Source organism: Schistocerca cancellata, chromosome 1 (genome assembly GCF_023864275.1).
Source record: "Schistocerca cancellata isolate TAMUIC-IGC-003103 chromosome 1, iqSchCanc2.1, whole genome shotgun sequence".
Classification (NCBI taxonomy): Eukaryota; Metazoa; Arthropoda; class Insecta; order Orthoptera; family Acrididae; genus Schistocerca; species Schistocerca cancellata.
This window is the reverse complement of record NC_064626.1, coordinates 806,373,636-806,517,814: the sequence shown is the minus strand read 5'-3', so window position 1 is coordinate 806,517,814 and position 144,179 is coordinate 806,373,636. Positions and strand designations below refer to the sequence as shown.

The 144,179-nt window shown below is 40.8% G+C and overlaps 1 protein-coding gene across 2 annotated transcripts; it reads left to right on the top strand.

The window, feature by feature from the left end:
- The first annotated feature begins 76,404 nt into the window (after positions 1-76,404).
- LOC126188025 (N(G),N(G)-dimethylarginine dimethylaminohydrolase 1) lies at positions 76,405-143,552 on the top strand. 2 transcript variants are annotated; one of them, XM_049929456.1, is made up of 6 exons: positions 76,405-76,707; positions 77,481-77,583; positions 79,051-79,148; positions 121,497-121,592; positions 122,454-122,582; positions 141,554-143,552. In XM_049929456.1, the coding sequence occupies exons 1-6, from the start codon at positions 76,447-76,449 to the stop codon at positions 141,677-141,679; spliced, it is 813 nt and encodes a 270-aa protein (XP_049785413.1). In that variant the 5' UTR covers positions 76,405-76,446; the 3' UTR covers positions 141,680-143,552. The 2 variants fall into 2 exon arrangements, with proteins under 2 accessions (XP_049785413.1, XP_049785404.1); XM_049929447.1 differs by having other exon boundaries at positions 79,051-79,199.
- Positions 143,553-144,179: the final 627 nt, after the last annotated feature.

The following is a 144,179-nucleotide window of genomic DNA, read 5'->3' as shown; positions in this document are numbered from 1 at the left end:
AGGGCTGTCCATAAATCCTTAAGAGAAAAATGAGGTGGAGATCTCTTCTGAAAAGCACGTTGCAAGACATTCTAGATATGCTCAATAATTTTCAAGCCTGGGGAGACTGGTGGTCAGCGGAAATGTGTTCCTGGAGCCACCCTGTAGGAATTCTGGACGTGTGGGGTGTCGCATTGTCCTGCTGGAATTGCCCAAGTCCGTCGGAATGCATAATGGACATGAATGGATGCACGTGATCAGACAGGATGCTTAGGTATGTGTCACCTGGCACAGTCGTATCTAGAAGTATCAGAAGTATGAATCCAACTGCACACGCCCCACGCCATTACAGAGCCTCCATCAACTTGAACAGTCCCCTACTAACATGCAGTGTCCATGGATTCATGAGGTTGTCTCCATACCTTCACACGTCCATCCGCTAGATACAATTTGAAACGAGACTCGTCCGACCAGGCAACATGTTTCCAGTCATCAACAGTCCAACGACGGTTTTGACTGGCCCAGGCCAGGCGTAAAGCTTTGTGTCATGCCGTCGTCAAGGGTACACGAGTGGGCCTTGGGCTCCGAAAACCCATATCGATGATATTTCGTTGAATAGTTTGCATGCTAGCACTTCTTGATGGCTCAGCATTGAAATCTGCTGCAATTTGCGGAACAGTTCCACTTCCGTCACGTTGAACGATTCTCTTCAGTCGTCGTTGGTCCCGTTCTTGCAGGGTATTTTTCCGGCCGCAGCGATGTCGGAGGTTTGATGTTTTACCGGATCCCTGATATTCACGGTACTGTCGTGATATGGTCGTACGAAAAATCCCCACTTCATCGCTACCTCGGTGTGTCTCATCGCTCGTGAGCCGACTATAACACCACGTTCAGACTCACTTAAATCTTGATAACCTGCCATTCTAGCCGCAGTAACCGATCTAACAACTGGCCCAGACACTTGTTATCTTATATAGGCGTTGCCGACCGCAGCACCGTATTCTGCCTGTATTTGGATACGCAGGCTATACCAGTTTCTTTGGCGCTTCAGTGTAGTAGGTTTTAACTAACACCATAGTCGCTAAACTCCCTACTTGACACAGTGTCTCGTTGATTTTATTGATGCACAACGTGTAACCTATAGAGGTGGAACTTTTAATTCGTGCAGTATTCTTTGTACATTTCGTCACCCAATCTTTAGTACAGATGTACGTTGTCGAATGAAGCGACAAAGGTTTCTCTCAACTGAAACTCGAATAGCTGCAATGTTCTCTAGGACATCTAGCGTTCTAACGCCACCTGGAGGCTTATTTTCATGGCAGAACCTACTTCTTCAAAAACACGCACCAGCGTTGCAATCGCATGCGCATATGGGACATTCCAGGACGTCCTAGCTGCTGATGCTGTCGCAATACTCTCTGCGCAGCAGTCACACTATCACCCTGCTTGTGAAACGCTCTCACAGCGATTGCAAGTTCCATACCACTCCACTGCTGCACGATTACCAAATAGCAGCGCGTTCAGAACAACTGCGCATCGGTTCCGAACGCTACAGTGTTGTCAACACTAACGTTCAAAATTTTCCGTTTCCCTGCACCATACTGTACCTCCAACGAAGACTGCCGTTCCTGCATACACACGAGACAGTGCCGTGTTGTGAGTATTATTTGGTTGCAGCAACTCCTATGAGACGAAAGCTAAGACAGCAGTGTATCCACGGTGTAGTAAGTAGCCTCCCTCTCTTTTGTCGACTTGGTGATCAACGCGTTGAGCGAAATGATGCGCTTAGGGCATTAGGGGGTAGTAGGGTTCAACTCCGCGTCTAAGCTATCCTGATTTATAGTTGTCTGTAGTTTTGTATGAGGCCAAGGCGGGAATGATTGCTTCAACAAGGCCAACGTCCATCTCTTCACATGTCTTAACCTTATTCGACCTAGTACTCCCTGTGATACCTATTTGCCGAAGAACGTTGTACTTTACCTTGCCTCCTTCTTGGCGTTTGACACTACGATAGCCATTTCGCATACTTGAAATGTGTTCGCAGTTGCGAATATGAACAACCATCAGCTGTACAACGGAACCACGACAGAGAAAATTTGCGTCACTCTGGCACAAATTTTTATTTCATCACTCCATTACACAGTTGTGGTTGTCCATATTCGTAATGCGAACATATTTCATGTACTTCAAAACGGCCGTAGTCGCCGCATGTACACATGCCCGGAGGAACATTTAATCGTAATTTTGAATGACACAGGCACTGCAATGTCGTATAGTTCGCATAGCAGTGAATTTCCACAGCAATGGAGTGAGATGTTGCTACAGTGTGCATGTCCCCGTAATTAGCCTTTGCGACAACCTCCTCCTCTGAACCCCGTATTTATCCACATTACAAGATATTTTACGTTCAGCCATTACATCCAACCACCAATAGTTATATCACAAATAAAGTGCTACTACTGCTAATCAGTAACAGTGCTGAAGGAAAGTGAGGATGGAAAATCCTTCCGAACAGCTACATGTTTGTTTCCCAGCTGATAGTGGTGTTGAAAAAGTAGGAAGGTTACAATTGAATGGGCTGTGATATTCGAATTCACTATATTGAGAACACTACCTAAGTTGGAGAGAAATTCTGAAGCACTTGGGCTCTTGCTGAAAAATTCCGGGATTTTCTTGAAATGATTTAGGGAAACTACGGGAAAAGAATGCTGAAGATTAGATGGGTAGATCACATAACTAATGAGGAGGTACTGAATAGAATTGGGGAGAAGAGGAGTTTGTGGCACCACTTGACTAGAAGAAGGGATCGGTTGGTAGGACATGTTCGGAGACATCAAGGGATCACCAATTTAGTACTGGAGGGTAGCGTGGAGGGTAAAAATCGTAGAGGGAGACCAAGAGATGAATACACTAAGCAGATTCAGAAGGATGTAGGCTGCAGTAGGTACTGGGAGATGAAGGAGCTTGCACAGGATCGAGTAGCATGGAGAGCTGCATCAAACCAGTCTCAGGACTGAAGACCACAACAAGAGCAACGGGAAAAAAACATATCTGCAGGGAACTATTCGGTGTTCCTCCACAGCACGAATCAGATGCCTCATTAGTCGCGTAAGAATCTATTGCGTGTTATGATGGAGAGGCAGTGAAGTGACGAGCAACAAGACAATGTCGCTTCAACAGGCTGCACATCCCCTCCATTATCCCTGTCGATTAGCAGTGGCGGGTTGGAGCAGCAGCATTTGCTGCTGCCACAACGATGGATGTTTCATCATTTACACAATCAGGCCAAGCAAACGTGCATGGATGGTGTGCGTCCAGTGGAGCACCTATCGAGCCTGAAGGCGTTGTCACGTCGGCGTTGAAAGAATGGTGTTGGCTCATCTGCTGTTCAGTGTCCACATGCACAGCGCCCTGTGCATGTGAAGATGGTTGAACCTCCGACAGTGGGCAGGCAGGTGCCTCCTCCACGGAATCGTCCATTGGGTGAACATCTTGAGAGGTGCGATCCTCATCGTCTTGAGACTGCATCCTGCAGGTGTCAGATGGGGCGATCCGCCATTTCTTCGGCGACTGTAGCTTGCGCGCGTGGAACTTCATTGTCCGAAGACGCCTGAGGACCCGGATGGTCAGGCACAAAAGCATCGGTAGGCACAGCCCTGGAGACAAGGGCCATCCCCTGCACCAGAGATTGCTCACCACTGCACGAGAGAGGAGGAAGGGGCAAGGGCATCGTTACGTCCGTAACAGCCTGAGGCACTACCGGAGATGGCGATGTGTCGGTATTAGGGGCCAGTGGTGATCGTCGTCGAGGGTCGCTATGGAGAACCCCGACAAACCTTGGTAGGAGCGCCGTTGGGGCGGTCGTGGCCTGTTGGCACTATGGGACTTAACTTCTAAGGTCATCAGTCCCCTGGAACTTAGAACTACTTAAACCTAACTAACCTAAGGACATCACACTCATCCATGCCCGAGGTAGGACCCGAACCTGCGACCGTAGCGGTCGCGCGGTTCCAGACTAAAGCGCCTAGAACTGCTCGGCCACTCCGGCCGGCTACGATTCTGCATTGCGTACAGCTGGAACGGAGTTGTCCTTCTTGGCCACATCCCTATCACGTCTTTGGCTGGACATCATAAATTATAATTGCACGGCATCTGCCAATACGTAAGTACGACGGCATATTATTTGGTTTCCTCTAGAGTCTATGTGGATCTGTCGTACCCTAATGAGAACTGGATATGCAGTGAACTATACCCACTTTTCAGCCGTATGACTAATTACCTTTCCATATGGGTGGAATGTAGATACTACTACCTCTGAAGGCACCTTGAAAGCCAGTTCAAATACACGGATCGACCGCAGTCCAACTCCCGCATGTGCCCCAGTTACGTCACCGAAGTAACTTGGACAACACTGGCCAGACAGCTGGTCCAACTAACCAGCAATGGTGTGAGCAGTTGCAGTTCAGATGTAAAAAAGAGACGAGCAAAGAAACAATATAGCTTCGAATCTCATTCAATTTTTAAAGAGGATGAAATAATATTCGGCAAAACTGCAGCACTACCGCACGCTCCTTGGTGACCAGACGGTAAGCGTAAAATCTCTCGTTCTCACCTAACACAATATTCCAATTACCAACAAAAGTGATGAAAATTCCTAACTTAAACACAGGATAGTTTTTCTGATCGAGCTATGTGTGATGCAAAAGCATGCAACAGGGATTTCACCGTACAGTTTGAATACTCAAGTCACAGAAGGTATTAATTGCAGTCAGTCGTCTGGTAATCTCTTAGCTCCTTTCTTACCGGAATGCTTGAAATACATTTCAGTTCTTGAACCTTAATAACGAGTCCATCAACAACAGAATCCACGAAGCCACCCAGGTGCCTCATTTTCTCCTCTTCTTTTATGACGCGCCGTTCTATACCCCGCCAGCGTTCGGCAGTGAAATGTCAAAAAGCTGCGTGCGTTAGTTCCAGTTCGTCTGGCAGCTTAACAGTCTTGTTATTTCTCTGGCCAAATCCCTTAACTTGGGTCCACATCTGTTCTGTTGGGTTCATATTGTAATCGGACTGTGGCAAATGCAAAAATTGTTATGTTTTACTTAAATGGTTCTTCCCCACGTTTCATAATGGGAAAAAGTATTTTACTTTTCCTACAAAGCTATAGCTTTACTGTAATGTTGTCGATAATGTCTCCTAGAACATGAGTGGTGTTGAATTATAACAAAATTCTGATTGATAACCAAGATAAATACAATACAAAGAGTTGTGTGACAAGTGTAACTTTATAACTACTGAGCAGATCATAATGATAGCATCTATCAAGATAAATGTGTAAATCTCATTTTAAGTCATGGTCAATGATTGTAAGTCATGCTAAGCATTTCAACAAAATTAAACTGTAAAGAATAAGTTGCCTTAATGCCAGAACAGCACCACTTCAATCTTATATCCGCATAAAGACAGTATTTTGCAATGTAGCTTGACTGTAGCAACAATCATGTGCCAAAATAAGATGATAAAATTTCCGAATTTTCTCTGATATTTTTCAGTTATCACAGTGAAAAGTGTAAATTTTAGGTAGTGAATGGTTAACATAGTACTTTCAAGAGACTACTCCAAGAAAAGAACTGTCCAGTATGTCTGGTTTTTCAAAACTAGCCAAAACATAAAAATACTAGAAGACGAACATGCTTTTCTTTGCTGTCTAAGTGTTGAACATTTAGCATAGGCAGTAAGTAAACAGCAAATAAGGGATAATCATAATATGCAGTAAAGTCTCTCTATAGTAAAAAGAATTTTCCTTATTATTTAAGTAAATACTTCAAAATAGACCAACAGTCCCATCTATACGCAAAGCAAAGAGCACAGTGGCAGCTCAATTGACATTTTAAGTCAGTTCAATAAGGTAGTCCCCCATTCCCCCATTCAGTTAATTACAGAACTATACCTCACTTTTCTTAAGTCTGAATAATCCCCCACATTTTTCATTATGAGCTTCTCTTAAAATAGTCAGACAACTTTCTTATTTTTATGAATTGTCGTAAATTGCCGACATTGTTATATATTCAGCAGTAATGTGTATTAATAATATTTCATATTCTCATGACAAAGTTATTTATTGAATTTCAAACACTAATATGTCAGACACATCTTCCAAAAAATGGCAACAATCCTTAATACAACCACTGACCTTAATGTATCATACAGTCATCTTATCTAGCATATCATAATAAATGTCAGTATAACATATTACAAAACAGAGCGGAAAGGAACCCCTAATACTTCACTTCTGGAACATTTCATCATTACTGCCAACTGGTTTATCAAAAATCCTCATTCTTCATCATCATCAAATCTACCGAATCATTAATATCATCACTGAACCACCATCATCATTTAGAAGTACCTGCAGAAAATCTCAGCCTCAAATACCTTCCTCAAACAAAAAATGCGCTGACAATAATATATATATATACTACCTTCATAGCAGTAGCAATACCTTACCTTTGAACCAAATCCTTAATAACTAATATTTACCATACATTGGTTTGACAAATTCTATTTCGCACTTTCCCTTTCTCTCACTAAAACTTCACCACATTGACATAGCTTGCAAAAACTTTCTCTTTTCTTAAACGCCTGTCTTGCACTAATACATCAGTTGTTTTACCTTTATGAGTTGTCTGCCTGACTCCACCTTCAATAAAGTTTCCAAAATTATTTTTCACGTGCTTGTTGTTATTGAAACGACTGAGTTTCACTGATATTTACTTTCAACAGATCCCTAACAGTGTTGACATATGAATGCATAAAACTTTTTCTGAGTCTCATACAACATCTTTGTAGTAATACATATTTCAAAATGTAAATAATCTTTCTGTCAGCATAAACAGTCATAGTTTCTTAAAGTTCTTTAAATGGCTGCCTAGGATGAGACTATTTGGCCATTGTGTATCATTATTATTAGAAGAAGATATATAGAGAGCAATAGACAGCTGTAAAAGATTTAAAGATGGAAGAAGAAGACATGTAGTATAGAAATTTGAAAATATAGAAGGAAGACTACAAGAGGTCATGGCTCCATGTGCATCAAACCCGTATCACATAAAACATGCGACCAACTGAAGACTCTGATATCACAGTTCTTGAAAGTCAGTATTTTGATGTATCATCATTGAATGGTCTATATAGTTTCAGAATTTTGACTCTGTTACAGCTCTGAATACACTTTCTATTCTCTGGTGCCTATAAAGTAGTCTCAGTTTCCATCCCTGAACACTGTTGGTAAACTCACACCAAAAAATGATGTTAGAAAATTTTTGTCATACATTTCAATTTGCAAAATATTTAGTGCATTCCTAAAGTAAAAGTCTTTATTGTACCTTTTTGTAAACAAAAGTTGTTTTTCTGGTGTCTGTTAACGTGACACAACTGCTAATTTTCCTACATGTTAGTTCAGTGTAGGCTTCTGCTTTTTGTTCCACTACGCTTTTGATAGCACATTTTCTAAAATATCTGTGAACCTAGTTTGAAGATGATAACATAGTGTTCACACTGGTCTCTTGTGTTGTAACAAAGTTAGTGTCTGTGTTAGATAGAGATTTTTCATTTGCAGCAGGTTCCACTTTATTTTCTTCAGTGTTTTTCACTGGTAATATTATCTCAGCTAAAATTACTTTAGTTTGATTACTACAGGTCCTCACAGCAGTTTGTATTTTTACCATTTATCAACCTAGAGAGGCAAAATTTGCCTTAATTTGTGAACATAGACTTGTCTGGTTTCTAGACTCATTTAAACAGTTGAAATTTTAGATTCCAAGTGTTCACTAGTTGATCCTAATTTTGTGTTCAGTTCTTTCATTTTAGCTAATATACAGTTTAGTAGTTCATGCAAATTCGGCTTTTTGTCTACATCATCATCATCATTACCATTTTCAAACATATCCTGACATGCACCTATATTCTTCTATATTAGCTAATATACAGTTTAGCAGCTCATGCAAATTCGGCTTTTTGTCTACATAATCTTCATAACCATTTTCAAACATATCCTGAAATGCACCTATATTCTCGTCTACTGCGTCACCTTTCTTGTTTTTGTTATTGTTCATTTTGGCTATTACTGTTAATATCTGCTCTCAATAAATTATAATATTCAATATGCATCAACAGTTAGCTTGATGTTTGTTCCGTTGCCTGGTGCAACGATCCATCAAAACATTTTTATTAATCTTCGTGTAATGGATAGTCATACGCTTTTGTGCTTCCTTTGTTATGTCGTACTGCGCAATTTCCGATCCTTGAGTTAATGGTTAATTCTCTTTTTGGTGTTGTTAATATACATTATACAATATTGATTTGTGGTTCTTTCATTTTATCTTCAAGTAAACCACGATTAAATTCCAGCATTTTTTATTACAGCCAGCCCCACACTGGGCCACAGACGTTACTATTCTGCGCTGAAAATGCCAGTAGTGAATTTGCATCTCAACTATCCGAAAAGATACTGCAAAGCAGTTTGTTGCCATGGATAGACAGGCAGCACATATAAAATTAAAAATATAATAAAGGTTCACTTATCTTTTCAGTAAGCTGACCACTGGTGTAATCATTTTGTTAAATTCATAGGGGTCTTTAAATAATTTTCACGGAATCCAATACTGTTATTTAATCTTGCACTTTTATTCTGATTATCATCTTGAACCACATCATACTCATAAAAACTGCTGTGTTTGGATACACTAATACTTTTTCCAATCCTTGGCGGTGCGGCACATCTACCAGTGATAAGAATACGAAAGTACAAACAGACTTGGTTGCGACCAAGACTGTTTGTACTTCAAGATATGTATTATAGATTTCGATTTCAAATTCTTCTACTATGCACTAATTACATGAGAGGAACAAGTTTCACATGGCTTGCCTTTAAACTCTGTGCAGAACAATAGCCACACCAGTGACGCTGCACTTTGATAACACACATCAGCAGACGCTTCCAGACGTTTCCAGACACTTCGAGAACAATACAAACGAGTAAACTGAATGTGTTAGTATTTCCAGAATGTACTACATTTTTAATACAGTTTATTTATTGCTGTTATACGAGGGCTATTCAGAAAGTAGGGAACGTTTCCGTCTGACCCCGCTAGGCACTCGCCGATCGCGTATATTTTGGTATGTGCGTGCTTGGCAGCTCAGTCGGCATCCATCCATGACAGCGGGAACGTCTCTCCGCGTCTGGTTTTTTCGATATGCGAATTTGAAGTGTTCGCAGCAATCGAAAATCCCGCCAGTTGTGACGTGCGGTCTGTGATATGGTTTTTGTTGGCAAAAAACCTAAAACATACAGAAATTTATCGTGAACTGTGGAAAATGCACGGAAACAACGTAATGAGTGAAAGTTCCATCCGGAAATAGTGTATTCGGTGTAAAAATTGCCGAACCAACGTTCATGATGAAGAGAAGAGTGCACGCCCGAGCATTGTGACTGACTATCTTGTCGCTAAAGTTGATGAAACGATTCGTGAAAACCTTCGCTTCACAATAATGGAGCTTTCGGTTTCTTTTCCACAAGTTTCACGGACTTTGTTGTTTGAAACTGTCACTCAAAACCTAGGCTACCACAAATTGTATGCAAGATGGGTGCCCAAAATGCTTACAGAGCACCATGAAGAACAGGGAATGGGGGCAATGTTGACATTTCTGGAGGCCTACCACAAACATGGTGATTCATTACTGGATTGAATCCTAACCAGTGACGAGACTTGGGTGAAACACGTCAACTGCGATAAAAAATTACAGCCCGTGGAGTGGGGGCACACAAGGTCCCCCAAAAAACTAAGAAAATGTTCGCAAACCTTGTCAGCAAGGAAGATGATGGCGACAGTGTTTTGGGATAGGCAAGGTGTACTTCTTATGGATTTTCTCGAACGTGGAGCAACCATAAATTCTGCCCAGTACTGTCAAACTTTTCACAGCCTTAGAAGAGCAGTTCAAAACAAACACCGAGGAAAGCCTAACGTCCAAAATTTTGTTTTTGCACAACAATGCCCGACCTCAAACGGCAAACCGCACTAAAGAACTCCTTAATTCATTCAAATGGGAAATTTTCCCTCATTCGCCATACAGCATCGATCTTGCACAAAGGCGACTTCCACTTGTTTCCCAACATGAAGAACTGGCTTGCAACGCAGCGCTTTGATGACAACGCGGAACTCCAGGCTGGTGTGACTCACTGGCTGATGTCTCAGGCGGCAGAATTTTACGACGGTCTTTCAAAGCTTGCCCACCGCTATGATAAGTGACTCAATGTGTTTGGTGACTATGTGGAAAAGTAGTATGTCAGTTGCTCTTTCAGATGTGTATAATAAAATGTATTTCTTGTACTTAGTTTTTTTTAATGCCAAAACGTTCCCTACTTTCTGAACGGCCCTCATAGATATACTAGTGAACCCAACAATGCTTCTGCTATTGCTAAATATATATGGGAATTGGGTATACATCCCAATCGCCTTCTCCCTCTTCTTTCTGTCCATCTCCCCTTCCTCCCTCTCTTTGTCCATGTCCTCTTCCTCATTCTCCCTCTGTCCACCACCTTCTCTCCCCTCTCTCTGTCCATGTCCTCCTCCCACTATTTGTCTCGATCTCTTCCTCATGCATCTCTTTGTCCATCCCCCTCTTCCCCTCTCTATAACAGTTTCCTCCCCACTTTCTGTCCATTTTCTTTTCCCCCTCCCTCTGATTTCGAGCCTTGTTTATTCTTATTGCCAACGAACCCTTGACTGGGAACTGAAGTCGCTTAAAATGATGGGTATTTTTTTGTGATCATTGGTGTAGGGGATATGAGAGACCTCTCTTACCGCTGCATCTGTGACGATGGTAGCTTCAATTATAATATTTCTCATAGTTTTGATGGGTGTTATAAAGTTTCATGCGATTCAGATTTTGTAGTAGTATTCTAATCATCAGCTAATAAGTCATAAACACAACTTTCCTGTTTTCTTTTAAAACCAACTGCAGAGAAGAAAACAAAAAGAAGTTAATGTATACAAAATTTTTGTTTAAATTATAAATTTCGCTAGAAAGAATATATATGGGAGGAACAAATTATCTATTGCTTTAAATGCCCTGCTATTGCATTTAAAATTGACTACGAAAAAAAAGCACATTTTCACAGCACAGCATAGAATTTTCTCTCTCGCAGTCGGTCTTAACAGAACATCTGTTCATTGTTGTTTAGAAAAATATGTAGCCTGCGTCCACCTGAAACTGCGGAAAATTCTGAAATAAATCGATCAAGAGCTTTTCGAGACTTTTTAAACAATGCCTCCGTATTATATACAAACTGCAGGAAACAAATTAGTACACACTTTTAGAGGTTTCTAATTCACTCAAGATTTATTGTTGCAGAAATTCATATGGAGTACATGAAATGATTACACTTACAGATCAATAGCACAAGCGGTCCTGAGGTACCAGGTATCGACCCATGCCCAAACACCCGTGTTAGTGTTGTGTAAGAGCTGTTGGTTGATGAATCGCACAAGTCACTTCTTGTCCCATCATATCCCGTAAATGTTCAACTGTAGTCCAGAGATCATGTTGGACAGGGAAGTTGCTGCACGTCTTGCAGAGCAAGTTGAGTTTCATGGGTAGTTTGTGGGCGAGCATTATCCTCTTGGAACAACACATCACCTTCCTGTTGCAAAATAACATGCCGAGCGCTGGTTAGCGTCCCCACCAGAAGCACCAAACGTGGACAAGAGTTGTAGCATATCGCCCACCAGACCATAAGGCCTGGGATGGGGCCAGTGTGTCTCGGGGAATGCACTCTACGAGACAGTGCTGGCGAGGTCTACATCGTACGCAGAAACGACCATCATTTGTGTGCCGGCGGAATCTACTTTCATCGCTGAAAACGACGGCGCGCCATCCTATCCTTCGAGTGATCCTCTGACAGCACTAATCGAGCCATGCACGTCGATGCTGTGGCGTGAGTGGAAGGCGGGCTGGAGGTGTGCGTGTCCGTAGTCCCATTGGTAATAACCGGTTTGCAAGAGTTCGTGTTGACACTTCTGGACTCCATGATCCTCTTATCTGTACTGTGGTACCTGTACGATCAGCCACTGCTGCGCTTACGATACGACGATCCTTGTGCAGATCTACAGGTGTGAGAATGTTCACGTGACCACTAATAGTAGCGTCGTTGCACAACTGACACAGCACGTCCAACTACTGTGGCAATTCTCTTAAAGGACCACAATTTGTCTCTTTCAAACTCGCTCAGTTGGCTGTAGGGAGCACGAGTAAGTACCCGTGGCATTGTTGCCTGCTTGCTTCACACGTTTGCACTACACTGAGCCTTCTGGCTGTGAGCATTCCCTATTAAAGGATGGACGCAGATGGTGATCTGGTAGCTATGCCCTATGCTATCTGTTGCCGAATGACGTTAAGACCATTATCAGTACCTCTACTATCCCCCAGGTGGCATATGCCGCCATCGGATCAAAATCGACGTCGTCTTTCCAGGTGTACTTTTCCCCGGCATGTATATAGAGGGTGATTCACAAAAATATGCAAATATTTTAATATGTTGTTCTACAAGTAAAACTAAAGAAAAAAGTTCATATGAACATAGGCCCGCAAAAGTTTAGTTATGGAGTTACGGCTAACAAAAGATTTTACCTGAAATTTAGCAACTTCACTAACATAAAGTCATCGCAAAACTGTACAATGTTAAAGTAAAGCGCGATTTCCATTTATTTTGTTGTTATTAATCTGATGAATCTAATGAAACATGCCCCAGACGTGTATCTGCAGTAGTTTTCCAGATCATCCAGAGAAGCAAAGACGTAATTTCCTAAAAATTTTAATTTATTAACTACTTAGCCCAATTTGTTTTTTAAATTCCAGACAATTGCACAAAGTTTTCAACAGAAGTTGTAGAGGAATTCATGTTTAACCGGAAAAACAAAGCTCATTGTTAAGGAAATTGTACAGTGTACATACAATTTCACAATACATTCACAATAAATGTTCGAAAATGTCTCCAACGAGTTTAATGCATATAGTTGCACGTGTATGAACAGATTCTGTTGCTCGTTTCAGTTTCACAAGGTTGCTCTTAATTTCGTCTATTGCATTTCATAATGCGAGCAAGTAATGCCTCACATGTATTTTTATCCTCAAAGACTGTGTTTCATCCATGCCCATACACAAAAATCCATTGGTGTTAAATCGGGCGATCTGGGTGGCCATATGTGTGTAGCACTACGACCAATCCATTTCAGGGGAAAATGTTCATTTAAATGTGTAGTAACGGTGTTGGTGAAATGTGGAGGTGCGCCGTCATGTTGAAAATATTTTTCAATCGCGTAGCAGATGGAACTTCTTCGGGCAAGCAGGGCATTTTTTCTTGAAGGAATTGTAAATATGTCTTGCCAGTTAGACATCGTGGGAAAATAAATGGTCCAATAAAGTGTGTGTTGATCATACCACAGCACACATTTATGCTAAATCGCTGCTGGAAACTGCGTTACACCGAAGCATGTGGGTTTGCTTCAGACCATACGTGCACGTTATGTAAATTGCTTATACCATCTCGAGTAAACTGCGCCTCATCAGTAAATAAAATGTGTTTGTGTAACTGCCGATTACTATTTAACCAGTTCCGCAACTCCAAGCTGAAACGTAACAGACCATTAAGACCTATTTAGAACGAACATTTCCCAGTCTAATTCAGGATAGCACATGTAAGCAAAATATGTAACTCGCCTAGAAAAACTTATAACTGAGAAAATAACTGTTTAATGTATTTCAGTTCAAAGTGTAGAAGCTCTGTAAATGAAGGGAATAATTCTCATGGAGGGAGTCTCTATTAATTAAAAAAAATGTAAATGTGTTATTGTACTTTCTTATTTGAGAGTTTATTCTCGAATGAAATAACAGACACGTATTAATATCGTAGTGTACTTACTGTTCTGAGCATACGTTTATATATGTATTTTCAGTTTTTATATGTAAATTTTAATTGTTAATTAATCAAAAAATGATTTTAAGCAACGCCGGGGATTGTTCAGGATTGTTAAGAGATTACAAATAGTGACTGCCATCTTGGCATAGTCAGTCACTCTTGTTTTGGATTAGACAGAAAGCATGTAGCTTGTTGTGCATGATTTATTTCATTATTGTAAGTATATTACAACTTGTTTCAGATTTGTCAAGATGTTTTTAATTAATTTGAGATTATAATAAATGTTCAGTGGAAACGAAAACAGGATTAATTATTTAAAAAATAACTTTATAGTTTTTTTACAGTTACTGTTTCAGGACTTAATGCTGCGACAGTAAACTGAGACTGAGTAAAAAAAAAAACTCCTAAGAATGTTATAAAGCGAAGGGCAGGATCTCCCGGATGTAAATGATATACTTTTTGTTTATGGTAAGGATAAAATTAATTCACTTCAGTGCACGCCATACCTTAGATTGTGAAATGCCTAATCATTGAGAGATACGTCATGTACTGGTACCCGGGCTACGTTGAACAGCATCCATAATATCCTCATCATCGTTTTCACGAATAGAGCCCTCGTACTGATTATGAACGCTAGGTAGATGATTCAAATGGCTCTGAGCACTATGGGACTCAACATCTTAGGTCATAAGTCCCCTAGAACTTAGAACTACTTAAACCTAACTAACCTAAGGACATCACACACACCCATGCCCGAGGCAGGATTCGAACCTGCGACCGTAGCAGTCTCGCGGTTCCGGACTGCAGCGCCAAACCGCTAGACCATTGCGGCCGGCGAACGCTAGGTAGAGAACCCGTCTTCCGTAACATTCGAAATACCCCGCTAATCGTTCATGCATTCGGAATCGTCCGAGTTGGATAACGTACGCGATATTCGTTAACTGCAGCCGTAGCATTACCATCACATTTGCCATAAATAAACACCACATCGGCGTATTCCTCTGTCGTAAATTTGAAAGGCATCCCTATTTCATAAATAAACTACAACAGTAACTATGTGGTTTCATTTAAAATGCACTGTTGCTATTATGTTCTTTCATTGAACAATACAGGAAACTAACTCTTTTGAAGGTTAGAAAACGACTGAAACAACTCACCAACGATTGCCAACAATGACATAAACGTTTCTACATTCTTAATGAAAAGTAAACAGATTTACTTGTATAATAATCTTTGGTTATCTGGATGTCCTGCAAAACTACTGGAATACATGTTTTATTAGATTCACCAGACCAATAACAACAAAATAAATTGAAATCATGCTTTACTTTAACCTCGTACAGTGTTGCGGTGGCTTCATATTAGCGAAGTTGCTAAATTTCAGGCAAAATCTTTTAGTAGCCGTAACTCGGTAACTAAACGGTTGCGGACCTATGTTTATATGAACTGTTTTCATTAGTTTTACTTGTAGAATAACATTAAAATATTTGCATATCTTCGTGAATAACCCTGTGTAGATGAACTTTGGGTGTTATGGGATAGTCGGGTAATATGGAAACCTGTGATTTTTCGCCGTTTGAATGGTGCTCCCACGCAATATACGCTTGTTGTACTTCAGAATATTCCCGTGATGCTCTTTAGCGAGTCCAGATCGTCTGCAGACATCGTGTGAGTTACAATGCAGAAAAAGTGTTTTCGTGGTTTGACAAAAGTAAGCTTTCGGTAATATGCAATAATTATTGTGAATGTACGCTCAGTATTACAACTATGCAATTCATTAAGTGTAAGGGTAGAAGGTCGATATGTATTATTCGGATTTTGGCTGTGGTTGTAGCTGGTTCTGTTATTATGTTGTGAAGTCCAAGATGATGTGTAACGCAATATGGTGTACTTGGAAAAATTTAGGTCTATCTTGATTGTACAAGTGCTGAGAAGGAAAATTACATTTGAGACTTCTACAGATAAATAAATGTAAAACGAATCACCTCAATACATAAACAAATAATTATTTCAGAACATTGTTTTGAAGTTAATGAACTCAACAGATTTGTTATCGAGTCATTTTCTTTTATTTTACTGACACATAATTGCGGCCTACATTGTGGCATGGAAGCAAACAGACTGCAAATATAATCCTAAGGAATTTCTTGACAGTCCTGAAACACGTGCTGCACCAGTTCACGAACATTACTAGCTGGAGGCTGGTATGGCTGGAGGCTACTCATTGCGTCCGGGACATCAATGGGTAACAAATCAGGTAACCAGCTTGTCAGTGAAGGATCTACATGTTCCTCAATATGAACTTCAGTCTCGCATTACCCTGCTGGAATATCCCATTTGATACCCTGGTCGTAAAGGATATGACGACAACGTCTGCCATTATTAGCACATACTGGTGAGCATTTAGACTCCCTTCAACAATTACCAGGCCAGACATGTCTTCGTATCCACTAACTACCCATACCATTATTCCGGGCGTTGCAGAAGTATTAGTAGGTTGTTGTTGTGACCTTCAGTCCTGAGACTGGTTTGACGCACCTCTCCATGCTACTCTATCCTGTGCAAGCTTCTTCATCTCCCAGTACCTACTGCAGCCTACATCCTTCTGAATCTGCTTAGTGTATTCATCTCTTGGTCTCCCTCTACGATTTTTACCCTCCACGTTGCCCTCCTGTACTACATTGGTGATCCCTTGATGCCTCAGAACATGTCCTACCAACCGATCCCTTCTTCTAGTCAAGTTGTGCCACAAACTCCTCTTCTCACCAATTCTATTCAATACCTCCTCATTAGTTATTTGATCTACCCATCTAATCTTCAGCATTCTTCTGTAGCACCACATTTCGAAAGCTTCTATATTCTTCTTGTCCAAACTATTTATCGTCCATGTTTCACTTCCATACATGGCTACACTCCATACAAATACTTTCAGAAACGACTTCCTGACACTTAAATCTATACTCAATATTAACAAATTTATCTTCTTGAGAAACGCTTTCCTTTCCATTGCCAGTCTACATTTTATATCCTCTCTACTTTGACCATCCCCAAATAGCAAAACTCCTTTACTACTTTAAGTGTCTCATTTCCTAATCTAATTCCCTCAGCATCACCCGATTTAATTTGACTACATTCCATTATCCTCGTTTTGCTTTTGTTGATGTTCACCTTATACCCTCCTTTCGAGACACTGTCCATTCCGTTCAACTGCTCTTCCAGTAACTGAATTTAGTTGAATTTACGGCTTTTAGATTAGAATGATTTAGCGTGTAACCGAAGTTTAACGAATTCTTTTTAGCACTCTTGTGGACGACCTCGCATTTTTACGCTCTTCTGCGTGGGTGCAGGAGCGTTCGCCGTAGTTTGCACCCCTGCTTCAGATCGTAGGCCTTGGGCGAGGACTGCACGCAATTGCCTCGATGCCTCCTCCTTCTCCACAGCCAAGGCGGCCGCGAAGGCGGCCCTCCTTGCCTCCATGTCAGCTCTGAGGGACGCTGTCACTTGCTCCACGACGGCGCGAAGTTCGTCGCCGCTGCTCTCCTCGGGGACGGGAGCTGTATCCCGAGCATCCGCCTCTGAGCGGACGACCCCGCTGTTGGCGGGGAGAGCTGCCTCCGTGCTGTCCTTCTGCTATACTGGGCTGGTCTCAGGCCGCCGCCGCCGTCGTCGTCGTCTTCTCCTCCGCTACGTTGGTGCCGGCCGGTGTGGCCGAGCGGTTCTAGGCGCTTCAGTCTGGAACCGCGCGACCGCTACGGTCGCAGGTTAGAATCCTGCCTCGGGCATGGATTTGTGTGATGTCCTTAGGTTAGTTAGGTTTAAGTAGTTCTAAGTTCTAGGAGACTTATGACCTCAGATGTTGAGTCCCATAGCGCTCAGAGCCATTTGAACCATTTGAGCTACGTTGGTGCGGCCGCGGCTTGAAGAAGCAGGACAGCCACGCCAGCCGGCGACGTGTGGCACCGAGCACAGGTCGGCAGAACTTCTCTGCCAAGGTCGCAGGTACGGCGGTCATGCTCGCCTGAGCACTAAACGCACTGCACTGCGTTGCGGCTGTAGTTCGCTACATGGCCCTCGCCCTGGCACTGAAGCACTGGGGACGAGGGTCCATGCCGGACGGAAGAGCTTCTGCCGTTACGGGTATGCGCAGCAAGTTCCTCAGTCAGAGGCATCGCTAGAGTACACGGCGACGGCAAACCGCGGCGGTCTCCTCTTGTTGGTTCCCTGCACGGAACTGCCCTTCTCGGACTGCTGTCTCATCGCAGCACCAAGGCAGCCCTCTGAGGAGCGCGTTGGCGATCTTCACACTTCTTTCAGCAGTGGTCTTCTCTGGCCAGCCTCGGCGTTCTTGATCGGCCATGTTCGCTGCCTGCACACAGATCGTCGAGTCTGAATCCACAGACTAATAGATCACCTCGTGCTTTGTACAGCTTGTCATACAGTCGAAGAGCGCTGTCCACCAGCCTCCGCGCTCAACCTTCAGAGGGGGAACAGGCTGCGACTCCTCTTTTCGCTTCTTCTTGGCCTGGTCGGCAGAGTCAGTGAGCTGCACGACCGATGGCCCATTTGTGGCACCAGGTACCTTCTCCGTAGCTTTCATTTCCCATACTGTGGCGCGAAGAGCACGACAGTTTGCTTTAGTTGTTAAAACAAAGTCCGGCGATTTGCTTTTCGCTGCGGCCATACCATTGAACTTGTTCTCGAGCTCTCATTCCGACTCAGTAGGTGTAGCGCTCGGTAGCAGCGATCCGCGAGTCACGCTGGCGGCGCCAGGTGTGAACGAGTCGGCAGGCGAGTGTTCAGAGATAGGTAGCGCGTTTGCGACAGGCACTGTATCTGGTGGATAGTTGCGGCCTGGTGTTCACCGGTGAGGACGTGCGGTACTGCACTCCGTGTTGTAGCTGACTACCTACGTAAACAAGCACTATGGTACATGTATATTGTGCTCCTTTTGCAACCACCGAACTTGTGAGTAGCTATACTTCTTGGTCATCGACTTCGTCGTCTTTGTGTGTAGTTTGTGAAGCGGAGATTCCGCTTCGTACCATTAAATCACATCCATGGATTCGATCAGGAAAAAAACTGCTCAGAACATGTAATAAAGGACGCATGTGAAATGGTACCTCAGACAACAGACCCCATACCTAAGGACATTCTACCGAGTCTCGTGCGGCAGTTCGAATACCAGTGGCCTGAAAATAACACTGCAGCCTCTCATGGCGGGGACGGATCTCGGAAAGAACGCGTGACAGGGCACACCGCGGTAAAAGAACTTACTAGATCACAAGAGGGCTTAAATGACAATCGGAAGATGAAATGTCTAGCACGACTTGGACATCATTCATAACTTCATATAGCAAGACTGACAACGGACAATAACCAAAAAGTACCCGCACAGCTTACGGAATTGCCGCGGCTAGAAGGAAGCGTTGTCGCTGCTATTGGTCGGCGCGTACCACGTACGGAGCGCCTGACGCGGCGCGGACCGAGCTCCTAGCACAAACATAGGCATCAACACCGGACTCGTTCCACACTGAAATCAGTATTAGACAGCAGCTGATAAAAGACTGCGCAGTTGCAATATCGTGCAATAAAGATTCGAATAACCGGCAGAAACCCGACTGTTCAACATGCAATGCCTCACCGGGAAAGCCTGAAGAATTACATTAGATGATACTACACTTGTTTCAGGCTTGGAAAGAAACTCCTCAGGATTACATTTAGAGGCTATTTGCTTCCATGCCAAAACGAACAAAAGGTTGCATGGGATCTATGGGGTCTACACCTATATTGTTGTAATGATAAACATCAGTTTCGAATGGAATGAAGGTTTATTCATTTAATATCCATTATGAGATGAACATCTCCATAAAGCTTCATAAATATCGGACAAGTGCTTAATAGTGTTATACTTTCCATTTCTGTCAGCGTAGGTGAAGAAACAAACACGGATAGTTCTTACTGGAAAGAGAGACGTATAGCTACGAAATGCGCTAAGAAATTTTATAACTTGGTGGTGGAGAAAGCAGTAGAGGGACGCTGTTGTAGGGACTGAAAAAGCCCGGAACAGATAGCACAGACAAGTAAACAAGCTGAACGGAGAGAAATGGATTAGCATAGGATGTAAGAAAAGCCGGCCGGTGTGGAGCAGCGGTTCTAGGCGCTACAGTCTGGAACCACGCGAGCGCTACGGTTCCAGGTTCGAATCCTGCCTTGGGCATGGATGTGTGTGATGTCCTTAGGTTAGTTAGATTTAAATAGTTCTAAGTTCTACGGGACTGATGACCTCAGAAGTTAAGTCCCATAGTGCTCAGAGCCATGTAAGAAAATGGAGGATAGCATTAACTGATTCGAAAGCCGTAGTTATTAAAAATTAACGTACTTAACAAATGAAGATGCCTAAAGTGAGTTTGTATCCCACTGTAAACGCGCGAACTGAAATGTGAAGTGATGCGGACGAGTTGCGAACCAAGCCTGCCGTCGCCTACGCTTGCCTCGCCCTTGCCTCCTAATACGTCGCCTCAGCTAGCCGACGCCTCGATACTCAGCCAGTTGCGTTGCCTAGACGTATATGGCGTTTAGTATTCATTTTCACATGGATTCCCTAGAAATGAAAGGACTTTTAAAGGAGATGGCAAAAGACTAGCGCTTCAGTCTGCTACGGTCGCAGGTTCGAATCCTGCCTCGGGCATGGATGTGTGTGATGTCGTTAGGTTAGTTAGATTTAAGTAGTTCTAAGTCTAGGGGACTGATGACCTCAGATGTTAAGTCCCATAGTGCTTAGAGCCATTTCAACCATTATGAGCAAAAGACTAAAGAGGCTAAACATGTGTTTGGTCCTCATCCGAAACCTGGTTTCGTGTAGTTTTCCATACTACAAAGATGCATTCACTCTTGTGCACCTTCCCGTGTGCACTTGGAGTATGCGTCCTTTCTACGAAGGGCCAAGGAAGCGCACGCACCGGTGCAAATTAATGCATGCCTCTAATTTGTGCGCATGGGCCACCATGCGCAGCCACAGGAGTCGGCTCATCACAGACGGGGAGACGCGTGCAACACCTCCGATTGGTACTTTCTTTCACTACTTCGTCATTGTTGAATGAGTTTTTCTCACGCATTCATACTGAGACAATTTTAATAAATTGGTAGGTTTTGACTCTGTCGTTCGGGTGAAATACACCAACGGCAAAAAACTGCATCACCAAAAAATAAATAATGTAGAGTAATGAAATTTCGCGAATACAGGGCTATTACAAATGATTGAAGCGATTTCATAAATTCACTGTAGCTCCATTCATTGACATATGGTCACGACACACTACAGATACGTAGAAAAACTCATAAAGTTTTGTTCGGCTGAAGCCGCACTTCAGGTTTCTGCCGCCAGAGCGCTCGAGAGCGCAGTGAGACAAAATGGTGACAGGAGCCGAGAAAGCGGATGTCGTGCTTGAAATGCACTCACATCAGTCAGTCATAACAGTGCAACGACACTTCAGGACGAAGTTCAACAAAGATCCACCAACTGCTAACTCCATTCGGCGACGGTATGCGCAGTTTAAAGCTTCTGGATGCCTCTGTAAGGGGAAATCAACGGGTCGGCCTGCAGTGAGCGCAGAAACGGTTGAACTTTATTATCGTCTTGATGTCTGCCGAATCACTAAAGGGGCACATATCGAACATTTGTGAATGCCTAAAAAAACTTTTTGAGTTTTTGTATGTGTGTGCAAAGCATTGTGAAAATATCTCAAATAGTAAAGTTATTGTAGAGCTGTGAAATCGCTTCAATCATTTGTAATAACCCTGTACATATGTGTGGGTAAAATATTCAAGTAATTAACATTGCTAGATTACAGGTTAATGTAAAAGCGAGATAAGCCACTGCAATTGTGAAATGCTCGTATATTAATAAGTGGTGTAACCACCAGAACGTTGAATGCAAGCATGCAAGCACGCATGCCTTGTGTTGTTCAGGTGTTGGATGTCAGTTTGTGGGATGGAGTTCCATGCCCGTTGCACTTAATCGGGCAATACAGAGACAGTTAATTCTGGTTATGGTTGGCGCTGGAGTTGTTATCCGACGATGCCCCATATTTGCTCGATTGGAGACAGAAATTCAAATGGCTCTGAGCACTATGGGACTTAACAAAAAAATGGTTCAAATGGTTCTGAGCACTATGGGACCTAACATCGATGGTCATCAGTCCCCTAGAACTTAGAACTACTTAAACCTAACTAACCTAAGGACATCACACACATCCATGCCCGAGGCAGGATTCGAACCTGCGACCGTAGCAGTCGCGCGGCTCCGGACTGAGCGCCTAGAACCGCTAGACCACCGCGGTCGGCCTGGGACTTAACATCTGAGGTCATCAGTCCCCTAGAACTTAGAACTACTTAAACCTAACTAACCTAAGGACATCACACACATCCATGCCCGAGGCAGGATTCGAACCTGCAACCGTAGCAGTCGCGCGGTTCCGGACTGAAGCGCCTAGAACCACTCGGTCACGGAGGCTGGCGATTGGAGACAGATCTGGTGATCGAGCAGGCCAAGGTTACATGCCGACACTCTGTAGAGCATCTTGGGCTACAACTGCGGTACGTGGAGAAGCGTTATGCTGTTGGAAAACAGTCCCTGGCATACTGTTCTACAATGGCACCACATTGATTTACAAATTTGCAGTCAGGGTGCGTCGGATAGCCACAACAGTTCTCTTGCTGCCACATGAAATCGCATCCGAGACCATAACTCGAGGGGGAGATCCAGTGTGTCTAGCACACCCACAGGTTAGTTGCAAGCCTCCAACTGACCTCCTTCTAGCCAACACACTGTCATCACTGGCACCGAGACAGAACTAGCTTTCATCAGAAAACCAGATCTTCACCCTGTTCTCCAATGAGCTGTCGCTTGACACCACATAAGTCGCAAATGGCGGTGGTTTGGGGTCAGTGGACTGCTCGCTACAGGGCGTCTGGCTCGGAGCTGGCTTTCAAGTAACCGATTTGTAATAGTTTGTTGTGTCACTGTGGTGCCAATTGCTGCTCAAATTGCTGCTCAGATCCAGCACGATGCGCCAGAGCCATACGCCGAACTCGATTGTCTTCCTTCTCGGTAGTATCACGCAGTCGTCCGGAGCCCAGCTTTCTTGCGACCGTACATTCTCGTGACCACCGCTACCACCAATCGTATATAGTGGCTACATTCCTGCCAAGTCTTTCTGCAATATCGCAGAAGGGGCGTCCAGTTTCTCATAGCCCTATTGCACGATCATGTTCAAACTCAGTGAGGTATTGATAACGGCGTCGTTGTTGCGTCAGAGGCATTCTTGACTAACATCAACCCACCAAATCCAATCTCAAAGGTAACTAACGCTCACGACCGTTACAGCGTGTACACTCCTGGAAATTGAAATAAGAACACCGTGAATTCATTGTCCCAGGAAGAGGAAACTTTATTGACACATTCCTGGGGTCAGATACATCACATGATCACACTGACAGAACCACAGGCACATAGACACAGGCAACAGAGCATGCACAATGTCGGCACTAGTACAGTGTATATCCACCTTTCGCAGCAATGCAGGCTGCTATTCTCCCATGGAGACGATCGTAGAGATGCTGGATGTAGTCCTGTGGAACGGCTTGCCATGCCATTTCCACCTGGCGCCTCAGTTGGACCAGCGTTCGTGCTGGACGTGCAGACCGCGTGAGACGACGCTTCATCCAGTCCCAAACATGCTCAATGGGGGACAGATCCGGAGATCTTGCTGGCCAGGGTAGTTGACTTACACCTTCTAGAGCACGTTGGGTGGCACGGGATACATGCGGACGTGCATTGTCCTGTTGGAACAGCAAGTTCCCTTGCCGGTCTAGGAATGGTAGAACGATGGGTTCGATGACGGTTTGGATGTACCGTGCACTATTCAGTGTACCCTCGACGATCACCAGTGGTGTACGGCCAGTGTAGGAGATCGCTCCCCACACCATGATGCCGGGTGTTGGCCCTGTGTGCCTCGGTCGTATGCAGTCCTGATTGTGGCGCTCACCTGCACGGCGCCCAACACGCATACGACCATCATTGGCACCAAGGCAGAAGCGATTCTCATCGCTGAAGACGACACGTCTCCATTCGTCCCTCCACTCACGCCTGTCGCGACACCACTGGAGGCGGGCTGCACGATGTTGGGGCGTGAGCGGAAGACGGCCTAACGGTGTGCGGGACCGTAGCCCAGCTTCATGGAGACGGTTGCGAATGGTCCTCGCCGATACCCCAGGAGCAACAGTGTCCCTAATTTGCTGGGAAGTGGCGGTGCGGTCCCCTACGGCACTGCGTGGGATCCTACGGTCTTGGCGTGCATCCGTGCGTCGCTGCGGTCCGGTCTCAGGTCGACGGGCACGTGCACCTTCCGCCGACCACTGGCGACAACATCGATGTACTGTGGAGACCTCACGCCCCACATGTTGAGCAATTCGGCGGTACGTCCACCCGGCCTCCCACATGCCCACTATACGCCCTCGCTCAAAGTCCGTCAACTGCACATACGGTTCACGTCCACGCTGTCACGGCATGCTACCAGTGTTAAAGACTGCGATGGAGCTCCGTATGCCATGGCAAACTGGCTGACACTGACGGCGGCGGTGCACAAATGCTGCGCAGCTAGCGCCATTCGACGGCCAACACCGCGGTTCCTGGTGTGTCCGCTGTGCCGTGCGTGTGATCATTGCTTGTACAGCCCTCTCGCAGTGTCCGGAGCAAGTATGGTGGGTCTGACACACCGGTGTCAATGTGTTCTTTTTTCCATTTCCAGGAGTGTATTTGAGCAAACCTCATTTGCATTCTCTCCACTGGCGCTACCAGCGCCACTCTTAAGCGATTGGGGCACACCTTGAATAGACATCATCTTTCAGATGTAGAGACACACCCACCAACTTCTGTTTATGTTGCACAACTTCTTCCTGGTGCTGTGATTTTTTTTCGTCAGTATAGTAGACACATAGGCTGTCATACCAATGAGTGTTTTGTTTGACTTTCTCCTATGAAGAAGCACCCTGTTGTGTGACTAGTTACGGTTAAACGAGTGATTTGGGATTGGGCGAGTCAGCTCAAAGCCTGTAACCATTGCACCAATGAATTGTAATTCATGCAACTGAGACAGTCAAAATTTTAAAAAAAATATCAACTTTTTTCTCAGTATTATACGCCTACAATCCTAACATTCTGAAAAAACACACCTTAAATCAGCACTCATTCATATTTGTCTTTACTCTAGCACTTTGGCCGAGTGGTCCAAGAAACACAAGGAATTTAAGAAAGTATTATCAGTATTATCGGCATTTCCTTTTCTCTGGCTCGTTACTTCCATGAATTACAAAGTCACAGCTAATCTGCATAACTGACTACAATTTCTCGCAAATAAGAACAACCTGTAAAAAACAAAGGCTAACCTGATCAAAATGAAAGGCTTTCGTTCCGTTAAATACATGTTGCAGAAGAGTATTGATTCTGGGGCCCTCATTTGCCGAAGCCTTCCTGGGTCCGTCACGAGCCGCTTTCATTCACAAATAGATTGCGTCGAAGAGGGAGCAATAAAAGAACACTGAAATTTCTTCTAGAAATGCGCGTTCATAAAGTACTTTCTGATTTGCAAATCGAATCGGAAACCAAACATCTGTCTCGTACGTCTTCATTAGCTACCAGCCAGTCCTTGTATATTGCATATACATATACCGGAGAAATTGCTCCCCTCTGCTTCACGAACTTCTACCACCAACGCATCCAATTTAGTCAGTGAACCAATTCACCAGAGCAACAACAAAACTTCCAGATGTTCCAGACTCTTCCTAAAGTTTCTCCAAAAGAAGCAAAAATATGCGTTCATAATATAAACTGAAGGACTTTACAAGCATATTGATTTGCTGATTATTACTTTTTTTCTACATAAAGCTTTCTCTTGTTTAGAATTCGTCGTCATGATTACACGTTTCTAAGATAAATAGAATAACTGTACTTGCATGGCAAGTAAAGATTCTTCGCAGTAAGCGTTGTAGGTAATTGTAGTTTGTCCTCAGCCTGCCTTTAGAGGCAGCCTCGCTAGTGGATATCCCCAGCACGCCTGGTCGGCTCTGATAAACAAACGTAGTGTACACTCGCCAGCCACATATGCGCACTTAACCTGCAGCTGCAGCTTGATCACTGGCGTAGCTTGCGTCCTTCGTACATGTGAATGAAATCAGTCATGCGGACATGTTGATAAAGTAGGGTGTCCATTTCATTTTCATTGAAAAAGGGGACATTTAAAATAAATTAGAGAAAAACCCGGGACAATGAAGAAAAAAACAGGACATAAATATTGTATTGACTAAATTTAATACACATACAATTTTACCTTTACAACGTGCACTCAGATGATCCCAAATCACTTTTTACAATTATTCTGCCACACTATCACCGTACTTTTAACTTTTATGTACTTTATCAAGAAGTGCATTTTCGTTTGAAATCGTATCATAAAAGTCAGTACATGATACACCATTAAAGTGTGTTTTGACAATGAGCAAGGCCCTCACTGTTTCAACTTTCATTCTGTTTTTTTCATCTGACCACAAAGAGCTCGCTAGCGAAAACACACGTTGTACAGCAGCATTTGACCCAGGAATTGCTACACAAAACTCCACCAAATGAATCATGTTTTTCATGTTAATGTTTTTACTTTTGAAATAAGCAAATATTTTACACCACGCTGCACTAACACTTTCTTTGTCTCCTTCTTCACTTTTTATGAAGTTCCGTGCACATAAAAATTCATCGAACAGTTCGTCTTCATCAACAGGAAAATTTGGTACAATACTTTAACAAGAACACAACAGTCCTGAATATCGTTCCACTGTAGCTGCTCCTTTTCAGTATTAACCCAGTCAAATGCTTTAAAAGTGTGAGAAATGGTAAACACCATTCTTTAATATACTCAATGCTAGAGTCATAGAAGATGTCAACATAAATATGAAATTGTTCTACAGTAATTTCACCTTCTTCTTCCAGCTTTCTTAGAGTCTCATGTACAAAGGATGTGAGAAATCTTTCAGATTTTCTATATTGTAATTTTCCCAATAATTTGTTTATTTCTTGATAAATTTCCACTATTGTGATTTCTTGTTTCTCAATACATTTCATTGTTGTGGAGAAAGGTTTTAGCTGGCTAACAAGAGAATGTAGAAGAACAATAGGCACAGGGTTATCAAAGAATTGTTTAAGGATAACAGGACACTTATCAAGGGAAATGAAATATGATTTCAAAGCAGGAAATATATCTAGAATTCTTTCCAATGCTGGTAACAGTGATAGCCACCTTGTCTTGCTGTGCCCAAGTACAGTTTTGTATTCAGTTTCAGTAAACTTACAGAATCTACATCTGCATCTACATCCATACTCCGCAAGCCACCTGACGGTGTGTGGCGGAGGGTACCTTCAGTACCTCTATCGGTTCTCCCTTCTATTCCAGTCTCGTATTGTTCGTGGAAAGAAGGATTGTCGGTATGCCTCTGTGTGGGCTCTAATCTCTCTGATTTTATCCTCATGGTCTCTTCGCGAGATATACGTAGGAGGGAGCAATATACTGCTTGACTCTTCGGTGAAGGTATGTTCTCGAAACTTTGACAAAAGCCCGTACCGAGCTACTGAGCGTCTCTCCTGCAGAGTCTTCCACTGGAGTTTATCTATCATCTCCGTAACGCTTTCGCGATTACTAAATGATCCTGTAACGAAGCGCGCTGCTCTCCGTTGGATCTTCTCTATGTCTTGTATCAACCCTATCTGGTACGGATCCCACACTGCTGAGCAGTATTCAAGCAGTGGGCGAACAAGCGTACTGTAACCTACTTCCTTTGTTTTCGGATTGCATTTCCTTAGGATTCTTCCAATGAATCTCAGTCTGGCATCTGCTTTACCGACAATCAACATTATATGATCATTCCATTTTAAATCACTCCTAATGCGTACTCCCAGATAATTTATGGTATTAACTGCTTCCAGTTGCTGACCTGCTATTTTGTAGCTAAATGATAAAGGATCTATCTTTCTGTGTATTCGCAGCACATTACACTTGTCTACATTGAGATTCAGTTGCCATTCCCTGCACCATGCGTCAATTCGCTGCAGATCCTCCTGCATTTCAGTACAATTTTCCATTGTTACAACCTCTCGATACACCACAGCATCATCTGCAAAAAGCCTCAGTGAACTTCCGATGTCATCCACCAGGTCATTTATGTATATTGTGAATAGCAACGGTCCTATGACACTCCCCTGCGGCACACCTGAAATTACTCTTACTTCGGAAGACTTCTCTCCATTGAGAATAACATGCTGCGTCCTGTTATCTAGGAACTCCTCAATCCAATCACACAATTGGTCTGATAGTCCATATGCTCTTACTTTGTTCAATAAACGACTGTGGGGAACTGTATCGAACGCCTTGCGGAAGTCAAGAAACACGGCATCTACCTGTGAACCCGTGTCTATGGCCCTCTGAGTCTCGTGGACGAATAGCGCGAGCTGGGTTTCACATGACCGTCTTTTTCGAAACCCATGCTGATTCCTACAGAGTAGATTTCTAGTCTCCAGAAAAGTCATTATACTCGAACACAATACGTGTTCCAAAATTCTACAACTGATCGACGTTAGAGATATAGGTCTATAGTTCTGCACATCTGTTCGACGTCCCTTCTTGCAAACGGGGATGACCTGTGCCCTTTTCCAATCCTTTGGAACGCTACGCTCTTCTAGAGACCTACGGTACACCGCTGCAAGAAGGGGGGCAAGTTCCTTCGCGTACTCTGTGTAAAATTGAACTGGTATCCCATCAGGTCCAGAGGCCTTTCCTCTTTTGAGCGATTTTAATTGTTTCTCTATCCCTCTGTCGTCTATTTCGATATCTACCATTTTGTCATCTGTGCGACAATCTAGAGAAGGAACTACAGTGCAATCTTCCTCTGTGAAACAACTTTGGAAAAAGACATTTAGTATTTCGGCCTTTAGTCTGTCATCCTCTGTTTCAGTACCATTTTGGTCACAGAGTGTCTGGACATTTTGTTTTGATCCACCTACCGCTTTGACATAAGACCAAAATTTCTTAGGATTTTCTGCCAAGTCAGTACATAGAACTTTACTTTCGAATTCATTGAACGCCTCTCGCATAGCTCTCTTCACACTACATTTCGCTTCGCGTAATTTTTGTTTGTCTGCAAGGCTTTGGCTATGTTTATGTTTGCTGTGAAGTTCCCTTTGCTTCCGCAGCAGTTTTCTAACTCGGTTGTTGAACCACGGTGGCTCTTTTCCATCTCTTACGATCTTGCTTGGCACATACTCATCTAACGCATATTGTACGATGGTTTTGAACTTTGTCCACTGATCCTCAACACTATCAGTACTTGAGACAAAACTTTTGTGTTGAGCCAACAGGTACTCTGAAATGACTTCAGAGATTCAACCCTTACCGTAAATATATGGAAATTCTGGTAGATTTTGTTTACAATTAATCTGGGCCAGTTTGCAAGGAATTGTGCACCACATGTGCTGGAGAGCCAACACCTACTATATTATTCACTGTGTTCTGTTGCAGTTTATAGAAGAAATTGTTTTTTCCTTACCTCTGCTTACCACCAAAATTGGTGTTAGTGCTGTCTGCAGAAACTGCAATCACCTTTCCCTCAAGATCATATTTGTTTAAAACCTCCAGCACGTAATTCTGAAGTAAATCTGAAGTTTCTCCAGCTAAATTAACCAATTCGAGCACTTTCACCGTGATGCCATTTTCAGGGTGAAAATACCTGATAAGGAGAGGAACCAACTTCAAATCCAGATGATTCGATGTATTAATCATTACAGAAATGAATCGAGCACTTTTCAGTTCATGTAAAACCTGCTGAGCTGCATGCGGTGCAATAACATTTGAAATGATTGCATTACGTTTTGTGTGTCCACATGTGAATTTAGGACTGAAAAGTTTTTTAACAACTGCTGTAGTACAGTCCATTGACTTAAAGCTGTGGTTATGCATTGCACTGTGGTATGCAAACGTAGCTTCTTGTGCTGCCAACTGCCTATCCATTTCTGTTACTGATTTTAAGTTTACGTAGTAGTCACTCACGCACTTATTTGCTCTTTTCGTTGGATCACTCATGCGATGTTTTTTCGTCTCAATGAGATTCACACTGTCAGACCTTCCACCATGACCAATAGCAAATTTTGATCTGCACAACGTACATTCTACAGTTTCTCCACTACCAGTGGTAAAAGGAAACTCGCTTTTTATATTGCTGTTAAAATTACACTTTTGTTTTGGCATAATGAAACAGTGATTGCACAGTGCAAAACATTAAAAGTGTGGTGACGAAAGCCAGAGAACAAGTACCAGTGGTGCAGAGTATCTCTGGACCGAAAGGACGGATTCAGTGGATCGATTTAGAAGAGAAGAATCTTCGTTGTTATTCGTAACCTATAGTGCGTTTAAAATTACTTGCGATTTTTGACAGTTCAGTACATGTTTGAGGTATGCTGAAAGTCATCACACACTTCCTAGCGCAAATAATTGCGCAGTTAATAGCAAGTCAAACAACCAGTAGCGTAAAATAGTCTAGCCAAGCGGAATCATAAAAAAACGGGACATTTGAGCGTCCCCAAAAAAACTTTCGGGACAGCGGGACATTTTGGTAAAAAACGGGACTGTCCCAGGAAAAACGGGACGAATGGACACCCTAAGGGACATCCACCTACAGGTGCGCCTCTACTTGCGTGTGGAGCAAGCACAGGTGCATTGCGGCTGTCTGCAACACGCACAGGGGTAAATGCTGCTTAACTTGTATGCCTCTTCATCTCTGCACAGCAACGGCATCAGACGTCTATTTGAACACGCTTACTGTAGTGAAACTTTGGTCTCACTTTACGATTTTTACCCTCCACATTTCTCTCCACACTTCAGCTCACGATTCATTGATGCCCCTTGATGTGTCTTATCAACCTATCCATTCTTTTGGTCATACCTTTCTTTTTTCCCCCATTCGATTCAGTACCTCGTCATTAGCTACTCGAACTACACAGTTAATCTGAAGTACTACGTTTTGAACTGTCTATCGTCCACGTTTCACTTCCAATTGTGGCGTAGCGATATGCATTGGCGCTTACGAAGCGGCGAGATCGTCTCAGAGGCTGTGACGCCTTGCCGAAAGCTTTCCCACGCTGGGGAGCGTGTCATCTGTTGCATCTGTTCCCGCTTTCTGGTTGCAGGCCTAGTCACGCGCGTACAAGTTGCAGATGCTCTAAATTACGCAGCAACCTGTAAATTAATTAGTCATTTGCCATAGATATTATTTCCAATCCGCTCATGTGAGCTGCCTCGCGCTCACACCACAGCAGTAACAATGGCCCCTCTCGCGCAATGATATTGTGCTATTGTTGGCCTCGCACTTTCCGGCAATATACTGACACGATATTATTGTGCAATACGTACTGAAGTTGTGAGGGCCCCGCCGAAGCAACCTTCTAGTCAAGGTGACATATGACGGGGAAAGGAGGAGGGGGGGGGGGGGGGAGGTAAGGGTGGGAGGGTCAGGGATCAGAACAAGATAGCTTCTTAATTCGTATGTATCGTTTCATGGTGTCTCCTTAATGCACTTAGTGGCAAATTTATTTTCTAAGACTGTTATATTATTTTAAATACAAACCTTTTTTGTTGCGCTGTTTATTTTTTGCTCGTAGTGACACAAGTTACACGACGAGCTCGTTTCAACGTTTCACCATTATGAAGCGTACCTGTGAAGACGATTTAATAGTTATAATATTGTTCCTTACGTTTATGTTAGTCTATGTTTGCTTATGGCACCTATGCTTACGTCTTGCTTGGTGTGACGTGATCCATATGGCATCTTGGAGCGTGAATGTCGGTTCTCTTTTTGTATCATATGACCATGCTATTTATGTGTTTACTTTTATTTGCGTGACTTTGTAAAGTTACTTCTGATAGCTTTTTTGACATCTTCGGCTCCAGCGATGCTATATGTTTGTAATGTAATTTATATCTCCCAGAAAGTTAGTGATTAAGTTTGATTTTTCAGAGATAGTATTTTGTGGTTTTTATGTAAATGACAGGTATTCTGTTGTTTTGTTTTATCGCGCTAATCTAGCCCGTTTCGTTTGTAATGTCAATTCCACGAAAATAAATTCCATTGTAAACATATAAGAGAGTTGGAACTTTAATAGTGGCAACTATCTATTTACAGCTTGTACAAAACAGATACGTGTTTCAAAGTTTTAGTGGTCTACAAAGTAGTCACCAGCGTTGTGTATAACCCGTTGCCAGCGATATGGAAGTCGTAGTATACTCTTAGCAGTGCTTAGATTCCCGGCGGGGTCGGGGATTTTCACCTGCCTCGAGGTGACTGGGTGTTTGTGCTGTTCTCATCATTTCATCATCATTCATGAAAGTGGCGAGATTGGACTGAGCAAAGGTTGGGGATTTGTACGGACGCTCACAACCGCGCAGTTGAAGGCCCCACAAACCAAACATCATCATCCAATGATTCAAATGGCTCTGAGCACTATGGGACTTAACATCTGAGGTCATCAGTCCCCTACAACTTAGAACTACTTAAACCTAACTAACCTAAGGACATCACACACAGCCATGCCTGAGGCAGGATTCGAACCTGCGACCGCAGCGGTCGCGCGGTTCCGGAGTGAAGCGCCTAGAACCACTCGGTCACCACGGCCGGCATCATCATCATCACCATCTTAGCAGTTAGCAGTGCCAGTTGTGTTGACAGTTCGAGCGGCGCGGTCTATTGCCCGACGAATTTGTAGCAGTTCTAAAGCGAATGCCGCGAAGTGTTTCCTTCAGTTTAGAAATCGAGTTGAACTTACGAGGGTGTAAGTCACGGGAGTGCAGTAGGTGGTATAGCACTTAGCAGCCCCATCAGTCAGACAAATCAATAACAGCTTGCACTGTACGTGCTTGAGCATTGTCCTACAAAATGATGGTCAGGTCCTGCAGTAAGTGTCATCACTTCTGTCTCTAAGCTGATCGTAGGTTGTGTTCCAGAAATGAACAGCAAAGAGACAGCTTCCGAAATTTTGTAGGCACTTGCCACAGTGTGGCTCAAGTTTTTGAATGCCTTCTCCATAGAAGGTTGCCACCTGTGTATTCAACATGTGGTAACATGTTCATTCAGCTCGTCATCATCGTTGAAGTGTTGACCACCAAGGACAGATTTTAGGTGTAAGGAGAGATGAAAGTCGCTAGCAGCGAGGTCCGGGCTGTACGGTGGGTGATCTAACGCGTCCCAGTGAAATTCCCTAAGAGTTGTTTGGTCGCAGTCGCCATGTGAGGTCGGGCATTATCGTGGAAAAAAACAGCACCTTTTGACACTAATCATCGGCGCTTGTTCTGTATTGGGCGGCACAATTTCTTATTGGTCTCACAGTAACCATGTTCACTGATTGTTTGGCCTCGTGGTAAGAAGTCAATAAGCAAAATGCGTTTTCTGTCCCAAAAAACGGTGCACATGACTTTTCGAGGTGTCAAGATTTGCTTAGGCTTAACCTTGTTGGGGATCAAGTGTGCCTCCATTCCAATGATTGCCTTTTTGTTTCAGAGGTGTTGTACGATACCCAAGTTCCATCCCCCGTGATTATCCGAGAAAGAAAACAATCGCCTTCTTCATTGTAGAGCGTCAAAAACTGAAGTGCTCTGCCATCCGTTGTTTTTTGTGTTGTTCAGTATGAATTTTGGGTACCCAACGTGATCAAAGTTTTCGAAATTTCAGTTTTTCAGTAAAAATTTCACGAATTATTGACCGTGAGATTTGCGGAGCTTCCATAGCAAGGGAACTAAGTGTAAACTTACGGTTGTGCTGAATCTTCTCTTCAATTGTGTGAACCAGTTAATCAGTAACCACAGACGGGCGTGCACTTCGTTCTTCATCGTGCACTTGATCACGTCCTTCATTGAACAGTCTGACCCATCTTCTAACCAATGAATCAGAAATAGCATTTTGTCCGTAAACCTCGCAGATTTGCCGATGAATTTCCTTTGGTTTCACTTTCTTTCCATTCAAAAAACGAATCACAGATCTGATTTCACACGCGGCCGCCTTGAAGTGACGCTCCAAGGATCAGCCCTTCAACAACACAAAAGGATGTAAAGCCAACTAAACAATATGAGATAAATCAGGGCTGCTCTGTTCATTTTTTTTATTTACCACCCTATGACTTGTTATCTTTGTTTTACCCTCAGTATTGAATGATAATATACATAGTCTTTTCCTACGAGCCAACGAGTCATAATTTTGCTGACCTGCTATGAGATGCCTTCGTCACATTGCGTGTCACGTCCGGCTTAATGAAGGTGCAGACAGCCGTAACAGTCCCCCTCCCCCCCCCCCCCCCCCCAGTGATGACAAGCCCAGTTAATAAGTCGATATTTCATCATACAGCCCCATGAACCATGGACCTTGCCGCTGGTGGGGAGGCTTGCGTGCCTCAGCGATACAGATGGCCGTACCGTAGGTGCAACCACAACGGAGGGGTATCTGTTGAGAGGCCAGACAAACATGTGGTTCCTGAAGAGGGGCAGCAGCCTTTTCAGTAGTTGCAGGGGCAACAGTCTGGATGATTGACTGATCTGGCCTTGTAACATTAACCAAAACGGCCTTGCTGTGCTGGTACTGCGAACGGCTGAAAGCAAGGGGAAACTACAGCCGTAATTTTTCCCGAGGACATGCAGCTCTACTGTATGATTAAATGATGATGGCGTCCTCTTGGGTAAAATATTCCGGAGGTAAAATAGTCCCCCATTCGGATCTCCGGGCGGGGACTACTCAGGAGGACGTCGTTATCAGGAGAAAGAAAACTGGCGTCCTACGGATCGGAGCGTGGAATGTCAGATCCCTTAATCGGGCAGGTAGGTTAGAAAATTTAAAAAGGGAAATGGATAGGTTAAAGTTAGATATAGTGGGAATTAGTGAAGTTCGGTGGCAGGAGGAACAAGACTTTTGGTCAGGTGATTACAGGGTTATAAATACAAAATCAAATAGGGGTAATGCAGGAGTAGGTTTAATAATGAATAAAAAAATAGGAGTGCGGGTTAGCTACTACAAACAGCATAGTGAACGCATTATTGTGGCCAAGATAGACACAAAGCCCATGCCTACTACAATAGTACAAGTTTATATGCCAACTACCTCTGCAGATCATGAAGAAATAGATGAAATGTATGACGAGATAAAAGAAATTATTCAGGTAGTGAAAGGAGACGAAAATTTAATAGTCATGGGTGACTGGAATTCGTCAGTAGGAAAAAGGAGAGAAGGAAACATAGTAGGTGAATATGGATTGGGGGGAAGGAATGAAAGAGGAAGCCGCCTGGTAGAATTTTGCACAGAGCATAACTTAATCATAGCCAACACTTGGTTCAAGAATCATAAAAGAAGGTTGTATACCTGGAAGAATCCTGGAGATACTAGTAGGTATCAGATAGATTATATAATGGTAAGACAGAGATTTAGGAACCAGGTTTTAAATTGTAAGACATTTCCTGGGGCAGATGTGAATTCTGACCACAATCTATTGGTTATGAACTGCAGATTGAAACTGAAGAAACTGCAAAAAGGTGGGAATTTAAGGAGATGGGACCTGGATAAACTGAAAGAACCAGAGGTTGTACAGAGTTTCAGGGAGAGCATAAGGGAACAATTGACAGGAATGGGGGAAAGAAATACAGTAGTAGCTCTGAGGGATGAAGTAGTGAAGGCAGCAGAGGATCAAGTAGGTAAAAAGACGAGGGCTAATAGAAATCCTTGGGTAACAGAAGAAATATTGAATGTAATTGATGAAAGGAGAAAATACAAAAATGCAGTAAATGAAGCAGGCAAAAAGGAATACAGACGTCTCAAAAATGATATCGACAGGAAGTGCAAAATGGCTAAGCAGGGATGGCTAGAGGACAAATGTAAGGATGTAGAGGCTTGTCTCACTAGGGGTAAGATCTGCCTACAGGAAAATTAAAGAGACCTTTGGAGAGAAGAGAACCACTTGTATGAATATCAAGAGCTCAGATGGCAACCCAGTTCTAAGCAAAGAAGGGAAGGCAGAAAGGTGGAAGGAGTATATAGAGGGTTTATACAAGGGCGATGTACTTGAGGACAATATTATGGAAATGGAAGAGGATGTAGATGAAGACGAAATGGGAGATAAGATACTGCGTGAAGAGTTTGACAGAGCACTGAAAGACCTGAGTCGAAACAAGGCCCCGGGAGTAGACAACATTCCATTTGAACTACTGATGGCCTCGGGAGAGCCAGTCATGACAAAACTCTACCATCTGGTGAGCACGATGTATGAGACAGGCGAAATACCCTCAGACTTCAAGAAGAATATAATAATTCCAATCCCAAAGAAAGCAGGTGTTGACAGATGTGAAAATTACCGAACTATCAGTTTAATAAGTCACAGCTGCAAAATACTAACGCGAATTCTTTACAGACGAATGGAAAAACTGGTAGAAGCCGACCTCGGGGAAGATCAGTTTGGATTCCGTAGAAATGTTGGAACACGTGAGGCAATACTGACCTTACGACTTATCTTAGAAGAAAGATTAAGAAAAGGCAAACCTACGTTTCTAGCATTTGTAGACTTAGAGAAAGCTTTTGACAATGTTAACTGGAATACTCTCTTTCGAATTCTGAAGGTGGCAGGGGTAAAATACAGGGAGCGAAAGGCTATTTACAGTTTGTACAGAAACCAGATGGCAGTTATAAGAGTCGAGGGGCATGAAAGGGAAGCAGTGGTTGAGAAAGGAGTAAGACAGGGTTGTAGCCTCTCCCCGATGTTATTCAATCTGTATATTGAGCAAGCAGTAAAGGAAACAAAAGAAAAATTCGGAGTAGGTATTAAAATTCATGGAGAAGAAGTAAAAACTTTGAGGTTCGCCGATGACATTGTAATTCTGTCAGAGACAGCAAAGGACTTGGAAGAGCAGTTGAATGGAATGGACAGTGTCTTGAAAGGAGGATATAAGATGAACGTCAACAAAAGCAAAACGAGGATAATGGAGTGTAGTCAAATTAAGTCTGGTGATGCTGAGGGAATTAGATTAGGAAATGAGACACTTAAAGTAGTAAAGGAGTTTTTCTATTTAGGGAGTAAAATAACCGATGATGGTCGAAGTAGAGAGGATATAAAATGTAGACTGGCAATGGCAAGGAAAGCGTTTCTCAAGAAGAGGAATTTGTTAACATCGAGTATAGATTTAAGTGTCAGGAAGTCGTTTCTGAAAGTATTTGTATGGAGTGTAGCCATGTATGGAAGTGAAACATGGACGATAACTAGTTTGGACAAGAAGAGAATAGAAGCTTTCGAAATGTGGTGCTACAGAAGAATGCTGAAGATAAGGTGGGTAGATCACGTAACTAATGAGGAGGTATTGAATAGGATTGGGGAGAAGAGAAGTTTGTGGCACAACTTGACTAGAAGAAGAGATCGGTTGGTAGGACATGTTTTGAGGCATCAAGGGATCACAAATTTAGCATTGGAGGGCAGTGTGGAGGGTAAAAATCGTAGAGGGAGACCAAGAGATGAATACACTAAGCAGATTCAGAAGGATGTAGGTTGCAGTAGATACTGGGAGATGAAGAAGCTTGCACAGGATAGAGTAGCATGGAGAGCTGCATCAAACCAGTCTCAGGACTGAAGACCACAACAACAACAACATTTCATCATACTAACACGCACGAGATTAAAGCATGTGCGTTTCCACACAGCACATGTCTACCCATACTGTAGTTTTCCTTGGCCATTGGCCATCGTTAGTTCAGTACAGTCCTTGTTGTCACCTGCCAGCTATCAGCTTCGTCACAGCACTGCATACTAAATCATCAACAGTCTTCCTTACATACTAATATCTAGACTAGTCCCTGCAGTAGACTCCTTCCACCACCACTTCAACTACAGTACTCAACGATAATGCACATTCTAATATGTGACTAACCGTCCTGCCTCTTGGATTTTTTACGTTCTTTGACACGCATTTTTTCCTCGTTTCACTTTGTAGAACATCTTCATTCCTCACACTACCATTCCACCTAATTTAAACAGCCACATGTAACATCACATTCAGGAGCTTCTACTCGTTTGTTTTCTGAACTATTGTCCCATTGTCCGTACATCAAACACGTAATAGAGCATTAGTGCACATGTGCTTCTGTCATTTAAACAAAGTTTCCCCTTAAGGATACAGGGTACTTATAAATGGTGGAAAAATCGAAATTTTTTATGACTTTATTAAATTCAATAGCCTTTTCTGATTACCTTGATATATACATTATAGGGTTTCAAATAAAAAATGATCTATATATACCAAATTTTAAAATGATTATCTTTGCTAATATTTACTTTCGTTGCACTGAAGCAGTTTGTTCATGTGTTATTGAATGTTTGTTGCCCAAGTGCTACATATATTTGTGGAAGTATATATCCTTTAGTGTACATAAATACGAACTATGCCACGCATCAAGAAATTAAATGAAGGGAAATTCCGTGGTAAGCAGTTCACAAACAAAGCAAGCCACACTGTTGAAAGTAACCCATGCATCAGTTCCTCAGGGAAGAAACTTCCACATGGCACGCCTCATGGTGATTCAAATTTTTGTGTTAACAATGACGCTGTTTGTAGTGGATTTGTTGTAGTTGATGTGGGCTTCTTATCTTATTTGATAAAGGAAGTGGCGAAATGTAAACAATGTGATGGTGGAGGCTGTCTGGAAATAAATAAACAACAAAGTAGCAGGAAAGGTTTTGCGTCAAAATTAATTGTTCTGTGTAGATCCTGCAATAAATCTACCTCGAAAATGACTTAGAACATTGTACATAATTCATGTGGTGTGAATTTGAAGCTAGTGTATGCAATACGCGCAATAAGTAAAGGAAAAAAGGCTGCGCAAACATTTTGTGGTTTGATGGACCTTTCTCCTCCTCCCAGTAGGTTCAGCAAGTACATAGAAACACTTTTAGGTGCCTTGACGGTTGCGTCTAAAGCATCTATGAAACGTGCAGTAGAAGGAACTGTAAATATTAATGGAACCAGGGACATTGTTGTTGCACTTGATGGGACATGGCAACGTCGAGGACATCGTTCCCTGAATGGTGTTGTAAGTGCTACTTCTCTGGAGAATGGAAAAGTTTATCTTGAGTGCTTATCAAGTACTGCCACACCTGCCATGGTAACACTGAAGGACACACTAAACATCAGTGTGCTAAGAATTATGATGGTTACAGTGGAGGTACGGAGTGTGATGGAGCTCTAAAAATATTTCTGAGGTCGGTGCCCGTTTATAATGTTAGATATACGAACTATCTAGGCAATGGGGACTCTAAAGCTTTCAATAAAATTAATGTTAATGAGTTCAATGTTTATGGTGATACCTCGGTAACAAAACTGGAGTGTTGTGGACTTCTGCAAAAGAGGATGGGTACTAGATTGAGGAAGCTACGAAGAGAAATGAAAGGATAGTTTCTATCTGATGGAAACTCTCTGTCTGGCCGAGGCAGTTTGACAGAAACTGAAATAGACCTTCTTCAGAGCTATTGCGGACTGGCCATTAGACGAACTGCACCTCTGAATGATGTTACAGCAATGACAAAAGCTGTATGGGCCACTTGCTTTCATAAGTTGTCCACAGATGACCACCCTGTTCACGGACTTTGCCCTAAAGGAGCAGATTCTAGGTGTGGTTACCAAAAAGCAAATGAAAGTGGTGAAATATCCCATCATAAGCACCCTCTTCCTGAGCCTGTTATGAATGAAATAAAACCAGTTTTTAGAGACCTGAATGACCCTAAATGTCTTCATAGGGGCATTCAGAATGCTAATGAAAGTTTCAGCCATTGCATATGGGAAAGATTACCCAAGAATGTTTTTGTAGGACTAAATAGATTAAAAGTTGGTGTATTAGATGCCGTGACATGTTTCAATGATGGAGTAATAGGAAGGCTGGAAGTCCTGAGAACTTAAGGCATAAAATGTGGCTCTAATATGGAAGATCAATTGCTTGTGAGTGACAGACAACAGGTGCATGAAGCTGAAAGATTCGCTCTTCAAGTTATCAAAGAAGCAAGAAGTGCTAAAAGGAATGCAAAGAGGAATCTTGAAGATGAAGAAAATCTGCAGGATGAAGACTATACTTCAGGAATGTTCTGAGGCACAGTTTAATTGAACTCATATCTTCATTCGCAATTTCCTGCAAGTTGTATTTTTTAGAATTCAGGTACAATTATTTCTTAAAGTTTATAAAGCATTGCTCTAATTTTTTTCTGTAACTTTCAATAGTCCATACTTATGTATTAGACCTAAGCTTAGGTGTTCATTTTTCCCGTGCGCTGTTTGGGAGTGGAATGGTAGGGAGATAGTAAGATTGTGGTTCGATGAACTCTCTGCCAAGCACTTAAATGTGAATTGCAGAGTAATCATGTAGATGTAGATAGAAAAAATGGTATTTTTATTACGAAAAAATTATAAAAATTAAAATGTAAGATGTGATATTTTTTATCCTTGTAATGTACATAATAGGTGGAATTAAATGGGTCTAGTACCTCAGCCATCATGTCACGCACATCTGGTAAAAATTTGGTCTCCTTCAAATGTATAATATTTGATTAAATGGTACCTCAATTTGAGGAAGCATTTTGGAAAAAATGGCATGAATTTCTTTTTAATTTTTTTAATAACCCTAAGCAGGTTCAGAAATATTCAAAATACTTCTAATTTGTCTAGAAAGTGTGTTGCATTACCTGGTATCAACAAAAAATCTGTAAAACATATACATTATAGACAGTGCCTGAAAGAAATAGGTGTTGATTTTTACATAATATTGAGCTGGAAAAGTACCCTGTATCCTTAATTTCATCTTTAGTCATAACCGGTAGACAATATGGTACCATTGAAATCTGTTATCGTTAATCACTGTAATTCAGGTAGCGCCCGCAAGCACTACAAATTATACAAGAGGCCAATCTCTCTTGAAAAAATGCGGAATGTGTTGTGGGACATCGTAGAATTTTCCTGCTTCAGCCCTTATAGTTTCATGAATTTTCGACTGGTGGTGGCGCTATATGTGGCCTCCAAAATGACCTCTGTCACAGAGGTACATTCCAAGTAGTGAGTTGTCATTGAGTTTCTTTCAGCGGAAAACTAGAGCATCTCAGATATTCATAGGTGCTTGCAGAATGTCTGCAGCGACCTGGCAGTGAACAACAGCACGGTCAGTGGTTGTGCAAGGCGTCTGTCACCACAACATGGTCACGCAAACCTGACTGATCACCAGCATGCCAGCCTGCCTGACATATCTGTGACTCCTGCAAGGTTGAAACATGCGGACACTCTCACTCGAGGTGATCGACGAATCAGAATCAAGCACCTCGCTGCCTAACTGGAAACTGGTAGTGCTGACACACTCGTCCACCTGTTTGAGTACTCAGAGGTGTGTGCCCGCCGGATTCCTCGCCGCTTATGCACTTTTCGACTTCCATCTGTTTGGCCCAATAAAGGATGTACTCCGAAGGAAGCAGTACGTGGGTGAGGAGGAGGTTATTGACAAAGCAATATGATAGCTCCAATGTCGACCAGTAGTGTGTTATCATAGCCCTCCCAGTAAGATGGCGTAGTGCATACTATTGAACGGAGATTATGCTGAAAAATAGGGTTGTTTAGCCGAAAGAGTCTGGAATAATATGAAGTATTGGAATCCCGAATAAAACCAACCTGCCTTCAGAAAAAAAAGTGTTCATTACTTACTGAACGCCTCTCGTATCATTGGGTAATAAAATTCCAACATCAGTAAGAACAGAAAATAACGAAAGTTAGTCCACGTAGCTCTGGCAGCAACAATGGCTCTACACGTCTGGGTATCGAGTGGAACTGAGCCTGGATGACAGATATGCATACATCGTACCCAGCTGCTTCAACTCTGTAGCGTCCGTCCAAAAATTTACGAGACTGATTTTATTCCGGGATTATAAGGGACGTCAACGCAATATCTATGGTGGCCGCTAGAACTAACAACTGTAAACAACAGATGTGCATTCGACCAGTCAGTTGAGAGCAAGCAGTGTTAAATAGTGGACGTGCGAGCATAGTGTATCAATGTCATCGTGTCACAGATAGCAATGGTGAAACATCTCTAAACCGAATGTTCAAGACATTTACCATAATGTTTTGAAAAAGAGAAAAGTGTGTGTCAAGTTTGTCCCGCTCACTTTCGCTCCCGAACAGAAACAATGACACGTGGACACCTACTGTGTCCCGACTGAAATGCTAAACGTGAACATTTCTTTTCAGGGAAAAGTCATGATGTGTGACGAGACTTGGTGGTATCAATACAAACTTACCACAAAAGATCAAAGCGCAGAAATTCACATGGATTAACGCTTTAAAAACATGACTGACATTCGAGTCAACGTGAAGCGCAAGATGAACAACATTCCAAATGAGGACATTTGATATGGTAGTATGAACTTGCTGTGCATTGCACTCAAAGGGGGAATGATGGCGATGATCGTCGAAAGTCTGAGGTTTCACTCAAATTTCACAAAGCGACAAAACCGAAAATGTTTTATACAAAATATGATTCCAGTTTGCATGTAAAGTTACGTTTGTTATCTATTAGATTCTTTATGTTTCTGGGAAGTGGTAAAACGTTATTTCCCTCGATAACTCGCTCCTTTCTGTGCCATACGAGGTCTAAGTGAGGGATAGTGTACGATCATTTGCGCTTCTAGTACTACACTGTCACGTCGAACCAGAATCGAGTCCACATCCGAAACTAAGTTCGTATATGAATTACCCAGTACAACAGTTAGCACCGAAAGCATGTTTCTAACCAACACCAATGTACAGCTACAACAGAACTGAGCTCCTAGATGGAGAGTCCAGCTATTTACACGGACATCGAATATTGCAGAATATACAAATATTACAAACATAAAAAATCCCGAGAACCTGTCAGAAATCATAAATACTAAATGGCAAACAATTGCCGATGGTTAGGTTTGAACAAGAGTTGCCAACTTTTGTAAAACAAAGAAGGAGTGATGACTAGTTACTTTTTATAACAACATTTTCAAAGCTAAAACACACATATACACTGTGTTTCACTAAATGTTTTTGCTTCTGTAAGTTACGTTGTAATAGGCGACGGAAATATTTATTGCGGAAGGTCACCATAAGAAACGTTACACTGTCTGCGGAGCTATGAACATAGTTTATTATGTTATTATCCAAAGAGTTACAGCAAAAAGATACAATTTTTTAAATGAACAATAGTTGTTTCTGTCATGCACTGGAATCAGGAACACCAGCTGTGTATACATCAATTTAAATTACGTTCCTATCACTTTTAGTTTGTGAGCTACAACCCTTCAAAGTTTGAGGGGCAGATACCACACGCTGTTCATAATACATGGCTGTGTGGAGGGTGATGGACGTTCTGGCGGTGGGAAGTTGATTTAAATGAGATGTTCAAATGTGTGTCCACGTTCCTGAATGCACAATGCAATGCGCCTTCTAAGGGATCTGCGGACGAGATGTAACATCGCCGGTGTCACGGAGCAACATGCGCCGTTTTATATCATCTGGGGATGTGGGCTCGGAGACATAAACACGATCCTTTGGATATCCCCACAAAAAGAAATCTAATTGTGTTAAATCGGGCGACCTTGCGGGCTATGAATGAGGACAATGGGGCCCAGACCACCTTCCTGCAAACCTGTTGTTTAGTTCTTCCACAACAGCACGCGCAGAATGGGCTGGGTGACCATCGTGCTGCATTCACATATGGACTCTCGCGTGTAGACACACATGTTCAAGGAGACCACTCAAACTGTCGACTATAAACGCACGACATAACTCACCTGCCAGTGTACCTGGGAAGTAGGGTGGACCGATGATTTCACCCACAAGGATTCCACACCATACATTAACAGACCACCTACGTTGACGGTCGACGGGTCGCACCCACTGAGGATTGTCTGCGGCCCAGTAGTGCACGGTATGGTGATTCACTGCACCATAATTTGTGAACGTGGACACATCCGAGAACACAACACCTTGTAAAGACTCCAGCGTGAAATTATGCGTGGCCCATTCACAGAATGTAACTCTCGCACGGAAAACGTTCCCATGCACCTCCTGGGTCAGTGACAGGCGGTACGGATGAAACCTGTGGCCGTTTACTATACGCCCACACAGATGTGAGACTAACACCACCGACTGCAGCAACGGTTCGTAAGCTGACATAAGGATCATGTTGTACTGAAGCTAAAACAAACACCTACGTCTCCTCACTTCTTGCAGTTCCTCGTCTGTTACAGCGGCGCATTACCAAGCTGCCTGTTTCTCGAAGTTGTTGTTCGGCAAGTAAGAACGTAATCTGCCGGAGCTCTTTGCCTAGGATATCTCACGGCGTACGCCATGGTTGCTTCAGTGGCATTGTGTCGGCACTCGCCGAGCATCAGCGACATGTCAACGTACTCATTGTTCATGTATACCATCTTCACCTGATGTCAGTAACTGTGGTATATTGAGCCCCGTTTGTTTGTGTGGCTCGAACTGTCGGGTATACGGCCGTGTGTGGCGATAGTCAGCAGTCTAACAGCGCATCGAGGAAGCTTCCCGCTCCGTGACACCGGCGACATTACAACTCGGCCGCACCACATTTAGAAGGCGCATTGCGTTATGCGCACCGTAAAAAATGGTTCAAATGGCTCTGAGCACTATGGGACTCAACATCTTAGGTCACAAGTCCCCTAGAACTTAGAACTACTTAAACCTAACTAACCTAAGGACATCACACACACCCATGCCCGAGGCAGGATTCGAACCTGCGACCGTAGCAGTCCCGCGGTTCCGGACTGCAGCGCCAGAACCGCTAGACCACCGCGGCCGGCACTATGCGCACCGTATGTGGTATCTGCCCCTGAAACTTTGAAGGGTTGTAGCTCTCAAACTAAAAGTGATAGGAATGTAATTTAAATTGATGTATACGCAGCTGGTGTTACTGATTCCAGTGCATGATAGAAACAACTATTGTTCCATTTAAACAATTGTCTCTTTTTGCTGTAACTCTTTGGATAATAACACAATAAACTATGTTCATACCTCCGCAGACAGTGTAACGTTTCTTATGGTGACCTACCGCAATAAATATTTCCGTCGCCTATTACTTCGTAACTTACAGAGGCAAACACATTTAGTGAAACACCCTGTACATTATACTCTACAAAAAATTACATAGTTCTTCCATATATTTAATAGAATGCGCAAAATATTAACAGTGCAAAAGTACATGTCTAAAGAACGCAAAAAGCACAAATTTGTCATTTTCAAGGGCTAATCAATCAGATTCGGATTGATTGTAATAGTGTTTCACTGAACCTTTGGCACTTTTTAATAATTTGCAAATTTAAACATTTCGGAACAGGGCATGCTTTCGCATTTCATTGTCACTTGGAGTTCAGCCTTGATTAAGTCTGATAAACACATGTTTCCTGTGTCACTTCAGTTATTCTTCGTGAATAAAATAATTCACTCCACAAAAGCATTGGAAATTGGGATACTGAACAAAAAATCTACAACTTTGGAAATATTTGCTGCACCTTGCTCCGGTACTAAAGAAAAGAATTTAAGCCAGTCTGCAACATAATCAACAGAACTGTCCACACTGCTGCTGAGGTAATCTCGATAACTGCTCGGCTCCTTTATACAGGTCATTCATGCAAATATTTATACTTAGTTGAAATAGTTTTACATTGCAGAAAAAAGGGTTCGGAATCAGTCCTTTCGTGTACAGGAAATACTGAACGGACGCATGGGGGGTGTCATCTGTCATTTCGTATCTTTTTTGCAGATGCTGAAGCATACTACTATAAAAGCTGTTACTGTCTTCAGTTACGTTCTTCTGCAATGGAATAGACAATCCGTTTGGGAATGGGATGTGCTTCTTCAACTTCTTCGGCGTATTTGTTGATCGAACTGTCCACGGGCATACTGCCGGTCCGTAGTGTCCAATGGGCACAGTATTTCGGCGATCAGACATGTTGCTATCGCCTGACGAAATATACTGCCCGCTGAACAGTATGGCTTTGCTGCTAAAAAAGTTGTCTTTACTTCTGTGCTGAATTGTAGAACTGAGAAACGTAATTTATTTGTATGTCTCTAGTATATTTAAGACAGATGTTTCCACTGTTTTAACTAACTCAAAACAAAAACATTGTAACAAAGTCATATTGCAGGAGGTTAAGTTTTAAGATTATATTTGTTCCATAAAATATAATTCGTAATAGACTTAAACAAAAACGGAGAATTATTCACTTCTGGCAAAAAATACACAGAGGAAGAAAATTTGTGCTATAATACGGTAGAATCAGTTAAAAACGAAGTGTCTGGCAAAGCCTGTGTGAACTGGCGGCCCGCAGCACTTCAAGCAACGACTCTGACCTTTACACCACAGTTCATGCGGCATATCTGGTGGCTTCGTTTACGAATATTACCGGTACCATTGTTATTTAATTTCAGATGCGTGTTACCAACGAACTTCATAAGAGAATAAGTAAGTCTACTGTTAGTCTGCTGTCAGTGTGCCCAACTGTTTAATGAAGTGTCTACGTCAGCCTCTAGAGTAAAATCCACATATTATTTTTACAACATGCTTCTGTGCCACATACATATTCTTCCGCAATAAAGAATCACCCCAGAATATGTCATGAGCTATTACGGAGTGAAATTAGAAACAGTAAGGCAGCTGTTTTCATCTCCTGCATAAGCAATTATGTGTAAATCAAAAGTCTCTGAGTTTATGCTGTTATGACACTGGATTCGCATTCTAGTGGTGCTCGATTCAAATCTCCACTTGGCCACCTTGATTTAGTCTTTTCGTGGGTTCCGTCAACCATTCGTCACCAGTCTTCAGTACTGAGACTGGTTTGATGCAGCTCTCCATGCTACTCTATCCTGTGCAAGTTTCTTCATCTCCCAGTACATACTGCAGCCTACATCCTACTGAATCTGCTTAGTATATTCATCTCTTGGTCTCCCTCTACGATTTTTACCCTCCGCGCTGCCCTAAAATACTAAATTGGAGATCCCCTGATGCCTCAGAACATGTTCTACCAATCGACCCTTCTTCTAGTCAAGTTGTGCCACAAACTTCTCTTCTCCCCAATCCTATTCAATACTTCCTCATTAGTTATGTGATCTACCCATCTAATCTTGAGAATTCTTCCGTAGCACCACATTTCGAAAGCTTCTATTCTCTTCTTGTCCAAACTATTCATCGTCCATTTTTCATTTCCATACATGGCTACACTCCATACAAATACTTTCAGAAACGACTTCCTAACACTTAAATCTATACTCGATGTTAACAAATTTCTCTTCTTCAGAAACGCTTTCCTTGCCATTGCCAGTCTACATTTTATATCTTCTCTGCTTCGACCATCATCAGTTATTTTGCTCCCCAAATAGTAAAACTCCTTTACTACTTTAAGTGTCTCATTTCCGAATCTAACTCCCTCAGCATCACCCGACTTAATTCGACTGCATTCCATTATCGTCGTTTTGCTTTTGTTGATGTTCATCTTATATCCTCCTTTCAAGACAGCATCCATTCCGTTCAACTGCTCTTCCAAGTCCTTTGCTGTCTATGACAGAATTACAATGTCATCGGCGAACCTCAAAGTTTTTATTTCTTCTCCATGGATTTTAGTACCTACTCCGAATTTTTCTTTTTTTTTCCTTTACTGCTTGCTCAATATACAGAGTGAATAACATCGAGGAGAGGCTACAACCCTGTCTCACTCCCTTCCCAACCACTGCTTCCCTTTCATGCTCCTCGACTCTTACAACTGCCATTTGGTTTCTGTACAAATTGTAAATAGCCGTGCGCTCCCTGTATTTTACCCCTGCCACCTTTAGAATTTGAAAGAGAGTATTCCAGTCAACATTGTCAAAAGCTTTCTCCGAATCTACAAATGCTAGAAACGTAGGTTTGCCTTTCCTTAATCTTCTTCTAAGATAAGTCGTAAGGTCAATATTGCCTCCCGTGTTCCATCATTTCTACGGAATCCAAACTGATCTTTCCCGAGGTCGGCTTCTACCAGTTTTTCCATTCGTCTGTAAAGAATACGCGTGAGTATTTTGCAGCTGTGACTTATTACACTGATAGTTCGGTAATTTTCACATCTGTCAGAATCTACTTTCTTTGGGATTGGAATTATTATATTCTTGTTGAAGTCTGAGGGTATTTCGCCTGTCTCATACATCTTGCTCACCAGATGGTAGAGTTTTGTCAGGACTGGCTCTCCCAAGGCCGTCAGGAGTTCTAATGGAATGTTGTCTACTCCCGGGGCCTTGTTTCGACTCAGGTCTTTCAGTGCTCTGTCAAACTCTTCACGTAGTATCGTATCTCCCATTTCATCTTCATCTACATCCTCTTCCATTTCCATAATATCGTCCTCGAGTACATCGCCCTTGTATGGACCCTCTGTATACTCCTTCCACATTTCTGCTTTCCCGTCTTTGCGTAGAACTGGGATTCCATCTGAGTTCTTGATATTCATACAAGTGACTCTCTTTTCTCCAAAGGTCTCTTTTATTTTCCTGTAGGCAATATCTGTCTTACCCCTAGTGAGATAAGCCTCTACATCCTTACATTTGTCCTCTAGCCATCCCTGCTTAGCCATTTTGCACTTCCTGTCGATCTCATTTTTGAGACGTTTGTATTCCTTTTTGCCTGCTTCATTTACTGCATTTTTATATTTTCTCCTTTCATCAATTAAATTCAATATTTCTTCTGCTACCCAAGGATTTCTACTAGCCCTCGTCTTTTTACCTACTTGATCCTCTGCTGCCTTCACTACTTCATCCCACAAAGCTACCCATTCTTCTTCTACTGTATTTCTTTCCCCCATTCCTGTCAATTGTTCCCTTATGCTCTCCCTGAAACTCTGTACAACCTCTGGTTCTTTCAGTTTATCCAGGTCCCATCTCCTTAAATTCCCACCTTTTTGCAGTCTCTTCAGTTTTAATCTACAGTTCATAACCAATAGATTGTGGTCAGAGTCCACATCTGCCCCTGGAAATGTCTTACAATTTAAAACCTGGTTCCTAAATCTGTATCTTACCATTATATAATCTATCTGAAACCTTCCAGTATGTCCAGGCTTCTTCCATGTGTACAGCCTTCTTTTATGATTCTTGAACCAAGTGTTAGCTATGATTAAGTTATGCTCTGTGCAAAATTCTACCAGACGGCTTCCTCTTTCATTTCTTACCCCCAATCCATGTTCACCTACTATGTTTCCTTCTCTCCCTTTTCCTACTCTCGAATTCCAGTCAACCATGACTATTAAATTTTCGTCTCCCTTCACTACCTGAATAATTTCTTTTATCTCATCATACATTTCATCAATTTCTTCATCATCTGCAGAGCTAGTTGATATATAAACTTGTACTACTGTATTAGGCATGGGCTTCGTGTCTATCTTGGCCACAATAATGCGTTCACTATGCTATTTGTAGTAGCTTACCCGCACTCCTATTTTTTTATTCATTATTTAACCTACTCCTGCATTACCCCTATTTGATTTTGTATTTATAACCCTGTATTCACCTGACCAAAAGTCTTGTTGCTCCTGCCACCGAACTTCACTAATTCCTACTATATCTAACTTTAACCTATCCATTTCCCTTTTTAAATTTTCTGACCTACCTGCCCGGTTAAGGGATCCGACATTCCACGCTCTGATCCGTAGAACGCCAGTTTTCTTTCTCCTGATAACGACGTCCTCTTGAGTAGTCCTCGCCCGGAGATCCGAATGGGGGACTATTTTACCTCCGGAATATTTTTCCCAAGAGGACGCCATCATCATTTAGCCATACAGTAAAGCTGCATGCCCTCGGGAAAAATTACGGCTGTAGTTTCCCCTTTCTTTCAGCCGGTCGCAGTACCAGCACAGTAAGGCCGTTTTGGTTAGTGTTACAAGGCCAGATCAGTCAATCATCCAGACTGTTGCCCCTGCAACTACTGAAAAGGCTGCTGCCCCTCTTCAGGAACCAAACTTTGTCTGGCCTCTCAACAGATACCCCTTCGTTGTGGTTGGATCTACGGTACGGCTATCTACTGTATATCGCTGAGGCACGCAAGCCTCCCCACCAACGGCAAGGTCCATGATTCGGGGGAGGGGGGGGGATGATATGTTTTTAACCAATGGCACAGTCATCTTGGTGTCAGTTTTGTTATTATCGTTTCTTATCTCGAAAAGATTATTACGAAAAGAAAATGTCTGAAAGATGCAGGAAGAACTGGTGACCTACAAAAATGCTCGTTACCAGCATTTTCTTTGCAGAAGACATGGATTTAACTGGTTAGACGAGGAGACTTCGAGAAATGCTGTTGCTGTATTTGTTAATCTGTTACAAGTTTCGATTAACTTTGGGTTTTCTTCGAATAGTATGCTCGTCATAAAAGTGCTCATATAAGCAGAAAGTGCTATTTGTCATTGATAACAAGTGTCTTTTTCATTTTATTGTTCTAACGAAAACTACAATCTGCTTTAAACGTATGTATATGTAACATGATATTCTTCTCTTAAGACAATGTATTCATTAAACTCAGCTAGTACACAAATATTAGCTCAACTGCAGAACTTGTTTAGATCACCTCGTAAAGCTTACAACGTCATTTCGTTTCAGAAAATCGTAGTAGTAGCATACACAAAATTCTGGACGTTTCGTGAGGTAAGATGACGGCGGCGTCAAACATCAGTAACATATGTGCCTTTACCAATCAAGTAAAGTATTGCTGTGTGAGTTACTATATAAGTGCATGATCGCAGGTCAGAGGAATGTAGGATAATGCACAATAAAGCTCTATGGCGTTCCACACAATTTTCCATTCGACAGCGGCTCCAGTTTATTATGCGCCCTAAATAGCAGCTGTCGAAAACCATATTCAGCTGCTGTGTATTGGTGCCTAGTTTAGACGAAGCTGCTCTTCCTAGACACAAACTAAAGATGAATATCACGAAGTAGCTAATATAATCACTTGACAACAAAATTAAGTCTGCGAGTTTTTCTGTGTGATATGCTGACACTACTGAATAAAAGAAATTCGTCATTATTTTAGGCAGTACATAACGACGTCAAACAGCACCAAAAAGAACATCTGCTCCATTAGGACGGATTGTGAAGCAATCGACCGTGACAGCGATAGAGGGCTACGGAAAAGGAATAGAGGTAAGTGCATTTAATGCTGAACGATACTCCAGATGTTATAAAGCAGTTCTTAATTTTGGGTTTATGGACAACAGTACTTCATAGTGGTAAAGTAATGCTAACGAAATAATGGGTAAGCGCAGTAGAAAAATACAACTAGCAGTATCTGTGTTTTTAACTAATGGTCATACAACTTTGGACCATGGAAACACTCCTTCTCTAACCAACTTATTAATTACTAATAACCCTTCTAAATGAAATAAAATTATCATGCAAAAATAATAGCTGTGCTTTGTTATCCTACGGCAGATACGTGCAGAGATATATGTTTCATCCAAGACGTCTGCCGTTCTTGTTTTATACCACCTACCATATCTGATGAAAAGAAGGAGACACATTACGATTTGTAATTTAATAAATCTACTATTTACATGAATTATATAAAACACTCGAACAGTTCTTTGTAAAACAAATACTGTGCCATAACAGCACGTTATACACTGTATATTCCATGGAAAACGCCCGCCAGTTATTGGCGCTAGCGAAACGTATCTGAGAGTAACGATTAACGAATTGGAATACGGAAAGTAGCTATTCGGCCAGAGCCGGTAATGAATTGCTCGCCACGAAGAAAAAGTGTGAATTACGAAACGTGTTAGGAGTTCCGAATCGGTGATCCGAGCTCCGTGGAATAGATGCGTCTTTGGAATGAAACAATACACTGGTCAGTCAGCATGCCAGTATGCCAGTAGCCCGATAGTGCCTTGGGGTATGACAGTTTCCTTCGGTCTGATGACTGTTCTTTTTTTAATCTGCGTGCACGTTTCTAGTATCAGCAATGTTGCTTGAGGATCTGGTAGCTTAATGATTTCGTCACTGCAACCTACCAACGCTTTACAATAGCAGGCAAGAAACGAAACTAGAGATTTTCGGTATATTCACGGCAACGTAAAATACAGAGTGGTCCATTGATCGTGACTGGGCCAAATACCTCACGAAATAAGCGTCAAACGAAAAAACTACAAAGAACGAAACTTGTTTGGCTTGAAGGGGGAAACCAGACGGCGCTATGGTTGGCCCGCTAGATTGCGCTGCCATAGGTCAAACGGATATCAACTGCGTTTTTTTTTTTAATAGGAACCCCCATTTTATTACATATTCGTATATATATAAGATTGCGTCATATAAAACTTCCACCCTGAAGTAAGTATTGTTGCGCCAGTTATATAACTCCAGACGATAGTTGGGATTAATCCTTAACCATGTTTACTATCAGTGTGCTCCTTAATGCATGTCGAATTTTACGTAACGTGGTATCTGTTGGCATCAGAGCATTGGTAGACATAAATAGGTCGGGCAAAAAGTGAAATTGCGGAAATAAAAGCTCCACGTGGACAGTAATAAACGCACTGCGAAGAGTAACCGTGTGTGTAAACCACAATGATGCAGTTTCGGAGTGCTGACAAAAAAGCTTTAAAGTGGAGGCAATGAGAGGAAATCGTCATTTACTGGCTATTTTGTGCCACATATACCATTTTTCTGTTCGCTTAATGTGCCTTCTCATTGACAAAACGAAAGACGTTAAGTTGCCTGCAAACATCATTCTTCCCGCGTTCCGTACTTGAACAGGACGGGAAGAAACCCTAACACGCTGTCTGATCGAAAGTATCCCGACACCTGTTAGTGGACATTAATATGGGGAGTGACCACACTTCACCTTTGTAAACGCTTGAACTTTGCTGCGATCACTTTTAATGAGATGTCTAAATGTCTGTGGAGGAATGGTAGCCCATTCTTCCTCAAGAGTCGAAACCAGAAAAAGTACTGATGATGTAGACGCTGTAGACTAGATCGAAGTCAACGTCCTAATTCATCCTCTAAGTGTTCACGACGGGGCAGGCACTTCGTTTCAGAAATGTTGTTGTCCACAAACAACTGCCCCGCAGATGGTGCTTCGTGGAGGCGGGTACTGTCACGCTGGTACAAAAATCCATCGTTTCCGAAGTGTTCCTTTATTCTAGTGGTAGTCGGTCAACCAACACCCCTAACTTCAGTTTCCTGCAGAATCCTTGAACATATTCTCAGTTCTAATATAAAAAATTTTCTTGAGACTGAGAAGCTTGTGTTCACGAATCAGCACGGTTTTAGAAAGCATCGATCGTGTGAAACTCGGCTTACACTTTTCTCACATGTCATACTGCAAAGGACGGATGAAGGGCAACAGGTAGGGTCCATATTTCTAGATTTCAAGAAAACATTTGATACAGTCCCCCACTGCATATTGTTTAGTTGGCTTTACCTCCTTTTATGTTGGCGAAGGGTCAATCCTTGGACCATCGTCTCAAGGTGGCCAACAGCCATAAGCTCGTCCACTGGGGGATGCCAGTAAGTCACAAAGCACGGTGCAGCACGTGGAAGCGGGCAGTAGCAGCTAGCCATCTGGAAAGACCTGTGCCCCACTATTGGTGGATGGAGGGAGTGGGAGACATGAGAGTAGGTAGGAGTGCCTGTAATTTCGCTAGCTCCTGGCCATACATCAAGGAGAACGCACGCTCAACTGCCGCCCCCTTTTGCAATCTTTTGGGACAACAATTTTCCCCAGTACATTTGCTGCATATGACCCACTGATTACAGCTGCCACTTTTTTCATGGCAATGTCGATGTGTAATTAGAACAGCGATGCATTTATCATCACTGTGGTAGCGTGTATTGGCTTCGATTACCTGGGCTGCAGGGTGATTGTCGAGCAGGTGTCTGTAGTGAACTCTGATGGCAAACAGCAATAGATACAGTTCTCAGCTGTATGCTTACAAGTAAAACACTCCTAAACTCCTCTCTGTCCAACATCAGCGTCTCATTAGTTTAACATATTTCCCACCAAAAAAATAAAGACAGTACCTGCCAGCCGGCCGGGGTGGCCAAGCGGTTTTAGGCGCTTCAGTCTGGAACCGCGCGACCGCTACGGTCGCAGGTTCGAATCCTGCCGCGGGCATGGTTGTGTGTGATGTCCTTAGGTTTGTTAGGTTTAAGTAGTTCTAAGTTCTAGGGGACTGATGACCTTAGAAGTTAAGTCCCGTAGTGATCAGAACCATCTGAACCATTTGAACAGCACCTCCCAGCCCAACGTTTTTCCCACCAGATTACAGGAAAAGGGTAGAGTTTGAGGACGTCTGAAACTAGTTTGAAGTGGTACTGTGAATTTTTCTCCCAGCTGGATAACACCAGTTGTATGGCATCGTCAGTTTTTGAGTTGTATTGTGATTTTAGGAACTCCTTGTGTAGCGCTATGGATATAGTTGTGTAATTATAACCGATCTTTATGACTAATTACGTAATTAGTACCGATCTTTACTTCAGTTTCCCAACCAAAGTACACTAATCTAACCTTTCTCTCCTGCATCCGGACAATTTCCATGTGTTGGGGGGTGCACTTGGACTTTACATCCAGAAGGAACAGGTTTTGAGACCCAGAAAGGGCACCGCCACTTTTAATTTCCCGCCAATTCCCGGGTGAGATGGGATGGGACGTCAGCACAGCCATGGAACAAAGAAATTCCCCCAAAAATTCGAAATTCCCGCCAATATGGTATGTGGTGGAGGTAGAGGGGAGTGGTAGGGAGGGGGCTGCAGTCTGAAGAAAACACATGACGTCATCCAAGTGTGAGGGTGGGTGTGGTCGTGGGTCGGTGGGGGTAATTAATCGATCAGTTTAATTAATTTGCATATCAGTTTGATATCAAAATAGTGCCCGGAGTACCCTTCTGCTAGGGAGGAATGATTATCATAATAACATAAGAGAAATCAGAGCTCACACGGAAAAATTTAAGAATTCTTTTTTCCCGCACGTTGTTCGAGAGTTGAATGGTAGAGACATAGCTTGAAGGTGGTTCGATGAAGCCTCTGCCAGGCACTTAATTTAGAATTGCAAAGTGATCATGAGAATGTAGCTGTAGATGTTGTAGTCCAGGCTGCTAAGACGTCGCATGTCGTCTGCAAACGGCGATGAAGACGTCTACGTTCGCACCGTTTCACACTTTTCCGTCAGCCAAGAGGCATGCGTAGCCATGAAACAGCCGGGCAGTCCCTCTGCAGCGGACAGCTACCGTGCCGTTCTCACGGTGACGCGTGGGGTAGTGGGGGCTTCGTAATCATTGGTGGCTTCACGTCCGTGAGGCATAGCGCGGCAGGGAATGGCAGTAATCGAGCCAACAACAGCGTGTACATCAGCTCAGTCGTTCCACTGTTATTTAACGTTCTTTTTGTTTTCGTAACTCTCGTAGTCCTACAACTGGCTTGCGAAATAGACACTGAACGATTAATTTCTTTAATGGAAGAACGGTCAGTTTTGTGTGACAAAACTCTAGAAAACCACAATGACAGGGTTCAAACAAAAATTGCGTGGATCGATATATTCAAGGAACCTAGTGGATCATTTCAAAACATGAACGACTTGGAAAAAATGAATGTGGTAAGTTGTTCAAACTCTTACATTTTATCTTATTGTACCATTTTCAGAAATGTGTTTACATTGAATGGAGTAATAACAATCATCCCAAAGAATTATATTTTAGAAACTGACGAGCCAAAAAGTAATCCATCATTACGTTTGCTGAAATTCCTCCTCGTACCTGTCTAGCTGTCTGCACTCATTGTTCAAGTATCCATAATGTGTCTTTAGTTTCATAGCCGTCTCTGTCACGAACAAAGTTATGGAAAACGACACAGGCTTTTACAAAGCCTACAGAAGAATCAAGTTCCGAGTTCAAAGGTCTTTAGAGAAATACTCCATTTGTTGCTCAGTATTCTGAAGGCATATTCTACATACCTGCGAGCTCTGGAAAGACGGTAATTGAAAATTCTTTTGGTATTTGTCAACATATTCTCTCTTCATGATCGAAGGAGGTGTCTGTGCAGTCGAAAAGCGTCATCTCCCACGAAAAAATGAGGTATCTTGCGACCTGCTGTATCAGGAAGACGTTTGTCTTCACGAATTTCGAGATATTTAGTTACTAGTGATTTCCACATGGAACTTGCTCTGAATATGTTTGCGTCAGAATCCTTTCCATAACTTCCAATAACGACATATATGAACTAGTACTTTGAATCTGCCACCGCTATCAACACTGTGGATGATATCCTTTGTAGTTTAAATACATTGAATTTCACGCCTTCACAGTTCGAATATGTGTACTATCAACAGCTTCAGTGCAGAGTGGAAAATTTGCTTCAGCGCTCGGGAGGCCAATTGATTAAGTACTTGAATGAGAAGTAGCGGCACCGGTCACGATAACTGATAGCTGTCGGGAGGGTGACGTGCTGACCACGTGCCCCTCCATATCCACATCCGGTGATGCCTAATAAAGGACTGAGAACAAGGCGGCGTTCGGTGCTCTTGGGCCTCCAAGGCCTATTCGGTCGGCGTATTATGTTAGGAAATTGTCAACAATTGTTTCCTATTGCGTTTACGTAAACACAGTCATGCATTCGCAATGCAGAGACCAAACACTATAAATGTGCGACGGCTTGCAACATATCTGAAGTGATAAAACAGAAGAAAGCTACAAATTAGCACCGAAACAATGTTTGTAATTGAGTAAATTTTTTTCGTTTACTTGTCAAGTTTCTCTGCACTGATAGAGCTCGTGAAGTGTGTGAACACATCTCCGTTTCTGTGTCTGCGTTCAGGCAAAAGTGTTATGAAAAAGCGGGCAAATGTTCGAGATTCTCGTAACGAAAGCAAAAAGAAGAGTAAGTGTTCCTCTAAATCAGGGAGTGGAAGACAGGCAACCTAATCATATGTTTATGGAAAACATTTCAGTTTTACAGAAGGTAGCAAGTCAGTTTGTAACGAAGAATCTGTTGATGCTAATTGTGACAGTGATTCTAGCAGAGAGACACACATCTTACTCTAAGGATGAAAACGTTCTTAAATATAGCCCATGCACTGGTATACGTGAGAATTACTTCACCCTAGGCTTCCCAGGTCATTTTTTTGTCACACACTGCCCAGGTGCGGTTTGACAGACCGCCATGTTTAAATTGTCATAAAAACTGTACTCAGAAATCTCACTGTGACAGTGCAGCTTTTTATTTAAAATGTTACATTAATACCCCCAAAAAATATATTCAAATAAATTTTATTTTTACGAAAAAAACGCTTGTAAGTAGGAAAGTGCGCGTAGTGAACGTAACCTTACATGTTAATGTTAAAGCTATAAAACCTCAAATATCCTGCATTCCAAATTTTACTTTTTGCTATATTTTTATTGTTTATTATACGTGTAACAATAAAAACATAAGAAACTCCTCTGCAACATTTAAGAAAGCAAATAACAGGAGTTCTTTTGTTTTTAGTTTCATTCTCAGAAGTTTTCTTTGCATGCGGTGTAATTTTTTTAGAGTATTCAAGGCGGATTGGCTTCTTGCAACAACGGCAAACGTAAGAAGTCTTCCCCTTCTTTTTTGTCACTAGTGCAGTATGTTTTGCGTTTTTCCAATGTTCTGTTCTTGGTTCTGCTACACCCAAAACACGATAAATGGGTGCACGAAGTTCATGGGGTATGTGACAGTTGTTAATTTACTTTTTCATTTGTCGTGTCATCAGTGTGTACGCAAGCTCCTTAAAAAAATTAAAGCGGTTAATTTGAGTAGTGTCTTTCTAGGAGTTCTGAAGAGCAAAGGCAGTCACCCCATTTCCATCAAACACGCGGAAAAACGGTGCCATTGGCCATCGTTGGGTACATCATGCAGTTTAATACCTGGCACACTTCTCAGATAGGGCATCAACACCACCTTTAGTGTGATTATAGTATGAAATTATTTCTGCATACACTGCAGATCCGAGTTCCTTGCTTCTCGCGAGTAAGATTTCTTCTGGTATTTATGTTTCACTTTTTTTTCAGTGTTCCACGTACTTTAGCCCTCTTGATGTGAGATCTGTTCTTAACTCGATTGAGCTAAACCAATAGTGTGCAGTAATATTGTCGTTAGTCTGTTCAATTGCTTTCGCTAGTCTACTCATAACTTGAGTTGGTTTCTGGAAATATTTTTCTACTGCACTTAGATTTTGTTCATCTGAATCCCTTCTTGTGTAAACATATGGATTAAATAGATGACCAGTGCGAGAATCAGTAAGTCACATGAGCTTCAAGCTGTACTTGCATCTCATTTGTTCAGAATGTACATTTTGCATCTGCATTTTTCACGAAATGATACCAGCAGTTCACCGATACATGTGCGTTCTCTAATATTGTACAACATTTGACAGTTGTTGATAAACTTTGTAAAAATTTCCGATACTGCAGCCAAAGGATCGCTTTCCTTGTGTTCAAAACATGTTGCAGAGTTTTCAAATCTCAAGCATATTAGCAGTACACCAAACTGGTTTTTGGATATAACGCATCTAAATATATTACACCCACTACCTTCTATGACACAAAATGATTTGTAATCTTCTCTGCTGGATTTGAAAATACGATAATAAAACAGTAAACTGAAAAATGCTTTTAGTTCACATAAATCAGCTTCATACCACACATTTTGATCATTTTCAGATTTTCCTTTGTTTATTTTTATATTAGCCCATTTCAATATGATAGTCAAATTATCGTTAGTCGTAAACAAATTCCGAATAGTAAGAGGATCTTGATTATTAACTACTTAAGCAGGTGGTCGCATTGCGGCAAACGAATGTTGTGTTGCCTGAGCTCGAGATCGCTTGAGAAGAGGCTCTGAGCACCAGCAATACTTGTTTCGACCAAATATATTTCTAGCTGAATATTTCAATCTCAACTCTTCTGTCCTCATCACTCTGACCACTTCTTTCATCTTCACTTTCACACTGTTCCGATTCTTAATTGCGTTCACTTTTCAATTTCGTTATCACTATCTGATTCAACATCACTTCCTAAACTGTCCTCAAACCATTTTAAAATAAAACCCTCGAAGTCAGGGTCTGCAACATGAGCAGCGGACGAAGACCTGGCTACTGAATCCATAACGCACTCTCTCAGAGACCGCTAGCACGAAAGAAGCAGTAATAGTATCGATCAACGTCATGCACAAGTGGCTACTGACAAAGAAAACCACGGCAGCTTCGGGAAAAAACAACTAGACAACGCTGTAATCACCTACACCACCCCTATCCTTTAACAACAGAGTAACAATAAAAGCTAGCGGTCTGTGAGATCGCACGTGGGACGTTAAGGATTAAGATTCGCAAAGTATAACATCGTTGTTGGGTAAACAAATTACATTTAATTTCTATGAAAATATGAGGGTAATCCCAAAAGTAAGGTCTCCTATTTTTTATAAGTACCTAAACCTGTTTATTTCTACAATGGCTTACATCTGTTTACAGCTTGAACATTTAGCTATTTTTAGACATAATCACCATTTCTGTCGATGCATTTTTTGCAGCCGCGTGGGATTAGCCGAGCGGTCTAAGGTGCTGCAGTCATGGACTGTGCAGCTAGTCCCGGCGGAGGTTCGAGTCCTCCCTCGGGCATGGGTGTGTGTGTTTGTCCTTAGGATAATTTAGGTTAAGTAGTGTGTAAGCTTAGGGACTGATGACCTTAGCAGTTAAGTCCCATACGATTTCACACACATTTGAACATTTTTTGCAGACGCTGTGGCAGTTTATGTATGTGCATGTCATACCAGCTCGCCGCCATGCTGTTCAGTAAGTTATGAACCTCTTCTTTCACCTCGTCGTCGGAGCTGAATCACTTTCCGGCCAAATGTTCTTTTAACCTTGGGAACAGGTCATAGTCACTTGGTGCCAAGTCAGGACTATAGGGTGGGTGAGTGATTATGTTCCACTGAAACTGTTGCAGGAGAGCAACAGTTTGCCGAGCGATGTGTGGGCGAGCGTCGTCATGGAGAATGAGTACGCACTTGCTCAACATTCCTCTTCTCCGGTTCTGAATTGTGCGCTTGAATTTTTTCTCGCAGTGCCTGTCAGCGTAAATTGCGGACCCAGCGGGCATAAAGTCGACCAGCAATACCCCTTTCCGATCCCAAAAAACCGTTGTCATGACTTTACCGGCAGACTGTGTTTGACTTTCCGCGGCTTTGGCGAAGAACGATGCCGCCACTGGTGGCGTAAAGTGGTATGTCCAGGTTTCGTCACCCGTGACAATTGAGTCCAGAAAACTTTCCTGCTCGGCTGCAAGGCGGTGAAGAAATGCAAGGGAATTATCAACTCGTTGCCGCATGTGGTCCTCAGTCAGCATGCGTGGCACCAATCTTGCGAACGCCTTCCGGTAGTTAAATGTTTCCGTTAAAATTCTGTGCGCGGTGCTTCTGGAAGCCTCAGGAACCAAAGTGCAGAGGTCATTCAGGGTAATCCGCCGATCTTCAAGCTTGCTTTGCTCAACTTTCAACACTGACGGTCTCCGGCTCCTTTGATTGTCGTTAATTTCGGTCCGACTAGCTGCAAACGACTACACCACTTACGAACATTTTTGACATCCATGCACGACTCTCCATACACTTCCGTCAATTTGCGATGGATTTCAGTCGGAGCAGTGCCCTTTGCGTTCAAAAACCGAATAACTGCGCGCAATTCGCATTTGGCGGCGGTAACATCCAACGGGAGCTCCATTCTCAACAGCTGCCAAGCCAAGACTGGGCGCCTCATCGCGGCGTGCACATTTTTACACATAGCGCGTGAAGCACTCTTGGTAACAGTGTGACCAACTGCCATACAAACAGAGTTCTGTACTTATAAAAAAAAATAGGGAGACCTTACTTTTGGGATTACCTTTGTATAACCTTTTTTAATTTGACCGATGAGGTCTTCCATTTTTAAGGTATGTACCAAGTACAAGTACTTACAATACTCTAAGGAAAGCTCATACAGGTGAGGAATACAAGAAAAACGTATAGTCTCAAGTGCAGTTGCCGTTAAGTGTATTTGCAAAAGATGTTATTTGGAGACTTCACCTGCTAGACTGAAGAGAGCAGACTCGAGGACCAAACTGTATCAACTTAGCGACAGATCGTGTTGATGTCAAAGATCGAGAGAAACCAACATATAAACATCTTGTCCCAACATCCCAACAAGACGCAATATTGTACCGATTTTCCAAAATACTGTTACGTGCTTGGCTCAAGTATTGAAGTAAAGCGATCTGTTAGCGCAACGGATAAACGCAGCTTCAGTTAGCTTTATGTATGTCATCAAGGTTATGTTGACAAGGTTTTCTCACAGATGGCGTTGCATGTTGTGTATCCTGTATCGGCGATACAAGCACCTTCTAGCTCTAGCGCCATAATTCGAGAACATACCATACTCTCCAGTAGTATGGGGCTGGAACTATTTAAGCAACGCCACTCCAAAGAATCGGGCAGTTCCCATTTGAATATCGATCTGATAAGACGATTATTTCTATGCGTAATACGAACAACGAGTGCAGATTAGTAATGTCCGAAGTGTTTACTACGGGTATGTAGGGAGTGAAATGTACAGTGACCTGTACTTCGATGACCTAAGTGTTATTGTCGACTCTTTACCGTCTATCATAGCTTATGAAAATGCATAAGGATGTAAAGGGAAAGAGTCACGCTTCGGATCATTACACAATAGAGCGGTCTTTTGCCAAGAAAGTACGTACGGATCAGGAAGCGTTGTGTGAGATTTGTAGCTGTTGTATCTCAGTAACTCACGGAGGTAAGGCAGATGTGAGACATCACACATAGAAAGATTCGCGGTAGCATTGATATCAAAGCATGTTTCTACATTCATGAGTAAAGAAGACATACAGTAAGAATTGCTCGTTGCAGCTGCAGAATTAACAACAGATTATACAATTGTCAACCATGATCAGTTCTTCAGTTCTCCTGACTGTACCGTAAAATGCCGCAATGTATTCTACTCCAGAGTTTACAGCCAGGACCAAATATTTTAAAAATATTCTCGCAGAGCACTCGGGGTCCGAATGCATAAAACAATAGCAACAAGTTTCATTTTACGGCGTAGGCACCGACGTATCGAACCACAAGACTGAACAGATGTTTGCTTTATTTCTTCAATGCTTAACTGTAACTGACAGAATCCACCAGAAGCTATTGAAGTCCGCTTATTTGAATAACGAAACATCGGAGACAGTTGCAAAGTTTTGTCTAGACCTTTAAGACAGCTGCAAATTCCATTGGCTAAATTAATCGCTTTTTGTGGAGACAATACGAACTTCGTAGGGCTTCACCGACGCGGCCAGTGTAATGTGTTTCAGCAAATTAAAGAACTAGAAAAAATGTAGAAACAATTGGGTGGCATACTTATTTTTCAATATACACAGTAAGGACAGAGATGCTGAAAGAGTTCTGCTTATACGTTGATATCAATCATCAGACTCTTCTATCTCAATCAAAAATAAGCTGGCTATCGTTAATGCCGGCAGCTGAAAGAATTCTTAAGCTTTGGATTCCATTAAAACAATTTTTTGACTCCAAAGACAGGCCACCTAAAATAATTTCATGAAATTTACTTCATGTTTCTGCAGTCAAACTCGGCTCTGTTCGAAAAGGAAATCGTGAAGAAGAATAAAGTCTCTACAGTTGAAATAAGAAATATATTACCGGTCGTTGTGGCCGAGCGGTTCTAGGCGCTTCAGTCCGGAACCACGCTGCTGCTTACGGTCGCAAGTTCGAATCCTGCCTCGTGCATGAATGTGTGTGATATCCTTAGGTTAGTTAGGTTTAAGTAGTTCTAAGTCTAGGGGACTGATGACCTCAGCTGCTAAGTCCCATAGCGCTTAGAGCCATTTAAACGATTTTGAGCTTTCTGCCACAGTTTAGTCCTTCACTAGACCCCTGACCGAGAAATAGTGTTCCATATTTTAGTGCTGAGTTAATGGAGTTCACAGAGACCACCAAAGGTGAGCATTTACTGATTTACAGTGGGCATCAGTATGTAGTGGACTATACAAACAAACAAGAAATGACTTATTGGCGCAATGTAAACTTTAAAAAGAATAAATGCAGAAGAAGTCTACCCACAGAAAAAAAAACAGCTATAGGGGAAGGTAGTCATGTTTGTATTCCAGATGAAGAAGAAGAAGAAAATGGTCCGCAGCTCGTGGTCGTGCGGTAGCGTTCTCGCTTCCCGCGCCCGGGTTCCCGGGTTCGATTCCCGGCGGGATTAGGAATTTTCACTGCCTCGTGATGACTGGCTGTTGAGTTATGTCCTTAAGTTAGTTAGGTTTAAGTAGTTCTAAGTTCTAGGGGACTGATGACCATAGATGTTAAGTCCCATAGTGCTCAGAGCCATTTGAACCATTGAAGAAGCAATTGAAGTGCGGAAACATTTTGTTAGCGCAACGAAGCGAGCAAAAGAAACAGACGCTACAGTTTCGGCAGTTTACGTTGAAGAAGTGGGGCAGCTCTTCAATCGAGGCTACGACTTACAATTAGTGACATCGCTACCATCACACAGAAGTCCGAAACAATCATTACATCGCATTAGTCGAAAACATGTGGGAATTGGACAAGATCCTACTGATTTTGGAGATATATTCATCGAAGAAAATAATTTACTGATGAATGATGGTAGCAATTTTTAACTTGCAGATGATAGCAGAAGACCGAATAACGGAATACTTGTGCTTGCCGGCGAAAGGGAAAAGCGTGTCCATAAAACGAATAACGGAATACTTGTATTTGCAGGTGAAAGGGAAAAGCGTGTCCATAAAATTGCGAATCATTCTTTGTGGATGGAACATTCAAGAGTTCAAGCAAGTAGTTTGTTCAATTGTTTATACTCCACGCCGACTTTAATAGTTCTTGGGAGGAAACAAACACTATTCCAATAGTTTACAATTTGCTGCCAAATAAAAAGCGAGAAACATATGAACGTTTCTTTAAAAGCTTCTAAAACTAACGTGACTGAATTGAGCCCTGCATCTCCGACAATGGACTTCGAAATTGCCATCGTTCAAGCAGCTAACAGTTTGTTTCCTGGAACAGAGGTTACTAGTTGCAATTATCACTTTAATCAGTGTTTGTGGAAACAAGTGCAGCGTTGCCGCTTCGTTCCAGCCTACAATGAAAACAAGGAAATACGCTGTTACATAAGAATGTACTCTGCTTTTAGCACATCTTCCCCTGGAAATGTTGGATGATGGTTGCCTGTGTATTCAGGAAAACATTCCTGAAAACCCGAAGCTGCAGGATTTTTATGACTTTATGAATATATGCCAAGATATACTGCAGTGAAAGGCGCCATCCCACTAATAACGTCTCAGAAGCATGCAATCGAAGAATAAATACATCAATATCAAAAGCTCATCCGAATGTTTACTATTTAGTGAAAGATAGTCGAGAAAATGGCAGAGTACCACGACCACAAGTTTGACCGACTGATTTAAAACTTTGATGGGAAAAGAAGAAAAAAGTCAGCAATGAAGACGATGAAACGATTACAGAGTCTTTAAAGAAACTCCAAACTGATGAGAACCTAAAATCATTTCTGATTTATGTGGCCCATGCAAAGAAGTTTCATTGACGAAGAAAACGTCAGAATCATTGAAAAATTTGTAAATACTGAAAAGTAATTTAATGTAATCATTGGCTTTCCTGTAAATATTGTGAATTAATTCTTAGAATCAAAATCTATACAGCAGAAACGCGGGCAAATGACATGCAGTTAAAACCATACACTCTCCTTTCGTTGGAACATGAGCAATCCAGCCTGAAACTGGTAAAGACAAATTAAATTATCATAAAAAAGTGGCTGCTCGCAGTTTTCAACCTTTGAACATCTGTTAAAACTAATTTCTAGAAACACGTATCGCAGACGACAGCAATCCTGTTAAAGATGCGGCTAGGCGAGCTCTACTTCGCTCGCTGCCTGGGATGTGAGCGCTCGCGGTGAAATGGGACGGTCAGACGTCGTTACGCAGGGCAGCACGGCCGACTGGTAGCACATGGGAAGGGCAAACAATGTGCTGCCTTCTGAAGAATCACTACAATTAAGTTCAGCGTAACCTCAGATACGAACATACAGTATATACAGCGCAGGGGAGATAATACCCAAAAATTTAACTTTTCTTCCAGTTTGCAGATAGCAACCAAATTCGAAAATCATATCTATAATGTAAAAGTAAAGCAATACCGAAGTTTTGAAGTCCATAACTTCACTGGTTTTCGAGTTTTGAATTTTTAATGTGATTTTAACGGTATTCTTGAAAACCAACTTTTGGTACTCACACCACAGTTTTTACATGCCCGATTTTATATGTACATTCACAAGACATAGTTCAACGGTTTTGTGCATTCATTTTATAAGAAATATTAATAACTTGTTTTCAGTGTTTATTTCAAATTTTCGCCTTAAATTTTCTTTAGTTATCGGACGTAAATCTGATTATAAAATTAACACATTACAATTTAAATAATATTAATGCATCAAGACTACTTCCTGCGAAAATATCATTCAGATTGGTTAACGTTTATGATAAAAGAAGTTGGCACTGAGCTTAAAAATCAAACTTATGGTAAAATATATCTTAACCTTTTATCACAAAATGAATGTTACTGTCAGACACATACACATTAAAATTCACCGGCACCATAATGTTTTTCCTTCCTGCTTATATGAGGCTGCTTCTTGTAATTTCGAGATCAGAGTAGCCTTTTTCTCGAATTTGCAGAATACAAATCTACTCACAGTCTTCTTGAGGAGGCGCAGTGGTCTGATATCTGATTATAAGCCGATACCTATTTCAATGGAGCTTATTGATTGTATAGAACAGGACTTCGGTTTCTTCTCTAAATTTATATTTACTTAGCAGGCAAAGTAATTGATTCCCGAAGACTGACTGCCAGTTGTTTCGCTTCGGTTTTCCTGGAAATCTTGCAACTTGTTTTTCCCAGTTTGAGTTTACATAAAGTTCGAAGTAGAGATGGTTCTATTTGATGGTGATAGAAATTAAAAATTATATTTGGCAGCTTTAAATGTGCCACAACCCGTTACGCAATCCGTAGTTCAAACATTTCTTAGACGTACTTGTAATTCGACTCCAGCCAAATCATTTTGGGATGTAAGAGTAGGCCACATTCAAAGATGTGAAATAGGCATTGCCAGCCGCTGTGGCCGAGCGGTTCTAGGCGCTTCAGTCCGGAACCGCGCTGCTGCTACGGTCGCAGGTTGGAGTCCTACCTCGGGCATGGATGTGTGTGATGTCCTTAGGTTAGTTAGATTTACGTAATTCTAAGTCTAGGGGACTGATGACCTCAGATGTTAAGTCCCATAGTGCTTAGAGCCATTTTGAAATATGCATTAATTAATTAATTTATTTATTTTGATAAAGGTGAAGTTTTAGGGTGGAGTCTCCCTCAAAATGGAGGTCTAGTCAGAAACTTAAAAGCGGTCAGAAACATCATCAACATCAACGTATCAGTGCAGGATGCCTAGTCTATATGTTTATTGTATGCAGTGGTATCTTGATACGCTAAGTGGTCTTTTAATATGCTTCAACGAAAAAATTCTGTTTACAACAACATTATAATAGATCCCATGTAAAAGATTATGGACACTTGGAAGGTGGGGGAAAAAAAAAACGCTTTGAAGCCGATGTTACTGGAGAAAGTATTCGTCATGCGGGAGCAGAGAGAAAAAGGTCTCAGTAATTTTCCAACATTTTTAGTATGAAAATACATTTTTGTTTTCAGGGGGAACACTGAACACTGAATCTACAGTTAGATAAAGTTACCATACTGCTTTTCAGCTAGCAATGTGTTGTACAGTTTCACCGATTTTCGAATTATGGGTTGGGTTGTTTGGGGGAAGAGATCAGACTGCGAGGTCATCGGCCTCATCAGATTAGGGAAGGACGGGGAAGGAAGTCGGCCGTGCCCTTTCAGAGGAACCATCCCGGCATTTGCCTGGAGCGATTTAGGGAAATCACGGAAAACCTAAATCACGATGGCCGGACGCGGGATTGAACCGTCGTCCTCCCGAATGCGATTCGGATTATGTTGACAGTGTGAAAACTCAGCTACAGCTACAAATTATATAACCACACTATGGCGTTTGCGTGATTAGTTTCATAGCAAAATTAGGTTCGTAAACTTCTGTTTCCTCAATGTAAATTTTCACAACTTTTCAAGTCAGCAGGTGTGATTATGTTGATGTTTAGACTTACATGTAAGTGCTACTTTTTTGTACAATGAAGAGAACGAAATCCACACATAGAGGCTCACTGGCAGACTTCAACTTAAGAGCTTGTCTTCGAACCGGCATTCCTCGAAGAGTGATACCAGACATTATTCTTTAGTAAAAAGCAAAATTCGTAATTATTCATTGACATTCTGTGTTTTTATGTGTAACTTTTAAATAAAATGGTAACGAAATAAAAGTTTGTCAATTTAAATTTCGTCCTAAAACGACAGTCATCGTAAGGCTGCAACAGTCGCAAGAAATACCATGTTTCTGACTTAGCTACCCTCCGTTCTCTGCATATCAAAATATTAAGAGAGATGTTGAATTTCGTTGTCAGATATTCGTAAGTTGTATTTCATTGTCAGTTCTTATTAGTACAACGGTCTTGAAGACAAATTTGCCACGAAGCGTGTTAATGAGGCAACCTGAAGCGATACATGGTTGCCCACTGCTGTGGTGTGGGCGCGAGCAGCTGTGCTGAACTACACTACTGGCCATTAAAATTGCTACACCAATAAAAAATGCAGATGTTAAACGGGTATTCATTGGACAAATATATTATACTAGAACTGACATGTGATTACATTTTCACGCAATTTGGGAGTATAGATCCTGAGAAATCAGTACCCAGAACAACCACCTCTGGCCGTAATAACGGCCTTGATACACCTGGGCACTGAGTCAGAGCTTGGATGTCGTCTACAGGTACAGCTGCCCATGCAGCTTCAAGACGATACCACAGTTCATCAAGAGCAGTGACTGGAGTATTGTGACGAGCCAGTTGCTCGGCCACCATTGGCGATGACGAAGAGACGCTTTTTAATGCGCGTTCACCGCGATGTCGCCAAACACGGATGCGACCATAATGATGCTGTGAACAGAACCTTGATTCATCCGAAAAAATGACGTTTTGCCATTCGTGCACCCAGATTCGTCGTTGAGTACACTATCGCAGGCGCTCCTGTCTGTGATGCCGCGTCAAGGGTAACCGCAGCCATGGTCTCCGAACTGATAGTCCATGTTGCTGGAAACGTCGTCGAACTGTTCGTGCAGATGGTTGTCGTCTTGCAAACGTCTCCATCTGCTGACTCAGGGATCCAGACGTGGCTGCAGGATCCGTTACAGTCATGCGGATAAGATGACTGTCATCTCGACTGCTAGTGATACGAGGCCGTTGGGATCCAGCAGGGCGTTCCGTATCACCCTCCTGAACCCACCGATTCCATATTCTGCTAACAGTCATTGGATCTCGACCAACGCGAGCAGCAATGTCGCGATACGATAAACCACAATCCCGATAGGCTATAATCCGACCTTTATCAAAGTCGGAACGTGATGGTACGCATTTCTGCTCCTTGCACGAGGCATCACAACAACGTTTCATCAGGCAACGCCGGTCAACTGTTGTTTGTGTATGAGAAATCGGTTGGAAATGTTCCTCACGTCAGCAGTTTGTAGGTGCCGCCACCGGCGCCAACCTCGTGTGAATGCTCTGTAAAGCTAATCATTTCAATATAACAGCATCGTCTTGCTGTCGGTTAAATTTCGCGTCTGTAGCACGTCATCTTCGTGGTGTAGCAATTTTAATGGCCAGTAGTGTATTAGACTTCTTAGTGTTACTGTATCTGCGTAAAGCCGGTTAGCTCTTCAAGAGCCCCAGGCTTCGTGCGTCACTCCGTGCAAGTGTTACAACCCCTGTGGCACTACCGAAAGGGAAGATCCTCGCGTTCGGCTTATGGCTCTGGTGCATCGCACTGCATCTGCAGCAGCAATTTGAGCAGCAGTTGGCACTACAGTGGCACAACGAACTGCTACAAATCGGTTACTTCAAGGACAGCTTCGAGCCATAGACACTGTGGCGAACATTCCACTGACGCCAAACCACCGTCATTTGCGGCTTCAGTGATGTCAAGTGAGAGCTCATTGGAGGGCAGGGTGGAGGTCTGTTGTGTTTTCTGATGAAAGGTGGTTCTGCCTCGGTGCCAGTGAAGACCGTGTATTGGCCAGGAGGAGGCAAATTGAGGGCCTGCAAGCAACCTGTCTGCGTGCTAGACACGCCTGGTATTTGCGGTCTGAGGTGAGATTTCGTATGGCAGCTGGAGCACTCTCGTGACTATCTCACGCACCCTGACTGCATATTTGTACATCAGTGCCCTTACTCGATCTGTTGTGCTGCCGTTCATAAACAGCATTCCAAGAGGACAATGCTCGCCCACGTACCGCCGCTATAACCCAACATGCACTACAGAGCATCGTCATGTTGTCTTGGTCCGCTCGATCACCAAATCTGCCTCAAATAGAGTCCATGTGGAGCATCATTGGACTCCATCGTCACCCACGAACTGCATTAACCGTCCCTGTATTGACCGACCAAACGCAACAGGTTCAAAATGGTTAAAATGGCTCTCGAGCAATATGGGACTTAACTTCTAAGGTCATCAGTCCCCTAGAACTTAGAACTACTTAAACCTAACTAACCTAAGGACATCACACACATCCATGCCCGAGGCAGAGTTCGAACCTGCGACCGTAGCGGTCGCTCAGTTCCAGACTGTAGCGCCTAGAACCGCACGACCACTCCGGCCGGCAAACGCAACAAGCATGGAACTCCATCCCACAAACTGGCATCTGGCAACTGTACAACATAATGTATTCACGTTTTGCATGCTTGTGTTCAACATTCTGGCGGTTACATCGATTATTAATGCACCAGAATTTAACGATTGCAATGTCATATTGCGCTTACATTCACCTATGATCTTGCAATGTTAATCATTTAAATATGTTACCTAGACAGATGTATACCCGGAATTTCATTACCTTATATTCATTATTTTTTGGTTCTGCGATTTCTTCCGTTGGCATATTTTTATAACATCTGCGATGTTATGTGAACTAAATATAAAATACACTACTGGTCACTAAAATTGATACACCAAGAAGAAATGAGGATGATAAACGGGTATTCATTGGACAAATATATTATATTAGAACTGACATGTAATTACATATGCACGCAATTTGGGTGCATAGATCCTGAGAAATCAGTACCCACAACAACCACCTCTGGCCGTAGTAACGGCCTTTATACGCCTGGGCATTGAGTCAAACAGAGCTTGGATGGCGTGTACAGGTACAGCTGCCCATGCAGCTTCAACACGATACCGCAGTTCATCAAGAGTAGTGACTGGCGTATTGTGACGAGCCAGTTGCTCGGCCACCATTGACCAGACGTTTTCAATTGGTGAGAGATCTGGAGAATGTGCTGGCCAGGGCAGCAGTCAAAGATTTTCTGTATCCAGAAAGGCCCGTACAGGACCTGCAACATGCGGATGTGCATTATCGTGCTGAAATGTAGGGTTTCGCAGGGATCGAATGAAGGGTAGAGCCACGGGTCGTAACACATCTCAAATATAACGTCCACTGATGCGAGGTGACCAAGAGTTTAACCAATGGCACCCCTTACCATCACGCCGGGTGATACGCCAGTATGGCGATGACGAATACACGCTTCCAATGTGTGTTCACCGCGGTGTCGCCAAACACGGATGCGACCATCATGATGCTGTAAACAGAACCTGGATTCATCCGAAAAAATGACGTTTTGCCATTCGTGCACGCAGGTTCGTCGTTGAGTACACCATCGCAGGCGCTCCTGTCTGTGATGCAGCGTCGAGGGTAACCGCAGCCATGGTCTCGGAGCTGACACTCCATGCTGCTGCAAACGTCGTCGAACTGTTCGTGCAAATGGTTGTTGTCTTGCAAACATCCCCATCTGTTGACTAAGGGATCCAGACGCGGCTGCACGATCCGTTACAGCCATGCGGATAAGATGCCTGTCATATCGACTGCTACTGATACGAGGCCGTTGGGATCCAGCACTGCGTTCCGTATTACCCTCCTGAACCCACCGATTCCATATTCTGCTAACAGTCATTGGATCTCGACCAACGCGAGCAGCAATGTCACGATACGATAAACCGCAATCGCGATAGGTTACAATCCGACCTTTATCAAAGTCGGAAACGTGATGGTACACATTTCTCCTCCTTACACGAGGCATCACAACAACGTTTCACTAGGCAACGGCGGTCAACTGCTGTTTCCGTATGAGAAATCGGTTGGAAACTATCCTCATGTCGGCACGTTGTAGGTGTCGCCACCGGCGCCAACCTTGTGTGAATGCTCTGAAAAGCTAATCATTTGCATATCACAGCATCTTCTTGCTGTCTGTTAAATTTCGCGTCTGTAGCACGTCATTCTCGTGGTGTAGCAATTTTAATGTCCAATAGTGTATATTGGGTGAATATTAATAAAACCGACAAACTGCATGGACAGATTCTTGCTGAAAATTGAGGGAAAAAACTATGAAAATGTGTCCGGAAATGGACGGTGTGAGTACAACGACAAGAAATCGTCCAGGAACACAGTACAGAGACGCATCGCAGCCACGTCACAACAGCTGTTCAAAGTGGCCTCGATGTGCTACAGTGCACGCGTTCACATGTCGCGTCACGGATTGCCGCACTCTTTAGCACATTCCGACCTCTCTCCAAACAGCGCCACAGGCGTCGTGAACATACTGTTGGAGGCTGTGCACATCAGGAACTGGTTCAGCATACACGGTCCTTTTTAGGTGCCACCAGAAGTAAAAATCCTGGGGGTTTAAGTATGGTTATCTAAGCAGGCCATAACTACAGGGCCTCCACATCCTACCTGTCGAACGCCTGGGGAAGATGTTGAGGTGTCGGCGATCTGTAATACGGAGGTGCGGTGGTGCTCTGTCTTGCACATTCTTGCTGGATGCCTTTGGGAATTTGACAGTTTACGTTGTATCTGCAAGGCGAAGCATCACCCCAGGCAGAGCATTCTACGGCGTTGTGGAATAATAAACGGTTCAAGTATTACGTCATCATGAATCCCTGCCCACGCATTGATGCCGAACCGGCGCTGTTGAGACGTCTCAACCACTCCCCGACGACTGTCTGCAGCCCACAATTGTAGGGTTACCAGACGTCCGCATTTACGCGGTCATGTCCTCATTTTCGACGTGAAATGTAGCGTCCGCATACAGTTTTGCGATTTCTGTTAACGTTCGCATTTTTTGGTTTTGGGAATGAAGATCTTTTGCGGGCCGCTGTCGCCGAGCGGTTCCAGGCGCTTCAGTCTGGAACTGCGCGACCGCTCCGGTCGCAGGTTCGAATCCTGCCTCGGCCATGGATGTGTGATGTCCTTAGGTTAATTAGGTTTAAGTAGTTATAAATTCTAGGGGACTGATGACCTTAGAAGTTAAGTCCCATAGTGCTCAGAGCCATTTGAACCTTTTTTTTTTTTTGAAGATCTTTTGATTTTTGTTTTCATGTCGTATCGTCAACAATTTATGTACTTTTTACTACGGTCATTGAATTGCATCATTTGTTATTAGCTTAAATTCGATCTCTTACACTCACAAAATCGAAAATATCGATTTGTATTGCATACAAATTACGTATCTTTTACCTTCGAGATAGCTGCTCCGACCATAGGTAGTATCTATGGTCAAAGCATAGCTGTGATTGTCTACGTGCTGTTTGTTTTTGTGTGACACACGTGTTTTTAGCGAACTTGTTGATCATCTAGCTGCATCTTTACTTTCCGTATTCATCTTATTGGGTAAGTTTCGTGAATTTCAAAATATAGTTTATGGCACAGAATTATAGTTAAGTTTTGTAAGTGAAGACTTTTTCATGGTTTAGCTGAACAATACGTTTTGATCATTCTTTGTTTAACTTTTGTTTAAGATAATTTCTCGTCATGCCAAAGAGGAAATGTGCATTTACGGATAAACTTCGAGAAAAATATCCGAGCTTTCGCCCTGGAAGTGTTCAGTGGGAAGCAGAATGTATGGTTTGTTGCCCAGGGACCTGTGTATCTATAGCAAATCACGGCACCAGCGATCTGGAAGTGCACATGAAAACAGAAAAACATATGAAGTGTATTAGAGGTCCAGGTTCGTCAGGTAAACTGAGTAATTTTTTTTTACAAAACTCTGTGCTGAACTGGACACCAAAGTAAATGCTGCTGAAGGAACTCTTGCTTACCATACTGTGTTTTAGCACAGCAGTTACAAATCCGTGGACTGTACCAGCACAATTCTTCTTCGCGTTGCCAGCCCATAATGCTTGTGTGGAGAGGTTGCTCTCCTTAATAGAGACACAGTGGACAAAGGAGAGAAATAGACTCACTACTGACAACGTAAAGGGGAATGCAGTGGTGAATTTTAATTTTAGAAATTTGAATTGCAAGAACTTTTTTAAATATTTGTGTCAAGGAAAGGAACTTTTAAAAAAGATTCAGTCAAATGAAAAATACGTAGGTGTGTGAGATGAGTGTAATGTTTTTATTTTTTTTCTTATGTAATAAATTTAAGAAATAGAAATTGTCCTCTTTTTTCATCCTAAAATATGGAAAATGCCCTCTTTTTGGCATACCTAAATCTGGTAACCCTACACAGATGACGATCACACAGATTGATGATGCTAGTTCTGGTGAAGGTTGCTTCATCGGTGAAGAGGACTGATGACAGAAATTCCAAAATTGTGATGGTTTGGTGCAAAAACTATCGACAAAATTCTTCTCGTTGCAGGTGATAGGGATAGTAGCGGTTGTCATGCAGGGTAACATAATCGTACTTTAGCTTACACCATGTTGACAGACCACTTGCGTGGAGCTTGAACTAGGGTTCGTCTTCCCTGCACGTCCGTCTATCTGAAAGGACCCGCAATCACACAAACGCTCAAAAAGGGCCTGAATTGTTTTGTGATGGGTACTTGATTTGGTATGGCTGTGCTGCCTCTCGGCCTTCCATCTGCGTGGCCGTACACAAACGCAATCTCGGCTTATTCCCGGCACGACTACCGGACGATGCTGCTTACAGCACGCTGCGTCAGTCACACAGCCTGCAACACACAAGGAACAGACAGCACGTCGTCAGAGGAACTGTCATTCGTCAGCGCCGTCTACCATGTCAAAGATGAATTTCAGACACATGTTTACAGCAACTCCATTCCCAGTCAGGATCCGTCCCTGCAGTTTGCCGGTTTTATCCATGTCGACACTGCATAGAATGCCTAGCTCTAATAAGATATCGCTTGATGGCCCTAATCTCGCCAGTAACAATAAATAAACGAAATTATTTGTGTCCGTATTCGTTCAGTGACGAAGGTACTGTTCCCATCAGTGGATTACGTCGTCCAAGATGACAACGTAACACTTAAAATTTGCATGCATCTATCCCAGACGGCTACAGGCTGTTTCTGATACCAAAGTTGTCCTGTACAATCTCAGAAAAAACACAATATTGCAAAATGATAAGTTACTAAGGTGGAAGTTGGCGATAGTAAAGCAAAAATTTAAAAGCTTATATCCGTTTTCAAATGTTACTTTACAAAGGGAAACCCAGGGGAATAGCCCCAATTTAAACCTCGCAGGGTTGAAACGCTCATCTCACACTTTTCTCGCATGATATTCTGAAAGCTTTGGATCAAGACAGTCAAGTAGACGCCAGTATTTCTCGATTTCCGAAAAGCCTTTGACTCAGTACCCATCTGCACTTAATGTCAAAAGTACGAACATATGGAATACCGAGCGAAATTTATGACGGACTTCAGGATGTTTTCGACAGTGAGGACGCAGCATGTTATCTTGGGTGGAGAGTCATCCTCAGACGCAAAAGTTAATTTTTGTGTTTACCCCAGGGCAGTGTGCTGGGACCCCTGCTGTTCATGTTGTAGACAATATCAATAGTAACCTCAGACTTTTTGCAGGTGATGCAGTTATCTACGATGAAGTACTGTCTGAAAGAAGGTGCATAAATATTGAGTCAGACCTCAATAAGTTTTCAAATAGGTGCAAAGATTGTCAACTTGCTTTAAACGTTCAGAATTGTAACATTGTGCACTTAACAAAACGGAAAAAACATAGTGTTCCGTAATATCAGTGAGACCCAATTGTATCACTCAGCTCATACTTCGGTTTATTGGTAGAATACTGGGAAATGCAATAGTTTACAAAGGTGATTGTTTACGTATCACTTGTGTGACCAATTCTAGAATATTGCTAAAGTGTGTGTGACCCGTACCAGATAGAACTAATAGGGGATATTGAACGTTTACAGAGAAGGGCAGCACGACTGGTCAGACGTTTGTTTATGTTTGGACCACGGGAGAGCGTCGCAGAAATGGAAAACTCTCAAAAATAGACATAAAATCTACTTACTAAGTTTCAGGTTCAAATGGTTCAAAAGGCTCTGAGCACTATGCGACTTAACATCTGAGGTCATCAGTCCCCTAGAACTTAGAACTACTTAAGCCTAACTAACCTAAGGACATCACACACATCCATGCCCGAGGCAGGATTCGAACCTGCGACCTTAGCAGTCGCGCGGTTCCGGACTGCAGCGCCTAGAACCGCGTGGCCACCACGGTCGGCTACTAAGTTTCAGGAACTGGATTTGTGATGACTTTAGGAACATATTATAACCCCCTATATATCACTCACATAGGAATCGTGAGGACAAGATTCGATTAATCACAGACGCACAGAAGGATTTAAACAATCATTTTCCCGTGTTCTACACGTGAATGGAACGGGAAGGAACGTCAGTGACCTGGTACCATGCACATCGCAGTGGTTTGCAGGCTATAGATGTCGATGTAGACGTAGAAGTTAATTTTGCATGCCTTGGAGGATGATGCACTAGTTATTAGCTTTAAAAAATTTCTTTCCTTATGAGTTGTCCACACAAAGAAAATATATTTTTTGGGTTGTTGGGTCTCCTTGATGCGTTTACCCCTTTCCACTTTGGCGCCTGTTGCATCGGGTAACGTCAGCAGTGGGGAGACGCGCCGAGCCATTGGGCGTCGAGCGAGGGCTCCGGCCAACGAGGCGCGGCCGCCACTGCACCGCCGACCCGCCCCCCCTCGCCGCACACACACCGGCCTGGAAGGCGGCCGCAGTAGCTCGGAGACCACAGAAGCAACATGGCGTCTTCTCTGAAGTATACACACGCAGTGGTGTGTCGCATACCGCTCTCATTCAGGACGCGAGCCGAAATCGAGCTCGAGGAGGCGAAGCGGCAACATGAAGCTTACGTGCGACTTCTACGCGAGTTGGGTCTCGATGTAATCGAGTTGCCACCGGACGAAGCGCAGCCAGAATGCGTTTACGTAGAGGATACGGCCGTCGTATGCAACGGAATAGCGCTTATCACCCGACCGGGATCGGCGAGTCGCACGAAGGAGGTGAGCAAACGCCAGTGTTGCGGCGTGTGCAGGAGTGACGTCAGTCATTACATGCAATTGTTTTATTCTGGTAGACGGGCGGGAATCTCGTGGGGTGTATGTAGCACCCTTCCCAGATCTGGGTCACGGGGTTGGAGCTAGAAAGCGGTTGTGCGCATGCTCGATACAGAGACGCCTTTAAAGCTCCATAGGGTAGTTGTTCATGACGTTAAAATTAGTGCGCTCTGGTCAAGTCCTCACTATCTAGTCGCGCCTTTTCTCAAGTGGGTCAGAGACTGCAGCACGAATGACATCACCGGCACAGTGATGTCATGTGTGCTACTATCGCCTGTTACAGCCGATTGGTGATCTCATACAACACTTCCTTTCACTGTCTGTTACAGGAAATAGTAGCGCACCGTTCTCGGCCGACTTACATTAAAGGGGAGCGGACTTAACTGTACCTTAGCGGATCGTGAATAAATCGGCTCGGACTTGGGGTGGATATTTTGTTGTTACTAATTCATTTTACAGATTTAAAGAAATTTTTCCCACGAATTCCGTACGTAAAAGTGAAATTAAGATTACATCAGTTTACTTTCGAAATGAAATCGGATTTTTGCTCCTGAATTGTATGCAATAAATCAGCATAGTTCTTGTCAAGTTAATGCGATGCAAGTCAACACTGACATAAAACCCTTTCCTATTATTGCTATCTGAACAAATAAATGTACCACAGATAATCTCATTTTTGTAGGTTCGTTAATTTAATATAGTCTGGTTTCAACCTACAGGTGGAAACTGTGAGAGCAGTTTTGAAGAAAGAACTTGACCTTCCAATTGTTGAAATTGCAGATGAATCAGCAAAGCTGGATGGTGGAGATGTCTTGTTCACAGGTACAGCTACTGTTTGGATTCTTGTTGGTGCTGTAAGTGTTAAGAAAGTATTACTGAACACTGTCCATACATGCAGTTGTCTATACAGCTATTCGGGGAGAACAACAGAGAAAACATGCATTTTCACATGTTTTCAACTTTGTGCAAAGATTTAATATCTATTTTCTATGGAACAGTTATGAAAAATTATAATATCTATCAGCAGGTTGTCAAATCCATTGAATTCAGGTCACTAACTTAACCCTTGCATTTCCACAAGAAACTGGTTGTAGGATAAATAGTAAATTTCTTTTATAGAAAATCTGTTACTTCATTTTGTAGTTCATATCAAATAAACAGGACTTAACTAAAAATGTTTTGACAACTTGAAGTGGCTAGTTATTTTTCATTTCATATTTAGATTTCTCATTCATGAACTTAATTAGGCAATGAACAGCTTAAGTATGTGACAGCATTTTCTATGTAAATCATCTACAATGATCTTGTTGAGATGTTATATTTTACATCTGTATACTAGGCTGTAAAATGATCTGACTGCTGTTTTAAAAATTGAATTTGCTTTGATGATGTTGGTTGCTTTTACTTATAATATTTATGATGTGTAAACATTTTTCAGAGGTTTTTAGATGTAAATTTAATGTAACTTTAATTGTAATTGCATTGAATGCAGGTAATTCATTTCTATATTGGAAAGTAAATGGCTTTACATGCAGCTTTTCAAGGTAGATTATTCAGATGAATAACATTCAGTGGGTTTTTGTTACTGTAAATTTTATCAGTGTTAATTGGAATTGCCCAGATGGCTTTTGCTCTTTCATATGTTTGTTTTGCACTGATACAATACATTTGTTTCTTCCACATTCCATTTCTAGTAGTCCAGCACTAATGGAGAACAATCAGCTGCTTTCAGAATTGAATTACTGTAGGCTATATCTACATTTTTCAAAAAAAATTACCGAGTAATGAGATATTCTATGTGCAGGCAATGGGGGATATTTGATTGTAGGTGATACAAAACCGAAAAATCTATTCCTGAAAATCAAGGAAGGGGAAAAGACAACTAAGTTGTGGAAGTAATATGAGAAAAGTTTCTAATTTCGTAATGCTAACAGTTTTCTTTGTGAAATTCCCTGTGAGGGTCAGTCATTTACTTGCCTTATGCTGCTTTCTTCTTGTATGTGTTCACAGTTGGTAAAATGATTGTAATATGAAGCTTACAGTCATTTGTTGAATAGGCGTATTTCTCATGGCTTTTGTATTATATTGATGAACAAATAATGCTACATACTCATATCAATCTATGAAGTTTCTATTTCTGTTAGGGTTGACAGTTATGAGAATTTATATTTTGTTCGACATGTGGCTTACATTGGCCTCTTTTTGTCAGTTTTGAATTGTATGATCTAGCTTTTCACCAAACCCATCCTTCAATTTTACCTCGTGATACAACCAGTTTGTCATTTGTAGGTCGCGAGTTCTTTGTTGGTTTGTCTGAATGGACAAATGAAGCAGGAGCGAGAGCTGTGGCAGCGGCATTTCCAGAATTTCCCTGCACACCGGTCAAGGTGAGACCTTGTGTAGACATCGATGACACCTTCAACTTAGACATGATACAGGTGAGAGTAAAAGCAGGGGCAAAAACTGATGGCATTGGCATGGAGGATTTCCCCAGCGCACAGATTGGCACAGTAGTCTATTGGCTCTTCATCCATGAATTAAAGCATCTAAAGCTATTACCTTAAGTTTTGAATTTATTTATGTTGTGCTACGTCTGGAAAAAACTATTACAAGTGCTACAATTGTTTGGTTAGTTTCGTGTTCCACAAATTAGTGTACTATGTCATAATTATGTGAAATGAGTCATTTTATATTCACATCACAAATTATTTTTTAAACATAGCTACATGCTGACCAGTTAAAAGATTTTTTATTTATTTTATTTTTTAAAGAAAAGCTCATAACTTGAATATTACCTTAATATTCCCCTACAATATGATTTTGACAGTCTAAGATTCTCTTTGAATATGAAGTTGATAGTGACATAAGTTGTGTTGCTTTCAAATCTTGGGGTTCAAGAAGCCTATGCTAAAGTGCAATGCAATACATGGCTGAGTGCCATGAAATGTTAATATTTGCAAACGAATTTGAAGCACAATAGTAAATGAACAAATAAGGTGTATTTAAATATATGTATCAGTTGGAGAAGAACAGAAAATTGGGAAATCCCCAAATAAGTTGTTACAGTGAAAAAGTTTCAGTGTATTTTACTGCAATGCATACCACAAGGAAATATTGTCAGTTATTTTTAACATCTCTGTACCTAGGCATATATGCATCAGAGCAAGCAGAGGTCACTTTATAAGGACCATACACCTGCATAACCTTGTTTCCTCTCATATTTTATAATGTAGAGACCCAGACTTCGAGTAATTACTTCACCACACTCATATAAATTTCATTTTTATGAAATTCTGAAGTAAATAGTACAGTATGCTAAATTATAATTGTAATCATTTGAGACAGTCATTGTCAAATGAACATTTTTATCACGATTCTCTTAGACCTCATTGGAATGCTTGTGTGCTTCCTCAGTGGTACAGATAGTCATACCAGTAGTGTAACCACATCAGACATGTACCTGTTGTGAGGCCTGACTAACATATGCTTCCTTGAAGAGTAGCAGCAGCACTTTTAGTAGTTGCAAGGGCAACAGGCTGGATGATTGCTCATCTGGTCCTGTAACATTAGGTAACATGGCCTTCCTAAGTTGGTACTGTGCTAGGGCTGATAGCTAGGCGAAACTACAGTTTCTTTTTATTTCATGACGACTTGAAGCTCCGTTGTATAATGATGGCATCATTGTGAGCAAAATATTCAGGAGATAAAACTGGCCCTCTGGGCAAGGTCATCTCAGAGGATGATGTCATTGAGAGAGGAGGGTAGGGAGGAGGGGGGGGGGGGGAGTGGCATTCTACTAGTCATGGCATAGAATGTTAGAGAATTTGAAAATAGAAATGCATTTGTTGGAATTTATATAGTGGGAACTAGTGAAGTGTTGTGACTAAGTACAGCATTTCTAGTGAGGGTTATCAACACAATCAAATGTGGGTGATGCAGTGGTAGGCGTAACAATGAAAAAGAAAATAGAAATTCAGGTGAACTTCCTCAAACAGTGTAGTGAATATGTTATCATAGCTAATCCCAAGACCCACCACAAAAGTATGACTATATATTCCTACTAGCTTGCAGATGAGGAACAGACTGTGATGAAAGAAAAATTATTCAGTGCCTTAAGGGAGGCAGAAATATAATTGTGATGGGGGACTTTAATTAGATAGTAAGAAGAGGAGGAGAAGGAAAGATAGTAAGAGAATGTACATTGGAGGAGAGGAATGAAAGGGGAGCTGCCTGATAGAATTATGTACATTCCATGATTTAATCATTATTACTTGATTTCAGTTTGAGAAAAACAGATAGTATACCAGAAAGAGTCTTAGAGACACAGGAAAGTTTCAGATATACAGGGTGATTATAATTAAAGTTAAACTTTCAAACCACTATTCAGAATGATGTCAGATTGCAACGGAATATTTTAGAGAAGGGGAAAACGTATGGCAGAAGAAAAATAAATAGTTACAAAATTAACATTAGATGGCCCTGTAGACATCGTAATTTGATAGTGCTCGACTACAAATGACAAATGAATCATACAACAATGACTAAGGTGTACATTTGACATTAAACAAACTGTACTACTCAGTGTGCATGGGTGTACAGGTGTGATACTGTTAGTTATGTAAGCCCATCCGTCACGGCAAGGTCATATCACATTGGATCGGAAAAATCAGTTTTTAATTGTCCTGTGGCCAAAAACTGCATAAAAAGCATAGCTCAAATCAGTTTTTAATGGTCCTGAGGCCAAAAACCGCATAAAAAGCATCAATCAAAATCAAATCAGATTATTACTTTCCGTGTGACTGGTGCAAAACATGTTCAATATGCTGTCCACCATTTTCTGCAACAAGTTGAAATCAACAAACAGCATGTTCTGCAACTGACTGAAGTGTTTCTGGGGTCACATTCAGAATGTGTTGTACAATGCATGCCTTCAATGCAGCTTAAGTTTGCAGTCAGAATGTTGAACACAACATCTTTCAGGTAGCCCCACAGCCAGAAGTCACACGGATTAAGGTCAGGTGATTGGGACGACCAGACTGTAGGGAAATAGCAACTGATATAATTCTAGCATTTCCAAAATGGCTCTAGCACCTGCTCAATTGGACTTGCAGTGTGCGGAGGTGTGCCGTCTTGCATGAAAATGATTCCATACACACATCCATGCTGTTGAAGAGCTGGTATGACGTGATTGTGCAAAAGACACTCATAGTGCTTACCAGTGATGGTACAGGTAACAGGACTGGAAGCACTTGTCTCTTCGAAAAATGTGGCCCGATGATAAATGATGCCGTAAACCTGCACCACGCTGTGACATTTTCAGGATGAAGTGTTACTGGGTGATTTGCGTGTGAATTTTGTGCTGCCCATATTTGACAATTCTGTGTATTGACACATCCTGTCAGATGGAAGTGGGCTTCATCTGTCCACAAAATCTTCCACTGGCAATCATTGTCCACTTCCATGCAAGCAAGAAATTCTAAAGCAAAGGTCTCTCTTACTGGCAGGTCAACAGGAAGCAGCTTGTACACAGGGTAATTTGGAATGGATGGTAAAGAAGGACAATTCATAGAATTTTACGCACTGTGCTCACGGGTGTGTCTAGTGTTAGGGCAATTCTCCGTACACTACACATTTGCACACCACTGCTCGTCTCCTTCTGCATTGCTGTGGCCACTGCTTCCGCTGATGTTGAGTCAATTCGTTTCCTCCCTCTACCAGGTTGCACGCCAAAAGAACCCGTGTTTTCAAATTTCTGAATCATTTTCTCCAGACCCATGGCAGTCATCAGACCAATGCCTTTTTTCCTAAAACCTTCAGTGTACAGAATTTCTGCAGAGTGACATGTGGACAGTCATCATTCTTGTAATACAGCTTTACAAGCAGAGAGCAGGGAAATGTCGCAGAAATGAAAGGAAGAAAAGCCGTGTACCTGGTGTGTTTATACCAACTTCAATGGGTCATGCACATGACAGATCTTTTGATTTACATATTCTGACACATACAGCACCATCTATTGTTCAATTTTCATACTTTTTTTTTTTCTTCTGCCTTACGTTTTCCCCCTTCTCCAATAATGTTCCATTGCAATTTGACGTCATTCTGACCAGTTGTGTTATTTCTACAGTGTTTTGAAAGTTTAACTTTCATTATAATATCCCTGTGTGTATTATGTATGGTAAAATCAAACAATGGGAAATCCAAGATGGAATAATAACAGTCTGAAAAGGATAATTACTACTCATCACATAGAGGAGTCATTGAGCTGCAGTTAGGCATAACGACAAAGGGTGCTAGGTATATTCCACTGTTGGACTAATCCTTCAACGTATATCAAATACATACACATTTACACAAGCAAGCCCAACTCTCACACATATAGCCACTGCCATCTTCATGTACTAAATTGTGCCTTAGTGCCCGGAGACAATAATGGCTGTATTTGTGAGAGTTGGACTTATAAGAATGTGGGATTTTCTGTGTCTGGTGAATACATTTGGCTTTACATAATGTTGAGAAAGAGATTTAGGATTCAAGTGCTAAACAATGAAACATTTGCAGAAACAGATGTGGTCTGTGATTATGGTTAAATTATTTTGAACTTAAGATCAGAACTGAAGAAGTGTAGGAAATTGATGAAATGGAACTTGGATAAATTGAGAGAGCTGCTGGTATTTAACAGCTGGGTAATGATTGATTGAAAAAAAAAATACAATGAAAGAAAAGTGAGTAGCTTTAAGAGATGAAATAATAAAGGCAGCAGAGGATCAAGTGGCCAGAAAGATGAAGCTAAACAGAAACACTTGAATAACAAACACGACTTCGAATTTAATTGAGGAAAAGAGAAAATATAAAAATGCAGCAAATGATGCAGGCAGAAGGAAATGTTGACATCTGAAAAATTAGATTGACAGGAAGTTCAAAATGTTGTACCAAGAATGATCAAAGGGAGTAATGCAAAGCTGTAGGATCATGCAGTGTTACGAGAAAGATTGGATGCCACATGTAGGCAATACTAAATACTAATGGGAACAATTGAATGAAAACATTCATTCAGTTGATTGTTGGAAAACAATACACTCATTTAGTTGAGGTTTTATGTATTAGTCGAATTTTTCATTCAACAATGTTGTACAAAGTAGCTACTCACTATAAAGGCGACATGTTGAGTTACAGACAGTCACAACAAAAAGACTGTTACACATTTAGCTTTTCTCTGAAGCCATCTTTAGAAAGGAAAACACATATCAGCACACGTTATGCAACACATGATCACTATCTTCCGACAAAATGCGACTGTTTCATGTTGTACAAAAGTAGCAATCTGGAGTAGGTTGGGGAAGGGGGAGGGATAAGATTGTATGGGTAGGTGGAGAGAAGTCAGTATTGCTTGGCAGAGCATGCAGGGATTGGATAGTGGCAGGACAGGGCTGTGAGGTGCAGCGTTGGGAAGCTCTGGGTTAGATAGGCAAGGGGGGAAGGGTCTTGGGGGGCATAAACTGGAGAGGAGCAGAAAGGGGGAAAGACCAATGGGGTGCATTGGCAGTGAGCTGTCCACAGTGAGGGGACATGAATTGGGGGCAGGTGATAGCACAGGGGGAGTGGAGACTGTTAGGTTGAGGGTTTGGAGCAATAGGTTACTGTAAGTTGAAGCTGGGATGATTTTGGGAGTGGAGAATGGTTGAAAGGATAACTGCCATCTGCTTAGTTCAGAGAAGCTGGTGGTGGAGCGGAGGATTCAGGTGGTCCAGGTCGGGGAGCAGCCATTGAAATCAAGCATGGTTATTCATCCTGATGATGGTAATGGACGAATAGCCACCTCCAAATTACGGCCAAGAGAAAAGTGGACCACCCTGCGACACAACATACAGCTGAACATAACATGCTGGATTTCAATGGCTTCTTCCCACCCTAGACCATTTGAGTCCTCCACTCTGCCACCAACTCTTTTGAACTGCACCAATCAGAGTTAACCTTTCAATACATTCTCCATTCCCGAAATTATCCTGGCCTCAATCTATGGTAACCTACTGTCCCCCCACCGTGCACCCAACAGTTTCCAACCCTTCTGTCCTATAATCTCCTGTCAATTCACGTCCCATAACCCTCACTATGCACAGCGCACCACCCGTGCATCCACTGGTATTTTCCACTTTTTTGCTCCTCTCCTTTCCCACTCCATGCTGACTTCTCATCTCCACGTATACTCTGCTATACCTTCTCCACATCACTCCTGGTTGCTGCTTCTGTTCGATGTACACAATTGCATTTTGGCCGGTGGTAGTGGTCATGTGTGTCTGTGGTGTGCTTGCTTCTGTGAATATCTGTGTTTCCATTTCTGAGGAAAACTTTGGCTGAAAACTCAATATGTAACAGTATTTTCATTGTGCCTGTCTGCAACTGAATTTCTCATCTTTATGGTGAGTAGCACTCTATCCTTTGCATAATGTTGTTGATTTTCCAACCTAGACTTTCCATTGCTACAGTTTTTCATTCATTCTTTGGAGTGAAAGCAGTCTGTGGGAGCAACCAAATGAAAACAGTTGATTCAGTCAGTTATAGTGTTATGTATCCCTGCTTTATCATCACCTGTCATCACTGTTGTTGCTGTTCCGATATTTGCTTTTTATTGAGTGCCACTAAGTAGCTTTCAGTTCAGTTTTTTTTTTGTCTTTGTTTATGAATAGGTATTTTCTTAACAGTGAACTTTGTGCCTGGATCAGAATTCTGAAACACTCCATGGTGTGGGAATAGAAACAGCCTTAAGTTAAATTCATTGTGATACACAGTATCTTCAAATATGATTCATATTATGAACCCATATTAATTAAAGAAGTTCAAATAAAATTAACAAATGATAACAAATATTTCCCTACACACTTCCAGGAAGTAACAGTATGTACTTAAACAGCAAACAATTTAAAAAATTGAATCTAACATGCTTTCTGTTCACATCACCTCAGCATTTAACAAAACAGAATTATCGGTGATGGGTGCAAACCAGCAGGCAGAGAGAGACAGAGATACAATAAATTAAAGAGCATTTGTTCTTTTATTTAAACATAAATTTATAATGTAGGACCAGTTGCTAATATTTTAAAATCAACCAAAAAGCCATATTTAATGCCAGGAGGAGTATGAAAAATTTGTGTTTAAGTAAATAAATAGATGAATTTTGAAAATACTTCATTTTTAGAAATGAGTTTTTTATTCACCTTGTTTTGAAATGAGGTACATTATTTATCTTTACAGGAGATGATTACCCTAGTCATAGTTGTTGTATAACTGAATAGGCTGAAAAACTAGTAATTTTTGATAAATTACTGAAAAGGCTGAAAAAGTATGTAACTGAAATCATTCAGACCCAAGAGTAAGTGAAAAGATGCGTACATCTGTCATATACTTGTGCCAGTCAGTTATCTCAATTAATGAAATCACTTAAACCTGGAGATTCATGTAGCTGACGTGCCCACAGAGACGAAACTGACTGGATTAAAAAAAAAAATTGCTGGCCAGTTTGTTGTAAATACCAGTCAGCTGTTATAGTGTAGTTTGAGCTTTTATAAAAGAATTACCTAAGAGTTTGACAGTATAAGGCCGGTATTAAACTATCAAATTTCTTTGTCAAAGATTTGATCAAAGATGTGATCCAATATTCCGTCCAATATATTTGACAAAGATCTTTGACGTAGCGCTAGAGGGGGTATTACACTGTCATCAAATTTTTCGTCAAAGTTCAAGATGGCTGACAACAACTTGTTACTAACTGCAACAGTTCTACGTACCCCAATTGCATTGTGTGCATATGCGGAAAAGAAGTGGGGGAAAAAATGGAACCATACATACGAGGTTGACAGTCTTAAAAGTCCTGGGATTACAACTTGATAATAAATTCAGTTGGGAGGAGCACACCACAGAACTGCAGAAAGGCCTTAACAAATCTGTATTTGCAATTCGAGTGTTAGCAGACATAGGAAACATAAAAATGAAAAAGCTTGCATACTTTCATTCCACAATGTCATATGGGATAATATTTTGGGGTAAATCTTGAAGTCAAATAAGTTTTCAAGGTCCAAAAGCGTGTAATACGTATTATTTGTGGAGTAAATTCACGGACCTCCTGCAGAAACCTCTTCAAAGAACTGGGTATACTAACTACTGCCTCTCAGTATATTTACTTCTTAATGAAATTTGTCGTAAATAATATATCTCTTTTTCCAACAAACAACTCAGTTCATACATACAATACCAGGAACAAAAATGATCTGCACAAGGACTTAAAAGCGTCTGTGATCTATTCTGTTACTCGTTTTTATTCTCTGTGGGTGTTTTTAGTATTTGGAAAAAGGGACCGATGACCATCGCAGTTTGGTCCCTTTAATCCCACAAACCAACCAACTTACTTTAGTTCAAAAAGGAGTCCACTACTCAGGAACACTCATCTTCAATAATTTGCCAGGAAACATAAAAAATTTAGTTAGAAATAAAGGTCAGTTTAAAAGGAGCCTGAAAGACTTACTACTGGCCAACTCCTTCTACTCCATTGGCAAAATTTTTAATAGAAACAAATGATGTATTGTATTTATTCATACTATTAGTATTGTTATTTCAGCTTTAAAAAAATCGACATGTTCCACATCCCCGGGGCTCTCCTCAGCACGGATCTATGGAACGAAAAACTAATCTAATCTGGGTGAAGCCGTGGGTTTTACGACGACACGATAAAAGCATTCAACAAAACTTGTTACGTGAGCTTACAGTGGAAGACGTCAAGTCGTACATCAATTACTTAAGAATGGATGAGCATACATTTCTGTATGTGCTCAGTGAAGTGTATCCTCATATCACAAAGCACAATATTCACTTAAGAACTGCTACATCTTCAGAAGACAGGCTCACTATAACACTCCCATTCCTTGCTACAGGAGAGGGTTAGGTTAGGTTAGGTTAGGTTAGATCAGGTTAGGTCTCCAATCTTTTTAATCTATTTTTGTATTCAGGGTGCCTCACGTTGTAAAGCGCCTCATCAGCTTCAGACATCTCTATTAATTTTGTAGTTGTCGGCACACACCAATTGTATTTACCGGCAATGGTTATAAAAACACTACAGACGACAGTACGCTGCAGCGATGCTAGCGCTCCATGTGGTAACATGTCACATTGCAGTGAACAGAAGACAAGCGGTTTCTTTGATCAAATATACAGCGAGGCCCTAGATTTGATCAAATATTGGACGACATTTGACAAAGTCCCTATTACACTATCAAATATCTTTGACAAAGATATTGGACAAAGAAATTTGATAGTGTAAAACCGGCCTAATATAGGTCTAAGAAAAGAAGGGAAGGCCGTTAGGTGCAAGAAGGCATTGAAAGGCCTAAAGTGAGAGAAGGCACTGCTGACAGGTACGAATATTACTGAACTGTTACCCTAACAAATCATGATTGCAAAATGCTGAGTTTTTTATTGTATTTATTTATTATTTTCAAAAGAATGGAATGACTTGTATAACCTCCCATGGTGAAGATTAGCTTGGTTGGACAATATCAACTTGAACACAACTTCGAAGTTCGGAACTTGCCGCATATAAAATGTGAAAGGTTATCTACTACTCCTACAGAAATCATACCACAGGTACGAGAATTGAAGGACATCAATGGGAATCAGTGGATGAGAAGGAAGTGAGCCAGAGTTATAGCCTATTCCAATGTTATTCAACATGTACACTGAGCAAGCAGTAAAAGAAATAAAGAAGAGATTTGAAAATGAATTTAAAAAAGTCCAGGGAGAGAATAAAAATTCTGAGGTTTGCTGACAACATTCCTTCCCTGTCAGAGACAGGAAAGCACTAAGACGAGCAGTGGAATGGAATCCATTTCTCAAAAAGATGCTAGAAGATGAACAACAATGAAGTAAGACATAGGTAATCGAATGTAGTTGAATTAAACCAGGTGATGCTGAGGAAATTAGATTAGGAAATCAGACATTGGTTGGACAATATCAACTTGAACACAACTTCGAACTTCGGGACTTGCCGCATGTAAAAAGGGATGTGCAATAGCAAACAAACTTTTCTGAAAAAGAGAAATATTTTAACATAAAATATAAATTTAAATGCTAGAAAGTATTTTATGGAAGTAAATGTCTAGTGCATAGCCTTATAAGGCAGCAAAATTTAGATGATAAATAGAACAGACAAGAAGTGAATAGAAGCTTTTGAAATTGGTGGTAATGAAGATTTCTGAAGGTGAAGTGGGAGATTGAATGATTGAATAACTAATGAAGAGGTACTGAATCAAACACCGGAGAAAGGAAATTTATGGCACAGCTTGATTTAAAAAAGGGCTTGGTTTATTGGATACAACCTGGGCCCATCGAGGAATAGTCAGTATGGTAGTATGGTAATGGAGAAAAGTATGGGGGGGGGGGGGGTGAGGGGGGGAGGAGATTGAGTGGTGACAACAACATATAAATTCATCAGTTATGTTGTTACAGTAAGCTTGTGCATTTAGAAAGAGGAGAGGGAGAAGGAGGAATTAAGTTCATTTAACAGAAATAAAATATTGAAGTATTTAATAGATTATTTTTATTTGTTTGTTTTTAATTTTAGCATGTTTTGACTTGTTTTCTCTCAAAAACTGGCAGTGAGACAGTGTCACAAACAACTTCTTCCATGTTCATCTCATTTACAACTCAGTGTTGTGATTCTTTGCTGTATGCAAGGAAAAAAAAAATGAGTGGACTGAAAGTAAAAGGAAATTACTTGAGAAAATCTAACAATTTTAAATTGACTCTATGTCCACTTGTTATTAAAGTTTTATTTTAAAAGGAAGCTATCTTTTGCTGATATTATCTTATAATTTATGGATGAAGTCCAATAGACACATTTATTTCCATTGCTGGGCTGTGTTTACAGAATGCCACATCCCTGCACTAGTTGTGGAGTGTTGCTTCTGTTCTGTTACAGTGCTTGTCATATTGCCAACACTGATGGCTCTTATGATGATGGAGCAACATATTCAGGTTGCTGTAGTGTTCGTGCATTAATGCTTTTTGCTGGTACTGGTATAGTCACAAAAGCGATTTTGTAACATTTCAATGCTACAGTATCTAGAAAAAGCACATGAACAAGTCTCAACCCATAGTAGACTGGAACAGTTGAAGAAGAGTGAGTGCGCAATATAATATGTATTTCTTTTTGAATATTTAATAGGGATGTTTATTACATAATGTTTTATACTCTTTGGTTTTTAACTGCTGCTGTATAAATGAAGCTATCACTTATCAATCAAATCACATGTAGAGAAGTATCATTGCTTCTTGTAGAGAAAGATCTTAATTCTTTATTTTACTCCTCTTTCTCTATCTCTTCTTTTTATCTTTCTCTTCTTCCCTTTTTTTCATTGCAGTTGTTCTGTTTCTATTGAATTGTATTTCTTATGCTTTCATTTGTTTTAAATTCACCTTTGCCCTCCAACCTCTGTTATTTTATGTTTTTTTAAGAAGCGAGTATGATTTTTTGCTCATGTTCTACTTATTTAATCAGTTTAACATAATTTCAAGAGCTGTTTATTGTTCAGACGAGATTCCTTACATAAGAATAAAGAGAAAATTTGAAAATATATTGTGTCTCGGCTTTCTGTTTATCAATTAGAATGTGAGTAATATCACAAAATAGCATCCAAATACGGATGATCCTTAGCATAACATAATTTAAATTTGCAGGAGTGAAATCAGTGTTCTATTCTGGTAGACACAATGTGTATTCATAAAAACTGTATTTTTTGTAGGAAGCAGAAAAGTGGTTTCAGGTCCTGGATATTTATTATTCCTCATTCTAGTAGTAGCCTCATCACCACTGGTTAAATGTTTTATCACATGGTGGTTCTTCTGATCAGCAAAAGATCAGGGAATCACTAAATGTTGCCAAGAATTTAATAGTTTGTGCTCAAGCAGACGGTGACAAGGCATTTGAGCACAAATGGTAGGGAAAAGGGAGAGGGGTCATTATACTCACATTGCTAAAAACCAGTTTTCAACGTGCTTGCACTTTTTTTCAGATTGCTTCCACAGCTGCTCCTTTTAAATAGGTGTCAGGAAACTGGATTTACAGTTTTTTTTTATTTTTTTGTTTTTATTTTAATCAAGCGCATCTCCCCATGCCAATTCTGTTGCAATGGCCTAAAGCTAACTCCCTGTTGATCACATGGATGACAGTGAGGACAACACCAAAGCTTCCAATTGCTCAAAGACCAATGCCTGTTTCAAAGACAGCCTGCCACATCATGTTGTGTCTTCCTTATCTCTGCAGCACAATGAAATTACTACAGTGTCACTTCCCATGTCAGTTAATTGCTTCCCTAAACAAGTACCAAGCTGTCAATAACTTTTTGCACCAATTTGCCTTGCAAATGAAAAAATTGATCACTCCACATAACAACCATCTTATTTTTTGTGCTGTAACAGTGCCATTGCTGACAAAACTACTCTTCCTATTTCTACCCAAATAACTGACATTTTTGTATACTCATAAATAAGTCTGAAGTCTTCACACATCACGAGAACTTTAAAGCTTGCAAAAGAATAGAAAATGATCAAAGAAGGAAAGCACAAAAGAGAGGATAATTGATCAGAATGTGAGGCATGGAAGATTTACTGGATAGTAAATGTTGAATGTAATATCAGAGAGTTCAATTTTTGTAATACACTGAGAGACAAACACAACTAGACACCATGAAGTGATTATCCTAATGAGACAGAAATCAGTAGCTGTAATGTACATGTACAGCCAAACAAATGATTACAGTTCCAGATAAATTGGATTTACAGGTTTTTTTTGTCAAGTGCATTTCACCATGCCATTTATGTTGCAGTGGGCTAAATGTCTGGCTCTTATTTAAGCAGTTATTTGGCTTGGCATTGATAGATATGTTGGATGTCCTCCAAAGGATATTGTCATAAATTCTGTCCAATTGTATTTAGATCATCAAAATCCTGAGCTGGTTGGAGGGCACTGCCCATAATGCCCCAAACATTCTCAGTTGGGGAGAGATCCGGTGACCTTGCTGGCCAAGGTAGGGTTTGTCAAGCACAAAGACAAGCAGTAGAAACTTGCAACATGTGTGGGCAGACACTATCTTGCTAAAATGTAGTCCCAGGGTGGCTTGACATGAAGGGCAGTAATAAGGGGCATAGAATATTGTTGACATATCACTGTGCTGTAAGGGAGCCACGAATGACAACCAAAGGTGTCCTGCTATGAAAAGAATAGTTGTCCCAGACCATCACTCATGGTTGTTGGGCTATATGGTGGGCGACAGTCAGGTTGGTATCCCACTGCTGTCTGTGGCATCTTCAGACATGTCTTCGCTGATCATCAGGGCTCAATTTGAAATGAGACTCATAACTGAAGACAATTTTACTCTAGTCAGTGAGATTCAAGGCCAAAGACATGTTCATGTGCTGAAGACAGATGGTCTACATAGGCAAATAAACAGCTCTTGAAGATTGTTGCATGAATGTTTAACATTTGTTGAAATAAAAATTCAGCTGTCTATCATTCACCCATTATCAGTATATGAAATTCCAAATATTTGACTTCAGTTCCAAAATCTCAGTGAATGATGTACAGTGTGAACCCAGATTCAACCAACAAATTTTTGTTGGTTTTTCAGTGATATTTCCAGAGTATGTTTGCATTAAGGAACTGTGGCCTCCATTGGTTTGTTACAGAGTAATTTCATACTTCCATTTCTTTGAGTTGGTGTTTGAAGTCAGTTTTATTATCTATTAAATTCTTTACTTCATGGGTAGGTGGTCAAAGATTTTTATGGCTAGATTGCTCACTCCTTTCTGTGCCACACTAAGGCTGAGTAAAGGATAATATAAGCTATTTTTCCTGTTAGTTTTATGTTTATGAATGCTACTGTTGTTTTCAAAATGTAATCGGTTTTTGATAACAAATGTTGTAATGGAGTAAATGTACTGTGAGGCTGCCATCAGTATACTAAACTGTTTATAACTGTAAAGGTTTGTATAATCATTTTTACACTGTTTTCTTCAACCAACACTCTCTTCTTCAATCATGAGTTTCTGCATTAATGTCATAACACATTTAGCATGAAACTATGAAAAGTAAGTCAAGTTTTTAAAATTTACATGCCCCAATCTGGTATTCCCTATAACAAAAATTATAGTGCTTAGATATTTAAGATGATTTTCAACATGCAACTTCCAGTTCAGGAGTCTTTTCAATATAAACTCCTAAGAATTTAGAATATTCAGTTTCTTTATTTCTAGTGGTGTGGTGAGGGTTTATCATGGGGATTTATGATGGAGTCAGTGATTTGGAAAGGGCCCATGGGTAGAACAGCTTACAGACATTATAGGATGCCATTGGAATGATGCACATATCATGTTCAGAGTCAAAGGTTACTGTACAATACCGTATTTGTAAGCAGGGTATAAATCCCAATCACTTAAGAAAGAAGTTACCTTGCTACACTTTTTTCTGTTTGTATTTACATTTTTATTCATTTTACTGTCTGTTGCAGTGCACATGCCATGATTTAAACTCTGTAGCTCTCCCTCATTGTTAGCAGTCAGTTGCATTGAGAATGTTATTAGGTAGCATATGTGTGATGATCCTCAAGTACAGTATGCTATTGTGCTCTATTGCTAGCCTGTACGTAATGCATGCTCTTAGATTGGGGTTTTCTGCATCTTATACGTTTGTCTTTCAATTTTACTACTATTATTATTTTGTACATCAGTCATAGACATTTTTTGTGGCAAGTACATCTTTTTTTAATATTTTGTTATAAATTTAGCATTTGGATATTATTCAAGTAGTGTGTATTAAAGCACTGTACAAACATTTGTGTTGTAGTGAAGTGCTGGAAGTAAGTAGTCTTGCTTCAGTTTCCAGCATGCTGTTTACAGATTACAAATTTTGTAACACAGTTTTCAAGTATTGCAGTACCTTTTCTCCTTTATTTGCAACATTCATTTTTATTTCTTTAATTCTATAACAACTGCATTAAAAGGTGGATTTATTTTTTCGTGTCGATAATGAAACAGTGTATGTCCAGAAAGGTATATAAGGTATCTTAATTTTTGCCCCTGAAAAGCACTTTTTAAAAGAAGGTTGCAGATATGCAGTGGCGATGTCGTGGTGAATACCATTATATTGGAAATATTCCTGACAGTGACAACACAGGTCATGCACTTTAAGTATTGATAACTGAAAACATTTTTCAAGAGTATTTTCCTGCCTACGTAGGAATGGTGTAGACTTCCCTGTATGTACACTGATATTATGTGAATTCAGATGTCTTGGTTGCTTTTAGGGAGTGAGACCATAATACACTGTTGACAAGGTTGTTTTTTGAGTTGCATTTGTCTACCTCAAGTGTGTAGATACGGAAATAGGTAGAGAGTGAAAAAAGTGTCAAATCTTGGGTACAGAAAGCTAGTAGTGCATTTATTTGAGTATAAAATTTGAATAAGAGTGAATGTTTCCCAAAAAATCAGAATTAGTTTATTCAAAATTAATTTAAAACAAATGATTCACTATGGATGTTGTGATGATAATGCTTCTTCATTTCACCTGTTCCTAATTAGGAATGACCTTTAATTTGACCATGAGGCATTGTACTGAAACAATCAAGACAGTAATTGCCTGTAGTAGCTGCTTTGAAACTAATTTTTCAGTCTGTGTCTAATGACAAGTCAATTAATTTAAGCTACTACACTTGAAAATGATATATCAAAATTACAATAGGAGTAATGAAAGAGTTGCTGCTCATACTAACACCTTTCCAGTAAAGATGAGATGGCTGGAGGGAGGGTTGGTGCAGATACTATAAATAGGACACTTTACTTTGAATAACACTTCCTATACACTTCTACTCAGTGTCAACATGCACAACATACAATAATAAATAACAGTTATGTAAAAGACACATAGTAAAAAAATGTATAAATAATGTGGACTGCACTGAAGGTACAGAGTGCGCTGTGCTGGCTGGTTATCTGTATACATAGTTGTATAAGGATCATTCCAAATTAATTATGAAGTTTTTGAATTTAACACTTTACAGTAGTTGTAGTGGTAAGCATGAATTAATTGAACATATCTCTGTAAGAGTTTGAACATTTCATGGTCTAACTTTGTTATGTGTAATGAAAGAAACTGTTTTCATTGTCATTAATTTCACAACAGTTCATCCTCTGAATGAAAATTAATTTGACTTGTTACCTGTGGAAGTTGATGTCATTGTATCATTCACACCCCATAGTAAAATTCCTACAGAAAGCTGGATTTGTAAAGATTTAATTGAGTATTTTTATTATGTATTGGAAGTATTCATTTCACCTTGTAACAGCATTATTATATATTACTGTAAAATATGAGCACTTTAGATCATAGAAGATAGGAAGGGTATTTGTTTGCTGTTCATGAAATGAAACAAGTGCCAACAGAAGCACTTTTCATGTAGGAAATTATTGAGCTTGTTCCACAGAGGGAGCTTCACTTTACAAAACCAAAACACTTGATTTCACATAGCAGTGTCTTGTGAAACACTTCACTGACAAACACAACACTCATTATCAAAATACTTTAATACTATAGTCACTTTAGCAGGTCCACAAGTAGTATTTCATGTAAGAGCAGCTTTGAGGCTTTCTCTAAGTATTGAGTCCATGACTGCCCACTACTGTGTCACAAATAAACTGCTAAAAAGGCTGGCTACCAAGCCAGTTCCCTTAAATGATGTATACTTTCTGTATAACCATTACTCTCTCTCTAAATATGTTTATATGTTCTGGTAATAATATTTGATGGTTTAGTTTATACACAGTACTGCTTATTATTAAATGCTTTTGGTCATTAATAAATTCAACCAGAAAGCTAATAATCTGTGTTAAACAATATTCATTGCTACATGTACACAGCAAATCATTACAGTAGGTAGAGAGTTACAACAATCAATAGCCGCTAGAAGGTAGTTTGTAGCTTACAGGATTGCCCACTTCAGGTTCGTACTCTTTGTTTAAGTATTATGACTGCTGCTAGACAATGTGAGAATGCACAGATCTGCTACCTACACTGGTGTATGTCATCTTGCTCTTTACAAATGTAGAACAATGAAAGTTACGGTGACAATAGTATGGAGATGGCAATAAGTGTATTATTAGAACATGAAGAATGGGAAAGTCACTTAACATATAATGCATGAAATCTGATTGTTTGGGAATTGCTATTATGAGACGATAATTATAAATGTTGAATGACCAGAGGTAATTTCAGTAAAGAAATGAAGCTAAAAGGGACGTGGTTACGACATACGCTATGGAAACTGAAAGGTGCTTTTGATGAGACGGTGCTTCCATAAAGTTTGTAAGGTACCACAAATTGTGAAAGATCATGAAACAGCTGGAAATGTACTATTTAAGAGGTTTTGAAAGAGAAAAGGGAAACTAAACAGAAATAAAGGTCATGCTTAAAAACAGAACAAACAGGACATCTTTCACGGATGCTATATGTTCCAGCAGTTTCCCGTCATTTCAATTCTCATCCATATCATCACAGGCATCCAGTAAACTAAACTGAACTGTTGTATGTAAAATTCAATTATAACCATAATTAATTTCACTTTGAAATGAATACTATGATTGGAGCATAATATCTGACAAGTCTTCATTCACATCACTTTGTAATCATAGGTAAGTGGGAGGAAAGGATACCGTGATGTGAAACTCTGTGAAGGATCAGTAGACATTAACGACAACAACAATAATAGTAATATTTATACCTTACATCATTGATGGAATGTGGGAATGCAGAATTAGAATAGGAATACATTTGCCTTGGAGTGCCAAAATGATTGTCAGTTTCTTTTTAAAGTGCCATGTTTGCTTTCAGGGCTACCAGCTCCATTCTCAGATACTCGTAGTATATATACTCGTAAATATAATCAGTATGAGGGTATGCATCTTCATGTTTCTGCGGCGCAAAGACTGTTCCATAAAATTTCGGCAGTCAGTCGTTTAAATTCAGCTTCTTCTAATATTTCAGCTGAATACCGTCCAGCCATCTTCAGAGTGTGCCGAGGTGACTAACGCTCCAGCACTTACTCCGTCCTTTTAAACCAAGCAGTGGTTTGGTCCTTGGGTTTTAAAAGGACGAAGCAAATGCTGGAGCGTTAGTCACCTCGGCTGACCCTGAAGATCGCTGGACAGTATTCAGCCAAAATATTAGAAGAAGAAGCTGAATTTATGTGGCTGTATGACCGAAATTTTATGGAATGGTATGGGGTATGTCTGTCTTAGGATCATAGCTTGCTGGACAGTGACAGCAGCAAACCTATGATCACAGGATAAACTTACCTCGTATCAGTCTGTGTACATAGACCAGGTGTGCCTGAGAATGAGCCTGGCAGCCCTGAAATCAATCATGGCACAATAAATAGAAATTGATGATCATTTTTTCAGCCAGTGGCAAATTTATTCCTATCCTCAATGAATGAAATAATAATAATAATAATAATTGAACCCTTGTAATAGATCAGACTAAGTGCCTTATAGTGACATCCATGCTAATCATAGATTTCAATTTGAGGTATTCGGCTTTAGGAACTTGGTTGAAGCTGCAATCCCAGAGTACCTTTTCCCATATTTTCATCAGATACAGCAGAAGCCCTATTATTAATATCTACATTATCAGAACTATTGCAAAGAAAGGCATGAATGGCTTAATGATTATTTAAGACTGACCCACATTTCTTGCCCTCTCTCTGAAATCCACATTCAAGAAAGTGCATAGCGTTCCTGGATTTATATGTTCAGACAGACAAATCTGTCTTAGCTGTTACGTTATTGCAATCTGTCATATGAAGGATTCTGAAACAATCATGGACCTAAAGAGTACAAAACATATTTAGAACACTCACAAATGCACTATATGCTCTTGAAAAACATAAAATATTTGGGGCCAAGTGTAAACCACTATCAGCATAAATGTTAGCATAAACTCAACTATGCTTTACTAGATGCAGTTCTCTACAGGCCACTGTTAACTGCGTCTGAGAGGTTACTTCCAATTGTTGCAGTTAATAGGGCTTCTTCTCATTCCTTTTGTGTATGGAGTACAGGAATGAATGACTGCTTAAACATCTCTATGCACACTGTAATTAGTACCTTGTTTTCACAGTCCATATAGAAGAGATACATAAGAGAGTTGTGTAGCTGGAATAAAATAACTTTGTGATTAACACATTGAAATGATTGAGAGGGGGGGGGGGGGGGCATTATTGTTGTCAGGATTTAGCCAGCCACACTTGCCAACACACTTCATGTACCTACAAAAACAAGCAACAAGCAAACACATGGTGCTTGAGAAAGAATTGTGATTAGCTGTCATTAAATTCTTCATTAAAAGTTGGCTCTTGAAACTTTGTAAGTAGGCTTGCAGGGGATAGTTTATGGGGCAAACAAGACTATGGCCATTTGTACTGCCCTTTTTACTCTAAATTCAATATTCCCTGTCAGCTCTATCTAGTACAGATTCTACGCACTTGAACGGGTCACACAAATGTTTTGTTAGCAATCTCTTCTGATGGTAACATCATCTTGGTACTGAATCATATTTGTACCAAATTTGGGTGACATTTTTGTTATACATTTCACCATTTTGCCACCTCCATCTGTACAAATAGACTTACCTTCATACCGAGCGAGGTGGCGCAGTGGTTAGCACACTGGACTCGCATTCGGGAGGACGACGGTTCAATCCCGTCTCCAGCCATCCTGATTTAGGTTTTCCGTGATTTCCCTAAATCGCTTCAGGCAAATGCCGGGATGGTTCCTTTGAAAGGGCACGGCCGATTTCCTTTCCCGTCCTTCCCTCACCCGAGCTTGCGCTCCGTCTCTAATGACCTCGTTGTCGACGGGACGTTAAACACTAATATCCTCCTCCTCCCACTTACCTTCATGGTAATTTTCTTGCTTTACTAATCTTGGTGTGTACAAAGTTTCGTTGAAATTGCTGAGAGCTGTGTTGGACCACACACACACACACACACACACACACAGAGAGAGAGAGAGAGAGAGAGAGAGAGAGAGAGAGAGAGAGAGAGATGCACAGTGATTAGGGTGTCACATATTAATAACAAAATCTGGCAACATTCCTGTATTGATTATGGCATTCTGGTAAGATGTGTGTGTTGCAGTTTATTGTGAAATACAGTTGCTTCTTCACAAGAATAATGTACGGGAAAATTGTCAGTAAGTAATGGCAGTATGTTCTAATAATTTTGACACTAATTCTTATTATTATAGTGCAGTGAAAAAGAGTTTTGAGTATTTAAAAAAAGTATTGGGAGAGATTGCTGACCATGAAGGACTTATACAATGAAAGAACTGAGGAGATTGCAGTAATCTGCAATTTCTCTTCATACAATTAAAGTAGAAGAAACAATCAATACAGAATTTATCGCTGACCTTTGTACTGAATCACACCATATTGTTTCTGCCTGGTCAGATGTATCTCCTGACCTTGCAGTACTGCCTTAAACAAAAGGACAGAATGATTGATGTGTAAACCATCTGTCTGTGAATCATATAATCTTTCCTTCTCCCCCCCCCCCCCCCCCCCCCCCCCCCCCCTCCATGTGTGTCTGTCTTGTGTGTGTGTGTGTGGTTTTTTATATATATATATATATAGAGAGAGAGAGAGAGAGAGAGAGAGAGAGGAGGTGAATGGGGGTCAACTCTTTCTTCTGCCAGTAGTCCACTGTCGCAGTGCCTTTGCTTGCCACTAGGATGACCTTTTACAAGATCCAGTTTACAAACAAGTGAACAATGGTCCTACATCAGTGGTGACAAGGAAGACAATCTCGCTGCTAAACAGCTCAAGAATGGACAAGGATATGGTTAGAAGGCTGTGGCCCAGAGCAGCGATACCACCATGCCTCTATGGACTTCTAAAGTACACAGTAAGGGAGTTCCACTGCATCCAATAGTGGATGCAATAAATTCACCAACTTGTGAAATAGCCAAAAACCTGGTATAGCTGTTGAAGCCTCTCATGGGCCATTGTCCTCATCATGTCAAAAAATTCTAGGGACACATCTGGACAAAGGAGACACCCTGACCAGTTTTGATGTCATGTCTCTCTTCACAGAGGTACCTCATGAGGACCCCTTGACACTACTGAGGGACCACTTTAACAAAGACACAGTGGAACTGTTTCGCCATGCACTCATTACCTCATAGTTCCAATGTGGTGGTAAATTCTACCAACAGATAGATGGAGTGGCCATGGGTCCACTCCCCCCCCCCCTTCCCCCCTGGTGCCATGTATTGCAAACCTATACACATTCAAAGAAATGGCTCTCAAAACGGCACACCTGAACCTGAAACTGAAGATGTTCTACAGCTATGTGGACAACATGTTCCTGATTAGGCCTCATGGTGAAGAAAATCTACAAAAATTTCTTAAGCACCCCAACAGCATACATGACAATATTAAATTCTCCACAGTGGTGGAAGAATACAGATGTCTCCCTTTCCTAACATCATGATAAAGAAGAAGACTGACATCATGTTAGATAATTCTGTTTATAGAAAGAAGACGCACACCGACTTATACCATAACGCGAGTAGCTGCCACTATCCAGCAAAACACAAATCCATGTTCACCACCTTGGTGCACAGAGCACAAGACATATGCGACAAGGAGAGTCCACCTGCCAAACTGCAGCACTCGAGAAGAACCTTTTGTGAGAACGGCTCTTCTGAGACACAGATAAGACGTCCTTTCCAAGCAAGAAGAAGAGAGAAGACGTACGCAAAGAAGACACTAAGCACTTGGCGTTCCTTTCATATGCTGGGCCGCCTGCAGAAAAGATTGCCAGGATATTAGAAAAGGGCAACATTAAAACCATCTTTCGCTCATCGGCTAAAATAAAAAAATATGCTGGGCTCAGTGAAGGATAAATTAGCAATACAAATGCCTGGAGTGTACAGTATCAGCTGCGACTGCAGCAAACAGTACATCAGCCAGACACAGCAATGTGTATCGCAGTGCTGCTCAGAACTTGTAAGGAGCATTCGCCTAGACCAAATAGAGAAATCTGAAGTGATGGGACACAGTCTCAAGAACAACCATATGTTTGATTTTGAACAAACAGAGCTGCTGTGCAGGGCGAATGGGCTCTGGGATTCAATCTTTAAAGAGGCTGTGGAAATACAAGTGCATGATAACCCTGTCAACCAAGGTAGCAGTTTCCAACTTAGCACTGCATGGCAGGAAGTGATAACAAAAATACAACAAGAATGCTCCGATGTGAAACCAGCGAAGGCAGTGGACAGAATGGACACACCTCACCAGGATGCAATGTCAGCACCAGCCTACACACAGGGAGATCCCACCACTGCCGGCCACAACTCTCCCTTACCATGTGCTGTGACATCTCTTCCAGACATGCACGATTGCTGCTGCCAACACAGACAAGGTAAGAGGAGCCTGTGATCCAGCAACTATAAAGAACCAGAGCACATGAACCCGACACTTCACCTGAAGATGACAAGTGGGAAACTTGATGAAACGTCACCACAGAACAATGCGTTGATTTGGTTGATAACTCGAGAAGACTTCATTACTTCCCATATTGTTAAAGGCATCTGAGTTAGCAGCTTCCTGTTGCAGTTTCTTAAATTAGGTTCCTAGCTTTATGTCTTTGATCAAATTGTACATTAGTAAAGCTTTTATAATGAGACACTGCATTATTTTTTCCATACTTTGAATAAGGTTGCAAACACTCTGATAATATTCTCCAAAGATGTGAATTTTCCCATTTTACAGGCAGTTGTTTTGCATGTATATAGTGCAAAGTATTTTGAAGTACACGGCAGATGGTATGTTCTGTTGTGGTCTATATTATGGTTTCTTCTCGTTCCATTCATGTATGAATGACAGCTTAAATGCCTCTGTGTGTTCTGTAGTCAGTCTAATCTGCTCTTTGTGGTCATTACAAGAGAGATAAGTAAGGGTATACAGTATTAGATTCCTTACTTAATACTGGTTCTTCAGACGTTGTAAATAGGCGTTTGTGGGACAAACTTTGTAAATATGTATTTGTGGGGTATTTGCCATATAGTTTCAAACAGCTTCCAGTTCACTGTTTTTAGTATCTTCATGGTGCTCTCCCTTGTCAGACAATTGTGATCATTTGTGCTGCCCTTCTGTCTATATGTTCAGTTCCCCCGTTAGTTGTATTTAGTAACAAGTTTCACATATTTGAGCAATATCAATTTCCAGCTCATGAATATCTGGCCTCTGTACTATTTAGCATACTTAATTAGTATCATCATAATAATTCTCTGTGGTAAAATAAGGATTAATTTATTGTATGTGCTGTACCTTCCCCGAGCTTTAGCAAGCAGGGGCCAGCAGTGGCCTTTCAAAATATTTTTGGTGCATTTTGTGCTTCTAGCACATCTGGATCACAGTTGTTAGGTACATACTGTGTTGTTAATACTGAATAAATTATCAGAACCACTCTTCAACGAATGATACTTATAATCCCTCTTTCAGTGCTCACAGACAACCATAAACACACGTAGAGAGCAGCTCTGTTGGCAACCATGTATTCTCTGTTTCTTCAGTTTCATATCAATGTCCAGATAGCATGCATTGTTAAACTGATGTTTTTTGCTGTCCTTTGTGACTTAATTAAGAGTCCAAAAAGGGTGATAAATCTAAAAAAAAAAACCTTTTAGTGACTGTGTATCAGAAACTATATGCTGTAATGCAACTAGATTCTTGGGTAGTGGTCAAAACTATCGCTTGGGAGTTAGGGGTAAGAAAAAGTACTGTTAGAGACTGTATGAAAACTAGAACAGAAATTGAAAAGTGGTGTACTTTCTAACCTAGTGGAAGTGGAATAAAAAGAAGGAAGGCAATGTTGAAAGGTAAGCATAAAGCAGTTGAGGAAGCTTTATTTTTGTGGTACGAACATTTAAGAGGAAAAAGTTTACCCATAATTGGACCGATATTACAGGTTAAAAGCATTGCAGTTTCAGCTGAAAATAGAAGAAGATTCAGAATTTACTGCCCATCATGAATGGTTGGATTGCTGGATAAAACAATTTGGTATTTGCCAGATTACCATTAGTGGAGAGGCTGTATGCACTGACAAAGAGGCTGTGCTATTGTATAAGAATGGTCTTTCAATGTTAATTGAAAAGAATGGAATTTCTGGTGAACAGTTGTGCAATAGCGATGAGAGTGGTTAAAATTAAAAGATGCTCCTTACAAAAACACTTGCTTCAAAAAATGAATCAGCAGCACTTGGATACAGGTAAGGAACAAGTTACCATATTGACTTACACAGCAAATGTAACTGACAACCACAAGTTTAGGGGAATCATGGAAACCTAGAAGTTTCCAAAACCTGAAAAATCAGGAATCAGTCCCACTACACTCAAAAAAAAACATGGATGAATTCAGAGGTCATTAAAACCTTGTTCCAAAATGAATTGATACCGGTTGTAGAGAAATATTTGAAAGACAACTGTTTACTGAGGAAAGCTCTGTTCCGCCTTACTAGTGATGAACTCGCAGATGGAAGTATCATATTTTTAACACCAAATGTGACCACTCTTTGTTAGCCAATAAACCAGGGCATCCTTGAAATGCTAAAGAAGAATCCCACTGTCTTTTCCGTTTGTGGATATTAGCAACTGATAAAAATGAAGGTTGGGTAGCTATTCTGAAGAGGATTGACTTGCTAGATGTCATAAGGTGGTTGGCCAAAGCATGGGGAGGGATTCTGAACAAATCACTCATGTAAGGTTTAGGATCATTCTTTTAGACCATAAAGGTAGACATTTTCACTTTGAATACAAGAGTAAAATGGAACTGAAAGATGGAAACTGTAATATCTTTTTGTTGGTCAAAAATGTATTGGGCCCTGTGGATGTCGATGCAAGGGACATCAAAATGTATGGCAAATGATGAAGTTGATGAACTAACTGCCAGTAACACAGTGGAAATGGTGAGGCAGGGGGAAGTAACACAAGACGAGAACGCAAACTTAGTAGATGACTGGAGAAATCTCTTCCCAAATTTGGAAGGATAAAGACAATTGAAGCAGCACTACAGTATATTAGTGAGCAGGAGGAAGCAACTCCAGCTGATATCGTCTGTTTGCATAAGTTGAGGGATATTTCACTATGGAAGAGGGCTGAAGGAGGGAAAACATCATTCATCAAAGACTTTTTTTAAAATCTCAAAATATCTGTGTTTCGCCTTTTTTGTTAGGCGTGGTTTTTCCCTTGTGTAATCACACATTCATACTTTACAATGCAGATCATTTTATGTTTTGTGTAATAATTTTTGAAGGGTGTAGTATGTATGTAAGAAGCACTTATAACTAGCATGTATTACATAATAAGTCAGAAAATGTTAATAACATTAAGTTTTGGTATTTAAAAAAGGGTGTTCTGAAGGGCATGGCTCAGGTTAGAAGAAAGAATTTATAGACTTCGAAGTGTGTGGCTTGAACTCACACCACATTAGGTTGGCTAGTCAAGAGTCTACTGTTTCTCAGAATGGGTCATGCAAGTTTTTCATAAGCACTCCCCTTTGTAGATTGCCTTTTTCCCAGTATCCTACCAGTGATCCACCAGATTTACTTACAGATATGTGTATATGATCATGCCATTTCATATCCCTACAAACTGTTACAGACAGGTATTTGTATGAGTCACCTGATATTATTTGGTAACCGTGATAGCGTTACGGAGATGTTTAGCAAACTCAAGTGGCGGACTCTGCATCACGGTGTAGCTGGCTCGCCAGGTTTCGAGAGGGTGCGTTTCTGGATGAGGTATCGAATATATTGCTTCCCCCTACTTATACCTCCCAAGGAGATCACGAATGTAAAATTAGAGAGATTCGAGCGCACACGGAGGCTTTCAGACAGTCGTTCTTCCCGCGAACCATACGCGACTGGAACAGAAAAGGGAGGTAATGACAGTGGCACGTAAAGTGCCCTCCGCCACACACCGTTGGGTGGCTTGCGGAGTATAAATGTAGATGTAGATGTAGATTCCAGTTATGACACCCTGACTTTTTAGTTGTGGGATACTACATTTTTGTGATGTGAAGCGCACTAGTTTACATTCTTAACATTAGTTGCCAACCTTTCCAGCACTTAGAAGTCTTATCAGCTCTGACAATAATTGTGCAACTTTTTACACAGTACTTTTCAGTATAATAACTGAATTATCTGCAAAAAGTCGGAGGTTACTATTGATATTGTCTGACAGGTCATTAATATAGAACATGAACAGCAAAGCCACAACACAAACCTCTTGTTCATACCTGAAGTTCCTTCTTCTATGTCTCCTGATGATTCTCCATCTTAGGTAGCAAGCTGTGTCCTCCCTATGAAAACTGACCCCCTCCTAGTCGCAAACATTTTTTGATACTCAAAATGATCATACTTTCTGTAATAAGTGCTAGTGTGGTATAGAGTCTGTTGCTTTTCAGAAGTCAAGGAATTCTACAACTGCATGATTTGCTTGATCCATGGCTTTCAGGATATCATGTGAGATAAGCATGAGTTGCGGTCCACCTGACCAGTTTTTTCAGAATCCATTCTAGTTGGTGTGGATGTCATTCTATTTGAGACACCTCATTGTTTGAGCTCAGAATGTGCAATAAGTTTATACAATACAATAATGTCAATGATTTTGGACAATACTTTAGTGGATCACTTCTGCTACCCTCCTGTTGATGGGTGTGAACCCCATGCTTTTTTCTGATTACTGGGTCTAGTTTTTTGTTTGGGTGATCCAGGGTATATTATGGTTAAGAGTGGCCTACTCAGCTGTAAACAGTGTCTGATAGGGATTCCATAGGGACCTGTAGTTTTGTTCAGCTATTTCTCAGCACTGCTGACACTAATATCTGTACCATTCATCTCTTTGGTGTGGTAAGAGAATTAAACTGGGGCAGCACTTCTGGATTTTCCTTTGTAAAGGAGCATTTCAAAATGGAGTTCAACATTTCTACTTTTACTTTATCCTCAGTTCAGTTGCTGAGTCATCCATGAGTATGTGGCCGCTAACGTTGGTGCCACTGAAAGACGTTAGATTTGAATATGATTTCTTTCGATTTTATGAGAAGTCTTTTGATAAGATTCTGTTTCAGTAGCCATTGGAGGCTTCATACATTGCCTTATTTGACAACCATTCACACTTTTTTTTGCATCTGTATGTCTATGGTCCTATGCTTGTTGTAAACCATTGTGCAATAGTTGCTGTTTCTCAAGTCAAGGGCTGTTCTAATTGGTTAGCATCTGTTTAGTGCTTGGTCTTTTTTTTTTTATACATGAGCCACAGTTCTTCTACATGTCCTTGCCCAGAGCTAAATGTTTCAAAATCTTGAGATATGACACTTCTGCCTCTTTATCTAGTTTACTTTCTACTTGTTTTAGTGAGCCTTTTTAATTTGGTAATCTCTTTGCTACAACTGGCTCATGGTTATTAGTATCAGTTTCAATGAAAACACACTGAAAGAAGTCAGGACTATCTGTTGTCACTAGTTCTAATATATTTCCATCATGTATGGGATTCTGAAGCCTTTTTGGAGAAGGCATGTAGAATTGTTTAGTAGGATATCTTATTACACCTACCAATTACAAAACTGTAATCATCCTAGTGATTGCTGGATGGTCAAAGTTCCCTCTAATGATGTCAGTATTGTTGAGGTATATTATTAATAGACATTAAATCATGGGCTGCCCAAGACTGTAACTTCTATGTTACGAGTTATATCAATCAATAATATTTCATCTTCAGTCAAAATATTTGTATTTTCTTATATTATGCAACACATTTTGGACCTACAGCTCCATTCTCAAGACTTTACACTGTATAAGTGTTACATCTGCTTCAGTTTTTTTTTTTTTAATGCAGTTGAGCTACATAATTAAGTGCTACTGTGATGAGGTTTTCTCTTAAGTTTCTAGTTAGGGGTGAGTCTGGTTGACTATAGAAGCATCCAAGTGTAAGTTGATACCCATCCTGGATACTGAGTTTTAGCCAGTCTTGCATGCAGCTTCAGTTTGCATTTCGATAGATTAGAGTTTCTTGTCTACCATGACACATACCCCACAGCTCTGTTTCCCGTTAGCCTATCCTTTCGGAACACACTTATACAGGGTTTCATAAAAGGATATCTTAGTTATAAATTTTAGTCTACTGTCAACTGTAATCACTGCTGTGTTGGTTCAAGGTCACAATTAAAAAATAACTCAACCAGTTCTAGATAAGTGCATGTGCCAGTACTGCTTTGTTGTTTCCTACTTGCAGTGTTGCATGGGTGAAATGGTAACTCCTGAGAGTAAAGCATTTTTTGTTCTGCAATTTCAGTTCACTGTGCTTTTCATTTAAAGTTTGTGATACTCTATGTGGCAAAAACATTTGCTGATGGATAGTCATTTGAAACAACCAGATGTGTGTAAAGGGAAAAGCGTAGGATGACCAAAAGTGTCTGAAGAGGATGTTAACCATGTCAGAGCATCTTACCTTCATTGTCCTAAGAAATCTTTTCGGAAAGTGAGTATTGAACTTCAGCTGCTAAAGATGACTGTGTGGAGGGCTTAAAAAATGTTTACATATGCATCCATACCGGCTACAGTTGGTACATGCTTGCCAGATGACTGTGGTTTACATTATAACTTTTCAAGTAAAATATTACAGTGGGAAGATGACTTTCTTGATCATGTGGTGTTCAATGATGAGACAACTTTTCATCTAAGTGGGGGTCTGAATGTCCCCATGAACTTGTACAATATCAAAGCCACTTCCAAAAATTAAATGTTTTCAGCATTGTGTTCAGACGTCAAGTGTAAGGGCCTTTTTTTTTTTTCTACTGAAGCTGCCACAACAGGGGTGACTTGTCTGCATATGTTACAGGAATGGCTGTTTCCCCAGTTAGGAGGTGAACCTGAAAACTATTTAGCAACAAGGTGGATTCCCTCCCCATTGGCTTCTCTCCATCAAAGTTCCTGACAGTTGGATTGGTCACAGTTGTCATTATGAGAAAGCCCATTTCCACTGGCCTGCACATCTATATTGATTTCACACCATACAATTTTTTTTATTTTTTTTATGAAAGAAAGTGTCCATGTTCTGCCATGCCTAATGATTTGCCAAAGTGAAAAACAGAAGTGAAGAGGGTTTTGCTTCCATTACTTGGACTTGTTAACCAATGTTGGGAAGAATTGCTTTTGAGGTTGGATGGGTGCCATATAACAAAAGGTGCACATGTTGAAGATTTGTAAGAGAAACTAGATTAGTTTACCTTTTTATTTGTCATAAACAGTCTGAATAAAAATGTTATAATAGAACATTGAAATAGGCACATTATTTTATCGACAAGCTGTATTTACCTTAAACTCTCTTTTAATATTCAGCCAATTAGATGTATCTAACATGTGGGATCCACTGTGTTTTAGGAGTGGCTCAAACTCTGGGACTTGGATGTGAAAGAATGTTTCAGCATTTAATCAGTCGGATTTTAAAAGTCTCATCTGTGGTGAGCATACACCAGTACTTCAGAGATGGCATGAAAGTTGCCTGATGTGTATAGCTCAAATGTGCAACTCTCTCAAAGTCAACTGAAATTCTGATAACAACTTCTGATGTGTAGTGTACCCTGAATCATTTAGTGAAGCTGCACAGTTCTTAGCCCTGTGGCCCAAGTCTAGAAAATTAAAGCCTAGCTTACCACAACTGTTATGAATAAAATTTTTATATTTCAGAACCTTCAAAGTATCTGGTTCAAGCCTTCTGCTTGACTTAGGATCAGGAAACCATGATGAATTCTGGGCAGCTTGGTCTTACGTGATAGTCACTGGAATGATCAAAGTACTATCTCAAAGCACTGATGACAGGTAAAGTGCTCTGCAAATAGGGCATTTCATTCGTTCATACTCGCTCAAGCCCACCGCGCTTGGTCATGACTTGCTTGAGTACGAATGCTTGAAGCAAGCAGAATGTGGTTGAACAAGGCACTGTGCGGAGGGCAGAGGCCACCTGTTCTGGTGCGCTCACTGCACTGCTGTTGCAACTGTTTAGTAGCAGCTACGTGTTTGTGCAGGCTCTGGTGTTACTTGTGATATACTCCCACCAGCCGATGGAACTACACTCAAATCACTTTAGTTGTGCTATGGACATACATTCCTGGGTGGTAGTGTCTAATAGCAATTCTGTTATGATCCTTAAGAGAAAATAGCAATCTTCATGCAATAACGAAAATCTGGAAACAGAAAAACTATGTAACCACCAACTTTCTTCAGTCTCATAATGAAAAATCACATTGCTATTTTTTGTATCACCATCTGCTTTATTGATTCAAATGTACATAGTGAACCTGACCACCCAACAAATTAGACATCTAATAAGAACAAAATTATTTCCAAATCATTCCCTATTGGTATAATTACAGTTTGCCTTATCCATCTGAGATAACATTCCAAACCACACTGAAATTTCTTTCGCTACGGTTACACTTTCACCACTCAGAGGGATATTAGTCATCAAGACTATCCATTCACATTAATACAAGTTATCTTTGTCGGTAGATTGAGTGTGACGTGGCCTACTGTCTGGTCACTCTGAAAACAGAAACTTCATTTTTATGGCAGTTGAGTGTGGCTGACATTCTCTCAACAGTCATAAATAAATATTTCCAGATTTAATGAAAACAGAGTAAGATATTACTTCAATGTTACAATTTTATTCTACCTTATCAGAAACTGGTATTTCATCACACATTTGGTGCACAATATTTAATGTCTCATCTCTATCAGAAACAAACATAATTCCAGTAATTGGTATGGTGACTACAGAATTGTTAATATTCTGTGCAACACCAGAATTTTGACTTTCTCACTACAGTTAAAATATGATAATATGACCTTTGTTCTGTACAGCCAAAATACCAGTGACACTGAAACTGGCATTTTGCAATTAAGCGCAGTTTTCATTTGCTGGACATGTGGCATGACTACATTAATTTAAATGTATGTACCTCTGTATTACAACAACCTTTCAGTTTGTACATCCATAACAAAACAAATTGTGTTGTTGGGAACTTGTCACTTTCCACCATTTTGGCGCTAAAATCTCACACTCTTTTGCAGTGTTGTTGTCACCACCAGAAAGGTTCTCAGAGATGCCTCTTTCTGGAAGCAGTTCCATAGTTTTGTTGTACTGCTGTACTACATACTGTAGCATTCTAAACAACCTCTCTGGCTTACTCTCCATTTCTTTCTTCAAGCTTGTCTACATCGAACTCACATCACCAGTTTTCTTCATGAAACAGATACTATCTTTAGCAGCCTAAGTCATATAATAAATCACTCCTAGTCCATTTATCAAATAATTGTGACCCAACGTGTGTTACAGGACTGTGCCAAAACATGTGTAATGCATGCATAATGCTGAAAGGTTTGCAGTGCCTTCCCTATATTAATTAGTGCCTTGGTCAGTGGTAGATGAAATCTTATTAAAGTGTGGGGTTTTCTCTTATATCACCAATACCATATTTCACAGAGCCTTACCTTGACAAGCAAAGTGTGCAGTACTAAATGGATAACACATTTTCTGATATGTATTGGTCCATATACCCTCTGTACATCCTCATGCGTTCATGCTTCCATCCTGGATAATGCTGGGTGTCGTCATACTGGCTTATATTTCATTGGCTTGTCTTTCAGTGTTTCGTGCTACCATCAGAGGACAAGGCAAAATGGAAACATCTACATGTCTTAATTCTGAACTGATATTTACAACTTCCTGCCATAAAGCGAGAAATCCTACACCTAATGTTAATGCAAATTGACAAAGGTCTGTGGCACACATTTCTGTGCACCTTTTCAAGTACTGTAGCCTTCACTGAAACTGCTGATGTCTCAAAACATACACTTTGATGTGTTCTGCAGATACATGCCTTCATATGTGTGGTGGCGGATCTGTAGAACAGGAGAGTAGAGCAGTTGCTACAGTATATGTAGCCAACATATTCATCAGTCACAAATGAAAATCTCACCCAAACATTGTTACAACCACCGTCTTTTGCATTCAGGATATTTTATTTCAAATTAAGTTTTGCTTTCACACTCTCCTGCATCTCAAGTTCATGCACTGTTATCCTACAGCGGGCAACTGAGCAACACTTGGGTAACTATGGTAGATAGTCGAGCAATTAAAGTATCATGGAAGTTGAGTGCAGTTGCCCCCTCAGTCCAAAGCGGCAGTATTGACATCTGATGGATTTTTGCGGAACTACATGCACTGAACAATTCGAGCTAGTGGAAACATCAGATGCAGGCCTCTAGACAGGCGTAGTTTGTTCCAACATGTGCCATATTGTGCACTTGTCTCCTCAATGGCTGCTGGAACTGCCTCTTCATCGTATTGACAGAAGCCTCAAGCTTGCACATGATTCTTCGTGTAACCTATGACTTACATTAAAGAAGAAAAATTTTAGCATGTAAATAAAAAACACCTATATTGTGGGAGTCTTTTTCATGATGCTGTCTATTAAAAATTGTTGGTATTCTTATCAAGTGAGTAATTGTGTAGAATAAAAAGTAACAGTAAATTATGTACAGAAACTATCCTAGATTCCTTTTGTGCTTGTCGACACAGTGAGAGAAGGACTTCAAAATGCAATTCCAATGAAACTGTGTGTGTTGTTAGAACATGGGGTACAGGTTCCATTTTGTTTATTACCTAGAATTTAGAAAGAAGTTTTGATAAGCAAGTGTTCAGTAATCGTGAACTATGGACTGTTACCACTGGTCTGGAACTGTACTACATTAGTGTATAAATTATACTTGAATAGGATCTGTCCCTCCTTTTGACAGTCTCTTGTTCCTTAGTATATTACTCTCGTATTTCAGCTTACAGGGTAGATAAATTCACAGTTAGAAGGCAGTTTCGAATGTTCTAGGGAGACCCATTGTGTAATCTGTCACTCAATTGGATCTGGTATGTCATTCCTCCTCAGTAATATTGTTTAAGAACTACATCTACATCTACATCTATACTCCGCAAGCCACCCAACGGTGTGTGGCGGAGGGAACTTTACATGCCATTGTCATTACCTCCCTTTTCTGTTCCAGTTGCGTATGGTTCGCGGGAAGAACGACTGCTGGAAAGCCTCCGTGCGCGCTCGAATCTCTCTAATTTTACATTCGTGATCTCCTCGGGAGGTATAAGTAGGGGGAAGCAAGATATTCGATACCTCATCCAGAAATGCACCCTCTCGAAACCTGGACAGCAAGCTACACCGCGATGCAGAGCGCCTCTCTTGCAGAGTCTGCCACTTGAGTTTGCTAAACATCTCCGTAACGCTATCACGCTTACCAAATAACACTGTGACGAAACGCGCCGCTCTTCCCTGGATCTTCTCTATCTCTTCTGTCAACCCGATCTGGTACGGATCCCACACTAATGAGCAACACTCAAGTATAGGTCGAACGAGTGTTTTGCAAGCTACCTCCTTTGTTGAGGGACTACATTTTCTAATGACTCTCCCAATGAATCTCAACCTGGTACCCGCCTTACCAACAATTAATTTTATATGATCATTCCACTTCAAATCGTTCCACATGCATACTCCCAGATATTTTCCTGCCTCGAGATGACTGGGTGTTTGTGTTGTCCTCATCATTTCATCATCATCCAGGAAAGTGGCGAAATTGGACTGAGCAAAGATTGGGTAATTGTACGGGCGCTGATAACCACGCAGTTGAGCGCCCCACAAACCAAACATCATCATCATCATCCCAGATATTTTACAGAAGTAACTGCTACCAGTGTTTGTTCCGTTATCCGCGAAAAGCCGCATGGAACTTCCGACACTATCTACTAGGTCATTATATATATATATATATATATATATATATATATATATATATATATATATATATATATTTTTTTTTTTTTTTTTTTTTTTTTTTTTTTTTTTTTTTTTTTTTTTTTTTGAAAAGCAATGGTCCCGTAATACTCCCCTGTGGCACGCCAGAGGTTACTTTAACGTCTGTACGTCTGTAGACGTCTCTCCATTGAGAACAACATGCTGTGTTCTGTTTGCTAAAAACTCTTCAATCCAGTCACACAGTTGGTCTGATATTCTGTAGGCTCTTACTTTGTTTATCAGGCAACAGAGCAGAACTGTATCGAATGCCTTCCGGAAGTCAAGGAAAATAGCATCTAGCTGGGAGCCTGTATCTAATATTTTCTGGGTCTCATGAACAAATAAAGCGAGTTGGGTCTCACACGATCGCTGTTTCTGGAATCCATGTTGATTTCTACAGAGTAGATTCTGGGTTTCCAGAAACGACATGATACGCGAGCAAAAAACATGTTCTAAAATTCTACAACAGATCGACGTCAGAGATATACGTCTATAGTTTTGTGCATCTGCTCGACGACCCTTCTTGAAGACTGGGACTACCTGTGCTCTTTTCCAATTATTTGGAACCTTCCGTTCCTCTAGAGACTTGCGGTACATGGCTGTTAGAAGGGGGGCAAGTTCTTTCTCGTACTCTGTGTAGAATCGAATTGGTATCCCGTCAGGTCCAGTGGACTTTCCTCAGTTGAGTGATTTCAGTTGCTTTTCTATTCCTTGGACACTTATTTCGATGTCAGCCATTTTTTCGTTTGTGCGAGGATTTAGAGAAGGAACTGCAGTGCGGTCTTCTTCTGTGAAACAGCTTTGGAAAAAGGTGTGTAGTATTTCAGTTTTACGCGTGTCATCCTCTGTTTCAATGCCATCATCATCCCGGAGTGTCTGAATATGCTGTTTCGAGCCACTTACTGATTTAACGTAAGACCAGAACTCCCTAGGATTTTCTGTCAAGTTGGTACATAGAATTTTACTTTCGAATTCACTGAACGCTTCACGCATAGCCCTCCTTACTCTAACTTTGACATTGTTTAGCTTCTGTTTGTTTGAGAGGTTTTGGCTGCATTTAAACTTGCAGTGAAGCTCTCTTTGCTTTCGCAGTAGTTTCCTAACTTTGTTGTTGAACCACGGTGGGTTTTTCCCGTCCCTCACAGTTTTACTCGGCACGTACCTGTCTAAAACGCATTTTACGATTGCCTTGAACTTTTTCCATAAACACTCAACATTGTCAGTGTTGGAACAGAAATTTTCATTTTGATCTGTTAGGAAGTCTGAAATCTGCCTTCTATTACTCTTGCTAAACAGATAAACCTTCCTCCCTTTTTTTATATTCCTATTTACTTCCATATTCAGGGATGCTGCAATGGCCTTATGATCACTGATTCCCTGTTCTGCGCTTACAGAGTCGAAAAGTTCGGGTCTGTTTGTTATCAGTAGGTCCAAGATGTTATCTCCACGAGTCGGTTCTCTGTTTAATTGCTCGAGGTAATTTTCGGATAGTGCACTCAGTATAATGTCACTCAATGCTCTGTCCCTATCACCCGTCCTAAACATCTGAGTGTCCCAGTCTATATCTGGTGAATTGAAATCTCCATCTAAGACTATAACATACTGAGAAAATTTATGTGAAATGTATTCCAGATTTTTCTCTCAGTTGTTCTGCCACTAATGCTGCTGAGTCGGGAGGTCGGTAAAAGGAGCCAATTATTAACCTAGCTCGGCTGTTGAGTGTAACCTCCGCCCATAATAATTCACAGGAACTATCCTTTTCTACTTCACTACAGGATAAACTACTACTAACAGCGACAAACACGCCACCACCGGTTGCATGCAATCTATCCTTTCTAAACACCGTCTGTGCCTTTGTAAAAATTTTGGCAGAATTCACCTCTGGCTTCAGCCAGCTTTCCGTACCTATAACGATTTCAGCTTCGGTGCTTTCTATCAGCACTTGAAGTCCCGGTACTTTACCAATGCAGCTTCGACAGTTTACTATTACAATACCGATTGCTGCTTGTCCCCGCATGTCCTGACTTTGCGCCGCACCCTTTGAGGCTGTTGCCCTTTCTGTACTTGCCCGAGGCCATCTAACCTAAAAAACCGCCCAGTCCATGCCACACAACCCCTGCTACCCGTGTATCCAGTATGCATGTAGTGGACTCCTGACCTTTCCAGCAGATAGGTTTGTATGTACTTCCTTATCTGCACACTATGCATCACTGATCATTAACCTGGTCTTTATCTCTAATGAACATTGCTACCATGTAAGATCCCAAATTTCATTTTGCAAAATATCCAGTGAGTCTGGACTGCATCTTATAGTTTTCAGGATCATAGAAGCATCCATTATGGAATCGATAACTATCTCAACAACACCGTCAGTTGCCTACTGTAATGGATGTGAGTTTTGCTGAAATTCATCATGTCAAGTTCCCGAAGTAAAATTGTTTCTCATTTTCACAGCTTATTTCTAACATGTTTCCTTTGGATGAACAGTTGTCTTTAGGGTTCCTGAGAACCATAATGGCACAAAACTTACTATTAGTGTTTTCAAAATAACTTTCTTTATGCAAATTTTTAGAATGTGAGATGACTGTGATCTTGTTTACATCCCAGTAATGGATCCTACAATTTTGTCTAGCGTTTTCTCAATATTGAAGCACTGCAGCAGAAGTTGACATAAAACTTCATTCTGGAAAGATGTGGACAGGCCGGCATGGGTGGTTTAATGCTGTTTGACATGGGCTGGACCAAATGCATGAATGCCATGTGTTGATTTCCATTTTAAAGAAATCATGGACACTTTAGGCTGCAGTAAGCCAGTGCATCCAATTTCTGGCATGTTAAGTGGCAAAATATAGTGTGTTTAAATGGCTGTCATTCTAATCTTTCCTATTGTCATAGGTACATAAGTGTTACGCTATCATTGTTGTTCCAGACTAGTAGTTGGCATGGTTGAGTAACATAGCAAGCAAAACCAAATGCTATGGTCTGTTGTGCCATTGGGTACAATATGTGAGCTTGACTGCTACATATTGAAGGCAGTTTGATTGAACAGCAGCCACTACATCAAGGAGGCCTGAAGCTCGAGGTATTTTCCCTCCTTCATTCAACCTCATATGCTGTACTTTACAATGGCAATGCATAGCAACTGATAAGAAAGTTGTAAGTCTTCTTTGCAGGACAGTGGGTACCACTACTTCCCTGACCTGCATGTCACTTGTTGAAGATGTTTGGAGGGAAACATGTTCATTTAAGTTCTCCGCAACCACTGTTGCCAAGGGTACTCGCATATACACTTCAAGAAGGGAAATAACCATGTAGGCCATCTTTGATTTCATGGCCCAACATTTAAGGGCTTTCATTGCAGACCATGGCAGTATTGTATCACTGTCAGTCATTATAAACTTGCACAACACAGTATTAGAATTCTCACCAAAAATCTTTTAATTTGCTTTCACATAAAGTAAATTACAGACACACTGTTAGTGACATAGTAATAGGTACAACACATGAAGTCTGGGATTACATTAAGGCACAGTCTAAAATGAAGTGTTCCCTAGTGACGAAACCATTAGAGCAATGCGGGCACAGCACACTGGCTTATATATGGCTGTTTGAATACAGCACAGTGCTTGCTGTGCCATCTGTGCTGATGTGAGGCGGGCTCTTTAGGCCGGCCGTGGAGGCGCATGCTGTTTAATTGTACAAACTTACTGTGTAGGGTTACAATGCTCTTTCCCCTTTGGGGGAAAACTGTTCACCGTGGAGATGTCCATGTCTTCATTGGAAGGGGATGACTGCTGGGTCAGATGTCATGCCTTCACAGGAGAATATGGTCTGAAATGTTGTGGACGTGAATGGGCACGGCACCCACTCCCCCACGAGAGACCATAAAGGAGCACCAGTGATGGGGGCAGTGTATCCGTGTCCACCTCTGGGCAGGCACTCAGGTATGGAGGTAGCAGAAAAGACATAGGTGGTGGCAGCAGTAGCAACAGGGGCCATGGAGATAGCCCAGCACTAACTACTCTGCCTGGTGGTAGCCGCACCCAGAAAGTAGACAGCACAGGAGCCGAAGAGGGTGTGGGCTGCGCTGTGGGGGCCGATGCAGACTGTGGAGGCAACTGCAGGGGTGGCAAGGTATCTGGTGTGTGATCAGTCACACGTGGGCCGTTGGGTAGCACTGGTTGTAGTGTCAGGACACCGAGCTATCAGACACCGAGCTATCAGACAAGCACATGACACAGAGGTGACAGCCTCAGCAGTGGTGGACAAATGCTGGTTTCCACATAGGGTGCCGGCCAAACATGTGGGCCTATATATGATGGAGCCTGGATGAAACCACTGCGAGGTAAGCACTGGTGGGTGGCCAGGTGTCGGCCAGAGCAGATGAAGTAGTGTATGGGACTGGCAGCTATGAAGCAGCTCCACCAGGCTATGGTCGCCAACTGAAGTGAACCAATAGGACCTGTGAAAGGCTTCCCTGGGAGAAGATTGTGTGTTGTATTTTTTCATCTTAGTTTTGATATGGAGGGACCGTAACATGCCAAATGTCACTCATTGTACAAATATTTTCAAAATCATGAGACACAAGTTGTGGACTGTTGTCCTTCACAAATGTATATGGTAATCCTTTCAAGGAAAAAAGTTTTGTAAGGGCCATGACCATAGTTGCCATGGATGTGGTTGGGCAACAAACCACATGAGGAAATTACGAGAAGGCATCAACTACAAGAAGCTAGAAGGAGTTAAGGAAGGGATTCACAAAATTACCCATGAATACACTCCCAGGGGTGCGGGAGGTGGGCCATGGAGAAGTAGAGGCCAGTGGTACCACTTGATGGGTGGTGTGCTGTAGATGGGCTGACATAAAAAGTTTAATTTCACTGTCAATATGTGGCAAAACCCCTGGCTGTGGGCCTGCAGTTTGATACGAGAAACACGCCACTGATCCAGATGGAGATTCCCACTGCAGTGCAGACAGGATCACAACCATGGGCACTGACTCTTCAGCAGCCAATAGTAACACACCATCAAGAACTGAGAGGGGGTGGCAGACAGCGTAATAATTAAGTGTAGGATCTGACACTTGGCCCGGTGGGTTTTCTGGCCAGTCTTGGTGGACTTGCAGTAAGACAGGATCAGCTGCAATAGCCACCAAAATCTGAGAACTGGTAATTGGAAAACTATCCATGGCATTTTGGGCTTTGATGTTTAAATGAAAACAAAATAGTTCATCCTGATGAAATGCAGGATTGTTATGCAGGATCATGGTTAATCGGCAACTGAGAAAGAGCCTCCATATTAGCATGTGCTGTGAGGTAGAAGTGAATCTCATAGTTACAGTGAAATAAAAACGGCGCCCAGCATTGCTTTGTCTGGAAGAGATGCTGAAGGATGGAATAGAGAAAACAGAGGTTTATGATTCAGTAATCAAATGAAATTTAGAACTGTAGAGGAAAACATGAAATTTTTTGAGTGCATACACAATAGCAAGTGCCTTTTTCTATCTGGGAGTAGTACTGTTGCGCCTGATTCAGGGTTTTGGAAGCATGTGCTGTAGTGCATTCAGAACTGTCCCCATCTTTGTGTGCAAGAATGACTCCAAGGCCATAATGGAAGGCATCTGTAGCCAAAACAAGATATTGGAAGGGAACTGAGGAAGGAGCCTAGTGTAATTTTGACTTCAACAGGATAAAAAGCACACTCGCAAGCTGGCAACCAGTGAAAGGGAACACCTGTACATAAGAGAGCGTAAAGGGGATGAGCCGCCGTGGCATACCAGGAAGAAATTTATGGTAGGAGGCACTCTTTCGAAGAAAGACCTTCAATTCTGTTACGTTGGTAGGATGCAGCAAAGCCATAATGGCATTGACATGCTGGTGTAATGGCTTGACTACAGCTCACGAGACTTTGGAACCGAGATAGACAATAGATGGGTGAAAAAACTGCAATTTGTCAAAGTTGCATTTCATCGTGATGGCTTGCAGCACAGTGAACATGGCACGAAGGACCTGCAAGTGTTCATCTGCAGAGGAACCAGAGACCACAGTATCATCCAGGCAGTTAATGCACCCTGGCATGGTGGCCCTGAGTTGCTCTCAAAATCAATGAAAAATAGCAGGAGTGGTAGCTATGCCAAATGGCAGGTGGTGGTATTGGCATAACGCAAGATGGGTACTCAGTACAAGGAAACGTTTGGAATCGTCATCCAGAGATAGTTTGGAAGTGAGCTTCAGAGAAGTCGATTTTGGAAAAATACTCTCCACCTGTAGGCTGAGCTAAGAGTACATCCAGACAGGGTAAGAGGTAGGTGTCAATAACAGGCTGTGAATTTACAGAATTTTTAAAATCACTATAGAATCGAAGGTCGCCCTTAGGTTTTGTGACAAATACCAACATGGTAGACCATTCTTTAGAGGAGACAGAGGTGATAACACACAAGGACATAAATGACATAAATCAGTAGTTCTGCTTTGACTTGTTTCCGTAAAGCAATGGGGATTGGATGGACATGAAAAAAAAAGAAAAAAAAAAAAAAAGAAAGAGTGTGCCAGCAGCTTCATTGTGACGTGAGCCTTGAAACTGGTACCACTCCTTAAACAGTCCAAAAACAGGGAGGAAAATTCTGAACAGAGCGTGTCCAGTTGTTAGTATGGAACTTGATCCATCAACAGATGCAGTTGATCAAAAATAGAGAATCCAAAAAGCTGAAGGCATCTAACCCAAATAAGTTTTCGGTATTGGCATCAACTACCTCTAGAAAGGTCCATGGCCGAACAACTGCTGGGGGCTATAAAACTGTCCCAATAAGGATGTTTGTTGTAACTCACCAACCACTGATAGATGGGACAATGCCAGTGACCAGAGACCCACATAGGTTTGAGAATTTTCAGCACGGCACTGCCTTATGCAGTGTGGGGACTGCGACTGCACAGACACGAGGCAATCTGCCCTCTGTGAGCTAACCAGTGGCAGCTGAGGAAGAGAAATAATGGTGGCTACTTCACACCAAGCTTCCTGCTTCCCTAGATACTTCAAAAGATTTAGCAGTGTTCAAAACCTCTTTGAGAGAGGGATTTTCATGTTTTAAAGCGTGTTCACAAACTTCTCTATCAGGGACCAAGCATGTTATAACTTCATGAACCAACAGATCGGCATCTGAGTCCCAGTGAGTAAAAAACTGGCAATGACAGCTAATCCATTGATATGACTTTTGTGGCTGCTTTTGGCAATGGTGGAACGCAATGCAAGCAGCAATAACATGAGTATGCTTGCAGTGAAAATTATAGTGCAACTGACACTTTTCATCAAGAGAGAGAAAGTGGCAGGTTCATGCAGAGAAATTAGCGTACCCAAAAGGTGGTAAACACGAGGACAAATCCGTGACAGAAAGAAAACCTTACACGTGTTGAGGTCAGTGACACCAAAAGCTTGGAAATGTTGCCAAAGGCATTTTTCATATGCATCAGAATCCTCCATACTATCATCATATGGAGGAAACTGTAGGGGTTGTGTCACTGGCAGTGAACCCCAGGGCATCAACAAAGCTGCCAAACTGTTTAGTGTGGTAGAGAGAGCCTGCTGCTGGTTGGTGAGAGTTCACTGCTATGAGATTGAAGAATTTCTTCCACCAGTATACTGGCCGTAGTGAACCATAAAACAAAACACACTAAAGTAGAGTCCCATCCTTGTCATCAAAAGTGTTGTAACGTTGCGCAGCACGAAGTTAGAAACCTCACCAACTAACTGTTAATTTGCTTCCCCACGAAGGAAATTACTGACACACTGAGTAATGTAGTAAAAGGTACAATACATGAAATCAGAGGTTACATTAATGCACAGTCTAAAGTTAAAAGATCCCTAGTCATGAAAACATTAGAGCAGCTGAGGGCACAGTTTATTTACATGGCTGTCTGCACACAGCATAGCACTTGCTGCACTGTCTGTGCTGATCTGAGGAGACCTCTTTAGGCCTGCCATGGAGGTGTGTGCTGTTTAATTATGTGTGCGCGCTGTATAAGGTTCCAAGAGTCATTGTGTACTATTTAGGAGTCATAATCATTTGCATATTGCCATTACAAGATGTGGTACAGCATTCATTTCAGTTACATACATCTGTTTTTACTACTGTAATATTCACAAACATTAGTCTAAAAAGCAGATATACAAAAAGAATGTGACATGTCGTCTGACACACCTGGCCAATTGTTGGAGCTTTTTAAAGGTAGATTTTTTTCAGGTGTGTAGAAGAAAATGCTCTGTGGTGATGTGATGGATGTAAATAAAAGCTACTGCCTCTGTTCATCATACCTGAGCAAATGTATCAGCACAAGAAAGAATCAGAAAGTATTCCATTAAGTAGGAAGCTCTGTGTGGAAAGAAACACACTAATAAATTTTGCATTGTCAGAGATACTGAAAGACAAAATCTTACAGTACTGAATGAAGAGGTGAGAGGTGTTGGTGAAAATATCTGTGTCATAAAAATAGATGGAGAAAAAAAGCAAAGTGATAAAAGTGTAAAGGAAATGTACTATTTAAGATTTGTGTTTGTGTGAAAATTCAGCACATACATTTCATGTTAAACCCAATTATAAAAAATGTGATAGCTGGAAAGCAACTTTCCATATTCCCAGACAAGTCTATTATAAGACTAGTCATCACCTTTCCTGACTATAATTGTCTTTAGCAGTACCTTTAGAGCTATGTTTGATGCAATTCTGTTTACTCTGCAGGTAGCAGAATCACGGCACCTGAAGGCTCTGGTATCCATGGCAGGACCTGATGTCATGTGTGTTGGAGCTGGAAAAGCTGCTCAGGAAGTTCTAAAGGTACATACATGTACAAACATTAAACTAAATGGTACCGATAAATTTACCTATTTAAACTGAAACAATATTTCCTATAGGTTATGAAAGTTTCTTTATAGTGAAAAAAATGGCAGTCTTTAGACAGTTATTCCAAGTTCACTCACTCACTCCCTGCCTCTCCCTCCTCTCTCTGTCTCTCTTCTCTATCTCTCTTTATGTTTATTTCTCCCCCCCCCCCCCCTTTCTGTAACTCCACTAGTACTCAAACACTGTAAGCTGCTGGTATGATACTTCTAACTGAGCATAAACCTTTCCTTAAACTCGTGGAGACAAGTCAGAAGCAGGAATCAAATTCAAGAACATATGCAACATGAGGTTGCACTGAGACTTGCCTTCAAATTCTTCCTGTTCCTTCCTGAGGCGCAGTTAATTTTTATTGTGAAGGGTGAAGCAGTAGTAAACAGTCATGTAATGAGACAATTACTGCAACAGTTGTGTGATGATTTGCTTTCTCGCACTAGCCATAACATACCTTATGCTTACTTCATAAAACAGACAACGAGGAAATTTAAACTGTCAAAAACTGTTGTGTTCATGAATTTTAATAAGAAATGTTTTAATGCTAGTATTTGAACTTGCCAAAGTTAGTGTTGCTACAAAGCCACAAGTTCCATCCATGGAGGTGGGTTTATACAGCTTAATCTGAGTACAGGAACCTTAACACGAATTTCAGTCATGGGTTATGAATACTCTGCATTTTGACAGTAATTCTTCATTTTACAGTCATATAACTATTTACCAATCTCACATGTATTAGTACATTGTGTAATAAAATACAAAGATGATATCATTTTTATGGCAAAATATTGTTTTAATTGACAGCGTATTGAACGAGAAGCAACTTTCAGCTACCAGACGCTGACAGTACCTGAAGATATAGCAGCAAATGTTCTGTACGTGAATGGTACTCTGATTCATCGATCAGTTGAAGAAATTCCAGAGTCTTGCAAGGTTAGCATTGTACATTCATTCTCTAGAAACATTTAAATATGGAAACCACATATTCCAATTATGTTTGTTATTAATATCTAAGTAACAAATTATTCATTTACTTAAAAAATGATAATCATGATGGCTTTGGCTTTATAGTAGTCATGGATATTAACCCTCAAGCATTTCCCATATATAATCTAAATCTATCTCACCTTAGTGTGTAGCAGGAGTGCTTCATTTACCTCTATAATCCCCATCCCCCTCATTTTCCTGGCCCATTTGTAAATACTGTGTGGGAATAATGACCATCAGAAACAATCCATGTGAAACAAAATTGTTAAGGCTTTCGTGGCCACTTGTTGACAAACTGCGTATTGGCTTCTGTCTCGGGTTCTTCGGCCGACGTTCATCTAATGAATTTTCTGACGTTTCGCCAGCACGAGTGGCTGGCAGTTCACCACCGGCAATGGAGGGTGAAGCTTTGACAATGCCAGCCACTCGTGCTGGCGAAACGTCAGAAAAATCATTAGATGAACGTCGGCCGAAGAACCCGAGACAGAAGCCAATAGGCAGTTTGTCAATCCATGTGAGTTTGAATTCTCTGGTTTTACTGTCTTGGTAATTTTGTGAGACGTGATGTAGATAGTAATATGCTGTTTGACATCATCTCTGAATTTTGACAGTAAACCTGTCTATATTGCATAGCACTACTCTTGTGGAGTCTGCCATTGGATTTGAATGACCATCTCCATGACATTCTCTTGCTTATCAAACCAAACTGTGACAAAATGTGCTGCTCTTCTTATGATCATCACAATCTCCTCTTTCAATACTACATGGTACCTGTCCCAATACGATGAGTGGTGCTGAAGAATTGTTGAGCAGTGATTATTTGAGATTCATCCTTCATAGGTGAATCACATTACTTAAAAATCCTTTCTATGCTTCTCATTCTGGCATATTCCTACAACTAGTTTTATTTGGTTGTTCCATTTAATCATTGTGAATGTGTACTCTTACACATTTAATGGTTGTGACTGTTTTCAGTTACCAGTCACCAACCACATAATGTAACAGTAATGGGTACTTCCACCTCCTTGGGCACAGTGCACTAAATTTATTTATGATGAATCAACAGTGCACCTTCTTGTATTTATCAACGATTTTCTTCTGTTATCACTTCCCTGTATGCAACAGCATCACCTGCAAATGGTCTCGTGAGCTTTAGGTGTTACCCAACAAGCCATCAACATGAATGATCTTGAAATATCCCTTTTGGTATGCCTGAATCTACGTTGAAGTCTGGCAACTTCTCCCTATTACTAACGACACATTGAGTTCTGTTGGTGCTATGAATGTGGATGCAACAGTGTTGTACCTCCTGGATGTAGTGTACAGACAGACTGAATGGAGCTTTTCAAGATGGCTGTTTTTGGAATACATGGTGATTCCTACTAATTAATTTTTCATTCTCCAAAATGATCATAATACCCATACATAAAATTTGTTCCTCAATTTCGACACAGATTGACATCAGGTGTCTGTGATGACCATTCTTGAAAATGGGAATTACCTGCTGCTAGAAAGTGAGTCCACTATTTTGCATAATAATTTAGGTATTTGTATATTCTGTGGATCATACTCTAATGAGCCAAAACATTGTGACCACAGTCCAATGCGAGACTGCATGCCATCTGATAGCCTTTGTAAGCTCCCTACTTGTAAACTGTTATCACAGTGTAATTAATTTTCAACAGTCACACTACTTAATTAGGAATAAAGTTCACATCTGTGGGTAGTATTTGGGTTTAATAGTGACCAGATGCTCTAACGAGTACAACCGCAGTTAAAATTATTATTACAAACCTGTTAGAAGTGTGATAAAAAAGTAACGGGAATTTTTTAATTTAACAGGCTATATATACGTCTGATTTTCAAATCACTTTTATGAACTTGTTGGTACACATGTTCATGATGTATATTTGCATTTTCAATTGTTTTGAATGTTCAGCATATTGTTGACATTCAAAAAGGTTATACATTTTTTGAGTGCTTGGCAAATTTTTACTTATGAAACAAATGGATCAAAGAATTTCCATTAAATTTTGCTTTAAAAATGGAGTAGTGCCACATCACATTCAAAGTGTTGACTGTGGCTTTTGACAAATCTACTGTGAGTAAGAAAAGTTAACGAGTGGTATAAACGTTTCAAAGAAGGTCGAGAAGACATTGAAGACGACGACTGCCCTGGATGCCTTAACAAATCAATTACTGATGACAAAGTGAAAGAACTAAAAAAAATGGTTCTGGAACATCACCAAATTGCCAACAGAGGGGCTGCTGATGGTGTCAGCATATCCTTTGGTTCATGCCAACCAATTTTTGTATTTATTTTGGGCATGAGATGTATAGCAGCAAAAAGTCTGTTCTAGAATTGTTGAATGTTGACCAAAAACTTCACATAGATATTGCTCAGCAATTGCTGAATGAAGTTGACAACAATCCAGGGTTATAAGAGGTGACAAAACATTGGTATACGGATATGATGTTGAAACCGGAAGCCAGTTGTCCCAACGGAAATTGCCTGAAGAGTCAAGACAGAAAAAAATTTGACAAGTTGAGTCACATGTGACGGTTCTTCTTACTGTTTTCTTAAATTACTGCTGGGATGGTTCCTTTGGAAGAGCATGGCCAACTTCCTTCCCCTTCCTTCCCTAATCCGATGGGACCAATGACCTTGCTGTTAGGTCCCCCACCCCAAATCAATCAGCCTTCTTCGATAGTCCATCATGACTTCCTGCCTTATGGTTGTACAGTCAATAAGGAGTACTACTTGGAAGTTATGAACTGTTTGTATGAAGCAATCCAAAGAAAATAACCAGAATTGTGGTAAAACGAATTGTGGAAATTGCGTCATGATAATGCTCCAACTCAGAGCTCAGTACTTCTTCATGATTTTTTTTGGCCAAAAACAAAACTGTTACAGTACCTCAGCCACTGTATTTGCCAGACATGGCCCCCTGCAACTTCTCTAATCCTGATGCTGAAGAGACTCATGAAAGAATGTTGTTTTGCCACCACTGATGAGATAAAAACAGAATTGCTGAAGGAGCAGAACACAATAACAAAAACTGAGTTCCAGAAGTGCTTCCAAGATTGGAAAAAGCACTGGCACAAGTGTGTTATATCTGAGGGGGATCATGCTGAAGGGGACAAAGATGAAATCAATGAATAAATAAAGATACATCAAGAAAAACAAAAGTTCCCATTAATTTTTGATCACATCTAATACCATTAATGACAAGGAAACTATAGCACGATAACAGTTCTAGTCAGGTTGCATGACACCTTTGAATTTATTATCAAGTATTCTCTTAGAGTATGATTACTAGCTCTTAAAAGCACAGTCTACTTTTCATTAGCAGTGACAGTTCTGTCAGTTATTTGTTATGATCCAAGATACATTCCACATAACTCACTCACAGTATCATTTTGTCTCTTCCCTGATAAGTGACTAGAGTAAAACCCCACATTTACATTCCTGGAATCAATGTTTTCCCCACCATTTACAACAATTTTTACTGTCTCTTTCAAAGTTCCTACATTCTTAAAGTTAATTTGCACTTGTTTTTGAGTCAGCATATTTATAATTGTCCCACAATTTACACTGGATGAAACAAAGTTTGTGGAGAAAAACTGATGTGGCTAACATAAAACGACTCTGTCTTGGAATTAGCCTTCAAGTAGTGTTTACAGATGTTAAACACTTAACTTTATTGAGCCCTGAGTGCTCTTCTAAGTAGATCTGAAATGATAAAAGTCAAAACAATTTGTAGCACTACTGCTTTGTCTCCTGCAGCTGCCAACCTCTACACGACTTGGTAGCTGAAGGACGTAACTGTTTTCATAGAAGTCAGAAGAAGGTGTTAATTTGGATGAACATTTCTTACTACCAACCTGAGCTTCCAACACTGAGTGTTATAAAATAGTTGTTCGCTAACAATATTTTAGGCAGATTGTTTCAGTTTTAATTTCATCCTATGATGAGAGGGGGACCAAGAGATAAATACACTAAGCAGATTCAGAAGGATGTGGGTTGCAGTAAGTACTGGGAGATGAAGAAACTTGCACAGGATAGGGTAGCATGGAGAGCTGCATCAAACCAGTCTCAGGACTGAAGACAACAACAACATGATTATGATCATATGCAGAGGACATCCATGTCCCAGTATGTGTAACTTTTATAGAGTTATGTTTATAATTCATATACACGCTGAACACAGTGTCTTCTACTAGTCAAGATTGACTGTGCCAACAAAGCCATTGCTGCAAACGGAGGCAAGTTGATTTCAGTCAACACAGCTATCCCATCAACCACCAAGACAAGAGTTAATTTTATGTACTAAGCAGCATTATTTGTAGCCATGCATAAGTGATCTGAGTGTTGTGTTGTAACCTGCATTTTGCAAGTAGAAGTTCAGTGTTTTCCATCACAGCTTTAGGATGAAAATATTGTGAAAACAGATCTACATCTACATCTGTACTCTGCAAACCACTGTGAAGTGCATGGCAGAGAATATAGGGTTTCTTCCCATTCCATTCACCTATTGAACGTGGAAAGAATGATTGTTTAAATGCCTCTGCATGTGTTGCAACTTATCCTCATGATCCCTATGTGAGTGAAAATAGGAGATGGTCATAAATTCCTAGAATCATCATTTAAAGCTGCTTCTTGAAACTTTGTAGGCTTTCATGGGATAGTTTACAGCAAAAACTTGAGTCTTATACAAAAATGGAGTACATTACTCCAGCACAAGGGTGTTCGATGCACTCTCATGAAACATAAAACCTCTTACCACTGCAATGCTGTTATTTAAGAGTAAATTGAAGAAATATGTATTAAAAAACTCTTTTTACTCTCTTGATGAAATTTTTAATGTAAATATTTCTTCATTATAGATTAGATGAAAATGTTTAATGATGTAGTATAATTTTAGCATTTTACAACTTGGAATGTATATGGACTACGATATATAATTTTAATGTCTTATACTTAAGTTTTGTTGTAGATTAAGCTTGTGTTTGTAATAATTAAATTATTTTGTTCCCAATTTCACAGTATTACAGTTTGTAATTATCCCATATTTAGTTTTCTGTTCACATTTATGGTTACAATATCTCAGTTTTTAATTTTCATGTTTGTTTTTACTTTGTTAAAATTGACTCGTTTCATATTCATACAGTTCCTTTGTCTACTGGATCAACGAAACAAAAATGAATAAATAAATAAACAGATACATGTGTGACAATTCATGCTGCCCTCTTCTGTGTACATTCAATATCCCCTGTTAGTCCTATTTGGTACGGGTCTCACACACTTGAACAACACTCCAGAGTGGGTCGCATCAGTGATTTGTAAGCAATCTCTTGTGTAGAGTGATTGTATCTTCCTAGTATTCTACCAATAAACTGAAATCTGTGTGATTATTCCATTTCATATCCCTACAAAATGTTACACCCTGGTATTTGTAACAATTGGCAGAGTCCAACTGTGACTCATTGACATTGTAGTCATAGGACACTGTGTTTCTTCTTTTAGTGAAATGCACAGTGTCACAATTCCAAACATTTTAAAACAAATTGCCAATCTTTGCACCACTTTGAAATCTTATGAAGATCTGATTGAATATTTATGCAGCTTCTTTCAGACAGTAATTCACTATAGATAACTGTCATCTACAGAAAGTCTGATGTCACTGTTAATATTGTCCAGAAGATCATTAATATATGGCATGAACTGCAAGTCTCCCAACAAGCTTCCCTGCTGCACACCCAAGATTACTTCTGCATCTAGTGATGACTTTTCAGCCAAGATAACATATTGCGCCTCTCTATCAAAAATTCCTCAATCCAGTCACAAATTTCACCCTGTACCCCATATGATAATACTTCTGACAATAAGTGTAAATATGGTACTGAGTCAAATGCTTTTTTGGAAATCAAGAAATACTGCAGCTACCTGCCTGCCTTGATCTGATTTCAGTATGTTACACGAGAAAAGTGCAGGTTGGGTTTCACAAAATCATTGTTTGTGGAACCATTGCTGATTGGCATGTAGGAAGTCATTGTGTTCAAAATACCACATTATGTTTGAGCTCAGAATATGTTCTAAGATTCCACAACAAATTGATGTCAAAAATAGTGACTCAAATGGCTCTGAGCACTATGGGACTTAACATCTGAGGTCATCAGTCCCCTAGAACTTAGAACAACTTAAACCTAGCTAACCTAAGGACATCACACACATCCATGCCCAAGGTAGGATTCGAACCTGCGACTGTAGTGGTCGCACGGTTCCAGGCTGAAGCGCCTAGAACCACTCGGCCACAGCGGCCAGCTCAAAGATAGTGGACAGTGGTTTTGTGGATCACTTCTACTACCCTTCTTGTAAACAGGTGTAACCTGTGCTTTCTTCCAACTATTGGGCAGGGTTTATTGTCTGAGGAATCTACAATGGATTATAGTTAGAAGAGGGGATAACTCGGCTACAGATTCAGTATAGAATCTGACAGAGACTCCATCGGGCCCTGGAGCTTTGTTCAATTTTAACTATTTCAGCTGTTTCTCAACACCGCTAACACTAACATTTATTTCACACATCTTTTCAGTGGTATGAGGATTAAATTGGGCCAATCTCCTGGGTTTTCCTTTGTACAGGAACATTTGAAAATGGAGTTAAGCATTTCAGCTTTTGCTTTGCTACCCTCAATTTCAGCTCCTGTCTCATTCACAAGTGACTGGACACTAACTTTGGTGCAACTGACAGCCTTTGCATATGACCAGAATTCCTTTGGCTTTTGTGAAAGATCATTTGACAACATTCCGCTATGGTACTCATTGAAGGCTTCATGCATTGCTCTCTTGGTAATGCATTTTATTCAGAACAGTCTCTATCTACAGCCCTGTGCTTTGTTTTACTCCTATTATGCCATAGTCTCTGTTACTTTAGAACTTTCTTTACAGTGATTGTATACCATGGAGGATCCCTTCCATTATGAACTGTTCTACTGTGGTACATACACTGATGAGCCAAAACATTATTACCACTGCCCACCATAAGGTTGTATCCTGGCTGTTGACACTGAGGGCACATGAGGTGGTAAGACAAGTATATGAATGGAGCAGAAATGAATGGTGAATCATTCTAGTGACGATAAGTGGTGCAGATGCAGAAATCCCCCAACTTAAGTGATTCTGACAAAAGCCAGATTGTTGTGGTCCAGTGCCTGGGAGCGAGCATCTCAAAATTGGTGAAGCTGGTTGGCTGTTCACGTGCTACTATCATGAGCATCTGTGGAAAGTGGTTGAAGAATGCTGAAACCTTAAGCAGGCAACAAGAAGTTGGATATCCATACCTCATCATAGAACATACGGATCTGAGGCTTGCCCACTTTCTAGAGGAGGATAGGTGGCAGTCAGTGGCAGATTTGAGACAGAGTACAGTGCTGGTGCAGGCACAAGTGTTTTGGAGTACACTGATCAGTGCACAGTGTTGAACACGGTGTTCGACACCAGAGGACTCCTATGTGTTCCCATGTTGACCCACCACCACCATCAGTTATGATTACAATGGGGACGGAATCATTGAGATTGGACCATGGATCAATGGAATCATGTCACCTGGCCGGATGAATCCTGTTTATTGTCAAAACCAAGTCGATAGTCATGTCTAGATATGCTGGCCTCCAGGCAAACAGCTGCTCAAAACATGCAGCACGCAACGGATGGCACTGTTATGTTATGGGGGCATTCATCTGGGCTTCCATTGGACCTGTGTTAGTAATTGAAGGCACTGTGACAGCTTTGGACTATGTGAACATTATAAGGGATAACTGTCTGTGTCACAATGCCACAATCCTGTTGCAATGGTTTGAGGGGCGTGATAGTTAACTCATGTTGATGTCTTGGTCATCAAATTCAGCTTACTTGAATCCAATTAAACCCAACTGGAATGTAATAGAATGACAGCTTCGTGCCAACAAACCAACCACCAATAAATTACAGGAAGCGTATGACCTGTGCACAGAAATCTGGTGCCACAAATCTGTACTTACCAAGTACTTATCGAATCCATAGCATGCAGAATCACTGCTGAATTGCGTTCCAGAAGTGGACCGACATGCTTTTAAGTAGATGGTCATAATATTTTGGCTCATCAGTGTATCTGTCTAGTGCATAGTCCCTCTACGTGCTCCTATCCTGTGCTGAAACTTTCAGTTCCTCATTTAGAAATGATGCTACTGCTCTTTTACTCAGTTTACTTAACATGTACACTTTTGTACTTGTTTTAGTTGTCCTTTGTTGGTTTTAGTTGTCTGTTGTACTTTAGTAATCATTATTGTCACAACCTTGTCATGGTCACTGATGCCAGTTTTGATGTGGATGTCCTCAAAGAGGTCAAGTCTATTTGTTGTCATTAGTTCTTACATATTTCCATCATGAGTGGTGTTCTGAACTATCTTTTCTATATAGTTTTCAGAACATGTGTTGCATTAACACAGGGTCTAGGGATTGTCAGTGCAGAACTCTGTTATCAAATACAAAGACTCTTGTTTTGGAAAGTGCATGTAACAGTGAGCAAAACTTAGAAAAGATGAAATATGACAGTTACTCTAAAAATGCTGAGCTGAATGCTTGGAATCAAAAACTACTCTGCATCTAATCAGTGGATCAGTAGATTCAAGAAGTACGATAACATGGTGTACAAAACTACATGGGGCAAAGAAAATAGTGTAAACATACACTGAAGTGCCAAAGAAACTGCTATAGACATGTGTATTCAAATACAGAGATATGTAAACAGACAGTATACAGCACTGTGATCAGCAACGCCTATATAAGACAACAAGTGTCTGGTGCAGTTGTTAGATCGGTTACTGCTGCTATAGTGACAGGTTATCAAGATTTAGGTGAATTTGAATGTGGTATTAAAGTCAGTACACAAGCGATGGGGCACAGTATCTCCGAGGTAGTGATGAAGTGGGGATCTTTGCATGTGACCATTTCATGAGTGTACCATGAATATCAGGAATCCGGTGAAACATCAAATCTCCGATATTACTGCTGTCGGAAAAAGATTCCGCAAGAACGGGACCAATGACGACTGAAGAGAATTGTTCAACATCGTAGAAGTGCAGCCCTTCCACAAATTGGTGCATATTTCAATGCTGGGCCATCATCAAGTGTCAGTGTGTGAATCATTTAACAAAACATCATCGAGATGGGCTTTCGAAACCAAAGGCCCACTTGTGTACCCTTGATGACTGCATGACACAAAGCTTTACCCTCACCTGGGCCCATAGGTGTTGACGCCTACATTGGACTGTTGATGACTGGAAACATGTTTCATGGTCGGATGAGTCTCGTTTCAAATTGTATCGAGTGGATGGACGTGGACGTGTATGGGTATGAAGGCAACCTCATGAATCCATGGACCCTGTATGTCAGCAGGGGACTGATCAAACTGGTGAAGGCTCTGTAATGGTGTGAGGCGTGTAAAGTTAGAGTGATATGGGACCCCTGATATGTCTAGATATGATTATGATGGGTGACATGTACATAAGCATCCTGTCTGATCATCTGCATCCATTCATGTCCATTGTGCAGTCCGATGGACTTGGGTAATTCCATTAGGACAACGTGACTCCCACACATCCAGAATGGCTAGAGTGGTTCCAGGAACACTCTTCTGAGTTTAAACACTTCCGCTGACCACCAAACTACCCAGACATTAACATTATTACAGTGTAAAAACGATAATTTTCTTGTTTTATTTAAAAGTTAAGATTTATTGCACAAAATGAATACTAAGTACACTGCTCAAGAGAATTAGGGGAACATGACTTTGGGTATTTGCTTTGTTCCGTTGTGCAATAATTGAGGAATGGGTATGTTGCCAAATTGTATCTTTATCTTTCACAATTAAGTACAGAACAAAACTTCATTACATCCTCAGTTGCTTACTTAAAAAGAACTGAAATGCCCAACAGGTGTCAAAAACAAAGTGGAAACAGTCATCCGTCCTGTCATCATGGGTTGTTTTCATTGTGCTTTGAGAGCTTCAATAGAGTGTATGCCTTCCATGAGCATTTATCACTGCCTGCTCTTATGTAGCATGCTCCATTAAGTCTATGGAGCTCACCCTGTGGTATTTGTTCCCATTCTTCAATGGGTGTGTATGATAGTTCTTGGCGAGTCTGATGGAACAGTTCTTGGCAAGTCTGATGGAACAGGATGACCATGATCACATCTGTTAAGCATGTCCCTTATGCACAATGTGGTTTAGGTCATGACTCACTGCCAGCCGTTCCATTACTTCAGTGTGATGATTGCGTCACGAGCAACAGCATGGCTATATAAGCATGGCAATGACAACCACACAACAGTCATCCACTAGACAATGGCAGAGGAGATCTCTGCTGAAAGCTTGTGGGCAGTAAACCACTTAATGCGTCTTGAAACCCGAGAATGTTTTATTAACAGATATCACTGCGAAAGCATGCAATCATACTTTCATCCCCTATTTCATCTCCTAAGGTAAGGTATCTCAGAAAATCTCTTCTTCAACAATCCTACAGCATAAGATCAACACCCTCTGCAAATTTCAAGTTTCTATCCTTAGTGGTTTGGGTTGGGCAATGATGAGGCAGTGAGTGAGTAAGTCAATCAGTCGGGGCATTATATTTTATGTATGGATATATTATTACACATTCAGAAATTATTTAACTGCTTTATGGAGTAGAAGGAACTTTAAGGTAGATGATTTCAGTTTGTGTATGAAATAATTTTTCTTTTGTATTAAAGTCTTTACACGACTGAGTATGTGGTCAAAGATTTTATTGCTGAATATCTCACATCATTTTCTGCCACACTTGAGGATGTGTGAAGAACAGTGTTTCTTTGTGTTTCACAGCTTAAAACATATCCTATTGGTGCCTTGTACGCTAGGATTACTAGCTTTGTGTTCCTGTTCTAATTAAGTGACACAACATTCGGGCAGCTGTATAGTAGTCTTTCAGGTATAGGGCCTGTGACTGGTCCATGGTTTTATAATATTATGACACTAAAGTGTTTTTGTTATCTCAGCCGAATGCAGGGCTCTGTTAATAGATTGTGAGTCCTCATTGTACACCATTGTCAAAGCTAGTAGAGATTTACTGTGCTGAAAGGGTGGTCAGTGTACACACTTACAGTATACTGTATAGGCACATGATGTTTTCAGCAGCTAGTTTGACAACTCACATGCACTGGAAATATTTTAGACATTGTAGTTACAAACAGGCCTGACAATATCAACAGTGTCAGTATAGAGACAAGGCTCAGTGATCACAATGTTATCTTAGTGACAATGGTTGAGGTAATAAATCCATCAAGAAGAGCAAGAGAGTTTTCACGCTGAAAAGAGCAGAAAAGCTGTTGTCGGCATTCTAATTAGACAAGGAATGGACATCATTTATTATGGGCTTAAACTCATGTAAAATCTTACTCTGGAGAATTATGTGCCTTTTAAGGGGATTGAAGGTGGAAAAGTCCCACCACAGTTCAAATAAAATTTCAGGAAATGTTGAAGAAGCAGAGATTGTTGCTCTGTCGGTTAAAAAAGAATATGGAAGTGTTGACAGGCAAAAATTAGTAAAAATTCTTGCATCTACAAAAAGGTCGATGGGGGTAGCATACTACAGCTTCCACCATCATACCTAAGTGAAAAATCTTACTGAGAAACTGAGAAAATTCTGGTCTTGTGTAGAATCACTATGGGGATTGAAGGCTTCTATCCAGTCACTTTTGAGCCAGTCTGATGTAGCAGTCGAAGACAACAAAAGGAAAGCTGAAATTTTAAATGATCATTTATGCAGGATTATTGTACAGACATACCATCATTTGACTGTTGCATGGACTCCCCTATGGAGGACACAGTAATAGGCATCCCTGGCACAGAGAAGCAACTGAAAGAGTTGAAAATAAATAAGGCACCAGGTCCAGATGGAATGCCAATTTGTTTTATGGATAGTACACTCTGGCATTGGCCCCTTACTTAGCTTGCATTTATCGTGAACGTTTCGTGTAAAGCAAAGTCCCAAGTGAATGGATAAAAGCACAATTGACTCCTATATATAAGAAGGGTATAAGAACAGACATGCAAAATTACAGACTAATATCTGTAATATTGGATTGCTGCTGAATTCTTGAACATATTATGTTCAAATATAATAAATTTCCTTGGGACAGAAAAGCTTCTGTCCACAAGTTAGCACTGTTTAAGGAAGCATCACACATGTAGAACTCAGCTTGTCCTTTTCTTACATGATCCTTGTGAACCATGGATGAAGGGCAACAAGCAGGGCCCATATTGCCAGGTTTACGGAAAATGTTTGACATAGTACCCCACTGCAGATTGTTAATGAAGGTCCAAGTGGCTTGGAGACTTCTTAAATGATAGAACCTCATACACAGTCTTCAGAGACACAGGTATTGTCAGGAGTGCCCCAGGGCAATGTGATATGTCCACTCTTGTTCTCTATATACATAAAATGATTGACAGATAGGGTGAGTGTTAATCTACTGATGGTGCTGTATTGTAAAGGAAAATTGCTTTGTTGAGTTGATGTAGAATAATACAGGATAACTTGGACAGAATTTCTGTTTGGTGTGATGAATGACAGTTAGCCATAAATGTAGAAAAATGTAAATTAATGAAGATGAGTAGGAAAAACAATCCTCTGTTTTTGAATACAGTATTAGTAGCATGCCGTTTGACACAGTAACATCAATTAAATATCAAGGCATAACATAGCAAAGTAGTATGTAATAGATCAAGCACAGATGGATGATAGTACGGAAGGTGAAAAGTCAACTTCAGTTTATTGGAAGAAGTGTAGCTCATCTATAAGGGAGACCACATACAGAACTAGTGCGGCCAATTCTTGAGTACTGCGTGATTGTTTGGGACCTTCACCAGCTTGGGTTAAAAGACATCAAAGCAATTCAGAGGTGTGCTGCTAGATCTGTTTTTGGTAGGTTTGATCATTGTGCAAGTATTAAAGAGATCCTTTGTGAACTACATCCTTTGTAAATTACATAAAAAATTTAGAACACTGGAATTAGCAGCTAACTGCAGAATGATTGTGCTGCCACCAAGGTACATTTCTCATAAGGACAATAAAGACAAGGTTAGAGAAGTTAGGACTGGTATGGACGTATTGAACAGTCATTTTTCCCTCCGTCCACTTGCAAGTGGAACAGCAAAGGAAATGGCTAGTAGCGGTACCAGTTACCCTCTTCCCTACACCATACGGTGGCACGCAGAATATATATGTAGATGTAGTTATACGACGGATCAGTTATACACTCATAGGGCATTTAACATTTTAAACAGGGACACAAATGTCAGTACTATTTATGTAACAATCATCTAAGAAGGAAGGGAGGTTCGAGTTTTTCTTAATGACAGGAAGGTAACTGGAAATGGAACCTAATTCAGATGGAACAAGGAGGGAGAAGGCTCTCGGCCATGGTATTGTTTAAGAAACCAAGTTGATATTTTCCTGAAATAGATTAAAGAAATCATAGAAACCTGAATCGAGTTGGAGAGACAGCATTTTGAATGTGCTGTGTAATTATGTGTGTTCAGATCTTTTTCATTTATGACATAATTCTATAGAATGTAATGATGAATAACTGGTGAATGTAAATGAGTGGTTCCAAAAAACAGAAAGCAGCTACAGTGTGATGCAAAGGAAAGATCCTTTTGATTTTGGCTGTATGTTTTTGTCAAGAACTGAAACACGAACAACTTGAGATGTGCTTATTTCTCTCTTCAGTGTAGATTTTCTTAGTCTGAAAGGATTATTTCTGTTTGTCAAGAATCTCACATGCTGTGAACAGTACCACATGACAGGTCACCTGTGTTTACAAAATGGGTAAAAGAATGGATACATAGAATTACAGACTAGTATTGCAAATATCCATGTGTTGTAGAATCTTAGATCATATTTTAACTCCAAATCTTATGACATTCCTCGCGTAAAATATGTTTCTCTTAAAAAAGCAGCATAAGTTCAGAAAAGAAAAAAAACTCTTTGTGTGAAACAGAACTAGGGCAACGGCCTTCCCGCAGTGTATACACTGGTTCCGTAAGATCACCGAAGTTAAGTGCTGTCGGGCGTGGCCAGCACTTGGATGGGTGACCATCCAGCCGCCATGCGCTGTTGCCATTTTTCGGGGTGCACTCAGCCTTGTGATGCCAATTGAGGAGCTACTCGACTGAATAGTAGCGGCTTCGGTCAAGAATACCATCATAATGACTGGGAGAGTGGTGTGCTGATCCCACGCCCCTCCTATCCGCAATCCTCCTCTGAGGATGACACGGCGGTCGGATGGTCCTGGTAGGCCACTTGTGGCCTGAAGACGGAGTGAGTGAAACAGAACTGGTTCATTCATATGCAATGTGTTGCAAAAAATAGAAGCTGGTAAACAGGTAGATTCCATTAACCCATGAGCAGGCATGTCATTTTTCATAACGTGAGTGACCACGTGGTGTACTTTGTACACATGTAAAGGGTAGCTGTCTTTATGTTACCGAGGTAATTATGTGTGAACAAAATCACGGTTTAATCTTAATTTAATTCAAGACCAATAAAATAAACTTATATTGCCGTAGCACTGTTTAATTAAACAATAACAAAGTAAACTTTTATGATATCATTCTTTTGTCACATGCAAGTGTTACCCCACAGATCTCTGCCAGCTGCTTATGTGATTACCAGTTATCTCATAAACAACTGCCTAATTATGGGCCAGCCGCAGTGGTCAAGTGGCTCTAGGCGTTTCAGTCCGGAACCACGCGACTGCTACGGTCGCAGGTTCGAATCCTGCCTCGGGCATGGATGTGTGTGATGTCCTTAGGTTAGTTAGGTTGAAGTAGTTCTAAGTTCTAGGGGACTGATGACCTCAGACGTTAAGTCCCATAGTGCTCAGAGCCATTTGAACCATTTGTCAGAAGCATGGAGGAACAGCTAAAATCACTACAATTTAACAAGGCTCCAGGGCATGAGGATGATGGGATGCTGTCAGATTCTGTACAGAATATGCAGCTCAAGTTAGCTCTAATTTTAACCATAATGTAGCATAGGTCCCCTGAATAAAAAGCTGCCCACAGTAATTGGGAGAAAGCATAGCTCACACCTGCTACAAAAAGGATAACAGAAGTGGTCCACAATACTTTAGTCTGATGTCTATCTGTTCTAGAATCTTAGAACATACACTGAACTGAAGATGATGAGATATCTCAAACAGAATGATCTCCATGCCAACCAACATGAATTTGAAAACATTTTTCATACAAAACACATGTTGCACTTCTCTAACGTGACATCTTGAAAGTCATGGATCAAGATAATAACATGGAGGCAGTATTTCTTGACTTATGAGAAGCACTGTTTATTAAAAAAAAGAAATGTCATATGGAGTATCAAAGAAATTCATGACTGGACTGGGGGCTGCTGCTTAGGGAGGATGAGGATACAGGATGTTACCTTGAATGATGAGCCATTAACAGATGCAGAAGGAACTTCTGGCATGCACCACAAAATTGTGTTGGAATCCTTGCTGTTCGTGTTGTATATTAATGACTTGGTAGACAATATTAATACGAACCTCAGAATTATTTGGAGATGATGCAATTATCGATAATGAAGTACTACCTGAAAAGCTGTACAAAAATGCGGTCAGATCATGAGAAGATTTCAAAGTGATGGAAGGATTGGCAACTTGATTTAAATGTTCAGATATGTAAAATCATGCACTTTACAACATGCACAGAAATATTGTCGTGTGGCTATAACATCCTTTAGTCACCATTGGAATCAATCATCTTGTTCAAATACATAGCCCTAACAATTTGTTGGGATACGAAATGGAATAATCACATAGACTCAGGAGGCAGATAGCAGAGTTCAGTTCATAAATAGGAAATTGCTTACAAAAAACTTGTGCATTCCATCATAGAATAATGCTCAAATGTGTGGGACACACACTGAATAGGACTTACAGGGGATATTGAATGTTTACAGAGGAGGGCAGCATGTTTGTTTGGCTCGCAGGAAGGCTGAAAAATATGAGTTGGTGGACAGTTGAAGATAAACATCAATTAAACCTGTGAAAACCTATTTGCAAAGTTTCAAGGATAAGTATTAAGTGAAGAATCTAAAGATTTACTTCACCCACCTACATATCACTCACATAGCGACCAGGAAGACAAGATTAGACAGCATGCATCAAGATATTTAAGCAGTCGTTCTTCCCATGCTCCATATGTGATTGATGTGAAAGAAACCCTGCATGTGATATAATGCTAGGTATCCTCTGCCATACACTTCAGTGATTTGCAGACGATGTACTTAGGTGTTGGTGTACTTGAACAATCTGCAACCTCATACAGAGGTCATGAGAATAAGATCTGGTATATTAGAGCTCATACCAATAAATTTTCCCTTGTTCGGTGTACAAAGGAAACAGGACAAAAAAGAAGTTACTGGTATTGGCACAAAGTACCCTCTGCTATGCATTGTATAGTGGCAGAGTACGTTTGTAGGTGGGTTCTACACAGCAGGAAAAGAGAATATAGTGTAATACATGCTGAGCAGATGAAAAAAGGTGAAATGGTAAGCTAAGAAGAGAAGGAGGCTCCACATTACAGGAAACGTCATAGTAGGGAAAGCTGTACGAGAATTTTGTTTGCACTTAGAAATCAGAATGTTAGAGCGTAAAACAGTAGCAAATATAGCAGAAAATAAATAGAAGAGCAACATGAATCATATGATGAGCAGGAAGAAAGGATGTAATTATTAATACTGAATAAGCATCTGTTTGGAAAGGGAGAGAATTTACTAAAATTATTGTATGGCATTATTGGCTGGGAGACCCTGTCTAAGGTATTTCGGCCACCTTGAACAAATTTTTCTATTTGGTGCCATTTCAGCAACTTGGCCATAGATGAAGATCAAGACAACAAATCTCCAACCAGGCCAGGAATCGAATTTGGGAATCTGAGTTCTAGAGACAGATGCTAGCTACTAGACAATGAGCTGCTGATGAGGGAGAGAATAAGAAATGGGAATAACTAATTTTGAAAAAAAGCGGGATTTTGAACTGGATAATCAGTGGGAAAAGAGAATAAAATCAAGTTGTTAAATAAGTGTAAATAAGATAAAACATACGAATGGACAATGTAGGGAAGTATTGATCCTAAAAAGTTGCCTGGACTAAAATTGTGTATGGAAGGAAAGTGAAATGATTTTTGTTTCATTAATTTCAAGCCTACTTACCAGTGCCCACCTTTTTTGTTTTCATTGCTTATCTTCATTCTACTTACAAGATGTCCCTTTTGTGAACTACTGATATCATTCTATTTTCTGTCCTGCAAGGCTCATTTCTCACTTTTATTTGGTTAATTCTGCAGTCTCATTCTTTGTTTGATTTTAATTTTTCACAATCTTGATAAAATATTAGGCTGGCAGTATGAAGAGCATTTGAAAAATGATGTCAGCAGTAGGATGTGCTTAATATCATAGGTATACAATCTAAGTACATGAACTTTGCTTTGTGGAGGTTTGTTAATCAAGTGTAAATCTATTCAGACAGAAACATCTAGTGAGCAACAATGATGCTGTCAATTTGACTGAGCTCATATTTTGGGAAAAGGTAGGAATAAGAAGTACAGGATTATGTTCAAGTTAGGCAGTTGCCAATTTTAACCATAGGATGTCCTTTTTTACCTGTCTGTTTCCTGTTTCCATATATACTGCACAAAGCATAATACTTTATACCAACATTAGTAATTTTCTGTTCTTTTCCTTTTGTGTATTGAGTGAAAGAAAAATAGCTGTGTATTTGCCTAGGACATATTCAGTTACTTTGGTTCAGAGGGGTGTCCATTATTCAGGAATACACATTTTCAATAACTGCCAACAGCCATAAAAAGTATAGCTATTGATAAAGTTAAGTTAAAGATGAGCATAAAGTATTTATTGGTGGCAAAATACTACTCCACTGATGAATTTATTATTAGAACTAATTGAGGTATACATTATTAATAATATCAAATAACACAAGTGTTGTGTAACTGTACATCTTCAGTGCAGTGATACGATTAATGTAAGTAAATGTTGCAAACTGCTTTCTGTTTGATGATGCATGGCTACACACACACACACACACACACACACTATCACCTCCTCACTATAGATGTATGTCTCTTCTTATTATCCCTACACAAGATATACAATAATGGCTGCAGAATTGTTCAAGTAAACTTCCTAAAATACCAGGGTGTAATGAGAATAACGTTGCCTGTCTTCCAAAAGCTCCCCTTTAAGTTCCATGCCCATCTATTACACTTCTGTATGGGCTATACCGCCCTGTTATAAACTTAGCAGTGGGTCACTGAATTCATGTGATATCTGATACCAAATCTATTTGATTAAGATTCCAAATGCAGGAAAAGCATTCTAGAGTTGGTCACATGAATAGCTTCTATGCAGTTGCCTTTGTATCAAATGAAGGAAAGAAAGAAGATTAGCATTTAATGTGCCACCAATAACAAGGCCATTAGAGATAGAACATGAGCTCATATTGGAGAAGGAGAGGACAGAAAATCTTGGCATTCACCTAAGAAAATTAGGGAACTTGCAGGAAACCTAAATCTGGATTTATGAAATGGATTTAAACTACTGTCCTCCTGTCTTAGCACTGTGCCACCTTTCTCAGCCCCCATTGTGTCAATGTTAGTACACATGGGCACAGGGACCTTCCTTTATTAATCATTCATATTTTGTACCACTTATCTGTTCCAGCTTTTCCAGTACATTAATTACATTTAGTATCATCCGTGAAGCATGGCATAATGTTGTAAAACTGATTCTGTTTTTTAGGTTTTTGCAGAGCGTATAGACTTCCCACGTCGCTCACTTAGCATGTCAGAACTTGCAAAGGCAGGCAGTGGTTTATCGTCTTGCTGCTTACTCTTTCGCCGAATGAAGCACATTCGTAATCTGTGAACCAAGTCCATCATAAGGTGCTCATGTTGTAAGAATGAAATCTGCTCATTCATCAGTGCATCATTGTATAAAGCTACACACTGTTCTATCACAAAAATCATCTTCAGGAGGTCTAATATGAGATGTAATTAAAAACTTGTAGAACAACATTTGCTGTGGAATTTGGAGGATACTCGAAGATTATTTCTCATTCCTAAGCATGAGACAGTCATATTATGATTCCATATCTTTTTCATTTGTTAATGTAATTTTGACAATATATTTTTTCATAAATCCCAGCATAAAGTAAAACTTTAACTGCTGACTCCATTGTTATATAAACAAGATGGCCATCTTGTATAAATCAATAATGGCTGTGAATAGAATACATTATTAATTTTAAACAACTTTTAGTGTGTACTTGCTTTCTTGTGTAATAGGTAGTAGGCCTATGTTGTGCTACATTATATAAGGCATAATTTGGCACATTTGTTTCCGAAGTACATGGTAAAGAATTTGCTGTTATTGACGAAACTGAAAGAAATAACATGGTTGAAAATCATATTTTACACCAGATAGAAATGATGGCAGCTACAATGCAGTTAAAATATGACAATATAGTTTTAAAATGCGATACCAGTTAATCTCCTTTGTGGTCCTTAACTGTACCTTTTTTTGTATATTCCATATATTGGTGGCAATGAATAGATCTGGAATCAGTCTCATGACTTTATGCATAGCTTACTGCTAAATACATTGCAAACACTGAATGTGAAATGGAGTTGTTGCAAAAGCATAATTATACACTGCCACTCTCTTTGTCTCTAGGATACAGCTTTTATGTGATGTTAGATATAAAGTAGCTTTTAGATTTTGTACATCTTGACTGTTTTGGATAAAATAATATGTACAGAGAAATCTGATATGTTTATCAACTAGTGTTGTGTGACAGAATAACAAAGAAGAGTATATTAAGCCTGTTAGAAATGTGCAGAATCAATTTAAGATGACAACACACTTTCTGTAGTTACTGTCAGCAACTATTGTACCCAGTGCATGTTTGCTTTTAAATGTTCAAGGAGTGATAATGAAGACAATTGTCAACTCCTCTCTTGCCAGTTAAGGTCTGTGCTGCTGCTTTACATATTTTGAAAAAGTTACTTTATGTGTAAAAGACTGGTAACCACAAAAACTGCCATTAAATTGTGGTATTAATGGTTATATATACCTTGTAGTAGATATGCTGAATATTTTGTTAACATGACTTTAAGCTTCTTGCGTGAATGTACATCAGTCTCATATTATTCTCAACATTGATGCATTTCACATGAGCTTGCGAGCAACACTGCATTTAAGTATTATTAAATTTCTACTCATGAAGATTGGCGAATTAATTTACAAAAGGTGCGGGTATTCCCCAGAACAAATTAACTGAGACTTATTAAGGAGACAGCAGTACATGCAATAGTGCCACTGTATGTTTGGTAATTTTTGACCTTGACATTAAGTGTATTTGCAAAATTTTTACTTTGGGACACTGGGGAAATATTTATTCATAAGCCCAGAATTGAAAAAGGAAAGTATACACAAAGAGATTGTTTCTGAAAACAGTAGCAGAACTTATGTCTAAATTTATATTTATTTATTTCAAAAATATGATGTTACTTTGAATATTTGATATTCAAAATGTTCTGTAATTCACTGGAAACAATGTCACAAGCTTTTCTACTGTACTTATAAATGCAATGAAGAGCTCACAATGACAGAAAATGACACCCATATATTTGAGATTAGTTTGTATAATGAAAATATGTGGCTACACCTGAATGCAAGATCTGCACATTATGTTGTGTCCTACTGAAAGCAATAATAAATTGTATATAATATTGCCAAAGTACTGTTTACATTATTCATTTAAACCATAAAAACTGACACAATCCATTCTACCCTTATATTTTATAACATGTGTGACTAAATTTAGAACACAAATAATGACGTAAAACAGGGTGTATATGCTGTGGGGAAATTTAGGATAAACCCAGAAATTTTTTTATCCGGGAGAAAACCGAGAAAAACCTGGGAATTTTCTAGAATACCAGGAATTTTTCGTAGTTTTAGTCTTCAGTTAAATTTTTGTGATTTTGACTGGTAAGAAGTGATAAACAGCAAAATGTGTCAAATGATTTAGGACGAAGACTATGGACTACTTCATAAAAGCATGACGTCACAACTGTTTACATTAAGTTTGTTTTGAGTAGTTGCCAGTGGGCTCGTGCACATGCACAGTTGAATTGCATAACAGCAATGCCTTCTCCATCTTCTGGATTCTTTAAGTGTGGCTGCAGCAGTAGCAAGAAGCAGTCATGCTACACAGAAAAATTTTTCTGGCGAACCTAAGCTGCCAGATTTGCGCATGCACAGAGCAGTCTGGGTTTTAATGGGAAGAGGTTAGTGACCCATGTTTATGTTTAGTGATTTTGCTGTTTCCTAATGTCCTATTTTCTCTTCATTTACAGTTCAC

Coding starts and splice junctions, on each gene's coding strand:
- LOC126188025 (XM_049929447.1), top strand. CDS start 76,447: ATGGCGTCTTCTCTGAAGTATACACACGCAGTGGTGTGTCGCATACCG. Junction 79,200..121,496: donor TCAACTTAGACATGATACAG/GTGAGAGTAAAA, acceptor TTTACTCTGCAG/GTAGCAGAATCACGGCACCT. Junction 121,593..122,453: donor CTGCTCAGGAAGTTCTAAAG/GTACATACATGT, acceptor TTTAATTGACAG/CGTATTGAACGAGAAGCAAC.